Below are 144,179 nucleotides of genomic sequence, written 5' to 3'. Positions count from 1 at the left end.
AAAGGAAGCGTTCAAAAAACTATAACCACCTCAATTTAGTAAAGAACTCAACATGAAAGGGATAATTTACGATAACCAAAAAAATAGAAGAGGAAGAGGAAAAGGATGGAATCTGTACAGGCAAATCTGGATAGATATAAGATGCTATCAACAGAAAAAGGACTATTTTATCTATGAGACCTTTTATACAAACCTCACAGTAACCACAAAGCAAAAATTCAGAAAGAATTCTAAAACTTAAATGGAACAACAAAAGACCCTAAATAGCCAAAGCAATCTTGAGTAAAATAAGGCTGGGGGGTATCACACTCCCTAACATCAAAATTTACTACAAAGCTATAGTAATCAAAACAGCATGGTACTGGCACAAAAAGAGAGACACAGTTCAATGAAACAGAATTGAAAGCCCAGAAGTAAACCCACACGTACATGGACAGTCAGTCTTCAACAAAGGAGACAAGAACATACAATGGAGAAGGGAAAGTCTCTTCAATAAATAGTGTTGGGAAAACTGGACAGCCACATGCAAAAGAATGAAAGTAGACCATTATCTTACACCATACACAAAAATTAACTCAGAATGGATTAAAGACTTGAATGTAAGACCTGAAACCATAAAACTCTGAGAAGAAAACAAAGGCAGTTCACTCTTTGACACTGATCTTAGCAATATCTTTTTGAATATGTCTCCTTAGGCAAGGGAAACAAAAGCAAAAATACACAAATGGGACTACATGAAACTACAGAGCTTCTGCACAGTAAGGGAAACAATCAACAAAACGAAAAGACAATCGAATGACTGGGAGAATGTATTTGCAAATCATACATCTGATGAGGGGTTAATATCCAAAATATGTAGAGAACCCATATACCTCAACAACAAAAAACAAACAACCTGATTAAAAAATGGGCAGAAGATCTGAACAGATATTTGTACAAAGAAGATACACAGATGGCCAATAGGCACATGAAAAGATGTTCAACATCACTAATTATTAGGGAAATGCCAATCAAAACCACAATGAGATATATCACTTCACGTCCATCAGAATGGCTATTATTAAGAACACAAGAAACAATAAATGTTAGAGAAGATGTGGAGAAAAGGGAACCCTCACACACTGCTGGTGGGAATGTAAATTGGTGCAACCACTATGGAAAACAGTATGGAGATTTCTCAAAAAATTAAGAGTAGAACTACCATATGATCCAGCTATTCCACTTCTGTGTATTCATCCAAAAAATATGAAAACATTAATTCAAAAAGACATACGCACCCTTATTCACTGCAGCATTATTTACAATAGACAAGACATGGAAATATCTAAGTGCCCATCGATGGACCAATGGATAAAGAAGATGTGGCATATATATACACAATGGAATACTATTCAGCCATAAAAAAGACGAAATCTTGCCATTTGCAACAACAGGGATGGACCCTGAGGGTATTATGCTAAGTGATATAAGTCATATGGAAAAGACAAATATCGTACAATTTCATTCATATGTGGAAGATAAAAATAATAATAAACAACAAACAAGCATAGATACAGAGAATAGGCTGGTGTTTACTGGTTAGAGGGAAGGGGGTGGGTAGAAGGAGGGAGAAATGGGTAAAGGGAGTCATTTGCACGGTGAGGGATAAAAGCTAGAATTTTGGTGGTGAACATGAAGTAGTATATACAGAAGTCGAATTATAATGATGTACACTTGAAATCTATATAATGTTATAAATCAATGTTACCTCAATAAAAAAATAATAAAATTTGAAAATTAAAAATTTTTTAAAAACCTCTGCTGTCAGTAAAAATATAACAACAGTAATTCTTCATTGACCCACACCTCTCCACAACTACTGCTACACTTCTCTGCTCTCTCTTATAACCCAACTTCTTGAAAGGGCTCTTTACACATACTGTCTCCACTTCCTGAACTCTCATTCACTCTTATCCTACGGTAATCTAGCTTCTAACCTCACCACTCACTGAAACCATTCTTGCCAAAGCAACCACTGACCTCCGTTTATCCAAAGTTCAGTGGACACTTCTCAGTCCTCATCTTACTAAACTCAGCAACAGCACTCACTCTTCTTTGAAACTCTCCTCTTTTTTTCTTCCCCGAACCACCCTCTTACTGGCTGTTTCTCCTCATTTCTCTTCAGGGTTCCTCTTCATTTACCTAAATTCCAAACCTTAGAGATCCAAAGAGCTTGTCCTGAGCCCTCTTTGATCTTCCCTCTATATTTCTTCCTTAAATGGCATCATCAATTCTATGTGTAATCTTTATGTGGAGGCCTCTTAAATTTATATGTAAAGCCTCTGAGCTCCTCTGGGCTTAAAACACATATCCAACTTCCCACCTGGAACCTACTCTTGGAAAACTCTCACAAATGCCAAATGGAAACAAAGCTTTTAACTTTCTCTTGTGCCTGTTTCTTTCTCCTGCTTCCAAATCTCCCAAAGTCAGTCCATGGCAATCCATTACTCAAGTCAAAGACATTCTTGATTCCTTTCTCTTCTTCATTATCCACATCCAGTCATCAACAAACATAATCAGTTTCCATCTTTAAAACATAATCTCAACCTGCACTCTTCTGTCTTTACCGCCATTACATTATCCCTCTAAGACAATAATATCTCCTTCACTCATGATGTTACTGCAATTCCTCCTTACTGGTCTCCCCAGCCCTCTCTTGTGAACTCTAACTACGGGTAACATCTCTGTATAATCTCACCCCTGTGTCTCTCCAGGCTGCCCAGCTCATTCTATTCCACCCATATTTAACTCAGGGCCTCTATGCTGCCATTTCCTCTGCCTACAATATTCATCTCCCTAATTCTCTCCCACATCACCGAGAAAGACTTCTTATTCATCTTAACCAAAGTAGTTATGCTTATCAATCTCCATCTCAGTCTCTTATTTATTCCCTTCACAACAAACTAATTACAAATGGTAGCCACTTCATTTATTTTTTTCTGCTGCTTTCCTTTTTGTCAGTTTCTCCTACATGAATATATGCTTCTTGGGGGTCAGGACCTCATATGTCTTGTTTATCATTATTCTCCTAGTTACTAGCACAATGACTGGCATAAAATAGTTACTAGATATGGCAACAGAAGCAAGATAATGACAAATTCATTATAGACCACAGTAAAATGACTCCAGAGTAAATTAATTTATAGCCTCTTATGTGTCAGCCATTGTGTTGTGGAGACAGAAATAAAAGACAAGTAAATACAGCATGGTGAACTCAGGGACAGAGGTGTACACAGGATGTGACAGGTAGACAAAGTAGGGCACCTGATCTAGATGGGGTGGGGGGTGAGCCACAAAAGGCTACACAGGGAAATTTGATATTTCAGAGGATATTTTAAGTCATCAAGTGAAGATGGAGGAAGGGCATTCCAAGTGGAGCCAAGATAAGGGTACCAATCTGAGAAGAACTGAGTCTCCTGACTCTTCTCCATCTAACTCCTCCAGCCAGAAGGGTTTAAACCAAGGCCTCTACTTGCTGTTCTCGATACTCTCTCCTTTCCTTAACCCCAGACTAGGCACATGTGCCACACTTCAAAATGTCATCTCATCCCACTTCTCTGCCTCCAGGAAATACTTTTTATTTATCTCAGGCACATCTACTTAAAAAGACACATTCACCCACCTGTAAAACACACAGATTTCAAACAAAAGTGAAAACTTGGAATACATTCTGAGTGCAAGTTTGCTACATTAACCTGAATGGGAAGGTCACCTCAAAGATGATTGCTGCAGTGTCACAATATCATTTACTCCAGATTCAGCGAAGGCAGAGCTTCAACAATCCAGAACCAGGGCCTGTTGTCCAGGAACCTTTTGGAACAGAGAAGTTTCTGTGGCTGTGCTGTTAAAGCTGTTCTACCAAAACCTTTATGGTTAGGGGGGAAAAAGCAAGTTAAGTAGAGAGTAATAGCCAGAATCTGAGAATTAGCATCAGTTTCTAAGTGTTAGACCTGTGGATTCACAGGTATCATTTCTGAGTTATGCTTGGTTAAGAAGAACTTTAATATAATGTTTCTTTCCATCCTAAGGACTTAGAATTCTGCTTTAAAACACAAAAATTATACTTAGAACGACCTTAAGAAACAATCTTGTTCACCCTTCATTTTATAACAGAGGAGACTGAAGACCAATATATTAAGACCATAGATATAATCAAGGTGTCTGTGATGGTTAATTTTATGTGTCACCTTCACTGGGCCATGAGGAGTCCAGATATTTAGTGAACATTATTCTAGGTGTGTCCTTGAGGGTTTTTCTGGATGAGATTAACATTTGAATGGGTAGAATGAGTAAAGCAGATTGCCCCTCCCAATGCGAGCAGGCCTCATTCAATCCATTGAAGGCCTGAGTAGAACAAAATGCTGTGTAAGAAAGATTCTTTCTCTCTGCCTGACTGTTTTTGAGCTGGGACATGGTCTTCTCCTGCCTTTCAAATCTGGACTTGGACTGGAACTTCTGCTATTGACTCTCCTGATTCTCAGACCTTCAGACTCAAACTGGAACGATACCATCAGCTCTCCTGGGTCTGACCCTCTCAGTCTGCATAAGTGAGTGAGCTAACTCCCTATAATAAATATTTATCCTTCTCTCTTTCTCTTTCTCTTTACACACATACAGACACGCGCGCACACACACACACACACATTCTATTGGTCTGTTTCTCTGAAGAATCTTAACTAATACATGTTGAATGTCATTCCAAGAGAGCCACCATGCCTTGCCTCCACAGCCTCCTCCAACCACTCATGGTCCTAGTGGTCCAAGTCAAACAGCACAGCATTAGCAGCATTCTCCACCCCGGTTCCGCCGTTTTCCTGCGTGACTCTGTCTCCATGCAGATGGCCTGTCCAGAATCCTGTCTTCTCTTTTCTTTGACTTCTCCATCTCCATTAATCTTCCCTTTGCCTCTACTGCAACAAGATTCTTTTCTTTATGTGAAATAATATAATCCAATATTCCATACTCTGAGAAGAACCTTGTATCATTGCAGCTAGTTCACTAAATTACTCCCAGTGTTTTCCCTGCTTTTTGACCCATCTGTTAGTTCCCCTTCTGACTTCACTTCCATGCATATCTAGCATCACTTCTATGGCCTTCTATAGAAAATCACCACTGGCCAGTATCCTAAACCTCCTGTCTCTGTGCTTCCTTTACATCCATGACCCCTCCCCCTCGCCGACTGCAACACAAGTTACTTCAACTGTCAGCTTTCTCCATGTTTGTACCCAGTCTGCTAATTGCTTCCAGAGGAAAGTCACACAACTATAAATTCATAACAGGCTTTCTCTGCGTTCTCCACACTGCTCCACAAACATACAACGCTTCCTACTCAGCTGACTCCAAATTCCAATAGTAATTACTTCAAGATTTCTTCACTCCCCTCAGATATTTGATCCCTCTACCTGAGTTCACTATCAGATAATTATTCATATTTCTCCTTCATGGAAGTTAGGGAATACATTGGACAGGAACTCCTTCAACTTTCCAACTGTAGTGGGTTAAATAGTGGCCCCCAAAGATATGTCCAGATCTTAAAACCTGCCAAGGTGATCCTATTTGGAAAAAGGATCTTTGCAGATATAATTAAATTAAGAATCTCAAGATGAGATCAACCTGGATTTAGGGTGAGCCCTAAATCTAACTGCAGGTGTCTGTAGAAGAGAAAGGCAGAGAGAGCTCTGAGACACAGAGAAGCCAGCCATGGGAAGACAGGCAGAGATTGGCAGTATGCATCCCCAAGCCACAGAACCCCTTCAAAGGGAGTGAGACCTTGATGACACCTTAATTTTAAACTTCTGGTTTCCAAAACTACAAAAGAATAAGTTTCTGTTGTTTTTAAGCCACCTGGTCTAGAGTAATTTGTTAGGGCATTCCTAGGAAACTAACAATGCTAACAGAGCTGACACTTACCTGCATCCATACCTGCCTCCTCCTCCTCTTCAGTTATAGTAGCAAGGGCGGATACCACCTATCTGAGCCTCCTCCAGCTAGGCTGTGGATCTCCCAATAAGGCCTTGTGATTGATGGTGCAAGTCTCAAATCAGATGCCTGGGTACGAATCCCAGCTCCTCCATTTACCGTGTGGCCTCAGTTACTCATAGTACCTATCTGTGCCTCAGTTTCTTCATTTCCAAAAATGGGATGATAATAATAGTACCTCTCTCAGAGAGGTTGTGCAAGAGTTAAATGAGATAATGCTCTTAGAACAGTTTCTGCACAAAGAAGGCACAATAAAGTATTATTTTTTATCTCCGCTGCCTTCTTAGGGACTAAACTATCTACTGACTACTCCCTCTCTTGATTCTTCAGCCTTCCTTTCTTTGTGGGATAATTTCCACGAGCATTTAATCATTCTCAACCATTCACTTTCCAAAAACCAAAACAACAACATCTCTCCCTTAATCATACCTCTCCTTCTAGCTCCCACTCCATTCCTAAACTCTATTTCATGTCAAATATTTTAATTTTACGCACTGACTGCCTCCACTTCCTCACCCCTACTCACCTGTGAACTCACTGAAATCAACTCTGTCACACCACTGGAGCTGTACTTGACAAGGTCACATTTTTCTCTTCTTCTCATTTCTTTGACTTCTCCATCTCCATTAATCTTCCCTTTAGAATTTAATATTCTAAAGAAAACATCACTCCTTATCAGCAACATTTGACACTACTGCACGTGAGCCCTTTTTGAAAAGCTTCTTTTCATTGGCTCTGGCATCAGCCCTCCTGGTTTTCTTCCTGCCTCTCTGACTGGTCTCATTTGCTGGCTTCTACCTCTTCTAACGATTCCTTAAATGATGGGTTCCTCAGGCTGCCTTCTTAGCCATTCTTCTTTCCTCACTCTACATTCTATGAGATAACGACCACTCTCCAAAACATCAATTTACTCTCAACAGACTCATCATTCCTGACTTGTATCTCTGGCCCAGATTTCTCTTCAGAGTTCCAGCCTCATATATCTAACTGCTCACTAGTCATATCTACCTATACATCTTAGACATCTCAAATTCAACATGTCTACAGGGGAAACACTTATCTTCCCTGCCCATTTTGAGAATCTACTTCTTGTCCAGTATTCCCTGTCTCACTAAATAGTACCTCCATTCATCGCTGTGCTCAAGACAGAAAGCTGGGACTTATCCTGGACTCATCTCTCTCCTTTACCTCTTCCAATCAATTTCCAACAAGTCTCATCCATTTAACGTCTTAAATATCTCTCAGATTCATTCACTTCTCTCCTTCTCCACTGCCGTAATATAAGCCAAGGCCACATTGTACATACCTTTAAACTTATGTCTAATCTGGCTTCTCTCCAGCCCTTCTCCAAATTTCAGCTGGAATAATCTTTCCAAAATATAAATCTGAGTGTAGTCACCCCCTACACACACACACACACACACACACTCTTAAATTCTTTCATTGGCTGGTATTTGATCCTAGAATAAAATCCACAGGCGGGAGGTGGAAGGTAGGTGAAATGGGGAAAGATGGTCCAAAGGTACCAACTTGCAGTTATAAATAAATAAGTCCTGGGGATGTACTGTACAGCATGGTGACAGTAGTTAATAATACTGTATTGTATATTTGAAAGTTGCTAAAAGAGTAGATCATCAAAGTTCTCATCACAAGAAAATAAAAATTGCTGCTATGTGTGGTGACGGATATTAACTAGGTTTATCGTAAAGAAAAAATAATAACCCAAATGCCTTAAAAAGGTTTATCAGCCTCTCCACAATCTGGTTCTCAGTGCTAGGCTTCTGTTCCATAGGCTGCTTGGCATCTTTTTGTTCTCCTTTTCCTTTATGGCATAATACCACTTCTTCTGGGAGGACCTCTATGACACTCTAGCTTCCAGATATTCCCTGACATTCCCTGTAATTCCCCTAGCAGAGAACTTACCAGAACTTGTTGAGATGACCTAATCAATGTCTGTTTTCCACACTACATAGCAAGCAATGTAAGGACCAGAGTCACGCCTGTCTTGCTGTCCATATATGCCCAGTGCTTCTCAAAGCTCCTGACACACAGTAGGCACTTAATGAAGACTGGTTGAGTAAAGGAACAAAGGTTGCTTTTCTTGGGAATGACTCAGCACTTTAAACTGGCATTTCTCTAAATTCCTATAAACCATGACTGAATTTGTATATATACAATGACCATAATTAGGAGCTATTAACTGAATTGAAGGAGAGGAAACAGAGTGATTTATCCTTGAACTCTCCCATAGAGTAAGTTAATGTGAAGGAAATGAATTATTATTTAATTATTAAATTTCATGATTTAATGAACACCTAGAAACTGGGAACAGTTTACTGATGTCACTACAGACCTTGGAGAAAAAGTTTTAATGGACATTGTACTCAGGTTAAGATAGACTATGTTTAAAAAATCATTTACAGTAGACTAGTTTCCTGAAGGGTCAGCTTGGAAACTATGAAGAAACAGATGTTTTAGTTAAAGAACCTCGAGGAGAAGAATTTGGGGTAGGAAGCAGATGGACAACAAAATCAAAATTTGAGGGATTGCTAAATAACACATCTTTTAATGTAAACAAAATTGGTCTCTGCATCATCTATACTTTCTACACTTTTAACCAACAAACCATGTATTATTCATGCCATTCAGATAAGTTTGAAATTTTATTTATCTTCTTTTCTATACGGATCATGGATGAGGTTTATAGACAACAAATGCATTAAAACAAGATAGATGTGGTCTTTGACCAAAATCAAGTTAAAGAACACATTCTAATGTTCCCGATTTGATACACAAATAAAGAAAGTAAAAGAGAATCTAAAAAATGAAACTCACGTATCATGGGGAAATGTTGTATGCAAGAACACTGACATTTCAGAGAATAAAGGTTTTTGATTTTGCATTGGAAAAACCTGGTTGGAGATGTTGAGCAAGCATTCCAGCAGGTGGCGCCCTGAACCAACTAATGAGAAACAGAAGCACCAGTGTACCGTTAGAATAGGTATATCTACATTTTACGAATTAAAATCACTTCCCTTTTGAGATATATGTATTCTAATCACACACTCAGGAGACTGTAAATCCACGCCTCTGTAAAATATACATATACATGCACTAAGACACATTCCTCCACTAGGGAATAGAGAGAAAACAACACCATATTATGAAGGCGCACATTAACAAGCTGATGTACAAATATACATCCATATGTATGTGAATTGAATCCGTTTCTCAGAGCCAATCCGTCTCCTCCAAATGGGTCTTTAACACCATCTAGCAAATATTCCACATTTCTCTGCTGTAGTATCATTCTTTCTTTCACTACAATAACGAACCCAACTTTCTATGCTCTTTTCAAACATCCAACATGCTCTTTTTCCCAGTTACTCTCTGAAGATAACACAACTACTTAATTGAAAATAAGGAGGAGGAAGAGGTGCTACCCCCATCAGATGAAATTTTCTTTTCTTCCAGATGTCAAACATGCAAATCTCCATCTGTGTACATCCTACTTGTCTCATCCTTTTTTCCTCCTATATCAATAGAAGAATGGCCCTCCAGCTTCTCAAAGTTAATCCCTTCACCAGTACTCTATATGGCATTTCTTCCCCACCTTCTCAGAAACCTTGGCTATCATTTACGGGTTTTTTTCTCTCTCCCTTGAATATGCAAACTCTTCTCAATGATTTCCTTCCCAATGGGTTTCAAATAGCTCAAGTCTCTCCCACTAAAAACCAAATAAAATGGTGGAGGTATACATACAAGTTGGTCACGAGCTGATCATTGTTGAAACTGAGTGATGAATACATGAAGGTTCATAATACTATTCTAATTTATTTATGTTTGAAATTTTCCATCATTACAAGTTTTAAAATAAGAAAATCAACAAAGATTTTCTTGTTTGGCTCCCTCCTGCCTTTCAGCTTACCACCCTCTCCTCATCCCTTCTCAGTCAAACTTGTAAGAATTACCTATAGGTATTCCCCCAATGTCCTCGCCTCCCATTCCCTCTGCAGGCCCCTCTAATCTGGTTTCTTGCCCTGATATGCCATAGAAACCAAAACAACTCCCAACACTGACTTCCATGTCACTTAATCTAATGGATAGTTTTCCTTATAATCATTCTTGATGTCTCAGTAGCATGTGGTGCTCCTTCAAGTCCCTTCTTGAACACTCCTTTCTCTCGGCTTCAGAAGTGATAACATTCTGATTTCCCTACTTCTTCTCTTGCTACTTCTCTCTCTATATATTTTGCGCTATTAAATGTCAGAGTTCCTTTTAGCTCATTCTTAGCCCCTTCTCACTCTACACTTTCTCCTGGGTGATCTCATTCATAATTTTGGCTTCAAATTCCACCAACGTGCAAATGACTCCCAAAATCAAACCATCAGTTCGGACCCTAAGCCAGCTCTCAACTTCACACATACTTGACGTCTCCTCTTAGATATCCCAAAAGCACCCCAAAATTAAAAACTCAAAGCTGAACTCCCCATTTTTTCCCTCTTCTTCCAGTGTTTCCTATCTTGGTCAATGGCATGAAAGCCAGAAATCCTGGAGCCATTCTTGACAACTCCTTCCTCTTCGTACCATTTCCAATATATCACCAAATCCTGCACATTTTAGCCATAAATATCTCTGAAACCCATCTTCTTCTATATCTAGCATTACCATCACCACCCCCCCACCCCCCGCCACTTTATCATCATCCTAATCCAAGCGAACATCACTTCCAACAACAGCTACTGTTGGTAACTGCTAATTCAGCTCCAGCCCCTATCCTGGCACCCTTCCACTCTGTCCTCTGAGCAGCAGCTGGAGTAATCGTTCTAAAATGCAAATCTAATCATGTTATTCTCTGCCTTAAAACCCTTCAGTGGTTTCCCCTTGTTTTTCACATAAGGACAAAGCCCCCTACAGTTATTACAAGGCCCTATGGGGTCAGCCTCCTGGTTTCTCTCCAATTTCCTTCCATGCCACCTTTTTGCCTTGTTCTCTGGGGTCAAACCACAGTCGCTTTTCAGCCCTTTGTTCTCTCTCCCACAGACCTTTGTGCCCCCTATTTCTCTTTCTGAAAAGCTCTTTCCTTCATTCTCTGCCTCATTATTTCCTACTGATCTTTCAGAATCAAGTCAAGAGACTCTTCCTGGAAGCAGCTTTCCTTGGCCTCTGTGAAGAGGTCAGCTCCCCCTGCTACAAACTGTCTTTCCTCCATCGATCTCTCTTCCATTCGCAGTTGCAATTTCACATGTGTTTGGTGATAATCTCTGTCTATTTTTGCTCATCACTGTATCCCAGCACCTAGTTCAATGCTTAGCACACAATAGGTACTAAATAAATATTTGTTGAATGAGTAAATGAATTAATGCTTATTCCCTGTTAGGTTTATATCTACTTTGCCTCCCTCTAGACTCTCTCTCCCTTCATCTCTGAATGGATACTCAGCAGTCACAAACTCATTTTTAATACATTTCTGTGCTTTTACAACCAGGGTATGCCCAGAACCCATAAGTGGGGCATGCCAGGCACCATTTTTACTGTAAGATTTGGAGCCTGATAATTATGTTTCTACTTAAAAAATGCAGATATAATGAAGTAGAACCCCAAATTTCTACTAGAATGTAGCATAAAGTATAAGACTTCAAAGAAATGCTGTACTTGCAGAGGCCACTTTAGCTCTGCCTTCTGACACCCAGGGGTAAGCAGTCACTCTCCTCTGCTGTTAGGAGCACACTTAAGTACAATAATTAAAAAGTACTACCAGAAGTTTGTGCATAATTAGAAAATAATGAAAGTTTCATATTCCTTCAAAATAAATATAATTGATTCTAAATGGTCTGCTATTTTGGATGGTACCATTTCCCTCTTCAACATGGCCTATAGATGTAGCAAAAGGAAGAAAAGATTACTGGAGGTTATTGGTGATTCCCAGACGATGCTCCTCTGAGACTCAGGACTGAGCTGGGTCCATGGCAGGGAATATTCCCAGAAAGAGCCCAGGCCAGGAACACAGAAGCCAAGCTCTGGTCTATTCTCTCCTCCCAGCTCCCCAGGAACTTGTCTTCAGTCTCATTCCACCTTCTCTAGATAGACACTTGCCCTCATCCTGGCTTTAAAGGCCTGCATCGCTCCTAGAAGAAAAGGCTTCACATGACCCTCTCCACAGGGCCTGTGAAACCTTGTTCCCAGCACTGGACTAAGGATTGCTGCAAGACTTCTGTGCTCATAGCCCCAGGGAAATTCAGGGCTCCCACAGTGACCACAGGGGAGAGAAATACCCTTGGAGATTAAGTACTATCGAAGATACATTACACATTTCTTACTTCCCCGAGCACTCCACTAGGCCGAAGCATTTTCAAGAGACAGAATGAGGTGATCCACGGCTAAGTCTCCCAATCCCAACACGATCTCCAAGAAACTAGCTTGATGCATGCAATCTGAAGAAGACCAGTTGGAAAAACTGTCCACAAACAAAGGAAGTTAGCATTCGTTGTTGCACCTACTATGTACGTAACTATCCAGACACTTTTACATTTTACCTTACTTAACTCTGGATATTATTTGGCTCATTTTCTAGAGGAGGAAATCAAGGTTTGAGAGACCTGGTGCATGCACAACACCATACAACAAGTCAACAGTGGTCCTCCAATTCTGACACAGGATGACCTCCATGTCATGGGAAGGACCTCCGTGTCATTCTCATGCAGTTGCTTCCTCCACTATGCTCATATTTCCAACGTCTCTCCTCATAACACTCCATGTCTCACCATCCATTCTCTCAATGGAACCATCACAAAACAACATTACCATTACAGAAGCAAAAAGATGCAACTTCCAAGGAGGACCCAGACAATTTTAAATATATTCTATCTCATTATAATTTATAGAAACTACTGAGGACATAAACACTGACATGATGTTTGGGGGAGTAAGTTCCATTTGCTATGGTTTTCAAATACAAACAAAATGAACATTTTCACTAGTAGGCAACAACTGCTGTAATGGAGGTTATTAATGTCCACTTGTAGGTGGACATTATTATAAAACCCACCACTCTGGTGGTACTAGCACTATCACTTGGGAACCACAGTGCCAAACTCTATTGCTTCTAAATGGCTTTGGGTCCAGCAGACATGCAAATGTGTCCCCCATCCCAACTCAGTATATTCTCTACAATAGCCAAAATTAGCCTTTTAACATATAAATCAGATTCCTTCACTCCTCTGCTCAAACCCACCAATGGTTTTCATTAACACGAAGGAAAGAAAGCCTGACCTACAAGCCTTATGCCAGTGCTTACCAGTGGGTCTAGAATTGCTGCTAGGAAGTGGTTTGAAAATTTGATGGAGCAGTTTTTGTTTCTATGATGATTGGGGACGACTACTAGCTGCAGAGAGGAAGGGTATCTGGGATTTGAGTGTCCTGCAGTGTACACGTATGCATCTCAAAGATGACTTGCCCCCTTTTGAATGACCTCCTGAAAACCTAGCTGTTGGTATCTGAGCCTAGAGTCTAACTTGTTTTTATATATAAATACAGAGAATTTTCTACATGGTTTACAACTTCCTAAAATTTTCATGAATGCAAAACACTGCATACTTCACAAGAAGATTTAATGTATTTTGACCATAAATTATCAAGAAGTAGTTGCCAGTTTGGGAGATCGCAACACTGCTGGTGAATGACATCCCTCATGATATTTAAGTCAGCCATGCAGCACACTTGCATTGGTCCACATATACACTTGTTGCATTGAAGGTAGTTCTTCATATAATACTGCTAGTGTGGCATTTATATATTAAAATACATATTATTTGTTATAAATGTATTTCCCTTTTTTTAGTGAGGAAGATTGGCCTTGAGCTAGCATCTGTACCAATCCTCCTCTATTTTTTGTATGTGGGATGCTGCCACAGCATGGCTTAATGAGTGATGTGTAGGTCTGCACCCAGGATCTGAACCCACAAACCTCGGGCCACCAAAGTGGAGCATGCGAACTTAACCATGACGCCACCGGACCAGCCCCACAAATGTATTTCCTTTTATTTCTCTCTTATATTACAACTAGGATATTATATTGATTTTTTTAAATTATGTGTGTAGGAAGCTTATATTACCTATGAATTTCATTGCAGGATAGTAAAGAAGTGAGAAAATACTAGACTTATTATACCAGGCAGAGTTGAATGACAGCACTGAGAACACTGTCCTTTATGACATGCCCATATTAATCTCTGAACCCAATCGCCCCTCACTCCTTCCACTCCAGCCACTCTGAACTTTGTACTTTCCCTCAAAGCCATGAAACTCATGGCCACCCAAAGTCTCTGCTCTTGCTATTTCTCTGTTTAGAATGCCCATCTTCTAGATCTCACTGATCTCTCTTACTTCATTCACTCTTCTCACAAATGTCACCTCCTACAAAAGTCTTCCATGACCAGCATGCTTCATATCACTCTGCCTCTTATCATCACTTAAGTTTCTCCAGCACATATCTTTACCGACAATTCTGTGATAATATTATTTCCCTAACTATGCTTTATTTCTGCCATGGAAATATGCACTCCATGACAGAGGTGAGCCATGCTATTTTGGATCCCAGTGCCTGGAACATGGAAAATGGCACAAACTGGGCGCTTGATGAATATTTGTAAAGGGAATGTATTCATGCATGGAGATATCGCCTGTGTTCCTGATCCCCAGGAGCTACGTTTCTCTTTCGTATCTACATTATTTACAGCCAATCTAAGTCAGCATCAATTCTTTCAGATCTATCCATCAAATGCCTATCATATTTCAGGCACTGAGAATACAATAATAAATAAGACATATCCTGTCCCCATACTGTGTAATTAATGATCAGCTCTAGGAACTCTGAAGCATTTGAGTCCCACAGAGAAGTGACTTTATAAAAAACCACCCACTTCTATGTTATATTCTGAGTATCTTTAAAATACAGTAATTATGATATTCATAAATTAGGAGTTATCTCTCATGTATTAAGAAGAAAGCTATTAACAAATATAGAGGAATTTTTACTAATGTGGAAAATTTTGCCCCCAGTCCTGGTAATGTAACTTCTTCAAGTCCCCAAAACACTACCCCTCAGAGACCGAGGGAGCTGAAGGATGGGTGATGTTTGCATAAGTGGAAGCTTCTGGTTCCCTTAAGTGTCACAGCCAGCAGGGACCTCTAGCTACCTGGCCAAGATGAAGCCCCCAGCTAAGACCCAGAGGGACCGTCTGCTCTCTGAAGGACTCCACCAGCTAGAAAAGTCCTATCCACCCTCTTTCTTAGGGTAGCACAAGTCAGCACCAGCCCCAGCTAAGCCCCAGCATACGGCCACCCTGGCTATTTCAGGCAGAGGCTGGTTATTCAAACCTTTCATTTTCCCACTTTGTAACTAGACACCTTTCCCGCATGCTGAGGAAAGAGACAAAAGCAACTTGAATACTCACATACCTATATATTTGTACAGAGTTGTACAACAGACTTCCTCATTCATTTTCACACGTGGACGCTAGATAATATAACTTGGTTTTTATAAAAAAGCAAAATAAAATTCAGCAAAGCTGCAACTTACACCAAGGTCTTCTGATTCCAAGTTATAAAATGGAAATGACTGGCTAAAATCAGGGCTAGGGGATTATCTGTGGGTTTTAGTTCTCGCTGGTATAGAACTTCACTTAAAGAAGCTGGCTACAGTGCACTCTGACCAAACATTTGAATCAATCTCTGTTCAATGCCTCTGGGCACACATTGCCCTCCCAGCTTCCACCTCTAACTCCCGGCCCCTACAATTCATGAAGGCTTTATTCCTAGAAAGCTTCCAGAATTGAACAAACCTTAGCATGGGCTGTAATGAACTTAAACCCTTGTCCCGACTTTTAAGTGACAGAGGGACAACCTCCTTACTTCTCAGAACTGTTACTATTGAGTGGCCCCATTGCAATAGAATGATGCAGGGGGAACTTGAAAGACGTAGTATTCTGGATCTGGTTGGAAAATGTGACATGCCCCTTCTCTAAACTCACACTCCCCCCAACTCCATACCCCAACACACACTAATTTTTCCTTTCAGGCCAGAGCTTAAAGCAGAAATATCAATGATAAGCTGAGCTAACAATAAAAGAAAGACTCCAAGAGGGTCTGCACGGGAATTTCGGGTCCACACCAGTATTCTCCAAAGGGCATATCCATGGGGCTGCCAGGGAATAATTAATATCTAAACTGACATTCCACCAAGGTAATTCAGAAATTGAAGGCTATGTTGGCTCTTACTGCAAGAATATTAAGTCCCTTTAAAGTACTGTACTACTTCAAAGAATTTCAGGAGTTTAAGTTTGCTACAAATGTGCACATGTCCTAAAGTTAAAAAACATCAGTCTCCCCCCAGAGTCCTCCTGTCTGCCCTATCAATTCCCACCTCTTGGCACGGTTTGGTTAAATCCTGTGTGAATGCTCCCCTCTCACCCCACCCCAGCTTCCTGAGAACACAAGTGCATGGCTGCCTGTTCCTCTGGTCGTCCCTCCAGAGCCCCACGTGGGAGAGACGCTGACTCCCCAGCTGTCAGAGGAGAGGTGTGTCTTCTTAGGTTTCCTGGGTTCACCTGAGGTGGAGGTCAGTTCCTGGCATGGACAGCTCCCTCGAGCTAACAGGCTAGAGGCTGCAATAGGCAAGGAAGAGAAAGAGCCAGACCAGCCCAAAATAGAAACCCAAGCTACCTCCCAATCTCACCAAGCTCCCAATCTTGCTGAACGTGGTCCATTAGATGAGACAGGGAAAGAGAACAGAAGTGAATGTTGGATGAGAGAGGTGGTGAGAAGAGAGCTTGTTGGAAACTGGGAATTATGAAAATAGCATTCAGATACAACCCTGAAAGCTTGTCTTGCAAGCAGGAAAGGCTACGAACTTTTCACAAGACAGAGCATTTAAGTATAAGACCTTTGAGTTTCTGGGGACAAGTTTGTCTGCCACTGGTAATTAGTGTGCTGCTGTGTGGTTTATTCCACTGAGACAAAGAGCAACCATTACATCTCTCCTTGTAGATAAGGAAGTGAGTGATGAGCTTTAGCACAAAAAATCCAGGCTTGGAAATGCAAAAGTATAGCTGACAAAGATAATGCAAGAAATTATCTTCTGTGTGACCCGTTCCATCTCTTGACGGGCCTCAGTCAAGGTGGGTGTTACCGTAGAGGACAACTGGACATTTCCTCATTGGTATACGGGACAATCTGCCTTTTTATGTCCTCAGAGGTAAAAGGAGGGAACCATAGAGGTCCCAGAACCTGTGGCTTGGCATCTCAATCACGGTGTGCCAATGATTTCCCTGTGAAGCGAAGAATTCAAAGGCTGTGTCAGTCCAGCTGAGCAGAGAGATGCAGCAGACATCTGAGCCTTTGCTAGACAATGAAAATCAGTCAGGGAGGAACAGAGAAAGAATGAAGAGGGAGGGAAGGGAAAAGGAGAGGAGGGGTAGGATTCCCAAGGAAAGGGGTTTCCTTTCTCTTCCCCAGAGTCCCCAGGGAGGGATAAATATAATTACCAACCTAGCATGACAGCATACAAAATAAAAGAGGCACCTGCCAGGTGACCATCTCTGCCGGGACTCGAACCCGGAACCTCTGGATTAGAAGTCCAGCGCGCTCGTCCATTGCGCCACAGAGACCTCACCACACACACAGCATCAGCACCAGAACTGAAAAAGCACATACCTTCTGCATCACCGAGCCATCTCAGCATCCTGCTCTCTGAGCGGTGGGGGGACAGGGACAGCTGGAAAATCTGGAGTGGAGATCCACCAGCCGGCTCCATCAAAGCTTTTCTCAATACCGTGGGTCCTGGGGGTCTTCAGAGGATTGGAGGAATGTGACAGTAGTCATTTTCCCAGTCCCAGAATCTCTGATGGAGTAGGACAGAGGTAGAGCTTTTGCTCTTCTTTCCTCTCCATCCCTAAGGGAGGATACGGAGAAAGTCTCTCTATTCTCATGCTAATTAAGCAGAGTGCACCCAGCCCAGGAGAGAAAACAGAAGCCATCTCTACCTCCACCCCCTCTCCCTCACTGTGGTTTCATCCCAGTCCAGCTATTCTCAGACAGGGGCTTGGCAAAGCTGGAGGATTCAGGAAAACCCTCAATCCCTGATCCCCGAGACAAAGGAGCTGCTTCCGTAAAAAAACAGTGTGATCCGCGGCAGAGACGGCAGGGAAGCTGGGCTCCGGGAGACTGGCCCACCTCTCAGCTTTGAGGGCTGTATCTGTCAAGCCTAGGGAGGAGATACCGGGATTCTGATGTGATGTTCCCTCAGCATCTTCACTAGAATTAAGGATGGGGGAGGAGATGGAACAGTGGTGAGTGTGCGTGAGTGAGTGCGTGTGTATGCATGTGTGTGTGAGGGATAGAAAGAGAGAGAGAGAGAGTGTGTGCACATATAGGGAGGAGGGTAAGAGCGCCAGCTCCCTAATGAATTACAGATGGTCCTCACACAGCCCTTGTGAATACCTGCTTCCCTTCCCCCCACCTTCCCTAGCTCTAAATCTCTGACATTCTTTGCTCCCAGGGCTGCCTAATTTAAAGAATGAGGATTTCTCAGCTGTGTGGGCTTGCTAGCGGCATCCTAGGATAATCAAACTGGCCATCCCTCCATACCTATATGTAAAGGCTTCCATACCCGCCCAGATCGAAGTTAACAGCACCTATTTTCAAAATTCTCCTGGAGAAGACGATTCCATAATCACTTTTGGTTGTAGTTTACACTATGCCACTTCTTCTGAATGTCTAACCTAATTCTCTCCTACCTCACCTTCAGCTCATTTTCTCCCATTTAATTCCTAGATACATCAAAGGACAATTGGCCTCTATGCTCTCAATGACAATGCATTGATTTAAAGACTTTGACTTAGTGTTCACCACTCCACTCCCTCTCAAAAGGTTACAATAAAAGCAGAGAGCTGGCTCAGACTCCCTCCTTTTCCCTCAGTGTGTGCTTCTATGGCCCATAGCTCTGGACACCACCAATGGACTCCGATCATAACCCAAGATAGTTCTTTGTAATCTGTGAGACCATATCATGGCCAAGTGAAGAGCAATATGACAATATGCAGCACTTAGATTGGAAGATCTTTAAGGGCCTTTCTAACTCTAAGACTATAGTAGCAAGATCTCACATTTCCCTAACCTTCAAATAGCCCCTAGAAAGAGATGTGGGAGAGAACAGGACCAAGATGATTCAGTCAGGTTGAGATGCAAGGAGAAGACTCTAACGCCTGGTGGAAAGTAGTCACTCCAACCAAGTTTGCCTTCCCTCCAGGATCTAGATATTGGAGCTCAAAAGAGTGAAACTGATGGTGTATGTAAGAAATTTAAAGCAAAGAGGCACAGAATAGGCCTTTCTTAACACATTTACCCTAGACTATTGCAAGAATCTGACAAACAGAGCTCAATGCTGGCTGGAGATCACATGACTTTGAGTTGCTGGCAACAAGGAACTAGTCAGGAGGTCCATGTGTCTGTAAAGGGAAGCTCAACCCCTCAGGCCAGCCATGAAACACTCAGGTACAATGTAAAGAAGAGCCTAGGTTCTCAGGACACTTCCCACCAGGTTCAGTCAATGTTCTCTTAGACACAGACACAAACCCTCTGCTCTTCATAAGGATATTGTCCTAATCCCAAAAAATCTGTCAGTCTCAAGTTTTGCCCAAAGTTTCGCTGCCTCTTAAGAGGTCATGGTTCTCCACAACCTGAATGCAGGGTCTCTGCTCTCCAACTCCCTCCAGGAGCTTCATCCACTGTTTGCAGTGTTCTCACTTGGTGCTGGGGATACGATGATGAGAGATAAAATAGGACGTGGTCCCACCCTCAAGATCTTGTAGGCAAATTCCTAAATTTCAGTGTAGGAACTACTCTGAAAGACATATTAGAGAAAAGAAGGAATCAATTTTATTGCCCACCAAATAATGTGTCAATTTTCCAAGCTTACAGAAAGGCCATAACTCTGGAAGCAGAAAAATCCAAAGTCAATAGCAAGCTGTGCAGTTTACTTTCTTCAAAATCCTGAGAAAATTGCTTAACTTCTCAATCCTCCATTTCCTCATTATAAACTGGAGGCAACAATCAATGCTCTTTATTAAAGATTACCCGAGACTTCATGATGTAAGGTGTTGTCCCTTCCTTCCTCTGGTCCATGAGCTATAATTTTCGACTCTGTTGCCTGAGTGTTCACCTTCCTCTTGAATACCCATCCCTTATTTTCCCTTCACCCCCCCACAGCAATCTCGCCATTCTAGCAAAAAACACCTCCCACCCAACAAGAGTCTTTGCAGGACCCCTTATACTTATAATCTACATTAACAAAAATACTCTGGAGTTTGTCTAAGGGCTTTTTTCAAATCAGAGATGTCTCTCTGACATCTCTCATTTCACTTTATTATCTGAAAATCAGGTAAAGCTTCTTGATAAGTTCGAATGATACCTCTAAACTACATTTTTAATTTATAAGTAATGAGGGAAACAATCAAAGAAAGCAACAGTTTTAAAGGATTGGAAAGATGAAGTTAAGCCATTCAAAACGATTGAAGACAGTACATCTTTTTCGTCTTTTAAACTAGGTATATGTCATCTGTGTTTATGTCAACCCTTAAGAAGATTCCCAAAAAAATTTTGTACTGATTTAATTCTCTAAAGATTTGTGACTCAAACATTACTCATGCTTTTAATTGAATACCACTCTTTGACCCCACAGACAAACTAGTGATGCTCATACTTTACTTCATCCATAAAGCGTTGCTGGGATACCTATGATAAATGCCAAAAAAAACTCTCCCATTGGCCTAGAAACAAATACAATTAAATCCCACGTCCTGCTATGGTCCTACTCAAGCTTTCCTATAGGTACCTGTACCAACTAGTCCATGTTTTAAATGCTAAGGGATATTAGATGGAGTAAGACAGTAAAATAGTCATTTGGATAACACAGACTTTATACACTATACTTTCATGTCTCAGTACCTACAATGTCAAAACTTATTAATTCACATCTATTGTGGACACATCCTCTAGAAATGGTTTCCATGTACCATCTTCCAGTGCCCCTAACTACTATCTGCTCCTTCTTACTATTTCACCCCCTAGGAGTCAGCCCACCTCATTCCTTCTATCAGCACCTCCCAGGGAGGTTGAAAAAGGTGTTTTGCAAAGTTAGGCCCATGGTGCTAGACCCACTTTGCAGAAGTAATAGATGTTCAGCTCACAATTCCCTACCTCTTGAAGAAGGGCAACATGGACACACCCATAAGGCAATGGCCCTTCAGCTCTTTTCCAGACATTTCATCCTCATGGGGCCTTACCCTATGCTCATTTGTCTATTCCTCTCATGCATTTTTCTAACCCATCATAATAACGCATTTGTGCTCCTAAAGGCTTCTATTTCCTTCCATCTTCAGCCAACGAGCCTAACTGAAGATTGCTTATTTGCTCCCTATCTTCTTTACTATCCTTCAAGCAGGAAGAAGTGAGATAACCTGGGTAATAATTGAGCCTGAGAATTAAGTGAAAGGAGGACAAATGCAGAGAAATTTTGCTTTAATCATCACATCCAACTTTCAGAAACCATTCCAGGTCTAGCCCAGTCCAATTGGGTTCCCCAGGCCTCTCAAGCCTCCCCAAAAGTAGACCTAGAACCAATCTATCTTGACAATTGGCTAGTCAAGTTCACAATGGAGTCCATGCAAAGGCCAATCCCCTAAAGGAGTCTCAGGAACAGTGAAGAATCTGGAGATAGAATCTCCCTTTCCTGGCTGCCTCTATCTCCCACTTCTCTCAACTTTCTCTAAGCAACTATAAAGAGAATTTTAGAGAGTGTGTCTCCAAGGATAGGAATTCTCTGTTTGGTAAAGAAGGACGAGGAAGCCGGCAGTGTTTAACAAAAGGAGAGGAAGTGGACCGTCATGTCCTACCAGATCTTTCCGGGAGTTTGCAGGGAAACATTCTCTCTGCTTCACTTAGGTTCCCCCCAAAATGAATTAATTTCTCATGTTACCTCTCTAGTTCAACCCCCTTTCTTCTCTTTAGAATCTAGGCTCTCTATGCCTCAGTTCCTAACCCCAAGCCATCGCCTTCTTGTCTGTTCAGTACTAACTCCCCAGTCCTGTCTTCTTACTGTTTGTTCTTGCCATCTCCATCATTTCTCCTTCTTCCTCTGGGTACACCACCCTTAGTTATTTCCCAATTTAAAATGCCCCTCTCTCTGTGCATACCTCTCCTCATTCATGTTCATTTCACCTCTCTCCACTGCAGTTGGCATTCCCTAATCTTTTCCTATCCAGTCCCTATCCTCTGCAATGCTTAATTTCTTGGACACATCCCCTTCTGTTCTCACCTAAGATCTATCTATTCTAAACATTATTGCCCAAACTCACTGCTTCTGGTCTCCCCCTCATCCCACTGCTCCTCTCTGTCTCTGTCCCCCTTGGCCATCACCTTTAAGGCTCTCTGAGTTTCCCAGGACTCCAAGCTCCTCTACCATCACCCTTGATCATTATACTCTGTCACTTGGCTCCAGAGTCTTGGTATTCTCATTCCTTCATCCTCAGGCCCTCTTTTTCCTTTCTTCAGATTTCATTCTCTACATCTCTTCACTTTCCCCTCATCCTTTTAGTCCAAATCTCTCCTCCTTCTTAAATCTTCAATACAGAGTACCAGTTCTGCTGAATCTCTTTTTACCCAGTCCGTACAGTACCAGATTCCTGAGGGTTGTCCAGAACAACTTGCTCCTTCCCTTCTTTCCCATGTTCACCTCCAGACATCCTGGGATCTTCCAGGATCTACAACACATTTCTGTCTGTTTTACTTCTTTGCCTGGGACACTATGCACCACTAGCTTTACAACTCGGAGGCCCTGAAAAGGGTCCTGCTAATCCCCACGGCATTGAGTTACCATGGGGATGGGCTAGAAACCAGGTTCCTTAACGTTCACAGTGATCATGAGGCTTCTGGTCCTTAAAGGGCCAGATACTCTAGGCAAAAGGCCAAAAAATGAGAAGATGGATCCTTAAAGGGTCAATGATTCTGTAGTCATTGGCCAAGGGATTCAAGAACATCGGTTTTGCTTAATATTAGGAGTAAACTGGGCTTTCTTCATCTTTCTCCTACCTCAGCTCCACTTCCCATTCAGCCTGGAAGGAATCTTAAGATGAACATGGCAAAGCAGACTCCACAATGGCAAAAGGAAAACTATGTTCATCTTTTACAATGCATCAGTTTAATTAAACAGAAAACTACGACCATGAAAGTTTCAATCCCAGGAACTAAACTTGTCCTTACATAGGGACCTCCTGTCTGACATATCACAGCAAGGTCTATACACAGATTATCCTTACACAACAGTCAGTCATTGCCTAAACAGGACTGGCCCTTCTAAAGTCTGTCCCAAAGAACACTCAGTCTCCACAGTGAAGATAAGGGGAAGCACTTTACCTTGAGTAAGTCAGTTAATCTCCTGCAGTCTCAGATTCTCCTCCTTTAAAGGTGGTAGCTGAATTTCCAAGGTCCTTCCTCACACTAACTGTCTATGATTCTAAGAAACAGTATGAACAGTAGTCATAATGATGATAAAAGTATTTTGAATTCTTTATCTTATTTTATCATCAGAACTGTGATAGATTGCAGAAAGAGTGATTATCATTATCCTCCTCTTACAAAGAAAAACCTTGATCAAAGACATTAAGTGGCTTGCCCAAAGTCACTCAAGTTGGAAGCAGTGGGCCGCAGGCCCAGAGGAGACCCACTGGTACAGTGTACTGACCTCTGTCACGACTCCAGGCAGGCCTCCACAGAAAGTACCTGCTGAGAGGCACAGGATGCCCATTAAGATTTGTCCCAGGGGCCGGCCCGGTGGCACAGCGGTTAAGTTCACACGTTCCACTTCTCGGTGGCCCAGGGTTCACCTGTTTGGCTCCCAGGTGCAGACATGGCATCGCTTGGCAAAAGCCATGCTGTGGTAGGCATCCCATGTATAAAGTAGAGGAAGATGGGCATGGATGTTAGGTCAGGGCCAGTCTTCCTCAGCAAAAAGAGGAGGACTGGCAGTAGTTAGCTCAGGACTAATCTTTCTCAAAAAAAAAAAAAAAGATTTGTCCCAGGAAAAGAGGTCCTGAGAGTTTTCCCTGCAAGTCTTTTCCCTGCCTTTGCAATTGTAGGGTGGTGCCCTAGGGATAGGAGAGGAGGACCAGGCAGGTCTCAGAAGGGCCAAAGGGCAGAGTAAAAAACTGTGGTGCTTGGCAGACAGAAACAGCAGCATTTGGTAAGGGAGCTCTCTATGGTCTCCACTTCAGTGGCTCATTCTCCATTCAGTTACCTTAAGATAAAGCACAGGAAACTGAGGTCCAGATAAATAAAATGACAGCTAGTCGTTCACAAAGCTGGTCCTCAGTTCCAGGTTTTGTGACTCCTACTTCAGTGTTCTTTTTACTCCACTGTAGTGTCACCAAATCACTCTTGAATCCCCAATATAGTCTTTCTGCAGAGTGTGGGGAAGGGGAGGAAGGGAGAAAGCAAAATGCTTAGTATTCAGTCTTAACTGACAAATTAGAAAAGCAAAAGGATCGAATAACTTCTTCCTTTCCTGGAATCAGTGAATGCTCAAAATGGAAAATGATTTTAAGATAATTAAGTCTCATTTTTAACTTTACGCATCAGTTGAATTTTTACCATATGATTTTATTATTTTTATAAATTAAAAAAACTAATTTGAAGATTAAATTGATAATGCTAAGTGGGTGAATGTTTGCTCTTTATTTTCTATATTTCTGTAGTCTATAATTTTTGTCAACCCTCTCCATCTGTGATTGCATAAATTAGTAAACTCATGCCCATAGAAATTAAATTACTTATCCAATATTACAAAAATAGACTAACCATTATGGTCCAACTGGAAAACTACAGACTTTAAAGTCAGGATCGACCAAGGTTTGACTCCCAGCTCCACAATGTACTGTGTGATGATGGGCACCTAAGGACACCTAAAGGAACCTCTGAGACTCAGGTTACTCGTCTGATTTTAAAAACTCACACAAGGAATAATGCCTACCTTGTAAGGTCATTATAAGGGATAAATGAGATAAAGGATGAGAAAATCCTTAGTAGACTCCCGCCCAGCAGTCTCTCTTTTCAGAGACAATAGGTTAAGCTCAGGCTCTCTTCCTTTACTCTCCACCCATTCTTCAACTGACTGAGAGCCTAGCTAATGCTAAAATGTTCTCGTTAAAGTCACTTGTGGTCTCTTAATCATCAAATCCAATATCTCACTTCCGTTTTCGCAGCATTTCACTAGTGACCACACCTTCGTTCTTGAAACTTTCACTCCTCTGGCTTCTGTGAAACAGCACTCTCTCCTAACTTGCCTCCTATTTCTCGGCCCCTCCTTTCAGTCTCCTTTGCCAGCCCCTCCTCTTTCTTCTTAAACATCGCTGTTCTAAAGAGCAGCGTTTATCAGACCACCAGTCAGAATGTTAGCAGTATTTTTATATAATAAAATGAAAGAGAAAAGAAATGACAGGATAGGATAGGGCAAGACAGAATGAAAAAGAAAATATCCAAAGGCATCACCCTCTAATTAGACCACGTGTTGTTTCATAAATTTTTTTTCAGGTACACATACATGTATTTGAGTGGGCATGTGTGTTCTAGGTCATAATAAAAAAAATTAATTAATTTCTTCTGTGGGTTGTGGTCAAAAACACTGCCCTAAAGTGTGCCTTGGCTCTCTTCTCTTATATTTTCTCCCTGAATGATCTTAAATAGCACCGTAGCACATACTACCAACTATGAGCAAAAACTCCCATATCCCTATCTTAAAACCAGACATCTCACCTGAAAGCCAGATTACTGTTTCAGCTGCCTTTAGATAACCATCCCTGTATGACTCAGGCATCTCAATTGTAAAATGTACAGATCTGAATTTATATTCCGCCATAAATCTCTGCTCTTCACAATCCACTAGTTTAGTTAATAGTAGCACCATCCACCTACTCATTCATTAATTTATTTATTCCACAAACCCATAAACATGCACTATACATGAAGAAATGTGCTAGGCATTGGAGACACAAAGATAATGCAGACGTCATATCCGCCCTCGATAAAGTCACAGGCAGAAGCAGAAAATAAACAGAATCATAAAACAAAGTTACCCAACTGTAGAGATACATCCAGCATGCTACAGAATCAAAGAATATGGGCAAACTAATCCAGTCTGGAGAGTCTAAGAACATTTTCTGGAACTACAGATCTAAGCTGAGGTTTAAAGGAAGAACACTTGTTAATCTGAGCAAAAAAGCGGTTGGGGTGTGAAGAGTGTGCATGTGTCTGTGTGTGTGTGTGCTCACATGCACATGTGCGTGTTGAGGAAACTGAAGAAGAAAGGCACTCTAAAAAGCAGGGAGCGCAACGGTAAAGATATAGCCAAAAGCCACCATGTCTATGCAAGAAATTATGAGAAATGAGGGGATGTTGAAGTCCAAAGTCCCAGGTAGGGGGTGACAAAGAATGTGGCTGGAAAGACCAGATCATGGAAACCTTCGTATGTTGTGTTAAAGACCTTCGATTTTAATCCTGCAGGAGACACAGAGGCAGTGAAGGGGTTTAAGTAAAGGAGAATTATGATTTGATTTGCATTTTAGGTAGATCGCTCTGGCTGCTGTGTGGTGGGTAATTTTAAGAGGACACAGTGAGGAGTCTTTTGCAGTCATCAAGATAAGTTATAATGGAGATCTGAACCCCAGGAATAGAACTGGCTACAGAAATAGTAAGTTGAAAGAAGACTGATTTGATAAAAACAGTATTGAGGAGACAGAACTGGTCATCCAGTCGCTTATGCTAGAAACCTGGAGTCTGTCAAGACTCCTTCCTTCACCTTTATCCTCCAAATTTAATCATCTACTGAGTTCTATCAGCGCTCCCTCTTTACTAGCTCTCAAATCTATCCCTCCCTGTCCATTCCTATTGCTTTTAGCTTAGTTCAGATAGTGCATCCATTGTAACCAGGGCTACTTGAATATTTTTAAAAATTATTTTTCTTATTGCAGTAACACTGGTTTATAACATTATATAAATTTCAGCTGTCGTCATTATATTTCAAATTTAACATACAGTGGAGAGAGGAAAGACTCTTCAATAAACGGTATTGGGAAAACTGGACAGCCACGTGCAAAAAAAATGAAAGTAGATCATTATATTACACCATACACAAAAATTAACTCAAAATGGATTAAAGAGTTGAAACTATTTGAATATTTCAATAACCCCTCACTTGTCTGTCTGCAGCCATTCCTCCTCCCCTTGCATCCATTTGCCACACCACCAACAGAGCAATTGTGATTTTTCTGGAAGGCAAAACCCATGAATGTTTCTCTATTGACTAGAGAAGAGCCTAAAGACCATCTATGATCTGATAAATGTTCCTCTTCTCAACTTCACTTACTATTACCTCCCATCACCACCCCTGGCCTTATGTTCTGAAATGCCAAAGTACTTATAGTTCCCTAAAATAAAAAAAATGCAAGAAGTTATGGTTCCATACTAACTAACATGCCTCGGTATGCAATGTTTCCTCTTTCTGAAATGCCCTTCTCTTCTCCCCACCCTCACATCTGCCTGGAAGACTGCTCCTCCTCCTTGAAGTTTCAGCTCAGTTACCTCATTTTCTATAATATCTTCCCTGACATTCACCACAACCCTAAGCAGATTGGGTCACACCCATCTTCACACCATGACTGCACCCTGTGCATATTGTTGCTGGAGCACTGAGCACACTGTACTGCAATCAGTTTTGTCCATGTCTGTCTCCCACCAGATGGTGAGAAACTTGAGTCTTTCTACCCTTTTCAGTCTGAACAGTGCCTGGCACACTACAATGTGTTCAATACATGTTTGCTGAAAAAAAAAAAAAACACGAATGAAGAAACAAATTGACTAGAACAATTCTCTGTCCCCATAACCCAGAGATTGTTCTAGAAAACCAAAATTATTTATTTTTATAATGAAAATATTAGATGGGAACTCTTAAAATGGGACCTGAGGACTTGAGACGTTTTTGGCTGCTCTATCTCAAAATGGAAGTTGAAACATTAAACTTTCTCCAGAGCTCCAGTTGCTATAGCTAGTCTACTGAATATTTCCTATTAAATGGGTTCCCATAAGCTTAAACTCAATACAGTTTAAACGAAATCAATCTTCCTCCACCCCAAAATATTACACCCCACAAAAAGATTCTCCTGACTCCACTGTTTCTCTCTTTGGTTCAGTGTTTTCCAAGTCAGTCACAAACTCCCAAACTGAGAGCCACCTCTGCCTTCTATCTCTCTCCTGCTTCCCATAAACAACATCGAATGTGGCACCTCCTTTCTATTCCCAATGCTGCTGCCCTAGCTCAGGACCGTTTCACTTTGCTCCTAGATTTCTACAATCATCTTTTAACAGACCTCCTTAGAACAAGCTTTCAAAGTTAATTCTTTAGTCACTCAACACATAAGCACATGATCACTGTAAAATAATTAAGTATATAATATAAACAGCTATAGTCCCCCCTTTATGCCATAAATCTCATTTCCACACCAGAAATAATAATTTTTCAGGTTTAACATGTACCTAAATAATAGGAGCACTCAAGCACCTGCAATGTGCCAGGCACTATTCAAAGCATTTTAAATAGATTAACTTATTTAAGCCTCATAACATACAACCCTAGAAGTTATATACTATTATTTTCTCTATTTTCCATACAAGGAAAATACTGAGAGGTTAAGCATCTTGCCTGAGGTCATAGAGCCAGTAAGTAGCTATTCATTTACTTAGACACACATTTATAGACATATAAAATGTAACATATGCACATATATTGTTTTAAGCTTTTTTCCTATTTTACACAAAGGAGATAATAGTATGTGCATTTTTTCGTATTTTCACTTAACAATACATCTTGGTTACTTTCCATGTTGGTATATATAAATTTACCTCATTCTTTTTTAACTGTTATGTGTTATTATGAAGTATGGATATAGTATAATTTATTTAACCAATTCACTACTGATGGATATTTAGGTTGTTCTCCATTTTTCACTACTGGAACCAACGACGTGATTCACATCTAGGTACATAAATCAAGGCACTCATGTGTGAACAGATCTATAGCACAGATTTGTGGAAATAGCACTGCTCATATTTTCATTTTTAATTTTGATAGATTCTGCCAAAATATCTCTAAAATGGCTGCAGAGATTTTCATTCTCACTAACAATAAATGAAGGTGCCTGTTTCCCCAGCGCTTGCCAACACTGGATATCCATCATTTTAATTCTTAACGATCTGATGGTCTCTGATGCTTTTTAACAATCTAGGGTATCTTTGTTCCTTTAACTTATATTTCTCAAAATTCACAGGCAGTAGACCATCTTTCAGAAGTTCATTCGACAGCTATACTCTTTCTGAGAATTCCTACTCATATCTTTTGTCCAGTTTTCTATTGGATTGTCTTTTTATGTGCATTTATTGAATATTTTGCATATTATCGATTTAATATTTTGTTCTATATGTCGTAAATAAAATTTTACCAGTCTGTAACTTAACTTTTAAACTTTGACTATGGTGTCTACAATTATGTCAATTTTAAAGATTCACGCAGTAAACCTTGTGAGTCTCTTCCCTTATGGATTCTGAGTTTTGTGTTTTGCTTAGGAAGGCCTCTCCCACTCCAAGATTAAATATATTTTTCTACAGTGTTTAACAATTTGTTAGTTTTGTTTGTTTATGAAATTTAGCACTTCAATCCATCTGAAATTTATTTTTGTATATGGCATACAGGAGGGCTCGACCTACCCCATCCCAGTAGGCAGACAGGTAATCAATTATTTTAATACCAATTCATCAAACAGTCCAACCCTTAGTTGCTGATTAGAAATAAAGTATACAATGCAGGATTATTTATACACTAAATTTCCACATTGGCTTGTGACTATTCTCTCTCTCCTGTTCCATGGAAATACTTGTGTACGCCTTTGCAATACTTCAATGTTCTCAGTGCCATAATTTAAAATAACCTAGGATAACTGGAAAACCCTCTCCCCACATCCCCAACCCCATGTGTTTAAAAAAAATCATTGCTATTCTTGACTTTATTTTCCTAGAGAATGTTAGTCAAGTTTTGTAAAATAAAATATTGGGATGTAGCATGGGATTGCACTGAATTTACAGATTAAAAGGAAGAAAGAACTAACATCTTTACCATACTGAATCTGAGGATCAATCTTTAAATATCAATTCAATCACATAACATCCTGCCACAAAATTTTTCCCACTGACATTGGGGTAAAGATAAAACTCTTCGGTGTCAGATTTTCAAGCCTTACCCACTCAAATTTGGTTTAAAACCACCTCAGCAAATTGATTTCCCTTTATTCTCATCCAGAAAGTTTTTTGAACAAACTAGTATACTTAGTGTATCCTAAATAATCCCTCGTTCCCCTTGCTACAAATGCTGTGAATTAGAGGGAGAAAGCAGATACAGCATTTACCCACACACCTGCACTCTATCCAAGGCACACCATTATTCTTTGGCAAGGCAAGAATGGGTGTATTTCCCCTTACTGACTTAAATCTGAATTTGAGAGCAAAAAGAGGGGATTTCTATGATTAAATAATATATGGCAACATACTGTTCTTTCAGCATTCATGGGACAGAGAACTTAGTGTTGAATGGGATTTGAAACTTGAAAAAACCTTACTGGCCCCCAACTGTCAACATGGAGGATACATTCCCTACAGAATCTCTGACAGATGAGACAAATATTCAAAACGATTAGAACTTAGATAATACTACCTGAGAAGAGAAGACTGAAATTAAACAGAAAAATGTTTTATGTACACATTTAAACTCACAGGAGTTGGGAGCTAGTTCGGCCAAGAAGCTGGGATGAAGCTGCATTACAGCAAAGCAACCACACCGAGGGAGCAGAGGATCAGGAATGGCGAGGGGTCAGGGCGGCCACACGAGGGTAGCAGAGAGTAAGCCAAGCAGAAGAGACCTGGGTAAGATGATCAGGGAACTGGAACTGAAAATCTAGATCCAAGTAGTACTTTACATTCAGACAACGGGCACAGAGCACAATTCTACCGGTACACCCAGGAAGAACAGAGAAACAGCCTCACACATCTACTCCACAGTGAAGGGGGCACAGAGAAAGGTTACTAACATGTATTGAGTTCTTAGCTGGGAGTTTTGCATAACTGTCCTCATTTAATCTTCATAACAAGCCTACAAGATAGATAATAAGAATGTCTAGTGTTTAGCAAATGAAAAGACTGATCTTAAACAAAGGAAGCGGCACAGTTGGTACTTAAGCCCGGGTGAGTCCAACTTCAAAATCCCTGCTTTCTCACTGTCTTGTGCTATCTCTTCAATGAATCAGAAGTGACTTCTCACAGCTGGACTTAGAACCGGTTTAACTTTCTTAGAGCACAACACACCGTCATTCCTGGACCTTCACAGTGCACATCAACATTAGCCATAGCTTCACATGAATGTAGCAAGAATACCCTAAATATCTCTGTCCCCATGTCTGGCTTAGCCACAGGAAAAGCAGCAGCAATGGTCAACCTGACAGGTATTGCACACGGGGATACTAGCCCACAAAGTAGGAGCCCTGAGATTGGAAGCTCTGTGGCAAATCTCATCAGGTGCCACTTGGCAAGGGAATACTACCCCAGCAATAGCAAGCTCTAGAATTTTAGGGCTTAAAAAGATCTGAGGACCAAAATGGACCACAAGTGGCCATGAGTGAGCCAAAGAAGACAGTTTAAAAAATCAAGAATAACAGAAAAACATAGAAGAGAGCCTGGAATAACATCTCATATTCAACTCATAAAAATCGGCCATGTCCTTACTCACCTACCAGGACCTGCTCTGAACCCAACTATATAAGAGAAAAGGATCAGAGAAGAGGTTCTGAAATGATAAAAGAAGTGGCAGAAGGTTAAGAATTAGGACACTTCACCTGATATACAGGAGGTTGAGGGGCAATTTAATAACAGTCTTAAAGCCTCTAGAGGGACATTATACAGAGGCTGGTAAAGAGAAAGAAGCATCTTCTTTCATGAATCAGAGAGAAAAGCCTTAAATGGCAGTGGGAGGCTTTACTTTGGGCTTAAGAAAAAAAGTTCTTAATTGTAAAATCTAAGTGTAAAGTTAAAGAATGTGGACACTCTTCTCCAAACATGATGGGTGAGCGTGTTCTTTTTCATACGTTCATTCAAACAATATTTCATATTATGTGCCAGGCATCGCTATGTGCAAAATCCTTTCAGTTTCTGGCAGCACAACTTTGCTCAAAATTGACAAGCTTTCTTTTCTCAGGAAGTTTGCGCCTACTGGGAGAAGGGGTACAAACAACAAATAAAAAAAATACAAAAGATAGATTATTAAGAAAATAGCAGCAAATGATAAGTGATTGCAGGAGAATGGGAAGGCCTCTCTGAAGGGGTTACCTTTAAGCTGAGATGTGCAAGCAAGAGCAATTTGCATACAGCAGAGAGGGAAGGTTCCAGTTCAGAAGGACCAGCCAGTGGAGAAGTTCAGGGTGGGCATGAGCTTGGTGAGTTAGAGATACAAAAGGAAAAATAGTGTGGGGCAGATAGTGTGGCCACGAGGTTACAAGAAGTCAGAGAGAGGCCAGATTGCATAGGGTTTTATAAACAAGGGTAGCAATCTCTGGAGAGGAAGAGTCAAGAACACTATTTGTTGGAAGACTCTGATATTTTTGGTTTTAAAACAACACAACTGTGTTCTAACGAACTATGTACACGCATGGGTCTCTCAGGAGTCAGTGAGCTCTTCAGGAGGAAACACAGGCCATGGTGTGTTGTTTCTCAGGATGGTCAGGGCCTAGATATCGTGTGGCAGCGCCTGTCAACAACAAGGTCATGAATCATTATTAACCTATGGGACCAGAATCTCCTGGCTCCCTGTATTAGTTTTAACAGATGTCCCCCATGTAACTCTTAAGATCAAGCACAGATGGATACACTAGTTTGCTGGAATGACCAGGACTGCAGAGACACACCTAAATTAGGATCTCAACTCCACCAGTTAATGTGTGACTTGTGGGAAGTTACCACATTTCCAGAGCCTCATTTTCCTCATCTGTGAAATGGGACTAATACTACCTACAAGTCATAGGTCCATGCATGAAGACTAAACAATACAGCATATGCAAAGTGCCAGGCACGGAGCAGGCACTCTGTGAATGTTGCATGAATAAATATACACAGGAATATACGAAACCTATGAAGGAAGGACAAGCTAAATATATGCACTCACTCTTTGCAACGCTCGCTGTTTTGAGCCTGCCAAATTCCTTACCACCAGCAGAGAGCCCAGGATCTTAGAGAGTGGGGTGGGATCCTGGACCAGAAACCAACCTCCATCTTCTGTCTCCTACTTAGCCTTTCTTATTCTCTCGCCTCCCATTCAAGAGGCCTAGCTATTCTGACTCGCCACGACCCCTTCCCACCTCTAGCCTCCCCTAAAACACAAAACTAGTCCCTCAGCTTTCTTCCCCCTCCCTCTGCCCTGGAGATGCCCCCCAGCTGGTTGCCAAGGAGATGGTCTGGGGAACAGGTGCCATTGAGTGCAGGCTGTTTATGTCAGGAACTGTCTACGGTGACCAACCATCCCAGTCTGTCCAGGACTTTCCCAATTTTAGCACTGAAAGTCCTGGAAAGTATCTCAGTCCCTGGCAAGTCGGGACAGTTGGTCATTGTACCGAAGCCCTTACTCTACACAGTTCTATGTTGCTGTGCACCGTTGTCTGCACCTGTGTGCTCCACAGCTCTGTCCACACTATGTATTGATGTCTGGGTCCTACAACAGTGCTCTGGGTGTTATCTCCACCTTACCCATAGGATCAGACAAGACAACACTCAGTGGGTCCTATTCAGTGTCACGGCACTAAATTTGTGATCCCTAGAAGGGTCAGGCTTCTGAATTAAAGATGTGTCTCTTCTAGTCCATCCATCCACAACTGCCAGAGTTATCGCTCTAAAATGCAAATCTGGCACACTCATGTCCCTGCTTAAAACCCTTCAATGACTCCTTGTCTGCATCATAAAATGCAATCTTCAGCATAACCTCCCTCCACAATCTCACGACAATTGACTATACTGTTTCCTGCTTTCTACTTTTGCATACGCTGTTCCCTCTTTTGTAATGTCTTTCATCCTTTTTACTGCTGGCCAACTCATAGTCCTTCCTTAAGGTTTTCCACAAATTTAATCTCTGTCTCTTCTCTGATTCTACAGTGCTTTATATATAATTGTGCTGTAGCACTTATCACATGGTGTAGTAATTGTGTTTGCCCGCCTTCCCTACTGGACTATGAGTTCCTTGAAGTTTTGTGACTTACTTATCTTTGTATTCTCAAGACCCCAGTACCAGACACTGACATTTTGTTGTAGCATTTTTTAACATTCACTTCCATTTTATAATTCTAAAAAGTGAATCATTACTATCGGATTGGTCTTAATTTTCAAGTATTTCACACCTCTGAATATTACTTATCCCTGACCCTTGCATTATTCCCCACAGATAAAATGAGGCTTAAAAATAGGAATTGAGGATGGAGTAAGAGCATCCACCTATCACTTTATTTTGTAATTAAAAAAAATAAAACCTGGGGGTTTATAGGTTCTTTTTATAGACTTCAATAAAACAGCCGGGTCAAAATGCCCAATTTCGACTAGCATTGTGCATTGCACATAAAAGCTCCATAAATGATAAATGAATGAATGAATGATCAGGGAGTTCTAGTCTGGACATATGATTTTTTTGTGTTCTTTTACTCAAGCATGTACGTTCACCAGGTGTGACTATAAAATGGCAAACTCTTGTTTGCTTTGTTTGTATTAACAAATAAACCAGAATGCCACTGCTCAGGAATTTTCTAGAACTCCTCTTTGGGAGCTGCCTTAAGAACCAATGTATTAGTCAACTGATAGGCCATTTACTATTACTTTACAGCTAAATCTTGTTTTTGTATCACCCATCATGAACTGCCACTTATTCATAAGGCTTGGATCCCAAAGACATTTGGCTATTTTCAAAATTAAAAGCCAACTTCAGAGGATGAAAATTTTCCACATTTGAAGATATGCAAAAGGATGTGGCAGGCTCTAAAGTCAATTCCAAGAATTACAAAAGGTATCTTGAATAAATGGATAAAAATATGTGTACATGTATATTAGACTCATTCAACTTATTTTGGACACATTGTATTTATATGAATATGTACATACCTGCAGGGAGTATGCTAATGAAATGAGCTTATATACATGGATGTGCTTCTGGAAATAAATGGTTTATCAAGACTGTGAGTATATACACATACCATTTCAGTTTAATTCAGTAGAATTAACTGAGACTCTACTATTTTTCTGTTTCTACGCTAAGCAGTGAGAATAATGAGATTCACAAAATATCATTCCTGCCCTCAAAGAGCTCACAGTTAGAGGAGAAAAACATATAGACAAACCATCACAATACAGTGAAAGCTCTGTCACAGTGGAAGTATCTATTCAATATCATGGTAGCACCTAGCAAGGAGTGATTATCTCTGGGTAGAAGGCTTCACAGAGGTGGTGACACCTAATCAAAGTTTGGATGGATAAACACAAGCACAAGTTTCATCAAGCTTAATGAGATGGGCAATCTAGGTATAGCCAATAGTATGTGCAAAGACACTGAGGCATGAAACAACATAGCGTGTTTGGGAAATTACAAGCCATTTGATATTGCTGGAGCACGGAATGCAAGGGGAGGAATGTGGAGATATTTTGTTGGAGAGGTTACAGATACCCATGTAACTGAGTAAGTGTATTTCTGTTTGCAGATGATTATGTGTGCCTACTGTCTTTCCAAAATACATCAATCAGCTTGTTTGCAAAAGTGGCACATATATTTACTACATGATTTTATTTTTGCCTGAATTTATCACAAAAAATTTCTCAAGTCTCTGCTCATATTTGTTCTATTCCCCTAATACTCTCCTACCTTTTTCTCATCTCCCTCTGTACTCTAGTTATCTTGCTCCTTTTCCCTTTGTATGGTCTCCTCCCATATCGATCTGAGTCCATCTACAGTGTCATAGGTCATCCTCCTTTCTAATAACAAGCAACTCCCCTTCTCTCCTTCAGAATCAAACTCAAATGACCTCTTCTCTAAGAAGCTTTTCTGGCTAAGTCTAATGGTTAAAAATTTAGACTTTGGAGTAAGACAAATCTGTCTTTGGAACCTGGGTCTCTCCTTCGCCATCTTTATGCCCTTGAGCCAGTCATTTGACTGCTCCAGGCCTTGCCATCTTCTGTAAAATAGGGATAACCAACACTGCACAGAGAGCTTGTGAATATGAAAAGACATAAGAAATGTAAAGAACTTAGTCTTGACTCTAGCACATCATTAGCCTTTAATAGTTATTGTTAATCATAAATTCAAATTGTCTAACAATTCTCATGCCTGGACCACACACATACACAGGGTGATTTCATTGGCAGATATTTACCTTGACTTTATCTGCCTTTCTGATGTGCTGTGGGAGGCAAGGCAGCTGTGCTGCAGAACTTCAGCGCAAATGAGGCCCCCAGGGGAGGCACAATATGGTGAGTCTGGGAAGGAGAAAGAGGCTTTTCCTTTCAGTTTGTTTATTTCTATAGTTTGATTATTTTAACTTTATAAATATATTACTTTAATGTTTTAAAGTGTCAATGGGGTTTCTGGGCAGGGAGATTTGAACTTTGTTGTTGGTTTGTTTGTTTAGTTTCTATTTTGCCCTACTATTTATTTTTTAAAAATGCCTAATAACATACTTTCAAGAAACTCAGTATGTTAGAAGTCATTCCGATAAGAATTAGTTAGGATTTAGGAAAAGGCTAATCAAAAGTATTTGTTGGCAGAAAGAGCAATCATCACAAGCTTCAAGGTCAAGCAGACCTTAAGTAGTGGATTTAGATCCACTGTTTACAAATTACATAATCTCATTAAGCCTTTGCTTCCTCATATTTGTAGGACAACTAATAATTCCAACCACATTAGGGTACTTTTAGGTACTTAAATGAGATATATATGTGAAGTACCCAGCGCAAAGTCTGGCATACAATGGGTTCTCAATAAATTGTACCTGTGATCATTTTTATTCATGCAGGTTGCTGTCCTAGTTGCTGGTTTATAACAGGTTAGAATTAAGATTGACAATTAAATTGTGGTTGGTATTAGGATTAGTAGTTAGAGTCTGTAATAGATTAGGGTTAGGATTAAAATTAGAATTCAATTAAGGTTGGAATTAAAATGCATGCAGAGGTTACTATTAACGATAGGGTTAATTAAAACTGGTTAATAGAAGTAGAAAGAAGTATGAGGAGTACTGGTTTAGCAAGGTGGAAAATTAAAGAGGAAAACAACGTGGAAACCTGTGTAGAATTTACTGATAAAGAAAAAGCCATACAGAGAAGAAGGGTTAGATGGGCAAAGTAGAACTGAGCCAAGTCTCCTGAGTTTTTTCCCACAGGTGTTGTCATGTCCCTTCCAGATGAATATGTAGGATTCATCCCACCCAGGCTGAGTTCGCTCCCTCTCCTCTCCCTCCCAAGAGGAATAGCGTGGGGCAAGGAATGCCCCAGGCCCACACAGCTGCGTCTAGCCCAGCACGAGTGCCAGCACCACATTCCACACCCCCAGCTACCCAGGCTGTTGCTGAGTGGACAGGGGCATCTAGGAGCCAAGACCCGCCTTCTTTCCCCTCCCCTTCTCTGCTCCCTGCAATTTTCACTGTAGCTACCAGTTCTTTAATCCCACAGACAACCTACTCCAGACTTTGTGCAAGTCTCTGGGAAACGCATATTGTATGTCAGAGCATTTCAGAGTGGAAAGTAACCATAGAGATCACAATCCAACATGGATACTTTTTTATTTTACCTATTTTCATGATGGGGATAATCCTTGTAGGTCAGTTTTTCTTTGCAAAATTCTATTTCTAGTGAATAGGGTGCCTGTAAGATGTTGGGTGCACGGGTACGAAGGGCATTAGAATGATTATAGGCAAGGAGTTATTTGAGATGGAGACATCTGCATCTGTAGGAAGAACTACCCTTTCACTCTGAGTTACGCAGGAGTGAGGAATTCCTCAAAATGGACACTGCTCAAGAGACCTGGGAATGATTCTCCTTATTCCTCTGGCCCCAAGCGTGCTATCTGCCTCCCCTATCCAACAGCTCGTCCTTTTACTGTAAAGCTGTGTGAACACAGAAAGCCACTTAACTTCTCTGAGTTTCATTTTCCTCATTTGTTCAACAAGGGGTATTAATTAGGTCATCTTGAAGGTCCCTTATAACTCTAATACGCTTTTATTCTATAATTTTAAAAGCCAATGACTGCTTCCTATTCCCACGGCCTAAAGTGCTGCCAAACTGATGCTGATGATGCAGAAAAGAGAAAAGGAGCCAGTAGGAAAAGAGCATTCCAGAGTCTCATTTGCTAGCTCTTAATACTCTCTCCAAAACAGCTCTCCTCCTCTCCTGCCACCCTTGGTTCTTGTCCCACGCAGCTACAGTAGATGGTGGGGCCAGACCAGCAGAGTCACCAGGGAATTCAGAGAGGATAGGCAGAAGGGGATCACTGCAGAGCAGCAGATGGAAAAGAGGATTCTTTAGAGGAGCTCGGGACCTAATCCCACATCCTGCCGTCCCCGTCTCACCCATGCCCACTCCCACACCCCCCATCAGTCACTAACTGCTCCTCTCTTAAGCCCACTTAGATGATCTCCAAGGCTTCTTCTAGTTCCTAAGATAATACCCCTTATCCGTTAAGACTCTTAACTAGGATAGCCTGATCCTTCCCCTCTGATGCTCCATTCTTTGAAAACACACCCACTCCTTTTTCTCTGCATGACTAAACTCATGCCAGCCTGGTATCAACTCCATCAGAAACCCCAATCTTACCCTTATCTCCACTCCTCTCCCACTCCATGGTCCAGACTCTCGCCTCTCTCACATCCAGGTCTTCATATCCCTCAACCACACTACTCCCTCCATCTTTGCCTCTCCGAGATTTCAAGATGTCAGAGAATGCCAAGGAGGCAGAATGGTTTGGAGTCGCTGAGATATGTCAAGCAGGCAAGTCAGGCAACCCAAAGTGGTCAAAAACTGTCCTGCAAATAATTCTTAATAACTACCCAGACACTCACAAAATCTTCAAGAGGCAGGCAGAGCTCTTCTTCCAGAAACCATAGATAAATTCTAGAAACAGTGAGAGAAAAACAATGGGGCAGCCTTCTGACCATCCTGAAGGATCTTCCCAAAGAATATTCTCTCTTGGCTTCTCCATCAGTGACTAACGTTTATATAGAGCTCTACTGATTACCAAGTACATTCCACATCCTCATCCTTGAGTTACTAGGTGACAGAGACATTGAGTCCATCACAGAAAGCTGAAAAAGCCTGTCTAAAAGGGGAAAAAACTACTCAAACATTAAAGATTAGCATAGTGAGGCACAGTCATGAGAGCAGAAAGGGGACTGGTCCCGGAGTTAGAAGACATGCACCCAAATCCCTCATCTAGGGACAAAATATGGTCTCACAGAATTGGAAGGCACTTTAAAAATCATATTGTTCCATGTGCTAGTCAACACTTATGCCTTCTACTACTAACTGTCAGTGTAACCTTGGGTAGACCTGGTGGTCTAGTGGTTAAGCTTCAATGATCTCTCCACCATGGCCTAGGTCCTTTTTCTGGTCATAGAACCCCACCACTTGTCTGTTGGTTGTCATCATACTGCGGTGGCTGCATGTTGCTATGATGCTAAAAGATATGCCACTGGTATTTCAAATATCAGCAGGGTCAGCCATGGTGGACAGGTTTCAGCAGAACTTCCAGATTAAGACAGACTGGGAAGAAGGACCTGGCCACCGACTTCTGAAAAAAATTGGCCATGAAAACCCTATGAATAGCAGTGAAGCATTGTTGGATAGAGCACCACACGGTGAGAGGACGGTGCAAAAAGACCAGGCGGGGTTCCGCTCTGCTGTACACAGGTCTGGTCGGTCGTTAGGAGTCAGAATAGACTCGAGGGCACTAACAACAAACAAAAATAACTTTGGACAGGTCAGTTAACACCCTTTGGACCTCAACTGCACCTATATAACAAGTAGTTGGACTACCACATCTTTTCTAAGAATCCTTATACATGTAAAATTCTTTGATTCAAAGATTCTAAAATTTAGAAATTTATTCCCAAAAGCTAAGTTTGAGCAAATTGGCTCAGAAGGATCCCTTTAAGAGATGTACCAAGACTCTTCCAGAGATACTCCATCACAAAGAACAGCAAACCCCAGGGACTTGGGACTCTTGAGCCAAGAGCAAGTACAGACACCCTGCCTCTCTCATCCATCTTCTATCTGGCCTCAGGAACAAGAACTGTATTAGTCACAGATTCACTGGTCCTTAAGATGACAGCTTCCTGAGGGTCTGGAGATCAGACCCTTCACCCAGGAATCCTACTCCCTAAAACTTGAGAAAGGACAAGATCTTCTGAAAGATTAAGAAAGAAGAAAAATATTGGGGGGAAGGACTGAGAGTAAAGGTGGGGAATAGGAAGGATTAAGTGTTGCTCTGTAGGCTGCTTGGTTGGGCAAAAGTCTGAAGTGAAATCACTGATTCAGAGGGGGAAGAATTTCCTGGACAAGGGATTAAGGGAAATGTTGATCCCCCTGGCCTCGGGGTTTGCTAGGAGACGCTTTTCAAGGGAAATTGCCTGGGGTCACAAATTGTTGCTGGACAGATAACTAGGGGCTCTTGGGTCAGAGGAACATGTTAGCGTTTAGGAAAATGGTCAGGGTTACTGGTTATCCCCGGGGAGACGGCCCTGGGCACACTGTTGATAGAAGGACTCCAGGGCTCACGGGGATCCCCAGTTGCCAAAGGAGGGAGGGCGGGGCTGGAGGATCTCGGGCTAGTGGGCACGCCCTTGCCCAGGCCTGCAGTGGCCGCTCTCGCCAGCTGGCCCAAGGCCCTGTCCGACTCCCCTCTCGCCACCCCAAGCCTAAAAGGGGTGCTTGCCGGGTCCCACTGCTGAGCCAGCTCCCTCCCTCTGCTCCACACCCGCGCCCGGCTGGCGGAGCTCCCGGGGGAGAAGGTGGAAGGCACCACGACGGCGCGGAGGGGGTGTGGGAGGCGGGGGGAGTGGGGAATGCGGCAGCCTGGCCCCCCCGCGCCCAGCCCAGCCCCCCGTCACCCCCCCTCCACCTCCAACCGAATGGTTTGCTCCGAGCGCCCTATTTAATCCCGGCGACTGCAGCAGCGCCAGCTCCCTCCCGGTCCCCGCCTCGGCCCCGGGCTCCGAAGCGGCTCCGGGGCGCCTTTTCGGTCAGGGTCGTAGTCTACCCCCTCCCCAGCCCCAGCCTCTGGGGACCCAGGCTCGCCAGCGCCCAGCAAGGGAGCCGGCCGAGAAGCGCGATGGGGGCCCCTTCCGCCCTGCCCCTGCTCCTGCTTTTCGCCTGCTGCTGGGCGCCCGGCGGAGCCAACCTCTCCCAGGACGGTGAGTGAGGGAGGGGGCGGCGCCAGGGGAGGTGGGGAGTGACCGGGGCGGGGGTTCCGATGGGCAGTGCGGGCGGAGGGAGCCTGTTGGCTTTGTTTGGAACCGGGGTTAAAGTCGTCAGCCGCTGCTAATAACCCGGTGTCTGTCTCTGAGCATCCATGTCTCTGTGGATCGTGGGCATCCGTGTCTATGTGGATCGTGGGCTGTGCCGGGTGTGCACCCTCCTTGTACACTGTCGAGTGTGTCTGCGTGTGCACCCGGGGTTTGGGTCTATTATAAGCAGCCCGGGGTCTGGATGTGTTGATGTCCGTGTGTGTGTCTGGGTGTGCGCGTCTGTGTTGGTGTCTGGTTCTGCGTTTCTGTGTCAGTATCTGTGTGTATGTCTGTGTCAGTGTGTGTTGGGGGCGGAGTGAGATTTGTCGCTGTTTCAGTCAGGGCGTGTGTTGGGTGTTTGTGTATGTATGTCTGGAGGGGTTGGGTAGCCAGTGCAATCCCCCAAACTGCTGTATGCAAACATTTCTGCTCCCCCGCCTGTCCCCACACCCGCGGCGGGGCTCGGAGTGGGCAGGGAAGGGGGCCTGGGTGAGGCTGTGGAGGGGGGCGTGGGCAAAGAAGGGGGGCTTCTCCTTGGAGCAAAACAACAACACAGGGCGGAGGGGGCCCCAGGGCACTAGGGCAATAACCCTAGTGGAGGCAGAAGCTGGGAAAAGAAACCCAGACAGGAGTGAGGAGGTCGGGGGAGGCTGGGCAAAAGGAAGGATCAAGGTATTTGGGGAGGAGGATGCATAGAAAACCCAAAGCTTTCCTGGGCTAAATATTGTTTTTCCCAAATTTGGGGTAGGGTAGCTTGCCTGGCCCTCTTTGCCCCTGTCTGGAACTCAAATATTCTTTGGTTTGTAATGGTAGAGAGATGAAGGGAGAGTGGGGGGAGAAAGGAGGCGGGGCCAGGAATGAGGGGACTTGGGGTAGAGCCCCTCCCGCCCTGGACCCGGCTATGTAGGTCAGCGCTGTAGGGGCACCTCAGCTTTCTTAAAGGCTGCTGACGGTTAATGGGGTGGTGGGGGGCAGTCTGTAGGGAGACCAGGAAGGGAGCCACAGCTCAGAGCCTCAGGTCCCCGGAGGAGGGAGGGCAGGCTATGAAGGGACTAAAGGAATGCATCCTCCCTCCGGTCTCCTCCGCCTGTCAGAGGAGGGCTGGGCTGGGGGAGGGGGGTGAGGAAACGGGACCTCTGCGGAGCAGAGGGATGTGGGGAGAGTGAGAGGGAGGGTGGTGGCTATGCCCGGCCAGATGCCAAGGAAAAACAGAAAGAACCGCAGGGGAGGAGAAAGGGGAGGCGGCTCCTGGGCGATGGACCCAGTGGCCAGCAGGGATGGGCACAGGGCGGGGCGGGGGTGGAGAGGGGAGGGGTTGAAACTGGGAAGATGATGTAGAGAATTTCATCTGAAGAAAATAGGCAAAGAGCAGGGTGCTGGAGGAATAATCACTCCATCTCACCTGACCTCCTCCCCCAGCCCTGTCTCCATCATGATAAAAGAGCCTCATCTGTATGGGGACACTGGGGATTCCCCTCCTCACAGCTGGCTGGCTGGCTCCTTCCACCCCTGTACCTATCAACACTCCCCAAAGGGAGGTCCTGCTGGAGTCAGCACAGAGACAGCAGTTCCTCCTTTACCCTATGTGGAATCCCCCTTCCCCAGAGGACTGTACTCATGACCCTACTCACTGAGGAGGTGAGGAGAGTCCTGAGGGAGGGCAGGCTAAGTGCAAGGCAAGGAGAGTGCTGGATGTTCATGCCTCAGTGACAACTCTCTACTAGGCTTTGACTTTCAACTGCAGCCCCTGGCCTTCCCATCCTGCTAGCTGTGTTAAACAGAGACAAGTGTGACCCAAACTGTACCTGTTCAGCAATGGGAACTGATGGCACCAGGCTTGGACCTAAACAGAAAGAAGTCGTCCCAGAAAGCTGTGAGCTCTTCAAGTCTAGCATGTAAACACTGAAGAACAGAGTCAATCTATAAATTAGCCAAGTCTTTCTTCACCAACTATACTATTCTTTCTTCATCCTCAACTTGGGGGCCCAGCCCCTACTCAGGCTTAAGGTTGAGAGGAAGAGAAATGCTCTATCCTTATTTATAAATATGTCTCAGAATAGTGGCTTGAGGAAAGGAGTGGAAGCCACTAACTTCTAAATGGAGAATTTCTAGAGGAGAGTTTGGGAAGTCGGCTATGAGGTGTGTTCCCTAGGAAGAGTCAAATCAAGCATCTTTTTCCTTGTAGAGCATCATCTGTCCAGACAGTGAACACATGCCTGGGGTGCAACGTCTCAAGATGCACTGATGTAGTAGAAACACAAGCACATACGATCTTCTATTTAAATTAATTTTACCTCTTAGTTTCTGGATTAGAGCTGAAAGCAAGCTCTGATAGTGGGAGGTGGGTGCGTAGATTTAATGCTCATGGATGGTGATCCTGAAGGCCATTCTGACCAGGATCATGCAGAAGGTGTGTCTAGGGCCCCTGAGTTGGCCTGCGGCCCCTGAGCAGGGAACTAGGCAGTACATAGCTTACCTGGTAATGTTTGACCAAAACAAGGAGAGATGTGTGTGAAAGTTTAAGGACAAGATACCCTAAAAGACTGATGCTTGAGTGATCGAGGGTATGTGGTAGAGCAGCTATTTTCACTTAGAATAAGGAAAACAAATTTCATGTGCTGCTGAGGTACGTAGCTCCCTGGAATACAGCATACATTTTTTAGGCTTCATAAAGCTGAACAGGGACTAAGAGGCTGGAAAAGGGCAAGCAACGGATACCTGAACCTGGCTATTAGTGCTGTAAGCTAGCAGCTCAGGAATGGTTTAGACATTCAGAGTTTGCCATTTGCACCTTCCTTTTCACATTTCCCCAATAGTACTGGCAGAAGTTGGAAATTCCAGGTTTGGGGGATAAAAGCTCTGTGAACTTAATGTGTCCTGTGGTTATCTCTGTGATGAGCAGCTCGACATTCAACGCTGTGACCAGCCTTCCTTGGATTCTTCCTTTTCAAGTTATTTCCAGCACTCTGTGAGTTGATCTAGCATAGAAACTATAGATACTTTGCTTAAGATCAGGTTATAGCAATTTAACCTTGTACTGCACTGCCCCACACACAAATGTCTTTCCTTTTCCAGTGACCTTCTGCCCACTGCCGTCCATTCTGCAGCCCCCTGGCCAGGTGCCCAGTGTAGAGATCATGCCCAATGTGCCGGAGAAGTCCAGCAGGCATTCACTCTAGAGCTGCCCACAGATCCGCTTGGCAGACCTACTCCATCCAGTTTCTGTTCCTAGTTGCAGCTGTAACTGTTCTGTTCTGTTTCTGTTCCTGTTCTCTTCCTAGTTGCAGCTGTAACCTTTGGGAAGGATATACTTTCCTTTCAGAGATGTGCATTTTCTTGCACAGAAAAGTTGAGACCATCAGAAGACACTGGTATAGTAGAGTTTAGTTAATTCCATGCAGACCCAATCTGTAGGGCTCAAGCTGTGGCATATTAACTGCCTATTCAGGAGTTACAGCAAAGATTTTATCCTAAGCTCTCTCTAGGGCTGGGGAAAACTGTTGGTTTTAGTGGTTTCCTCTAGGGCAGTGGTTTTCACACTTTCTTTTAAAAATGTGAAACTTCTTTATCAAATAAATAAAACAGATCAAAGGAGAAGTACTCTTGTTGAAACAGAGAAGACCTGTAGCCCTTTCACACTTCTTCTTGGCTTCCCCACACACCCCATAATCCTTAAGGCACAATCTAGCATTCTGCTACATGCAGTTTGACATCCTCTGCCCTAGACTGACAGTAAATGAGCCAGCTCACTACCCTTGGGCTCTGTCTCTCTCTCCTTCCTCTTCCGACTGAGGAAGAAAGGAGGTCCAAATCTCATTTCAAGAGTGCCTTGTTGGAGACATTCACTATTCACTTGGAGAGTGACTCATAATTCTGCAGCCATAAAATTCCACAGATGGCATCTTTTTGGTGTTCTGGTCACTTTGAAACAGCAGACTGGGTAGTTGTGCCATTGCTCTGTAAATCCTTAGATTTGATTTTGATATTCCTTGCTGTTACTACTTTCTTGCAGTCAAAATAATAATGCAGAATGGGATCAAAAGCTGCCTGTCCTTAAGTCACATGCTAGGAAAAAAATCTTCACAGTCATCACCAGAGAACTAAAGCCCCTGGGGCTATGACTATTCACAGTTCTTGTTGTTTCCTATTCCAGTAGAACTGTATACAGACTCAACAACCCCTTTGTTGTCATCTACTTCTTGGTAATGGAATTTCACCTAAGGCTGGTTCCAGATTCTCCATGAAAGCAAGCTGTGTACTGGACTAGCTCCTTACTGACTACTAAATGAAAATTCCAAGGTATTAGGAAATTTTGGTAATTATATCTTCTCCCTTCATTTTCCATGTTAAAATTTACTATTTCCTGTTTAACCATTGACTATAGGTCCATATACTGGAACATTTTGCTTCCTAGATGAGGTCATGTCCTAGAGGTTCATCCATAAACTCTAAGAGCAATCCCCATGGGAATTCTTATAAGAGATACAGAGAAACAAACCATCAGAAAAAGAGCCTGGTGAAGCAAGCCATCACAAAAAGATTCAGGTCTCTAAGATCTCAGTCACATTAAGAATAAACACTCCATGTAATTGGAAAATGGGGAAGAATAAGTCCCTGGGGCCAAAGACCTGCCTCTTCTTCTAGGATCAGCAGCAATGATAATTCTTTATGAGGTCAAAACTAGCTGATGCTCAGGGTTCCTATAACCTGAGTAAAACTCAATCCAACACTGTTATAGTAGGGAGATCCATCCCTTCTAGCACAGGAAAGTCATGCTCTCAAGAGTCTTGAATACATGGAGCTTTGAGATTTTTGCAAAATAGAGGTTCAGTAAAGCTACATATCCTTCACTGAAGCAATAAGTATTGAAAACAGAACTATTTGTCCCTTTACCAAAATTTCCCTAAGACTAAAGACAGTGACCAAATGTTCCAACTAACACAGAGACCTTTGAGTCCTGAGCACAATACCCTTTTTAAGAGGCATGATCCATTCCTCTTTTCCATGTATGATCAAGACCGAACTATTCACAGCAATTTGGGGTGCCTTAAAACACTCTGACTTTGTTGCATCTCACACCCTATCCGATAGTAATACATATTTTGGCTTCCTCATGCCCTAGTGTCTCTGTGGCACTGTTTCTCTCGTTAGAAGATAATCATAATTTTATTCATAATTGGTTACAGCAAATTAACCCCACCATCACCATCACCACCACTAATAACTTAAGTAATTGACATAATTACTGAGGCTCATGTTGACAAACTCACTTCGGTGGTGGTCCTCACTTTTTATAAACTCTTGAGTGTGTGTGTGACTGGTTCTAACAAAGTATTTCAGAAGGCCTTTTAGAGAACTAGTGATGGATGTAGCATGATCCTAACAGAAACCCTGATGTCTGTTCTTTCAGTTTGATTGCTTGAGAGCTGGCTGCCTTAACCCATGATCCTGGTTGCCCTATTCTTTGTAGAACAAACTACCTGTGCTTTGAGCTCTCCATGGTGCTAGCCTCTGATGGCGACACTCCAGGCTCTTCTTGCTGCTCTCCATGGTCCTGCTCTCCCTCCAAGCTTCATAATCGCTTTACTCTCCACAGCAGAGACCTCAGAACACGGTTGGAATCTCCCTCCTCTCACCACAAACACACACATGATCTTGGTTATGATCCCTGACCTGCCTCACTAGGAAGAGAGGAATAAAACCTTGAGATATAGATCTGGTGAGTCCTCACAACCATCTAATCAACTGTAGGAAGAGGACAGAAAAAGCAAGTAATTCTGAAGTTGAAAAGAAGTGTTGTTTGAAATGCTTAGGAGACTAAGGCCTAGAGTGACCTCAAATTGCCTCAAAATAACTTTATGTTTTGCCATATGTGGATTTATAGATTTAAAACAGAGCTACAAATAATTATGTCCTAGATTGAGAAAGTATTGCTCATATACCATGACCTCATATACACATAAATGTGGAATGCAAAATGAGTCCTACTCAGTTTATAAGCATGCACCTCTTAACACCACCCTGAGCCTGATGCTTATCTTCCCTCTTCCCTCAACCTTAGCAGTAACTGCAAGGACAATACATAGTGATGGGTTATAAGAACAGATAAGGGAGGAACTCAATATATGAGAGGCATAGAAAACAAATATCAAAACCCTGACTCATGTGCCCCATCTTTAAAACCATCTTGTACAGAACTAAATGACCTTACATACAACCATCCTATCCCAGAGTCCAAGTCATTAGCCAGATCTCAGGAGATGCATCTTTAAACTGGACTCTGCTACTCTTTTGGCGTATCTGCCAATAAAACGATGATGTCAAGTGCGGCAAGGAGCCGAGAATGCTCAGCCCCTGCCAGTCTGAGACTAGACAGCCTGTTCGTCTCATCATATCAAAACTACGCAAGCTTCTCTTCCCCTAAATGGTGATTTCCCCATGTCAATTTCTGCACACTAGTTCATATAATAGTTAACGCTTATGAATGACCTATAGCAGAGTCTAGTTAAGGAGGCGGACTTCCAGAATGAATTTCCAAGACCCCTCTTCCATTTCCTCATTTGAAACAAGGAGAAACTTCATTCCTCAAGGACAGGTAATGAAAGTGATTTATTTCCATGAGCGAGCCTTCAGGAAGACAGAATTAGGGTTACAGTAACAGCTGGAGTATCTCCCATCTATCTATCTCCCTGAACCTCCTGTTCTCATGAAGAGCAGACATGTTTCAGAAAAGATTCTAATGCAGAGATTTCAACATTTTTTTCAATATGTGTATCATTCTTCCATGTGAGCTCCTACCTCTGGGATTCTTTAACCATGTCATCTCTCTCCATCATTCTCCTAGAGGTCTCCAGGAGAATGATAAGAAAGCTAAATAATATAAAGAATTAAAGTGTTGTCTTCTCTACGGATTTATTTTTCCTTGCCCCAGCTAGACCTACACTAATTGTGTATTGATTGCTAATTATAAGTACCTTTGGCTCATTTACTTCCAGTTCAGGGTCAGGAAGGTCAGATACATCACCGTTCCCTAGGGAACAAAAGAAAAAGAAATGAAGGCTGATATCTCAGCCACTGATGTTTAAACTAACTATGACTTAGCTTTCCCTGTCCTTCATATAGTCCCAGATAGTGGCAAGGTAGAATGGAGAACTGGGACTTTCAATACCAGACTCCATTGAGAATATGCAGATCCTGGCTTCATTTGTTTAGTTTCCTTCTTCTATGCCCTGGCTCTTTGCTTGCAATTCTGATTCTAGAATTTCAGCCAAAGCCTCAAAGTAAAAAGCTCCAGAAGGTGAGCTGGTTTACTGAGTCTCTGACTTAAATATCTGACACTTCTTAGAAATCCAGCAAGACTCTAATAAGTACATCGAAGACAAGTAACTTGAGACTTAGCATAGCCTAGGTCAGCCTTTGAAGAGCCCGGGGCCAAGTTCTTTCATTATTATAAAATAAGGGGCCAATTTTACCATCTGCTCCTAATCATTTGTCCCCTAGCAAATGCAAAAATGACAGTGGGACAATTGTACTCACTTATTCTTCCTAGTTCTTACTCTAGTTCTTAAGGATGAAATCTTTCCAAACACATATTATATGTTTCCTCCCTTAATCTCTATCCTATAATCTCAAACAAATATAAAAACCACCACCACTAAGCCTCTGGGCCTCACATATTCTCATTTATCCTCAACTGCTGCTTTATGCCAACTCTTTTCTGGTTTCCAAGCCCTGGAGTCCAGTGTCAGTGACAGATGGACTGAGCCTCAGCCCTGGGGAGGAGAGGATTCTGGTCCTCTCCTGGGGAGTATGAGCAGAAGAGAGAGCCTGAATTCTGCTTTGGGGAGAATCTCTGAGTTTAAGCCATATGGTTTTCTGGAAGTAAGGGGTTCTGATTAATAATGGCATTGTGAAAAGGGCTCTGTATCTGGGTCACAAGAAAAACGGAGTATTTATGTCAGAAAAAAAAAACAGCCATATGAATAGTGAAAATTGTAGTATGTTGGGTGTGTGTGCGTGTGCGTGTTGAGGGATACATGCTGAAGCAGAGAAAGAGGGTAACCAGGTCGGAATATATATGCATCTTGGAAAACAAAAACAAGTGTACACCTGTACACCTGCATCAAAGGAGAGACACTTGATGGTTTAAGAGGGGAAGAAGACATCTTTGGGTCAGGACAGTATTATTTGCTGTTTTGGGAACTGTGAGGTCTGTAGACTTGGAAGAATGTGTGTGTTTCATAGAAGAGTTAAATTCCCAGAAAGGCACAAAGTAAGGCTAATTGAACAATGTGCCACTCTGAAAAATACATTTTTTTTTAAAGGTTGGCCCCTGAGCTAACATCTGTTGCCAATCTTTTCCTTCCCCTTCCCCTTCTCCTTCTTCTCCCCAAAACCCCCTAGTACATAGTTGTATATTCTAGCTGTGAGTGCCTCTGGTTGTGCTATATGGGATGCCGCCTCAGCATGGCTTGATGAGCGATGCCATGTCCGCGCCCAGGATCTGAACCAGGGAAACCCTGGGCTGCCGAAGCGGAGCAAGCAAACTTAACCACTCAGCCACGGGGCCAGCCCCTGAAAAATACATTTTTTAAGCAAGAAAAGTGAAGGGAAGAGACTAGATCTCAGTTAGGATTGGGGAGAGGGGAACCTGGAGCGTTGCAGGTGTGTGGAGCTGAACACATTTCTCTTCATGTAGCGTTCCTAACCACTGCCCTGAGCCTGTCATCCACCCCCTGACTCGTGGCCACCTAGTGAAGGGAAGCAGTCAAACAAGTCAGTAAAATCAGAATCAGCCAAGACGAATGCTTTCTTGCCTGACATCCAACAAATTAAACTTTTTCACAGCATTGTTATACCACCACACCAAGCCATCAGCCTGAAATATCTAAAGTGCGGCATACAGAGCAAAGGAGAATAAGATAGAGCCTGTTGAGGAAGGGAATTCATCCCTGCACTCAAACAGGTATTGAGGCTCTGGAGGGTGGGAGCAAGGCTCTGGAACCTGGGCTCACACTTCTCATCCTTAGGGAATCTATACTCTCCTTCTCCCCAATGTCCCTGGGCTTTCTTGCCCATTCCTAGTCCCTAGTTTGCCATGTTAAACGTATTTTCCAATGAGCTAAACTGAATTCTGCTTTCATTTACTCCACACTGACTCTGTTATGTTTCCTTTCCCAAGTACTTTCCTAAGATGGGGGATTTTTTCCCAGTTCTACTGCATACGTGCAAAAGCAGCAAGATAAATGTAAGGAAAGAGTATAAGATTCCTACACTTGGTTCAAGGGACATCTAAGAGTTCAGACAAAGTCTGGCCTCCTGACTCTCTACTGCATTAGAATGCAGATCCCAGGCAGGTTGTACTTGTCTTGATTTCTGAGTACGTGAGCCTGGTGGGAAGGGAATGAGGAGATGGGGATAAATGGACACTCCTAAAATGTCTCAGGGCTGTCATCAACTGGAGTGATTTTGTGCCCGGCCTTAGGGGCTTACCTGAGAAACAACTGATAAGAGTCAGATCCCTGCGCAGAACCAGTTATCCCAGAAGCTCTTACTTAGCCATCCCCTTTGCTCTGTTTCATGTCCCCTCCCAGCCTCTTAGTACAGAAGCTTAGATGCTTGTCTAGAGCGCACAGCCCAGTCCTATAAGGAAGGAACTAATGCTAGGAAGGGGCTCTTTGGGAATCAGATCCCCTTCCTTTGTGTCTCCCAAATGCAGTTCTTGGTACAAGGCAGTATTGGCTACAGAGGGGCTTGTTTTTGTTGGGGGCCAGCCCAGGGCTCCCTCCCAGTGCTAATGCACAGAGAACACTGACTCAATAGCAAATCAAAGCAACAGCTGTCCCCACCTCTTTCTCTGCCACCCACTTCCCAGTCTCTGCTCTTCGGAATCTTAACTAAGTCTCTGAGGGCTCCCCTCCTCCGTCAGCCTACCGCAAGCCCACTTCTGCCTCCAGATTTTTTCTCTCTCTAGCTCCAGAATAGGACATGCTCCTCTGCTTTTTTGTCTCTTCTAGTCTGTCTCCCACTTCACAAGCAGGTTAGCATTCTTCCAGCTCTCCACCATGCAGATGCTACCACGCACACACACACAGGGCCTCTCTTCATAACCATCCTTTTTAACTCCTAAGGGCATGGAAATGGCTTCTGCTCCCTGGCCTCCTCTTTTGTTAGAACTGGAATCTGCCTGTAAGGCCCTGAAGTTTGTGAAGATGCCGTTCTTCGCATTGTCAGGGACCACCTCCTCATCTCACCGGAAGTCTTTAATGTGCCCAGCATGCAGTAGAGTTAATTCCCTTGAGGTGGAGGGTCCTGGGGTTCCTCACTATGATACCTAGGGAGATGGGGAGCAGGAAGGATCACACTAAATGGCAACTTAATCTCTGAATTAGGTAGTCCACAGGGCTGCTATCAAAAGACAATGAGTACAGGAGGCAGGCTTATAACTACAGCTCCCACTAGCTGCCTGTGTGACTATGTTCAAGTCCCCAAACCTCTCTGAGCCTTGGTTTTTATTCTTTAAACTGAGAGGTTTGCACTAGATGCTACTTAGGATTCTTGTCAACTCTAAAAGTGTGTGCTTCTAAGAATCATAGAAGGGAAAATGTTTTTGGAAGAATGAGGTGTAACAGAAAGAGGAGGAGAATTACTGAACTTTGGTAACAGGAGTCAGAAAGGACATCAGTTCCATCATCTGTCTGGTAGAATCAAAAAGATCTGAGAAATAAACACTTCTGGCCATTAGAGGTCAGTAGAAAGTGACTAGACATGCAAATTGATTGCAGGGTTTTGGGAAATATACAAAATATATTTATTCATGACATTAAAGTTTGATACATATTCTTTTTAGTATTTGGATATGGGAAAACATTTGGAATAACTGGTTTTGTTTTTTTCAGTGAAAAGAGAGTTAACACCAAGATAAGCTTTTTGTTTTAACCCCACCTTCACGCCCACCACAGGCAAAGTAGCCAACCACCTCCAAGATTCCCTCCTCCTCATTCAGCCTGGAAAAGCTTAGCCACACACCATTCCAAGCCCAGGAAACAAAAGGCTTTCAGTTTCAACAACCTGCTTCGGATGGAATCAAAAGGTGTGCGCAACACGCAATAATAAACCTGAGTGAGCCCAGATCAGTCCCTTCCAAACCTAAATCCTAATAGTGTAGGATCCATGGTTCTATAAATCTGGACTTCTTTGCCACACTTTACCAAGCTACAAGGCAAATCAGCATATGAGGCACGTCTTAAAGTGAAGGTTCTGTTCCCCACCCCTATTTACCATCTATTTTCATTTGTATCCTGATGCCTCCTGGGAAAGTAAAGCAAAGCTGGGAGAGTAGTGACATGGGGCCCAAGAGGCTGCTGGGAGCCAGAAGGAAGGTAGATAAACAAGACTCCAGGAGGAAAAACCAGACAGCAACAGAAATAACAGAGGGAGCAAACAAGGAGGAACAAGGTCTCAGTAGCCCAGCCAGAAAGAGGGTGGAGGGGGCAGCGAGATGGAGAGATGGCCTAGGTCGAGGGGATAGGCAGCTGAAGCATGACTGAGCTCTGAAGGTCCACAGTGAATGTGAGCTGGAGCATATCTGAGCTAAGCAAGGAGATCCTGCTGCCTGTAAGGGGACAGAGACCTATCCCCAAGGAGCAGCAGAAAGAGACGAAGTACACCTGAAAAGACAGACAGTCCCAGAGAACAGAATGACTCCCACCTCTTAAGGCTTCAGCTTTTGTGTGGTTGCACTGCACTATCAGGATTATTAGGGAATTGGAAGCTTAGGGGAGGTCAAAGTTAGAGAGGGCTGGAGGGCAGGAAGTAAGAGAACATTTTGACACTCAGGCCCGAACGTCTTAGACTAGGAAATGATACAGTGACCTCAGTAGAAGTAGCATAATTCCTGGCAGCCAAAGAGCAACTGTAAGGAGTTTAGTATAAAGAGAGTCCTTTTTGATCAGGGTGTTGTGCTCTTAAGTCTCTCAGGTCAAAGTGACTCCCCAAAATCTTGGAGTTATCGCCTAAATCAGGACTCAGATGGGATTGGTCCACTTTCCTCCAAATGCAGAATCAGACATTCACTGTTAAAGAAAAATGGGGCTCTGTGCATAGAAAAGCTCCAGGGGCTAAGTTCTGGTTCTGGTTTTGTCATGGCCGTTCTCTTCTGTGTGTGATCCCAATATACACAGAATTCACTGCATAGCCAGGGTCAGGGAAGAATTAGAGGGAGATCACTTGGCCAGGAGGCCTAGCAATGGGTGTGAGTAAACCATCCTAGAAGTGGGCCCTTCAGTATTCTAGGCCACAGCCCCCAGTGTTTTTCCCTTGGAGATAACGCTCCTCCACCCACCTGTTGTGGTAGTCGTGAGGAATAACAAGTAGGCTGGGATGAAGAGTATTTTTAACTCTGGCGTTAGAGAAATGCTGAATCATCACCATCATCACCATCACCATCATCATCAACTCCTACTCAGGGAGCTGGTTTTCTCTATAGTCTGGAAGTGGGGCTCTGGACCCAAGCACTGGCAAAGCCAGCAGCGGTCATGTGGGAGAGCTCTGTCCCTTTGTGCCACCATCTCAGATATGCACCGGTGACCCTGTTCACAGCCCTAAGGCCAATGCGTTGTAGATTCCCAAAACAGACAAGGCAGGGAAGATACATAAACCGAGCCATCAGGGCTTACAGACTTCCCTACTAGCGTCACTTAAATTGGACACAATACATTTTTATTCATTTGAGTCACTCATTTATTTATTCAATAAATATTTATTGAGCTCTTACTATGTGTGAGGTCCCGTGCTATGAGTGAAAAACTGAATCACAGGTGCCAGCATATGCTTTAAAGAGGACATTAGGAAGTCTCCAATTCCCACCTCTGCTGCTCTTAATATGAACAGTCAATCACAAGGAAATCAGGGGTGAAAGGGCCATTTTGTCCTTTAAAATGCTAGGAATCCTAAGGATACCGGAACCTGTGGGTAAATAAACCAAGAGTTAAGAAACCCCCAAGGCAATTGAGGGTAAACAAGAGGATAATCCTTTAGTTTTTAGCCTAGGTGCTAGAGTGCTACGGACACAAGAGGGGATTCCATTAGTTTTAACTGGACACCCCTGTTGCTTGGTTAACTGAAAAGTATCACACTGTAAGGCTCTTAGTGGTGCATGAAATAGCCCCCAAAGGTACAGATGAAGACATATTAAGAAATCCAATTAAAAACGTAATTCAGTGGGTACAAATCCCACCACCGCCACACCAGCACCACCACAAGCACCCATTTCCAACTTGCTACACTGTTATTTTTTTTAATCATATTGCAGATGAGTGTTGTGAATCACATTTAGGTGAGCCACCTCTGGCCAACAATGCAGCAAGAAACCTTTCCCCCGGTAACTCCTGCCCCACTGCCACACACACAAAAGACACACTTCTGCAGAAGGAGGCAGTGTAGTGAAGACATGCAGCAAGTCTGCGCTTTGTGGTCAGGGAGACCTAAATTTAAAGGCTGTCTCATCCCAACACCTATTGGATCATCATATGGGTGAGTTACTTAACTTCTCTGAGTCGTAGTTAACTCACCCTTAACATGTGCATAATAATACCTATTAAAAGGGTTGTTCTGGAATAATGAGTATAGAGCACCTAACTTCTTGACACACAAACAGTGATTGATAAATATCGATTCCCACCATCTTGTAGACTTCTACAGCTTCAGCCTCTGGTTGGTCTACTCTCTTCCTTGGGCTATTTCTTCTTATCCTGTTTGGTTTGCTATTTCCTCTTCACTGGCAAATGCTAAGCCTAGTTCTCACAATAGAAGATGCTCAGCATCTTTGATTCATTTATTTAATAAATATTTATTAAGCACCTTCTATGTATAATATGTTGTATTAGGGCCAGTATTGGATACAAAGATGAATCAGATCTCAGCCCTACCTGCAGAATCTTTATCATTTAGAAGGCAAGCCAAATTTGCAGTACAAAGTAGAGAGTGATGCATAATGTAAGAACAGCAGATAAAGTCTTGTAACTCAAAGAAATGAGAAATTCTTTCCATCTGAGGCAATCAGGGAAGACTTCTTGAAGAAGGTGCCACAAAAAGTAGCCTTTACAGATGGATAGGGCTTATATGTGTGAAGATGGGTGAAGGCATATCGACAGAGTCATTGCAGGAAAAGGAATGTACGCAGGAAAGCAAAGGGTTTATACAAAGAATTCCGAATAGCGTCATGCATCTGGGCTGTGGGGTGAGTGAAGTAAAGAAAAGACAAAGCTTAAAGGCTTATTAGCATCAGACTGTACAGGATGCTGAAGGCCAGGCTAACAAATCCAGATATTATCTGCAGACAATAGGAAGTCAGTGAAGGTTTCTAACAGAGAAAACAATATGACCCATATGGCTAGAGCTCTCTTCATGTGTTTTTCTATGTGAGCAGCCTGGGCTTCCCTTCACTAACGGTCCTGTGGTCCAAATGTCTGCATTTCCCTCCAAACCTGAGCAGAGTTTTCAAGATTTCCATCCACTTTAAAGTCCATGCTGCCCTTTCTGGGAACTTCTAAGTTTTATTTTCCAGTCTGAATCCACTGAGGGAATTTATGCTGATGTCATAAATGACTGGCACAATCTAAATCCAAAGAAGGCACAAGCCTTTCACAACCCAGGTTATAATTTCTGCTACTTATCCATGTTTCTGTGGATAGCATTATAATCACTCATCCACTCCCAGGGGAATAGTCATTCAGAACTTATCATTACAGGTGTACAATTTTATAAAAGCAGCAAGAAAACTTTCAGGCATATTAACAGACAGTTCTCAAGAGGGCACATGAGATCGTAAGTACTTTTCAGAATTAAAGGGAGAAATGTCACCCCCAGTGGAAAAACCCCAGCTACCTCTTCATCAGTTTCTTAAAACGCTACAAAGCAGAGTGTGTTCCCTGTAAACCGAGAGAGACAATATATCAGGTATATCCCAAATATGCCATTTATTGGAGATTATTTGTTTACTTATCAGCCCTGTGTCTGAACAATTCAGTTTGGTTTGAATGACTTACATCATCCTTTCACTTATTCATTCCATGCAGGAAAAAAAAATGCCAGCAAAAGGCAGGAGGAAAGGAGGGATGAAAGGAATATAAGCCAAGAGAAAAGCAACTGAGGAGAATGCAGCAAAAAGCACAGATAAAAGAGGGAGCAGGAGAGTGAACACTGAATCCATGCTGTTGGACAGGATACATTCTCTGCCTGATCAAGAATAGACATAGCACAGTGCCAGTTGTGACTGAATGAATTGCCAGAGACAATTAAATGTACTGAGAGCCCACCATGGGCTAAGTGCTAAAGATACAAAGATGAATACGATAAAGCCCCTGTTCTTAACCAACTCAAAGTTTAGATGAGGAGACTGATAACTAAACAAAAAAAATTGCAACACAATGGGGTGAAATGCCATAAGAAAAAGGAGCTGTTGAAAAAACTTTGAGAGCGCCACCAGAGAGAGAAAGAGGATTCTGGAGAGGTGTGCTATTTGTGTGCCTTTACGTAAGACACTGAACCTCTAAACCTTGTCTCTAAGAAGCGATTCTATCTGGCTGCCTACCTCTCAAGCTTGTTTTGACTTTAATTAATTCATGGTTGAAAATCCATTCTGCAAACTGAAAGTTCTATGCCAAGGTATGACACGGCTATTTTCTCCATTCATTTGAGCAAAGGCCTCTATAGAGCTTACTTTGTGCACTGGGTACCAATACTGTGGGGCTGAGCACTGATCCCTGTTCTGGCTCCTCCCTGTCCCTCCACCCTCCCAAACTTTAGCACAACCAGTTTGGCTTGCTATTGTGTGTTGAGGCACCCACAAACACACAACCTGGGAAATAATGTGAAACACTTACCAACTTCAAGTTGCCTCCATCCGTGATGTCCACAGAAGGCAGCAGGGTGAAGTCCTGGCACCCAGGGAGAGTCTCTGCTGGATTTGAGAGTCCTTGTCCTCTCCCTGGCCCCCTTTCCTTCTCCCATCTTCATCTTTCTTGCCTCTCTTCATCAACGCTTTCCTTGTCCCCTTTCCTGCACACTTCTCTCTACCTGTTACAGATTTTCTGTTTTCTCTGCTTTACTCCCTCTCCCATTTGGGCATTAGCGATCCTCCTGTTTGAGAACAGATTAATTTCTCAAATGTCCTGGAAGATGTCTATGAGGAAGAGGGGAGAGGAGGCGTCTCCATGGAGGCCAGTGCACCTCTGAAGCTTTCTCTTAGAGCCCTATCCCAGCGTCGCTGGGACTCTCTCCAACTCCCCCTTCTTTCCTCCCTTCTCCTCTTTCCTTCTGATTTGGCAATTCTCTCTCTCTCTTTCTCTGCCCCCTGCCCCCTCGTCGCGTTCTCCAGGAACCCTAACCCCATGTCCCACTTCTCTTTTTAGTCTCGCACCCCGGCCACACCGTACCCTCCCAACCTCCCCTACCCCGACTCTCGGTCCCAGCGCCCCCTTTTCATCCTTTCCTCTCCTGCCCGCGCACCCGCGCTGGCTCTTTGGCTAGCGCGCTGGGACGACTAACCAAGTTTGGCCGGGACTCCAGGGCCGGGAAGTGTAGGGGCTCCGAATTCTGCTCAGCAGCCGATGACCTCACTGAGTTTTGCGCGCTTGATTCGCTACTTCTGGGCTTACGGCGGGAGACCCTGAAAAGATTCGCGGGCCGGTTTCTTTGTCCCTCCGCCTCTGCAGGTTGAGTTGGCAAAATAGGCCTTTGACACTGTCCAGTACTTCACAAAAGGGTTTCTAGGCTACCTGCTCCGAAGAGTGGCGGTGACTCAAGTCTTGCGGGTTTGTTGTGCCAGAGGAGGGACAAGTGGGCAGCGGGACTGAGGGTGGAGAGGAAAACTTCAGAATTTAAGCCCCCAATAGAAGGCAACAATCTGGGAAGGCACGGGGCAACTTGCAACTCTAATGCGTCTGTATCTTCAACGCTAGGGGTCTTACCTTGAAACAAATAAAGCTTTGGATTTGGAATCGAGCATTTAGTTTCCAGTCCGTGTTCTTCTTTTTGTATGACTTTGGGCAAGTCACTTCATTCTGTTTCCACTCTGCAAAGTAGGAGTGATAATACCAGCATGCTTACCGGGTTTGTTAAAAGGATTGTGTGTGAACAACCTGTCATTATTTTAGCAGATAATACGGTGTAGCAGAAAGAATCCTGGATAAGGAGTGAAAAGTCTGGTTATCTTTCATTTTTCTGTGGTGAGTTTCACCAAGTCACTTTAACCTTTGTGGGCTTCACTGCCCCCATCTGTGAAGTGGGAGAATTGGGCCAGATGATCTCTGAGATCTCTTTTGACTCTAACATGTGATTGACTGATAAAACTTAGCATCCTCCTTTAATTCACCCTTGCGGAGGAGGAGCTCGCTTCCTTTTTCAGGACTCTAGTTAGTCTCTCCCCTTTGTGAGAAACCCACCTTCTCTTAAGTATCCTGGTGAACTCACTTTCCATAGGAGCCTAACCTCTCCCCTGTCCCCAACAATGAAAGTATAGATCCCAGACTGAAGCACCATATATGCAGGGCTCATCCTTGATGGAGATTCTCTCCCCAGGCTACTGGCAGGAGCAGGATTTGGAGCTGGGAACTCTGGCTCCACTCGACGAGGCCATCAGCTCCACAGTCTGGAGCAGCCCTGACATGCTGGCCAGTCAAGGTGAGAATCCAGGCCTCTCATCTCAACGTCCTTCAGTTCCCTCAACCATCCTCACATCATCTCCCACTCATGTTGCCTCCACCCCATCTTCTCACTCCCCTCATTACCACGCACTCTTTCTCCTTTCCATCTGACATTGTAGTTCTTAGTTCCACACCACCAACTTCTCCGGCACCTACTTCTTCTTCCCTTGCTCCAATACAGAGACCTCTGTATCCCCTACACCTTTTTCCAAAAATAAAATGATTCCAGGAGGAGCGTATTCCTCAGAATAAAGAGGTTCTGGAAAGATACAACTGAGGTAGAATTCTTCAAAAGGAACCAGGGACAACGGAATTACCAGTCAAAAATTGGTATGTGGCTAGCGGTAAATGAAAGGTTTCCCAAATCTTTTGTTGAGATATATAAGGAATATATCGCTTCCAAATTTACTCAGCTAGCTCAGACTCTGGCTCACTAATCTCAAAATCATAGTTTCAATTCTCAAGTTAGATGATTGCTTGAGGAGCATTCCAGTGAAAAGGACACTTCATTGAGAGTCAGAAGAATGGAGTTCTAGTCTAAACTAGAATCATTGGTTAGTAGAATGATCTTAAGCAATCACTTCACCTCCATTGCCTCATTGTCTACATCTGTAAAATGAGGGAATTGGATTCTATGATCCCTAAGATCCCCCTCGTTCTAAGTTTTATGATTCTAAACATTAAAACTAGCAGCCAGGCTTTGTGCTCCAATTCAGAGACAGCCATCCTGAAGCATTGGTGCTTGGTAGCAACTCCAACGCATGCCACCTTCACTCCTCAGGGACTCTTCTCTGCTAGGATTGGTCATTGTGTGTTTCTTGGAAATGGAGCTCTGATGACCAAGAAATAAAGGAATAAGCAGACAGGGCAGGGGTAAGTTCAGTACCGCAGAGAGCATGGGGATTGTTTTAAATTCCTCAATTAGGGAATGTATGAAATAAGTTTCTTGGTGTCCTATTCAGAGATGAAAAATGCTGGTTAAGTAATTTAGCACCATACAAGGAATTTTATGGAAGTTTCAGACTCAGAGCTGATAGGTGTTGTTTATTTTAGTTCTGTGGAAGTGAGTGCTATTGGGTCGTAGAAAGTCAGTCTTGAAGATGAGGAAATCAATATTGGGAATCAGAATCCATGCTGTGGGGAACATGGAACAATGCTGGGTAGAGGAAGTAGGCATGACACAGGCTGAGGGGTTCATAGCTAGGCCTAACTAGAAACTCTATTTAGTATTCCAATGGCTCATCCATATGATACCTTATTCGTCCTTTTTGTTTGTTTGTTTAGCTTGACTAAGGAGAGAGAGATTAGAAAACATATTTCCATCACATCGAAGGGAAAACTTTAATCTTTTACTCTTTACGATAACATCAGGATGGTGATTTGGGTTTGGGTGTTGGGAGGTGATGGGTGGTGCTGATCCCAAAAGGAATATGTTAAGGGAGTTGATGACTGAAGGGAAGTTATTGTTGGAGGAATTGAAAAGTCTGTGTCAAAATGCTTCAGTTTTTATTTTTTATCTTTTTTATTTGTTTTGTTTTTTTTTTTGCAGTTTTAACAGCTACCTCTTGTGTAAATGAATGTGCAACCCAAGGGCTGGCTTCACCTTTCCCTCACTTTTAGTTTCAGGATTATTAGTCACAATGGCTTCTCCTGTTCTTGCTCTTCTGTGCAGGTGGTGGCAGGAAGGCAAAACACAGAACGACAGATGCATATGTGTGTTTTCAAAGATGACTGGTAGAATGCATCAGAAAAGATACATGTGGAGTGATCTGTGTAGATTTGGGGTGCCTTTATTCCTCTAAATGTTTGTGGCCCTGTCAGTTCATTCAGCAGAGATTCAGCAAGTGACTGTTTTTCTGTGTATTCAAAGCGAGAGGAAATAAGGTCTGTCTGCCTCCCCCGCCCCACCTCTACTCCTTCTCCCACGAGGCCTTAAGAGAACACAGAGACCTGGGCCTTGGATGGTCTGAATTAGATGAGGTGGACTTTGGCCCAGAAGTGGGTGGAGGACCAGGAGCTTCCTCAGGAAATTAACCCTATTCTACTCCTGCAGACAGTCAGCCCTGGACATCGGATGAGACAGTGGTGGCTGGTGGCACCGTGGTGCTCAAGTGCCAAGTGAAAGATCACGAGGACTCATCCCTGCAGTGGTCTAACCCTGCCCAGCAGACTCTCTACTTTGGGGAGAAGAGAGGTAGTGTCCCATGAGTTATCTCTGTCCTTGGGAACCATGGGCTCAGGAAGGGAACTGCAGAGTCCGAGGGGAAACGTCTCTGTAGTCCAGAGGCTGAGAAATGTGAAGGTATGCTATTTGAGGAAGCAACAAGCCATGGGCTCCTCAACTGGTTCAAGAGAAACTTCAGTATTATATGGCTTCAGGAAGACCTGGGCCATGCATGGTCTTTTAGGGTCCTGGATTGATTCACCCCAAAGGAGCCCTAAGAGATAGCTGATGTCAGCATGTCAGCATTGCCCCATATATCTCACAAGGAAGCCCACAAGATCCAACCTACTTTTCTGAGTTTCTCCAAGGCTACTGTGCCCAATGGCTCAGGAAAGTGACTGAATAACCTAAAGACCACTCAAACCCAGGAGCAGTTTTCCCCCCACCCCAAACCACACTAGACCCCCTTCTCCCAAAGAAGCTGGCCTGGGATTGGAAGATAAACATTAAAGGTGCCAGTAAAAGCCTTGCTTCCAAATCTCCCGATTTCCCCAGCCCTTCGAGATAATCGGATTCAGCTGGTTAGATCTACTCCCCATGAGCTCAGCATCAGCATCAGCAATGTGGCCCTGGCGGACGAGGGCGAGTACACCTGCTCCATCTTCACTATGCCCGTGAGAACTGCCAAGTCCCTCGTCACTGTGCTCGGTGAGGCTCCCAAACCCCAGTGTCTCTGCAGCATGCTTCCTCACAAACAAATCTCCCTAGGTGGGCCCCTGAAGCACCCTAGAGCCAGGCAAGTCTCCAATCATTTTGGAAAAGTTCAGCCTATGTTTCCTTTGTAATGGAATACAATGCAAAGACAACTGGGTTCTAATCCTTTCTCCTCTGCTTACTGTTTGCTCTGGGACAAATCTCTTACTCTCTTTGGCTTGAATTTCCTAAGCTGCAACAGAAGGATGATAATGTCTATTCCACCTACCTCCCAAGATAGTGAGATGGAAACATGAGAAGTGCATGCAATGTATGATTATCATTTCCAAGACGAGTACCCCAGTTGCTTACATGCTCTTATCTTGATCCTGTATTTCAACTTCCCTCTTTGCTTCCCTGAGCCTCACACTATTTCTGTGGCCACCCAGCTGCACTGTGGGGTATCATATCTCAGGTATGGTATATCTCCCACAACCATACGTCCTCCCCCCAGGTCTTCCCTCTGGTCTTCAGGGAGGAGACGAATGAGAAAGATGATTTCTTTAGTCTTCTACCCATCATAAACCCAGGTATCCTGACCCCAGAGAGGCCGTCTCAGCAGGGAGAGCTGAGATGTGACCTCATGGTGCCTCTCCTTCCTATCCTGGCCATCCCCTTTCCACGGCAGGAGTCCCACAGAAGCCCACAATCAGTGGCTACAAGTCATCATTACGGGAAAAGGAGACAACCACCCTAAAATGTCAGTCTTCTGGTAGCAAGCCTGCAGCCCAGCTCACCTGGAGGAAAGGTGACCAAGAGCTCCATGGTAAGTTCCTCCTACCTTGGGGTTAAGGGAGGAGGTGGTACTGGGTCAGGAGGAGAGAGGCTGAGAGAGGGGTACATGTCTATACATCTTTGTTTGTGCACATAAGGTGTGGTGTAGAAGGAGAAAGGGGGAATGACAGATATTCTGTGTACACTTATGTGTATGTGTGTGTGTGTGTGTGTATCTGTGTTAGGGCCTACATTCTCCCTATTTGTACATATCCATTTCACAACTTTCTAAGTTTGTCTAAGTTGAGACTCACCATCTGTATGTCTACGTGGGGCCCACACAGTATCTGTATGTTAGGGCTCACTCTGTGTCTGTGTGTCTGTGCATGTGTGTGTCTGCTTCTGCACTCTAGGAGAACTAACCCAAGTACAGGAAGATCCCAATGGTAAAACCTTCACTGTGAGCAGCTCAGTGACGTTCCAAGTTACCCGGGAGGATGATGGGGCGGACATCATATGCTCTGTGAACCATGAATCTCTTAAGGGAGCTGACAGATCCACCGCTCAACGCATCGAAGTATTATGTATGTCCTGGGCTTGTGGGTGAAGAAGGATCAGGTATGAGATGGGGAATGGGAAAAGAAAGTGCCACTGACATTTAATGAAACAACAGGCACAGATAAGTGAATAGGTAAAAAAAACAAAAAAACAAAAAAAAACAATGAGGCAAGAGGTGACAGGACTAGGCCAAGGGTCAGCAAACTTTTTATGTAAAGGGTCCAAGAACAAGCATTTGAGGCTTTGATGGCCATAGGGTCTCTTTCTCAACTACTTAAGTCTGCTGTTGCTGCAAGAAAGTAGCCATAGACAATATGTAAACAAATGAACATGGACGTGTTCCAATAAAACTTTATTTACGTAAACATGTAGCTGGCAGGATTCAGCCCAACAAGTAAGTTTACCAACTCCTAGACTAAGCCAGTGTTATGCAGCTAGATTGTAAATTGTAGTGGTAACCATCGCAAATCAGAAGTCAGAAGACACAGGCTCTAGTCTGCCCTCCATTACCTTCTAGCTGTATGTTGTTAAGAAAATTACTTAACCCCACTGAGATGGATACTTTATTTGCTAAACGAGAAGATGAACACGGAGGTCACAAAGGCTCTTCTGGGTCTAAGATACCCTGATTTCAAGAAAAAAACAGGTGGTAGGAAAACACAATCTCTCTGGCATCATTATTCTCAGATCCTTCGCCACGGTAGTCCCCGATCGGCCCCAGCTGTGTGATTTTTCTTGGGATTCCACCCTGAAATGGCCATTGTCATGATCACTACTCCTAACCTTTCCAAGGATCCTCATCCTTCTATGGAATCTGCCTTGAGTACAGACAGGAAACTTCCCCTCTCACCTAAGGAAATTTGGAAATATTCAAAAAGAACTTTTCTGAGTGGAGAAATCAAAAGGAAAAGAAAACAAAGTACAAAGATAGAAGATAACGAGTGATCAAATAATGCATTTTTTGTCCTAACTTATCTACAGGCTGGATGTTCTTCTAAAATAACTAATACCCTTAATCTCTTTCTTATGGAAGATCCAGGCCTGACCTCAGTGCTATTTAAATCAATTGCTAGACGCATTGCTGAAACTTGACCATGAGGTAGGTTTGGGGTGGCGTCACCTTCCGTTTAGCAGACTCTCCATCTGGAATCAGACAACCTGGATTCTAGCTACACTGCCGCTACTTCATAGCCATGTTACTTTCACCAAAGCATTTCATCTCTTAGTGGCTCCTGCTTACTTCACTGAATTTTCGTGAGGATAAATGAAATAATATATGTCAAAGAACCGTGTAAACTTCAAAGTTCTATATTGCTATAAGGTGTTTCTCTGATTATTAGTTCTTAGTGAGGCCCTGGCCTGGGTTCCTTCCCATGAGCCTGGTCTCTGGCCAGAGCTAAAGGTGGCCCTTCCGTCTGATCCCCAAAGATTTCTCTGTTAGATACCAGACCGTCTGGCAATTACTCTCCAGGGCCTTTGAGGCCCAACTGTGATCAGCAGTCAGTCCACAAATGCTATCCTCCAGGCGCTGTGCTAGAGGTTTCTATGGCTGTGGGGCCCCAGAACACCCATTCTCTCACCTGGCCTGATTCTCTTTGTCCTGTTTGGTTTGACTGAAACACGTTCATTAACTGGTTGTTAAGGTTGGCCCTATCCTTAGGGGAAGCTCGGCCTCTTTATCTGTCGTTCTAAACCAGCATCTGGTTGTATTGTTCTATGCAGCCATCTGGACCCAGCCTCCTAAGCAGCCCTTTGGCGTCGGTCGCAGATGCCATTCTTCCTTCACAGAGCCCATCTATATTGTGTCAGTGCCTTTTTGCAGCCAAAATATGACCCCAATCTCTTGCTCTTTCAAAGCTCTCACTTCACTTTTGGCCTGACCGCTAAAAATGATATTTTGTCTTCAAGCGTTGCTTCCAGTTTATGCTCCCTTGCAGAGCAGAGAGGATGGAGAGGTTGTGAGCTCAGTAAATGGTCAAGTTCAAGTTTATCTGCTCTGCCAAAAATATGTATTAAGTCCCCTTTATGTGCTAGGCAGTGTGCTAGGCACAAATGAACCAGTGACCCCCCTCTTCTCAGCTCTCTAAGACATCCTGAGGGTCTCCACCAAGGACAGACCTGCTGGAATCCTCCCTCCACCAGGGTGCAGTACAAGTCCCTCACACATTCAATAGCAATAGCAGTCTTTGCTCACAAGAGGTGGCGGGGGAAGGTCTTTGTTCACAGCCTCTCGGGCTCCTGAGGCTTTTAGGGGTAGAAGCTGTAATGCATACTGGGTGATTCTGAGATTGGGACAATCTCCTAAAAGGTGTGGGAGTTTGGCATTGACACCATTTCCTTCTCCACAGACACACCGACTGCAGAGATTAGGCCAGACCCTCCAAAACCCCGCGAGGGCCAGAAGCTGTTGCTACACTGTGAGGGTCGTGGCAATCCCGTGTAAGAAGATCCATTTCCTGGTTTCTCATGCCCCTTCATACTCTCAGATTGTGACCCTCACTTAAAATCTTCCCGTTTCCTTCTCAACTGTCTGAGCCTCTCATTTTCCCCGACACTGTCTATCACTGTCCATCCTTTATGGTTTCTCCCCAAGCGGCAGAAGTAGGGAGAGGCTGCTCTCTGGCTGAGTCCCTGAGGTTCCCATAAGGAACCAAGTTACAGTAACAGACAAGTTAGGAAATCTCCCTTATCCCCAAATTGAACCTCTAGAGGTCACCCTCCCCCTATCTCTGAGCAGCTCAGTGTTTCTGGCCCCTATAACTTCTTGAGCCTTCATCAAATAGTCCTTGACTTCCCTGCTCCCAGTTATTTTTGTCTCCCTTTAGCTCCCTGACCTACTCTCTCCTGAACACTTTGGATTTCTCTGCCTCCACAGGCCGCAGCAGTACCTGTGGGAGAAGGAAGGCAGTGAGCCACCGCTAAAGATGACCCAGGAGAGTGCTCTGATCTTCCCCTTCCTCAATAAGAGTGACAGTGGCACCTACGGCTGCACAGCTACCAGCAACATGGGCAGCTACAAGGCCTACTACATTCTCAATGTGCATGGTGAGCCCTCCTTGGCCCTCCTCCAGCATCCCCCTGCTCCCTTTCTCTGTTCATCTTATACTCTCATTTCTGTCTCCTAGTAGCATCCCAGACCATGCTTGGGAGTGGACTAAAGGGACAGCAGCCCACCACTGGAGAGCCTGAGGACTTAGGCTCTAGGTGCACTCTGGAATGTGTAATAAGGAAAAATCAATAGAATGGTAGACTCTCATCTGCCTCTGTTTAGCATTGGTGACCCAAGTGACACCATCCTCCCATCCCTGCACTTACCTGGCAACAAGAATAATAATTCTGTGTGTAGCGGCCCCACAGCCTCTCAAGTGTGAGTGTAGATACGACAGGCTCTCCTCAAGGTTGCTTCTCCTGTGACTACTGTGGGATGCATGTTGCTGCTGTCATCTCCTTTTCTGCAGACTTTGGACACACTATACTGGGTCCAGGCAGAAAATAGAGATACATTTGTACTATGCTAAGAGGTAGTCAGACTCATTTCTCAGATGCCATATATTCTAGAGGGTGATGATCCTTCTCTGAAGTTCTTACCAAATATGTGACCACAAAACCCAGCTTTAGGAGAAGTGACATGTGAGCGCAGAGGCTCCTTTGCGGGGAGTTGGCAGGAGATATTTTGAAGACCACGACAGCAGTGGGGTCCTGCCAGAAAGTCTTAGAAGCCTTTCCTTAGAAAAAGGGAAATGCATTGTCAGGGGAATATCAGCGGCTCCCTTACTTGAAATGCCCATTAAAGCAGTGAGGGGATAGCAGCCAAGCTGCCCAGAGATAAAAAACCTGATCTTGGAACCAGAGTGTCTGGATGGGATGATTCTGATTCCAGGGGCAGACCTCAGCATGTGCAAGCTGCCTCAGCACAACAAACAAAGCTATTGTAGGATGCCAGGAGCCAGGACGATGCACTGAAATACGGTTCCTGCCCCCAGATCTCTCCAGACCAACTCTGATGATGATTGGCAGTCAGAGAAAGTTCTTGTGCCCTTGTGGGTGGTCTCTTACTGATCCTCCTGTCCTGTGCTAGAAAGTCAAGTCCTGTTTGACTGCATTGGCTTCCAGTGCTGACACCCGGTGGTAGAATAAGTTACTGCATCTTCTTCCGGAATACCCTAAGCAGATTTGACACCCACCAGCCTGGAATGAAATTAAATGGAGTTCCACCTAGAGACAGGAACCTGTAACTGATGACCCCAGAGGTCATTTTGGCCATGGGAACCTCTGCTTTTCTAGGGAATTTCAATTTCCATAGTCTCTGCAATAATTATCCAGGATTGGTTTTTAATGTGGACTGTGTCTCCCATACTCCCTGGAAGAAAGATAGTAGGTAAACTCACTCTGCTTCCTCCAACTTACACCATCGCACCCACCCCATCATATCACAGAGCCTCCAGGCCCATCCTCTAACTCCCTCCCAAGCAGAGCATAAAAAATCAGAGTATAAATGTTTTCTTTTCAAATAAGGCGTAGACAGGCAAGGGACTAAAAAGCTGGCCCAGTCAAGCCTGAGGAGACATAAGGTAGGAAAGACAAAATGTATAAGGAGTCAATAAGGCATCAAGACTCAAGCTGAGTCTATGGAAAAACAGTAGCTCTCCCATGGGTGGGAGAGTTGTACTTACAGCTAGTGTAATTTTGGACACATCAGGACTGTGTCCTGGGCCTGTGCACTATCTCCTCAGATATTTGGGACTCTGGCTGTGGCTGGTGCCATCCTTGGCATGACTGGCCCAGTCTGCTGTGGAAATCTACCCTCTATGGATGCTACTGTGGAGGACAGATTCTCTGTATCTGATGGCCAAGACATCGGCCATCATGGGAGAGAGCAGTTCAGTCTTTGTCCTTACCACAAACCCTTGGATGGTGGGGAAGTGGAGACGGAGTCCCGGACCTCCGTGATAAGACACGCTAGAGGACTTGGGTTTTGCTGGGACTCTAAACTCCCTGCCAAGATGGAGCGCTGTTCTTTATACAGGGGTTACAGCCTATCATCTTTCAGAAGATGTTATCAGAGGGCCTAATTCTTGGCTCCACCCAGTTTTTCGATGCTCCTTCTCTCTCTGATCGCAGGTAGACAGATAGATGTTTAATGCTTAGACATTAATGCAGTGATCTTTGACCAAGGTCAAGCTTCAATGCCATGAACTCACCTTAAAGGGTTGAGGGTGAGCAGACTTATCTATTTATTCATGAATACATCAATTTTTTAAACAATTAGTATGTTCCAGACACTGTTCAAGAACTAGTGTACAAAATAAGGCATATCCCCTTTGCTGGATGACGCCACTCCATTCTCCTGATGTTAGTCCATATTCTCTGCTATGTACAATTACCCATGGCCAGATCAGAAATGCTGTAAGATCAGGGCTCTTCCCAGATCTGACTGTGCATCCCCCATTCCCTCCAGATCCCAGTCCAGTGCCCTCATCCTCCAGCACCTACCACGCCATCATTGGCGGGATTGTGGCTTTCATCGTCTTCCTGCTACTCATCCTGCTCATCTTCCTCGGCCACTACTTGATCCGGCACAAAGGTCAGAGACGTGAGGGAAGTGTCAGGAGAACTTGGGAGCCCGTAGGGAGATCAGTCAGGGCTGGCAGGAAAAAGTCAGCTGCAGGAAGGGCCTTCGGAGACTTGATTGGCCCCTTGGTGTGTTTGAGAAAGAAAAAATGCAGCCAACCCTGCGATAACTGAGCACCCCGAGGCCAGCAGTGGAGCCTGGCTGCTGATCATCCAAGTAAAAGCAAACCTTCCCATTCAGTCAGCTGCAGCTCCCATGTGGCTCTGCCTCCAGGGTCTAACTGCCCAACTCCACTTCTCCTCCCCATTTCTTCCTTTCTGTTTAGCCTCATTTTCCTTGTCCTTTGATCTCCTCTCCCACCCCTTGTCCCCACACCATCTCTTTTCTTTTATCTCCTCTCCTATATCCATGCTATCTCTCTACCCTCTCCTCACAGTGCTTCCTTTCAGACTGTCCCCTCTGTTATTACTTCTAGCCAGCAGCCAGACCACATGTACTGATCAAATGCTAGCCAGATCTGCATTCACCCATGCATCGCTCATGAAGCCGACATAGTGGTTTCCCTATCACCACTTTACACACACGTGTGCACATAGACACGCACACATACATATACACACATACATACATAAATACATACATATAGACATGTACACAATACATATACACACATACATACACACACATACATATGCATACATGCACACCATGTTTTTGGCCTGTATTGTGGATGAGATTCTAATTAAAGGCAAGATTCATTAATTCATAGGGGTGCGGTCAGGTGAGGAATGTTGGCAGCAAGATGCAAACTAGGTCAGGAGGGGAGGAAGAGAGCTAAAGGCAGGAGAAAAGTTACAGGAACAAGATGTGGGTGGGTGGGTAGGTGAGTGGGAAATTGGGTTGAGTGGCTTCAGAGGTTTGGAAACTGCTCCTGAAAGAAGCAGCCTCTATCTCTCCCCAGGAACCTACCTGACCCACGAGGCGAAAGGCTCTGATGACGCCCCAGATGCAGACACGGCCATCATCAACGCAGAAGGCGGGCAGTCGGGCGGGGACGACAAGAAAGAATATTTCATCTAGGGGTGCCCACCCACCTTCTGCGCCCCCCAGGGGCCCTGTGGGGACTGCTGGGGCCATCACCAACCCGGACTTGTACAGAGCGACCCCAGGGCCACCCCTCCCGCTTGCTCCCCAGCCCCCCCACCCCCTGTACAGAATGTCTGCTTTGGGTGCGGTTTTGTACTCGGTTTGGAATGGGGAGGGAGGAGGGCGGGGGGGAGGGAGGGTTGCCCTCAGCCCTTTCCGTGGCTTCTCTGCGTTTGGGTTACTATTATTTTTGTAACAACCCCAAATCAAATCCGTCTCCAGGCTGGAGGGGCAGGGGCACTGGGGTGAGAAAAGTGAAAACCCTGGAGTGTTAGGAGGAGAATGAAGGTGGAGGGGTGAGGACAGGAAAGGAACAGGGCCGGTTTAGTGGGGGGCTCTCACCAGCCCTCCATTCTCTACAACAGAGGGCTCCCCGACTTCCCTGGAAATGGGGAGGTTGTGAGCAGGAGCTGGAGGTGGCTTTTCATCTGCTAGTCACACACCTCGAGCTATGGACAGAGAAACAAGTGCCACCCTGACACCTCTCTTCCACTACAATGGGAAAGGGGTGAATGGAGGTCCCCGAAGAGATGTGACCTGCGGATGACATGCAGCCATACAGGGACCCTGGGCTGCAACATGGGAAGGACGTGGGTCCCTATAAAGAAGGGTAGATTTAGAGAGGAAGGATGGCAGAGTTGGACCCGTCTACCCTTGCCCCCTACAATGAGTGAAGCCAGGCCCCTTTCGCAGGAACTGCCCTTGGGGGTTGGCAGAGCAAGGCTGCCCTTCCTTGCTCCAGCAGCTGTGGGAGAGGCGCTGCTCAGGGGCCTGAACTGCATCTGCTTCCCCCTCGCCGAGGGGCCCCTCAGTCTCACCCAAGCCCTGGACTGTTGCACGGCAACCACTCCTCTTATGGCATTGCTCGGCAACTGCCCCTCCCATCTTGTGCCCTCCTGTGCCCCTTCCTATTCCCTGAGCCGTCCCTTAGTCTTTCCTCCCTCCTTCAGCAGCCAGGCAGACATAACAACAAAAATACTAAAAGGAGATTCACTGCACTGAGCTGTTTCCTGCCCAAACGAAGGGATAATGTGAACTCTGTGAGTGTGTGAATGTGTGCATCTGTGTGTCTCTGTGCCTGTGCATGTATGTGTGTGTGAGTGAGAGACAGAGAGGGGGTCCTGGGTGGGTGGGCGGGCTGTGGGACATGTGAAGAAGGGCTTTGGGAGTGGAGGATTCCTGGTCAGGCTTTGTACCTCACCTGGGATGTTGCTCCATCCTCGTATTTTCCGTGCCACCCCCAGTGCCCATCTCTCGTGGAGAAAACAGTTCCAGGATGCGTTTTTGTTCAGTTGTCCATCTCGTCTCTCCCTTAAAACACAGAACATTCAACCCCTGCCTCGATTTCCCTTCTCGGAGCCATGGAGTCAGTGCCACAGCCTTTGCTATGCACCCCTCAGGCCTCTCCCTGGCACTGACCCTGGAATGACCGCGGTCACTTCTTTTTCCCATAGTCCGTACCCAGTGCTTTGAGAGCTGGGAGTGAAACCTCCAGTCTCCTTCCCATCTCCACCCCCACTTTTGATTTTCTGTCTTCCTTCATGGCCAAGCTGGTTTCCGTGGCGATGAGGTTGCTCACCCTCCCTGTCCCTGCCAGCCGCCTCGCCTCAGACCCAGATACCCCTTGGCGCCACTCTCCCTCTCCTCCAGCATGTCCTCCCTGCTCTGACAACCCAGGGCTCTGCAAAATTGGGGCAGCTGCATCCAGCAGGTCTGCCCGCCCCTTCAGTTCAGGTAATACCCTTGTGAATCTTCCAGCCTCTGGTTAGGGCCCTGGGCACCACAGGTAGTCCCCCACCTAAGCCAGGGCCTCCTCCTCTTATAGCAGCAAGGCAGCCTAGGGCCCCAGGCCTGTCGGCTTCCTGTCTCCCAGCACCCGCTTTTGGGAAAATGACTTTTCCTCTTTGAGCTGAACCACTCTGTCCATATTACACAGAAGCCATATTTGTACGGGGGGCGGGGGGAGAGGGGCTGTTGTGCTGTGTGTGTCCGTCTGTTAGGGGGGAAGGGAGCAGGGAGGGGATCGTGTATCTTTATAATCTTTCTAACTCTCCTGTGCTAATCTCAGAGGGGCCACCCTCAATATATCTGGATTATCCACGTCGCTCAGCTGCCTCCTTCTTGTTGCTCTTGCTCCTCTTGGGACGCGTGTGTTTAAGGGCTGTTCTGCTGGTCTCTCCTGTGCCTGGTCCCTCAGGGGTGGTGTGTGGCTTGCCATGCCTCTCTCCCACGGGTGTCTCTGTATAGAAACAATACAGCTCTCCAAAGGAGAGAAGTGTGTTCACCCCCTTTGGCTGGGTCCTTGCTTTCCAGAGAGTGATTGGGGTGAGGCATCTGACTGCGCCCCACTGCCCTCTGCCAGACAGTGCTGGAGAAGGTGGAGATGAAGGTGGAGACAAGGCCAACACCACTCCAGGACAGCTTCAACATACCTTTCCCAAAGTAACTCTCTAACCCCCTTCATGCTGAACTTGACACTAGAGCTAGTGTCCTGGAAAAAAGGGGACAATCTCTGTAGGGTACCCATCCTTTTGCATCTTTGCTTCCTACTCCACCTTCAGGAACCCCTATGTGATGGGAAAGAGCTACTTGGTTGAACTGGAGTTAAAACATCTCATGCTTCCTTAGACAAGTGAAACTGTGTCACCTAAGCAGCCCTCTCTGTCTCATCATTCTGACTCGGACTCCGTGACTCACTCCTCCCAGTGTCCAGGCTGTCTCTCCAACAGAGGAAATAAGATGCAGGGGTGGGGATGAAACAGCAGAGCTCATGTGAAAGCAGTGGGGGTGGGGTGGGGCGGGGTGGAGAAGGGGCTACCAAAGAGCAGAGATGTTGGCTTAGGGGGATCTGCCTGCAGGGTGGAAGCCCTTTCTCTCTGTGGTGTGGAGAGAGATAGAAGCTCTCCCCCTCATAAGAAACTTTACATATTGCTGAGATGCCAGGCCAAAGTAGCAGTTCCAGAGCCTTTATGTCCCCCAACAGAAATATGAATAGGGATTACTCCATAGGCAACAGCCCCACTTTAAAATATGCTGTCCCATTGTCCCCCAGAGCCTGCTTTAACTTGTCAGACCATGTGTTCTGCTTGGTATGGAAGCTGCATTCACTGTGCCCATAGGTGGCTAGACAAATGCCCAACTGCTCCCTGAAGCAGCTTCATTACGCAGCCTTGACAGTCACCCCCAGCCCTCCCTCCTCTCACACTGAAACACCCAGACCCGGAGACAGCATGACACACCTAGACACCTGCGTAATGCCTAGCGCTCAGATGTGTGCACACAATACACAACACACAGCCACACACACACGGATAGATAAGTACGTTTATATACCCCCTTCTGTTACACAAAGAGCCCCGCCCACACACATACCATTCAGGTTGACAGCATCACATGGATCCAACCACAAGCACCACTGACACCCCTTCCCACAAACACATCGCTTTTTGAACCATCTTTCCTTGGATGAAGTTGAAGGGAATGGTGGAGCAGCGAAAGTCATCAGCTGCCCTTTCCCTCCTATTTCCCAGCAGGTCTCTCATCTCTGTTTCACACTTCACCTCTGGCCCCCTCTTCCTTCCTTGTGCTTGAAGAATCCCTTCTTGCTGGGAAATCCTCTGGTTTCTCAGCCTCCCTTTCCATCTTTGGGAAAATACCCACTTTCTGGTCCCCACCTTCTTCCTTTCTCAAATGCAGGTCCCCACCAGAGGAATACAAACATAACAGGAAACCGGCCAGTGCCCCGTGTGGGCCTGAGTCTTGGGCAGGCAGTGGGCGTGGGATAGCAGCTTCCTGAATGCCCCCACCTCCCACCCCATGGCCCTGCCCAGAACTGATGGCCTTCATTAGTCCATGGCACTTATCTTGGAACCACAGCCACTGACAGAACAGTCCCTGCCCTTCTCTGCCTGCCCGGCTCCCAGCAGTGCCATGGGGAACTGCATGCACGGGGTGAGTCTGAGACTGAGCCCACCGCCCCCACCTTTTTGTGCCTCTGTCTGACTCTTGGGTCTTTATACTTCTTTCCTTCTCTCCTCCTCTCTCATCCCGTCCCTCTTTTTTTCCTGTCTCTCCTTACCCCATTCTCCGAGGTCCCCCATTATTTTCCTCCTTATTTGCTTTTCAGTCAGTTCGACCCACATCTTGTCACCTCCTCCTTCCCTGCTCTCCCAGTCCTGTCCACTACCCCACTACCCTTGCACTTGCTTTTCCATGGCTCTTTCTTCCTCCACAGGCCCCTGAGTCTCCCTGCATTGTCCTTTCCACCATCCCCACTGCATCCAACTCCTCCAGCCCCCACTTTCCTTCTGTCCTTCCCCCACTCTCTCCCTCAGTTCGAGGAGACTCTTCAGTGGGGTAACTAGATGTTCTGGTTGCCCCCTCTCAGGGTGTCCACCTGGTGCCTGAGGAGAACCCTACTACGTTCGTGTTTGAAGGGGATATGTTGGATGAGTTTAATGATTCCTATGAACTGGAATATAACAACACCGACCTGGAAGCAGCTGCCCCCTGCCACTCCTGTATCCTGCTTGATGACTCCTCACTGCCCTTCTTCATCCTCGCCAGCATCCTGGGCATCCTAGCTAGTGGAGCTTTCCTCTTCACACTTCTCAGACCTCTCTTCCACTGGCAGCTCTGCCCTGACCGGCCCATCCTGGTACAGCTGGCTGTGGGCAGTGCCCTCTTCAGCATTGTGGTGCCCATTGTGGCACCAGGGCTATCAGGAGTCTACAGCACCCACTTGTGCCACCTGGCCCACTTGGTCTGGTATAGCTCAGCCTTTGCCCTGGCTCTGCTGATAGGGTGCCGTGCCTGTCTGGGCCCCAAACTGAGTGCAAGCCAAGTCCCATGCCTTACCTTGGGGCTCACTGTGGGTCTCTGGGGAGTAGCTACTCTACTGGGGCTGCCTGTCCTGGCCAATGATGTGCCCCATGGACTCTGCGCCCTGACATTCAGCCGGGGCCGAGGGGTTTTGCCAGCCATACATGCTGCAGCCTGTTTTTCCATCTTTTTCTTGTTGCCACTGGGTTTGTTGGGAGCTAAGGGGCTAAAGAAGGCATTGGGCAGGGGACCATGTCCCTGGGTTGATATCCTGTGGGTCTGGTTCATTTTCTGGTGGCCTCATGGGCTGTTTCTGGGATTAGACTTCCTGGTGAGGTCCAAGTCCTTGAAATTGTCAACATGTCTGGCCCAGCAGGCCCTGGACCTGCTGCTGGAACTGACAGATGCCCTGGCAATATTGCACTGTGTGGCTACACCCCTCCTCCTAGCCCTGTTCTGCTACCAGGCCACTCGCACTGCCGCACCCTCCCTGCCTCTCTCAGCAAGAGAGTCTTCTCATCTGGACACCATTGGAGGCAAATCCTTCCCACCTGTCAAGCTGAATTAAACTCTATGCTGCTTTTATGAAGCTGGTGGTTTCTTATTTTGTCTGTGGATGTAGAGGAGAGGAAGGAGAATAGAGAGAGAGATTTCACACCAAAATTTCCTACCAGCGTCTGCTCCTCTAGCTAGCCTGGGGAGAATGCGAATGATGTACAAACATCCCCAGGGCACACAGATGTTCTCTTGAGGTGTGAGGTTACTGCCATCTCAAGTGAGAAGAGAAGGAAGACCAGAGTAAGAGGGGAGCAGCTAAGCCTAAAACACTAGAAGCGATGACTTAGCAGGTAAGGAAGACAAGAAGCTGCTGCAGAAGGCAAATGAAATAGGAATAGAAACCAGAGAAAGAAAAACGGAGAAGAGTGAAGATAAGCCCAGAGCCTGACACCCCCTTCCTGTCTGGCCTGGCCAGCCTTCCTCTCTACCTTCTATCCCACTGACACCGGTTGGCTTTGTTTAGAGATCAGGAGGGTGGTGGAGAAGGTGGAGAGAAGGATCCTGGGAGATCTTACTTAGTCCAGGGAACATATCAAGATAATTCTAAAAGCCACTTCCTTGGAGTCATCTCTCCAAGGTTTATTCCTCAGCATGACCCTAATCCCTGTGTGTGTGTGTGTGTGCACGCGCGCACGGGCATATGTATATTTGTCTGTCTCCATCTGTTAGAACTCATATCCACATTAGATTCACGCATATAGTAACATATGCCTACGTACGTGCTGTCGGTGTCTGAACTGCACACCCCTATGCGTGTGCTCTGACCTCTCTCAGGCCCCTCCCTCCACTTCATTCTGCTATCCATCCTTGTTCTTGGGATATGGAATCAGGATCTACGACTCACTTCTTACCTGAATGAGTTTTCTTTACCCTGGTTCTGTGCCTATTCTTTTCTGTGTAGGATGTGTAGAGGGAACTGAAAATCAAAAGTTGTGAAGCACGAGAAACTTAAAGGGGAGGAGCCTGATCTGATTCATCTTCTGCTTAGAATCTCCTAAATTTCCTTTTCAAAGCCCTTTTAGCTCTTGAAATAAACCATTCTTTCAGACACAAGTCTTTCCTTCCACCTTCCTCACTGTACCCGTATGTCCTGGGCACCTCTTCTCCCAAAACCCCCTGACTCTCTGGCTGCTTAATCTTGGAGCCTTTTTCTCAAGCCCACACATCCAAGTTTAAGTGATGATTGGAAGCATAATGAAGAAGCCGCTCTTGATTAGGGAAACAACTTCTATGCCACCGATGATTTCACCCTCTGCCCAAGATGTCACACACAGAAAAAATGAGCTTCTCCCTCCAACCCAATTAAAAGCTGGGGAAACTTGAGAGGGTACATTACATCCGTCTGAATCCAGATATGGTCTTTCCATTTTTCAAAGATGTGCTCTACCTGGTTTCTCCCCTAAACTGTTTCTGCTTGACTCTCTGGGCTTGGAGATAAATAGGAGAGTGCAGGAAACGAGGAGAGATGAGTTAGAGCATCCTAGGCAGGTGGTGCGAAAGGCTGTGGGAATTTTCCTGGGTGGGCACGGTGACAAAGCCTCTAAATCCCCCACCTCCTGTCTCTTAGCAACCACCAGGCTTGCTGCTGATTGGTGCATCCTAAATTGAAAGGCAAGATTTAGGGACTGATTGAGACGGGGAGACATTCTGAAACAGAAAGGAAGGGAGAGAAAATGAAGAAAAAAGGGATGATTTACAAACCTAAATTATGCTAAGGTCTCCAAACACAGTTCATGAATGTGTCCCAGTGTTTTCTTTTTCTCTTATTCTCCTTCCAGCCTCCTCTCATAGTTCCCCCTCCAGCTTCTGACCACTCTCAATCCTACCAGCCTCACCCGACTCCCTTACGAGGGACTGGATTGGAAGGCTGACCTCGCTGTGGGGGATGAGAGGGTGTTTTCCACTTCATGAATCTTCCAGTGTCTACCTGATGCAAGGGAGGCTTAATTTAAGACCACTGGGGTTGTCTTATCTACCCTCCAGCCCGTGCCTCCAGATAGAAATCCCTCCTTGCTCAGTCCAGTTAGAGAGAGTCCCAGAAAGCTCCACAGCTATCACCTCTCTCACAAAGTAAAGGCAGAGGCAGCAGATGGTAAGAGATCAGAGTGGGTTGGAGACGCCTCCCCACAGTTATCTCCTCCCATTCCATCCCTGCTGCTTTGCCCCAGTCCCTTCAGGGGCCCGCCTTTCCCGTGTTATCTGTAAGCTCTTCTGTAAGTCTAACCCTGACCTCAGCCATTTCTTTAAGGGTTTCCTCGGAGTCCTGTTACCCTAGTCCATTTAACTCACCACATGGCAACAACCACTCCAAAATTGGTCTGAATCTGGCGTCTTTTCTGCAACCCTTCAGGAATACAAATCCTGTTTCCTTAGAACCCTTGAGAATTTAATCTTAGGGTTGGCAGGGACTTTAGCTGTGTGTGAGTTATTGGGTCTCCTGGCTAAAGAAAAAATCCTCTCGGAAAGATGAGAGCCAGGGAGGCAAGCTCTGGGGAACACACGACACCCTGGGGAAGGTCAGTCTGCATTGCTTCTTTAAGGAGAGAGACTTGGGTCTTAAGGGAGGATTGAAGATCACGTTGATACCCATAGTTCATTCATTTCAGGCTGGGGTGCCTCCCAGAGGATTTAGGAAACAAATACCTGGTCCTCACACCCCTTTATCCACCCTATTTCCCCACCCCCCGACCCCCACCCTCTCATCACCTTCCTCCAGAAGCCGCCCTCAGAGGAATTCCGATGGAGAACTTCACTGGGATTTCAAACTGAATTCATCGCCAACTCTAATTGCCAGGGATTTGCATGAAAACCATCGTATGCTATCTAATTATTCTGACAACAGCAGCCCGCCGTCTGGGCACAAGGAGAATAGCAATTTTAATTAACAATAATGCACCTTGCAGACGAATGTGACTGTTTAGGTTAATTAACAAGTCCAAGTCCTTCCAAATCATCTCTACACATCTTCTAGGTGAATTGGGCAGAAGAGATGTGGGGTAGGCAGGAGGTGGGGGGAATTTAGAAATCAGTTCAGCAAAGATGCATGTTAGCTTTCGTCTTTCCTATAACTACTGGGTAAAGGGAAGGAGGAATCTTCAGGGGAGAGGGTCCCTTGAAAAATTGGTTTAGGGGAATTTGGGGTCATAACTTTAGGGGGATTTCAGACATCTGTATTTCACACTTAGATTTAGGAAACTGTTTAGACCCCTTTGTATAACTGAGAGGAAGAAGTCCTTGTAATTCCCAGATCTCTCTAATTCACTGTCTGGCTGTTTGCCGACATGGTTTCTAGCGTGAGAAGTCCAACTTGCCCATCGTGACATTCTGCCACCTTTCTTCGTATATTCTACCACGTTTGAGGGAGCACTTAAAGTTGCCTCCTTCCTAAGATTTCACAGATAATGTCCCGTTCCCTTCTCCAAGATTATTGTTTATACCTTTTTCCTGAGTGGTTCTCTGTGTGCTAAAAGAATACACTGTATGTGGCTCCTGGACCTGGGCCTTGTCTTTTCCCTCCAAATCAGGTATTATTAATCTTTCAGAGAAAGGGGGTCATAAGTCTCCTGGGAAATCTGGTGAAAGCGATGAAGCCTCTCTTTAGGAAAATATAATATTACACCCCAAATTTGGCATTTAGTTCTTCCTGACTACACTAGGAGTTAAACTCAAATGTTTTCCCTCTGCCTAACAAGACTTCCATAATCAGACCGTGGCTTTGTCTGCCTCTCACTCTCTAAGCTTGAGGCCCTGTGGCCTAAAGAACTTTCTGTTCTTCGAACAAGCAAATCCCACTTCCACTCTGAGTCTTTGCCTTTGACATCTCTTCTGACTGGAATGCTCTCTCCTGTGCTCCTTACCTGACTGGCACCTTCTCATCCCTGGGATCGCAATGCAAATATCTCCTCCTCCAAGGCTGACCTTCGCCCTCAGGCACCCCAAACACCCAATTATTCTCCATCAATTCACCTGGGGTGTCCCCAGTGCAGGATTGATCACATGATGACATTGTCTTGTTTCTTCAACAGTTTGCTTACCAGTTCATTGCTCATCTACCCCTCCTCCCACCACTAGAAAACAAGTACCAAGAGGACAACACCTTTTTCTTTTTTGTAACTGGAACATAGTCATAACCCAGTAATTGTGTGCTAAATGTATGAAATAATTAATTTTGTATGAATAAAACGGGTGCCCTATCTGGGAGGGTTTATAGTCCCATGGCGAAGAGGAACAGGTTAGCAAAGAATTGGTGCCAAATAACTTCCAGAAAATGGACCTTCTCTCCCTGAGTTCTCTGGGTTGTCTCTCCAGTCAATCGTCTGGGGGCTGAAGAGACTGGAGGACTGTCAACACATGATTTTTGGCCTGTAAACTTGTTTTCTGGGTCAACTTTCGGCCAGCTAGAGCTGGGGGACGTCTCCACAGTTCCTGAGCTGCACGTCAGAGGAGCAATGCTTTCTTTCCTGTGGGACACTGTGGGCTTTGGACAGGAGAGGAGAGCTGGGAAGGGCTGTCATTTTTCATCTTTACTTGAGGAAAAGTGAGTCCCAGGAGACTCTCCCAGAATTCCAGGAGACAGTCTTCCATCGGCTCAGAATCAAATTTGGAGTCCAGCTACCTCCTCAGATTTCATCACACTCAGGGAGACAACCCACTCCCTTCCTGGACCTAAAAGTCATTTCGGTTTCCCTGTTGACTTTTTTTCTTATCAGTTCCCCATCCTCTTCTTTAGTTCCAGTTTAGTGCCCCTGCTCCTTTCCCCTTCCCAGCCTCTCAACTCTGCTTCCTTCCCTCACCTTCTGGCCTCTGTTGCCCCCCTGTGACATTTATTTCCCTGGAGTTCTAGGCGCTTGGTCAGGTTAACCCTATAAGGGACATAGGGATATACAACTCATTTCATTTCAAGAATGTATTGAGTGCCTACCAAGTTCAAGACACTGTGAGAAGTACCAGAAGGTGCATAAATGAATCACACACAATTCTAAACATCAGCATCTCCCTGGACCCATCTGGTTCCCTCCTGTTCCCTTCCTTCCTTGGTTCTCAGGATTTCCTTAATAACCCTGAACATATTTGGATCCCAGGACACACAGAAAATCCACAAGGCCATCAGTCACCTAGACTTCTTAGTCCAGGCCTCTATTTCACAGCTAAAGACCCTTAGCGAATCACAAAGCCACTAGTCAGTGGCTAGCCCTGCCTCCTTGTCACGTCCAGGAATGTTCTTTATGTACAGATGCAGAGAAGATACAAGAATGAAGGACATTTTTCGTTGTACGCTCTTACAAGGTTAGTGTGTTGGATTCTGGAAGCAAGTACAATGAAGGTCAATTACCCAGAGGAAAGGGAATGGGTGTGGAACATTGGAGAAGAAAGCTCTTTATAAATTAGTTGGTCCTGTTCTGTCCATGACCTGAGAAAGAGGTGAGGAAGAAGTGGACTGTCTCTGCCATTGGCCTGGAAGCTTCCAAAAACATGACCATGTTTTTCCTCCTCCACATCCACTGCTTCAAGCCCCAAAACAGGGCTGTTCACTTCACATTCTTGATTGATTGACAGAAGGAGATCCATGGAATGCTCTGGGAGTGTGAAAGGAGCAAATTGGAGGGAAGGTCACTGGGATAGCAGAAATGCAGAAATTAAATAAAATTTAATAGAGGTTAAAGCAAAACCTGTGTTTTAAAAAATCAATTGTACAAAAACAGGATGCAAGAGATCTGGCTCAACAGAAGTTCTTACAGAAAAAAAGACAGAGGTTTCACTTGGCCACAGGCTAAAGATGATTCAATAGTGTGTGCCGAGGCCAAAAAGCTAATGCGGACTCAAGCTGCATTCGGAGACGCAGTGTACAGGTCGAGGGAGGGCACTACACCACTCTCTCCTGCCCTAGACAGGCCGTTTTTGGAATAAAGGGCTCAGCTCTGGGTACCACATGTTGAAAGGGCCACTGACAAATCAGAGCTCTTAGAAGGGGGTGGCCAAAATGACAAAAATCTAGAGACCATGTTACTTCTATAAGGAGGGGCTCCAGGAGTGGGACTGAGACACTGACACTAGAACAATGTAGAAAATATACACTCTCTATATAACTCAATAGTTGTCCTGTAAAGGAGCATTAGACATGTATGTAACTGTAGCTTTAGAACTAGAAACAGTGTACGGAGAGACATCACAGATTGATTTTGACTGAATGTTAGGAAAGGCTTTCCACAATTGGATTACAGATGACAGGGATGGGCTGTAGCATTGCTGTCAATGTAAACACACACACACACACACACACACACACACACACACACACATTATGGGCTCTACGCTGCTCTGTGTTCTTGTTTTACAGTGGTGAACATATCAGATGAGGGTGTTGCCCTTGTTTAGATACAAATATGAGAGGCAGAGATTAGACGTTAAACACACAGACAAATTACAAATGCTGTTATAAGAGAAAAGAACTGGTGCCATGGAAGAGAATGAGAGGATAAAACTAATTTGAGTTATGAGTTCACAGTTACAGAAGGGACTCAAGCTGAGGCTTGACTGTAATAAATCATCAAAATATAGTAGAAGGACGTCCCATGCACTGGGGCAGAGCCAGGACAAGTCCAGCAACTTTTTCCCAAATTGGCAGTGCGTCAGAATCGCCTGGGGAGAGATATCCAATAGTCCTTGACTCAATTCAGGATATTCTGAATCTGAATATTTGGGACTAGAAGACTCTGAAAACCTTATGATAATACGTTAAATGAAAGAGCTAGACTAAAATGTATATTCTTTGATTCTGGTGTCCGGATCCCACTTGTGATGATTTTAATCTCTTTGCTTGGATCCTCGAATTAAAGTCCTCTGGTTCAGAGCTGGGATAGTTTGGTCTCTTCCCGACCTATTTTGTAGAAAAATGAAGGGATTCTTAGCCAGATATGCACCTGACCTGAATTTTTCCAGGAGCTGGGTACCATTCCAGACACCAACGCCTGCCAAAAAATTTTGTAGCTGGTGCCTGGGTTCCCTCTAGTGGTGAGAAGTTGTCACTTCGGCTCCACCACTCTCCAGACCCAGGTTTGGCCAGAGAATTATTTGCTGATACTGGCTCTAAGAGGATGAAGGAGCGCTGTGAAAACAAAGCAGAGAAGCCTAACGACATAGTCTAGGAAGTTTTTTACCAGAATTAATGTTAATAGATTAATGTTAATAGATAGAACTAAGGAATTGTTACCAAATTCCCCGTGCCCTTTGTTGCCATGACTTGGATGATGTCAATTTAGACAACTTTTACAAACCAGAGTAGACAACTTCCCAGGAGACTCCATCATCAGTCAGGGATTCCAAGGGACATTTCCAATCCCTGGGAAAATACAAAATGTGTGAGAACTGATGTTTGGCTAGAGCATTGGGATGAGTTTGGAGACATGGCCATGGCATTCTGAGCTACACCATTTGCCAGCTTTCTGAGCTTTAGTTTTCTCATTTTCTCACTTGAGAAAAAGCAAGTAATGCCTTCTGCCCTGCCCAGATCACAGATACAATATAAAGATTAAGTGAACTGACAATGCGGAAGCTGTACAATGAGTTAGAGCTGGAAGGAAATACACTGCAATGAGTATTAAAAAAGGGTTTGCCCTGCAGGCAATTGGGAAAATGCCCATTGCCTTCTGGACCAGTCCACCCAAATGCAAGTTCTTATGAAGGCAGTAGTACACAGGAAGGAGCTGGACTGCTAGGAGTTACCCCTCTACCTCTGTCCTTGTGTCCCTGTGACCAAAGGGCTAACAGAATCTGCCGAAGACAGTTCAGTAAGAGGCTCCCAGGAAGCATTCCTTTAAAGGAGAGGCCGACCCAGTGAGGGTGATGGTAGTGGTGGTAATGGGAGCTGTTGGCAGGCATTTTGCTGGCATTTGGGCTGGCTTTTGCTGCATTCCAGTATTATTTAGAGCATAGCATAAAATGTTCTTAGACTGCCAAAAGCAGTGGTACTTCCACAACGCCATTGATTATACCTAACCTTACTCCAGGGACCCTAAAATGACCACATTTCCAGCTCTTCTCACATGTTCTTTCCTGTGGCTTCCACCCCTTGGAATATGGCATCGTTTGGAGGTTCCTTGTTGTGGGAAGATGGAGTAGCGAGAAGAACTTGTCTGCTCAGCAGCCCATGAGCTTCCCCTAACTCTTTGAAAATAGGTTAATGCCACATATTCTACACCCTTGCCACTCAAAGTGTGGGCTATGGATCACAATATTGGCAAGACTTGGGAGCTTATAACAAATACTGAGTCTCAGGCCCCACTCCAAACCTTCTGCAGAATCAGAATCTGCACTTTCACCAAGATCCCAGGTGATTCGTTTACACACTGAAGTTTGAGAAGCACTGCTTACTTTGCTGAATATTCAACCTGGGCTCTGTCTTCATCCGGGGACCCCCATCCTGCACCCCACCCACAGCAGATGGAAGGCCCTGGCTCTCTGATCCTTTCCCTTCTCCAGTCTCTCTGCCTTCCAGACTCCCTTTCAAAATTCAGGAATTACCATGCATCGCAGGCAGGTCCTGCACACACTTAGTTCCCATACTTTAGACAAAGTGAGGAAAATCCACATCTCCGTTCCATCCCCAGGTTCCCTCTGCCCTGGAAGTGAAGACCTTCCTCAAATCTTCCCCCAATGGCACAGTCTGAGGGATGTGAGGCAAAGGGACACAACCTTTCTACCTTTCCTTCCTTCTCTTGCTCTGGGTGAGAGGGCTCTCCAGGACGGGTGACTGTGGGAAGCTGTCAGTAAATCAGGCGTGAGGTAAGACAGCATCAGAAGTGACTGAGTGTCGAGCGGTTACCAAGGAGCTGGTCACAAGGCACAGGATGAAAAAGTATCATGCTCTCTAGGTAGTGGAGAGATCACACAGGGTCACAGCATACACAGGGTCTCTCACTGACAGACACAGGGCAGGCAGACATGCTCACACGTGCATGTGTGCACAGCCACACACAGTCTCCTGCTTCTAGACATTGTGTTTGAGCACCATGTCCTTTAGGCAGAGGCCAGGCTACCCCATTCCCACTGGCCAGACCTTGTCTGCATTTGGTGGCACAGACCTAACCCCAGCAGGCCGTCTCAGGGCAGCAGGAGTTAACCTTCACTGTGTGATCTGTGTTGGGGGGTGGGAAGCCCTCATAGTCCAATCCCTGCTACCCTTCTACACTCTGCTGATTCGTGAAATGACTGTTGTTAGAGATCTCTCTCTCATTGGTAAACATTGCCCTCACCCTGTGTTTAACATAGAAATTCCTCTAAGAGGGGCAATGAATTAAATAGATTCTAAGTGCAAGTTAATTTATCAGAAATGTTGCTTCAAGGAGGGGCAAGGGCAACAGGAGAAAATCAGGCAGCTGAGGAGGAACAGGGAGAAAAACGGAAGGAGGAGTAGAGATGGGAGGAGCCCAAAGATAGACTTTCCCTGCCTCACAATTGTGCTGAGGAGCAGCTCTGGTCCACAGTGTGGGATGTTCGCTGTGACTGCACAGATCCAGCTTTCCTGGGGCAAGTCAAGAAACTAGCATTTTCCAGCCCCTGATGGGTCTCCCCGGTCCCAGCCTGGCCCACTCCAAAACGACTCCACCTGCAGCCGGAGAGATTCTGGAAACCTGCTGATCTGTCTACCTCTCTCCTCCCAGTGTCACTGGCTTCCCATCGCCCTAGAGGAAAGCCAAGCCTTAGCATGACACCTACAGTCCTCCCTAACCTCCCCCAATCCTGCCTCTCCAGCCTTGCCAGTCATGCTGAGTTCTGAACATCGTGCATGATAAGCTGCTCCCCAAAAACAAGCCACCTTCTCTCAGTGTCTTAGCATGGGGCTGCTCCACTGGACTGGAAAGCTCTCTACACCTCCCCCTTTGTCTGGCCAATGCCTGCTTGTCCTTCAAGACTCAGCTCGGATCTCCCCTTACCTGTAATCATTCTCTGTGCCCTTGCAGGCTGGGTTGGTGAGATAGGTGCACCTGCTCTGTGCTCCCAAAGCATCTTGGGCATAATTGTTATCACCCCGTGTTACTTGACCTCTGTCCTCATGTGTTGCTCTCACTAGGCTAGGTGTCTTCAGGACAGAATCGACGGCTTCCTTATTTTTTGATTTCTCAAAACTGGCCTAGTGCTGGACACAAAGTATGCATTTTAAATATCTGTTGTGTATACTGATGCATGTACGGAGGACAGAGGTTAAACACCAAAACCTTTGGGGGCTAATGTATTCTTTAAACAGAAGGGAAAATTAGGGCCCTCCAATCAAAAACTACCTGACTTGTCCAAGTATAAATTGTTAGGAAACAGAAAAATCTAAGATTTGAACCCAGGTCTGTATTCTAGAACAATTTAAAGCCATTGCTCCTTCCTCTCATACATCCAGCTGGTGGTGAGTCATAACAGCACAGCCCTGTTGCTATATTTTCCATCATACATTCCAGATATTCAGATCTGACCTTCTGGGAGGGACCTGAAAGTGAATCAGTTCAGCCTTCTTGTTTTCCAGCTGGTGGCTGAGGCTCAGGGGTGTGGAAGCTTCCCCATTTATTGTGATCCCCACAGCAACCAGATAATGTTGTCATGTTATCATATCACAGTCTGGGCCAAGGTGGGATGGGAGGGGCTGGGGATAAGGAAGGGGACAGAGAACAGAAAGTCCACCTTCCCTAGACCAGATCAAACTGAATCAAAGCAATATAAATTTATTGACCATAAGCCTACCCAGCTGCCATAGCCCCCTCCCAAAACCCCAGCTATGGGAGAAAGGTGGCCTGGAGAAGGAATAATATGTTTCTCCAGCCACCCCCTCAGCCCAAAGGGAGAACTGGACAGAATCCATCACTTAGAGCCCGCTTCCTTCTGGCCTTACCACAAGGGGCCACATCCAGATGGAGAAAATCGTTAAGAGGGTCGCACATTTACATACATTTGCATATGTTTGCATATCCACACAAGAACATGTAGTTCATTCTCAGGCAATTTTCAAGCAAATGTGATTATTGCCACCTTCAGGTTGTCACGGATAGATTTTGCTCTTCTCACTTTCCTTCTCACCCGCCCACAGCCCCTGAGCCCCGCACTGGATGAGTGTGTGCGAGTGTTGTGGGAAGGGCAGTGCTTACCCGGGGACGGGAGCATCAGTCCTGGCACAGTGGCAGAGAGAGGGGCAGCAAGGGCAGCTCCAGCGGCCTCACTGAGCCCCTCTCCTCAAAAACATGCCAATGGAGGCTGCTCAGACACATCTGCTGTGCTCATAGTAACATAACAACTACGCTGATTGGATGTTCTTGGCAAGTTACATGCTTTTTCGCTATTAAGGTGGCAGTGCAATACAATAAAATAGCTTCTGCACACAGGACAGTGGGCACAGGATGAGCTTTATATGAATAGAAACTGTGAAGTCAAACGCCAGGCTCTCAGTTCCTTTAGAATCTTTTCTTCTTGTCCATATTACTCCAAATCCTCTCACCTTTTCTCACAGAACCAGCTTTTCTTACTATTTGGCTCACAGCAAGTTCTTCCCAACAGCCTTTTAATAGTGCAGAGGTTCAAAAAGACCCAGAGGGGAGCCTATTTGGTCTTTCGGGCAGTAAGACGGTCACAAGTACGGCTAGGTGGTTGGAGAACACAGGAAATAAAGGACAGGGTCCTTGCCGTTCTCTCTGCACTGACGGGAAGAGTCTGAGAAGCTAAAGAACACTAGGACTTTTCTGCTTTGGGTTGTTAAATCAGAGAAAAGTCTCTCCTTGCTGATATTGACTACTCAGATGGCATATAAATTAAATGAGAATACTATTTTACTAATTTCATAGATTCAACATTCTCTTACATGAACTTGCTGATCAACTAATCAGCAAGTATCTTCTGTGTGCCTCAGTAAGCCCTGAGCTTACTAGCTGAACCATAGTAGGCATTCAATAAATGCTTGCTCATTTGAATGCACTAGAGGAACTGTACTAACTGCAATTGCAGAATTGAGAAACTAAAAATGTACAGACCCTGCTATCTAGGAGCTCAGAGTCTACAAAGATACTTGAAATGTTTTATTAATATTTAATCATAGAAGTCGTATAATACAGTCGCTGAGAGAAAACCCACTGAGGTCAGAGACCAAAGTTGAATTCCCAGCTGTGTGACCTGGGACAAGTCACAGAACCTCTCTGAGTCTCGGTTTCCATTGAAAGTGGACCAGCAAGTACTTATTACATAAAGTTATTTGGAGGATGAAACTGGTTGACAGGTAAGGAACTTAACACATTGCTTGGCACTGAGTAAGCTTCTAAGATGTTAGTGAAAACGCAAGAAGGACATAATTAGGTATCAAAATGATTTAGAGTTGTACAATTTTCAGAACTAGAGAGAACCTTAAAAATCCTCTAATCCAATGTTTCCCAAATAATAATCTGTGGATTATTGCCAGTTTGTGACAAATTTTTTACCGGTCTGCAGCAAAACGTAAAAACAAAAGAACAATTAGCAGTAGACTACTCTTTCTCTGGTGTTCAGCTTCCTTTTTTTAATGAGCTGGTAAAAGGCAGATGGTAAGATTGTTAATCCTATGTCATCCCTCCCTTTGTTATTATTGTTGTTTTGTTCATGAAATTTAAGCCTGAGGATCGCTGCTCTATCAGACCAACCTTCAACCAGTAGAGTAATCTTACATACCAATCTCTCGGCTCCACTTGAACGCTTCCAGGCGCAGGGTTCTGTCTCTAGTAGGAAATTCCTTCCCCATTAGAGCCCAGATAGAACCAACAGAACAAATCTAAGCCCCCTTCTACACGACTACCCTTCAGATCTTTGCAGACAGCAACCATGAGGGGGCCTGTACAGTGGGCAGAGCTTTTGGTTTAAACTCAGTTCCAGTCCTGTGAGGGTGTTGGTTTCTTCCTCTAAACTTCTGTTGAATCAGCTAGGAGCATCTACTACTAAAGAATATTGTGGGGATCAAGAAAGATAACACCTGTGAAAGCACTTTGTAAATGGTGAAGTGCCACACAAATGTTACTTCTTTAGCTACAGGAGAGGTCCCTTTCCATCAGGAGATCTCCATACGGCATAGCGTCCACTCATCACCATCAGCTTTTACTGCTCTAGATAGGGATGGAATGGAAGCATTGGTAAATGCTTCCCACGAAATGTTACGCCTGGATGTGAGCATAATCTAGTCAACTATATGGAGTAGAATGAGACAAAGAGCTGGACGGGGTGGTCTTTAGGGTCTTGGGTTCCATGACCATCACCCCTTTACCGCTCCTGACCTGGGCACTTATGCTGCAATCACAGCACACATGGGTGTCTTATTTCCTTTCTGGCCAGCTAAAATCCCCAGAATCATAGGACAGCTATTATTTTGGAACAACTGGAAGCTTTTCCTCTTGTTTTTGGCTTCAATATTGCAACAATGTTTAATCTACCTTTACAACTTAAAAATCTTGTCTTTGGAGAAGATGGCAACAAAATAAGCATTTAATAGGACCGCATTTCTTTTGACATCTGTTTCCATGAAGCCCGTTGTTTCCTTCTTCTTTCTATTACATGGAATACCCCCTTTAAAAGCCACATGAAATTATTATTTTGCTAAAAACCTATGCATTTTGATACTTAACCTGCCACACAATGTCTTGAGAAGTGGTGTAAAGCAGAGGGAAGTAGCACTTAGAGGTTAAAACTGCTCTGGAGCCAGCTTGCTTGGATTCAAATCCCAACTCTGCTACTTCTTGGTTTTTCGACCCTGGGTCAGTAACTTAACCACTGTGTTTCTTAGATTCTCCATTTGTAAAAGCAAAATAAATATTACATCTACATCATAACGTTCTTCTGAGGAATCAATGAGTTAATATATGTAAAGTACCAAGTACCGAAACTGGCACACAGTCAGTGCTCAGTAAATACTGGGCATTAGTACTATTACTGCCCTTATAAGATCATGTGAACTTTTGGGTTTGTTACAAATTATGCTTTCCTCCTGTATCTTTTGTGCAGGTCTTTATTCAATCTTAGCTCATCAGAGAGCTCTTTATGAAGCCCCATGGGTTTTGTTAGCTGCCTTCTTTTTTTATCAGTATGACTCATGATTATTTTATTTGAATTTCATTTCTTTTTTTTTTTTTTTTTTTTTTTTAGATTTTTAATTTTTTTCCTTTTTCTCCCCAAAGCCCCCCGGTACATAGTTGTATATTCTTCGTTATGTGTCCATCTAGTTGTGGCATGTGGGACGCCGCCTCAGCGTGGCTTGATGAGCAGTGTCATGTCCGCGCCCAGGATTCGAACCAACGAAACACTGGGCCACCTGCAGCGGAGCGCACGAACTTAACCGCTCGGCCACGGGGCCAGCCCCTTGAATTTCATTTCTTAGAAGTGCCCATCCCATTAAAGAGTGGAGCTCCATTACTATTTTGCCTCACGGATCACAAGATCATAATCCTCTGCTCCAAACTTTTAGAAATCTGCTCTCCTGGAGTCTGGGGTACACTGATCTGAATATTTTAATGAATTTATTTATACAATGTCTGTTTCCCAAAAGGAATTGAGATGGTTGTCATATTTTATTAAAATAAGAGGCCACTTTTTCATTTATTATTAGTTCTCAAAATGCCACAGCCACTTTCCTCCCGGTTTCTTATAACATACACGTCATTATCCAGGTCTTTCTTACTGGTCATGATTAAGTCCTTGGTAGCAGTTTCCCTTCACTGCTTTTTCTGCCTACTGAGAGATTAAGTTGTCAGCAAGGCAAGGCAAGAATTCATCAGCTGTTCTGCATGAGACTTCCAGCAGATGTCCTGCTAGCTGAAGTCCCTCATCACCACTAGATCGTGCCTCTCTGCCAATTTTTGCAATTCGGAGAAAAGAAGTTAGAGAGATATCTGTAGGCCTATTGTATTTATGCCTGCCTCATCTCCTCTGTAAGAATGGAAGTTCCCAGAAGACTCCCTATTCTAAACACATTTTGTGCATTCCTAAGACTCTGCTAGGTTGTTTTTTTTTTTTCTTAAATCAAGTCTTAGCTAGACTTTAGGATTTTTTCCTCAACGTGGAGCTGCTTTGAAAGAACTATCTGTTAAACACCCCTTTGGTAACTGACTCTGTGCTCTGTCTGTCATAGTACTTACCACCTCTTCGCAAAGTGTATACCGCATCCATAACCCTGGAGAGATGTAAAATACCTGGGCTCGTGGTAGACTTCTTATCATAGGCCTCTGATTGATGCTGAATCACCACAGCTGGCCATTCAGCTGATCTGAGCTATTGGTTGTTCGTTTGCTAAATATATTTCTCTGTGTCTTCCATCTGCATAGTAATTCTTGATGTCTCAGCTACCCCTCATATCAGGAAAAGATTGCTATTCATATTAGTAATAATCAAGGTTAAATTGGATGTAAGTTCCATGAGGGCAGGGATCCTCTCTCTGATTTACTCCAGATGTCAAAGGAGGTCAGTGAAATGCAGCAAGACAACAACTATCACGTATTGAGCACCTACTATGTGTTAGGCACTGTTGTTGGGCTAAAGAATGCAAAGACAAATAAGACACAGCCCCTGCTTTCAACTCATAGGCGTGGTGGAGCTAGGCACATAAACAGATTATTGCAACACAGTGTGTTGAGTGAAGTGAGAGAGATATTGCTCTGCCTATTACAGAGCACAGAGGAGAGGCACCCAGCCCAGCTGGAGAGGCGTGGGGGAAATACTGCTTGTCAGAGTGGCTTCTGGTCTGGTCCACAGTGATGCTGAACTAAGTCTTAGAGCTTAGCAAAATGTCCTGTTGTAAATAAAGGTGATTGATTTCTTTTTAATTAGAGAGATAACATTGTGGCACAAAATGAATCCCTTCTTCCCCTTACTGGGAAAATGATCTTTGGATTTAAAGGCTGGACAAGAGAAAGGCTGGTCAGGAAGCTGTGGATGGCCCAGATCATAACCTCCTAAATAGGCTTTCGGGAAATGGCTTGGCCCTGACAGGCCAACACCCCTATTATGTAAGGAGGGTGGAATCAGCCCTCGCTGGAGAAGATCTGAGAGAAGAGGTGAGAGAACCTGAGGGAGACACAGGAGGGAGAAGTGTCAGAGTCCTGAGTCCCTGAGAGAGCAGTTTATAGAGCCAGGATAATGGGCCAGGAAAGGACAGCATTGGTAGACTAGGGAGGAGGCTGCCTGGAAGTAGTGCCTACGTTAGAGGACAGGCAGTGTCTACTGGGGACCGACCTCCCAGAAGGGTACTTGGCTGGGCCATATCTGGAACCCTGTCTATTCTTGTTCTCTGGGAACTCAGAATCACTGCATACAATCTGGTCTCTACCTCAGAGATGTCATCCACAATTCTTCAGTCAATGCAGTGGATCCAGCAATATCATGGATTCCCTCATTTGGCTCATCTAAGCAATGCTCCTGGACACTTCCAATTTTTAGAAAATCTCTGGTCGCCCTAACAAAGTGATGGAAGGATTGTTTTGAATTTTCTTCTATCACCATCCACTGGGTAAAGAGCTCAAGAATCTGTACTCAGGAGGTAGACTGAAGCAACCTGGAGAAAAGGGAAAGGCAGGGAGTGACAGGAGAGGTAGAGAGGAGTTAGATCATGGAGAACTTTGTAGAACAAGTTAGGGAGCATGCCTTTTATTCAGTAGGCAATGTAGAGTTATAGAAAGATTTTAAACGGAGAAATGAGACGATCTAGTTTGTTTTTTAGATATTGTAAATAAATCACTTTGGAGGTTGTATAAGAAGCTGCTATAATCAGCAGATAAGAGATAAGATGGCCTGAACTAGGAAAGTGATAGCAGTGATGGGGAGAAGGGGATGGATTTGAGGAATATTTAGGTGGTAAAATAAGCAGGACACGATTGGGAGAGGGGCAGAAGAAGAAGATGGAACCGTCAAGGATGATGCCTGAGTCTACAGCCTGAGTGACAAGGCATTTGCACGGTGTCTGCCACATAATTGATGTTGATAAATATTTATATAAGTACAGTTCACTGCCATGATGATTGTTTTCTCTATCATTAGTACTGAGAGTTACTAAAATGCACACTTCATAGGAAGTCAAGAGACTCAGATTCCAGTCTCAGTTTGCTCACTGTGTGATCTTGAGAAAGTCACACTTATCTTCTGTAAAATGAGACGCTTTGACCAGAAAAATTCTGAAGTCTTTTCCATCTTTGACTTTTCTGGCAAAATATTGTGGACCAATATTGGAAACAAACTGTAATTTATGACAATGTTTCCATAGGTAAATGTATTCCAGATTTCAAACAACTTAAGATGAATTTTCGGAAAAACCTTTTAATTTAAGGACTGCCGGTACTCCCTTATATCATTTCCTTTTTCCCCCCTCAGGTATAATTTCTTCATGAATATAAGTCTTGCCTGTCCAAGAATTTTTAAGAGATTATGACATACATTTTGGATCTCGTGTAGCATCTGGTACAGCGCCAGGTACATTTTCACCACTCAGAATTTACTTGAGCTGAATTGTGTCTCTCTGTGAGGGCTTTATTCTGACCCCAAATACTTCAGTACTTCAAGTATACATTCATTCATTCATTCATCCATTTATCCATTTAATCAACAAATACTTGTAGAGTACCTAATCAGGTGCAAAAAAAAAAAAAAAAAAAGAGAGAGAGCAAAAGAAAAAAATAAGGAGTGAGCAGAGTAGCAGAGCAGATAAAATATGTGAACAGCACTCCATAACATGTGCTGGGAAGTGAATGATTCATGTGGAAGAGATGCAGATAAAGTGATGTAGCCATTAAAGTAAGAGAAAAATTACTTCCAGTAAAAAGAGAATAAAGGCAGCTATCTTTGGGAGCTGCCTTTTGGGAGCTTTTGGAAGTACTGTACTGGTTTGTGCCTCATACAGGAAATTGTATGACTATTAGCCCTGCTGGCAGGTTCTCAAGACAAGAACTTTGAGATGGCTAGTGGGGCACTTGGGTGTGCTGAACGACCAAGGGGGCAGATTCTGCTGGAGTGAAGCTCATCAGACAAGCCAATGGCCAAAATCCAGCCCTTGGGTTCACAGGGGAAGCACAGTGGGTAGAGAGACCACTAGACTGGACATAGAATACCTAGGGTCCAGTCTCATCTCTAGACACTTCTGAATTGGGTGACATTTGGCAACCAGTCCAACTTGTCTTATCCACTAGATGCTCCATCTGAAGGATCACTGGAAATGCCTGTTCCACCTTGTGAAGATCAATGGACATGGTGATAGTATCTAATGTTGTAACTAAGGGACACTGAGTGCTTGCTTTGGGCTTTGCAACTGTCCAAAGCACTTTAATGTATTAATTCATTTAATCCTCACAGTAACCCTACAAAGTAGGTATTCTTATATTCCCTTTTGCATAGTTGACACCACTGAGGCACCAGTAACTGTCCAAAGGTCATGCAACAAGGAAGTAGTGGAGAAGGTATCAAATCCAGGCAATGTGGCTCCTGAGCCACTCTTTGATCATTATGCCCTACTGCTTCTCTTCTAGCGTGACAGCACTTTGCACATTGCAATAGGATATTCAATGTGAATGATAATATTGTGTTAACGAAGTAGGCTAATCAGTATAGACTAAAAGTAAATAGAGGTAGCAACATAGTGAAATAAGAAAAGCTACACATTACATAAATCTTAAGAATTGGGGCTACCAGTTCTCTTATATCATCTTCTTTGTGAATTGTTCTGCTTAGGAGTTAAAATTACAAACGATATTAATTTACATAAACAGCACTGGAAAGTGATGTGATTATCTAGCCCAGCTTTTTTGTTAAACATTTAAAGATACACCCAGAAGTTTAAGTGACTTGACTAAAGTCACACAGGTTGGCAAAGTAGAGAACATAAAATTATTTGGTGATTGTTGAATTTAGAAATAAAAGAGTGGGATGTTCCTGAAAGCTAATGTTATAAATTTCCTGTTGATTAGTAAATTGACTTGTCAAGGTATGTTTCTCAATAATTGAAAAATTGAACTGCTTCTCAAAGTCAGTGCTAGAGACATACACTCTTCATTTGTAATGCGTCTTGTAGAAAATAACTTAAAGTAGAACATTATTGCTTTATTTACATTACGTCACTTGCCTAATGACATAGAAAGTCTACGAATTTCTCTTCTTTTACATTCACAGCATTTAAAGGTGGCTACTTCCTCTAAGTAATTAAGAAGAAACTTCTTATGAGTGGCTTGTTATTTCTGTAGTAGTCATTCAGGGGATTTATCTTTTTTTTGAAACTAGAGAATTTGAGCCTCTGACAAGCACCCCTTGAGTGCTCTTGACTTTGGGGGCCAGGAAACCTCTCTTTTACTGACTGGGTTCCAAGGTCCTGCTACTTTGGTGTCTGTTAGGTGACTGAAGCCAATCTGATAAATGAAGCTGTGTTCCTGGCTGATAATGGCTTTCTGTGTGATTCAGATAAGACATGAGCTTCAACAAGAGCTTTCACAAAAGGAAATTAGGGTTCCAGGATGGAACCCCAGCAGAGGTGGGGGAAGGGGTTGTAAAATAAAACAAAAATAAATGAAAATAATAATAAACACATAAACAAAACTGCTGTTTATGGAAAGTTTGATCTCTGCCAGAAATGTTGTGGATTCTGGATGGGAGTTCCTTAAATGTTCTTTAAGAGAGTCAAGTAAAGATCAGACTTACTTGAATTATTTTTTTCTGTTTTTAGAGTGTCTTTATATGCAACCTTGAAATAAGACTGTGTCACACAATGTTCCAGGAGTTGTACATCTTATACTCTATTTTCTCAAAGAGTTTTGAGTTTGGGAGAAAAGAGAACTTGATATTTGAATGGGCCAGAGTAAACATAGGTCTAAGTCTTTCTTACAGAAGCCAAAAATTAAGTTTAGAAGTAACCTTTTAATTAATTAATCAATAAATCAACTCTTTAAACAAATAATAATATGCATTTTCAAGATACCAGACTCTGGGGAGAATTTATTCAAAAGAAGACCAAACCCTTTTTCTGGACTAGAGATACCCTGGCTCAGTCGCACCTCAGAGCAGGGAGGTATTGGTTTTGGCCTATGAGTGCCTGGACGGTGGGCCCCTCTCCCACCAAGAATCAAGGGAATGAAGAAATGCTTTTAGTTCAACAGCAAGGCTCAGACCCACAGCTACGACTTAGTCAGGACATAACCCTTTGGCTACTGCTCAGTGCCCACAAGTTCAGGATGTTGGCACAGAAACAGGTGGCATCCATCTGGGCTGGTGAAAGCACATGACCTTCTGTGGACATGTGATAAAGCAGGCGCCCAGAGCAGCCCCAAAACAGCAGGGTCTGTGGCCACTTTTGCTGCTAAGTACATTTCCACTGCCACCATATAAGGCGAGAGGGAGTCATTCCTCCAAAGATCGTGCCCCAGAACCCACATCCTTTCCCCTTCACTTCTCCTCCTCTACCCCTCCTCCACAGCTGTTTCAGATTACAAAGACACTTTATTGCAATATGCAAAGCTCTCAGGATACAAACTATATCTGGGTGAATAATTATAAGCACAATTTTTATTACTTCAGCTTGGCATTTGCTGACACATAAAACAAGTCTTTATTGTCATCTCCATCCTGCTTCCTAGTTTTAACTTTTGTTCTCTCCCCCTACCCAACCCCAATTCCAGAGTTATTGTCTTTGCTTCCCTAGGTCACTGAGGAGACAACAATGTCCTTTCTATCTTGCCCTCAGGTCCACATCTCATTTTGAAGCCAAAGCCATCACCCTAACTGCTAGATTCCAACCTGGTGAGTCCATCATTTCTACCCCAAGATTAACCTGGAAAAGTTAATAAATGGCACATGTTTGAGAAAGCTTAAGAGGGCTGGCAAACATAATACAAGTTAACTCCTGATTAGATGAGAAAGATAATCATGCAAAAGGGAGACAGCCAGTTTTCATGACATTTCATTGGTCATATCTTGTCTGAAATATTGGCTAAATGTGGGGAATATTATGAAACTGATATGTATGGAGAGGTTAGGGACAAGAATAGTGAGGGTCTGGAACCATATAACTAATTTATTTTAAAATACTTGTTGAAGACCTCTATATTAATAACAACAACAACAGCAATAGACATTTTTGTGTTCTTAATGTATGCCAGTCATTATGCTAAACACTTCCTATGGAATATCTAACTTGATCTTCACAATGGCTATATGAGATAGGAATGACTATTATCCCCATTTCAAGATAAGGAAATCGGGGCCGGCCCTGTGGCCGAGTTCGCACGCTCTGCTTCAGCGGCCCAGGGCTTTGCCAGTTCGAATCCTGGGCGAGGACATGGCACCACTCATCAGGCCATGCTGAGGCAGCGTCCCACATGCTACAACTAGCAGGACTCACAACTAAAAATACACAACTATGTACCAGGGGACTTTGGGAGAAAAAGGAAAAATAAAATCTTAAAAAAAAAAAAGATAAGGAAATCAAGAGTCTTGGAAATTAGATGGCTTTCCAAGTTCATAGAACCTCTACATGGTTTACCCAGGATTTGAACTCCAGCAGTCTAACTTTAAAGCTTATGAATGTGCTTAATACCAGGTACAATGTCATATGCTTTGTGCTGAGTATTAAAAAAATTAATGAATTAGACAGATAATATTTCCACTTTCATGGAGTTTACAGTCTAATCATGCAGGTAAACAAATGAACAAATGCCATGCATTATGATAAGGATCATGATACACTCAAGACATATTCCTGTGGTAGAACTGGTCCTTTTGCTTCCTGCGTCTTTCTCCTCTTTGTTGTTGTTAGTGCCATTGAGTCAATTCTGATTCCCAGCAACCCTGTGTAAAGCAGACCAGAACCCTGGCTAGTCTTTTTGTGCTTTTCTCCTCTTAGCCATCCTACAAATGAATACAAAATTAATGTTTCTAAGGAACTGGATCTTCATACTCATAAATACTACATAAATACTACATAAACATTACAATAACCTAAGCCCTCCTCAACTGGAACATGTTTATCAGCGAAAACTGAAAAGACTAAGGAAGTTTACTCTAGAAAAGAGAAGACTCAAGGAGAACACAGTAGTTATTTATACTTCCTGAAGGAGCCATCTCATGGAGAAGCAAGTAGCAAGTAGCTCAAATAATTCCCCAACCTGTGACCACAGGCCTGCAGACCGGAGCACCTACCACATGCCAGGGCCCATGCCTGGTTCCAGGGATGCTAAAAAGACCCCAAAAATACTAAGAAGTATGAAAGGGAAACCTGATTACTTATTAAACGAATTGTTTTTCAGATACTAGGGAAAGATAAACGATCTCTTTGAAAGAAGTAAATGGGGAGGAATGGTGGGCAAAGAGAACCGTGGAACTATGAAGAAAAAGGCAATTGAGAAATAACTGGATCTGGGGCATCTAAAACAAACAAATGCTGTTTTTTGTTCTTTTGCTTATTTACTGGTGATTCAGTATGAGGGGGATGGAAAGTTTAGGTTTTGGAGTTGGTCCTTCCAGGCTCAGTCCGAATCCTGCTTCAGTTGCCCACTAGCTGTGTGATCTTGAGCAAGACGCTTAAACTTAGTGAGCAGATACTTCCTCACTTGTAATCATGAGGATAATAATACACATCTCAGAGGAATTAATTAAACAATGGAGGATGTGATAAATGCTTCCATATGTGGGAAAATAAAAACTGTAAGTCATTGTTAGCTTCATTCACTCTTTTATTCAATGTCACAGAGACTTGAATGTGGAAGTCATGTTGAAAATGCTAAAGTGAGGTACATAAAAGAACAAGACCAGAAGCCAAGTGGGAGGAAGGTTGTGTATTATTTGAAACATTTTGGTTATAAATGACAGAAATTCAACCTAACTTAGATAAGAAAAAAAGAACATGAATAAAAGAATGTAATTGTTCACATAACTAAAAAATCCACAGTGGGGGAGGCTGGATCCAGAGGCTCAAATAACATTGTCAAGTGTATTTCTCTTAATCTCTTGGCTCTTATTGTTCTGTGTTACAGCAAAAATAGCTGGTGGCATGTCTCGGCTTACATGGTCCTTTGTGCTTACAATTTTAAAGCACAGAAATCTCAGAGATCATATCAATCTCTGAAAAACCCTGTCCCTGCGGGGGCAGTGTGCCCGTCTCTGAACTAATCATCGTGTCTGCAGTGGGGTAGGCAACTCTGATGGATCAATGTGGATCATATGCCCAATATGGTTGTGGGATCCCATCTCTCCCAAGACTGCCTTGGGCAGATAAGTCAGGCTGGCGAATCAGAAAATTCCATCCCCCTGAACACAGCCAGGAATTGCAGAGGTGCAGTTCTTAGAAAAGCAGAGTTTTATTACCAAAGAAGGAGAAAGGGACTTAAAAAAAAAAAAGCAAAAAACAACAGGGAAGGAGATTGAAATTTAAAATATGCAATAAGGCTGTTGATGAGGTAAAGGCAAAAATGGCTTCTCATCACCTATACCCACACTAATGAGCTAAACTAAATATTTACAACAATTGCTAGTGTCAGTAACACTTTTTGATTCTGGCAAGGGGATCCTGCTGTAGGTCTCACATTTTGGAGGGACACATATCATAAACACAGCCAAAAATGAATTTATTAAACACAATGGTGATTCTGACCTGCAGATTCAGTGTCCAGGGATGGCCTAAGGATATATAACCATAACACCTTCTCTTATAACTAACACCTTTCTCTCCCCCAGAGAAATACTTCTCCACATCTCTTGTCCTTTGTCCTCAAAATAAAAAGCAATTGTGTCAAATACCATTAAGTTGGTGGGTCGTGGCACTGTAAGATGGGGACTGCTTAGCATAAGAAGAGGCTTGAATGGCAGAAGCTCTTAGGACAAAAAAAACCAAATTAATTAACTTGTCAAATTTGTCTTCTCTGATAACATGAATGCAGTAAATTCTTGTACAAAAGATTACCATTTCCCAGTAGTGCCAATTGTCCATTTTCTTGCTTCTCTTTGCATTCCAATTTGTAGTTCCACAGAGACTCACCAACTAGCACAGGTTGCACTTGACAGATAAGAAATACTTTGCAATGTTGAACAATTCACATTACTTTTAAGGTTAGATATTTATAGCCAATGTAATATGCATAATGTCAAAAAAGCATGGCACCAATTCTTTACATTGGCAAGTAAACATATAATAAACTCTAGAATTGTGAATATCTTTATCAATATTTTTATAAAGATATTCAATACAATTTAAATAAAGTTCCAAATATTAGTTAAAACTTTCAGCTAAAAGTCATTTTTCACTACATTTTTTATACTGATCAATTATAATTCATATTTTCATTTTAATTTTAACACCTTTAAATATTTTAGAAGAAAAATAACTTCCTTGAAAACAAAAGTTAAGAAATTTGAAAGTGTTCATCCATGGAAGAATGGATATATATCTCATCTTCTTTATCCATACTCACACACACTCTATCTCACACACACACAATGGAATATTATTCTGCCATGAGAAAGAAGGGAACCCTGCCATTTGCAACAACTTGAATGAAACTTGAGGGCATTATGCTAAGTGAAATGTCAGACAGAGGAAGACAAATACCGTGTGATATCACTTACACGTGGAATATAAAGAAAAATGAACTTATAGAAACAGAAAACTGATTGGTGATTACCAGGGGCTGGAGGTGGGGGAAATGGGGAGATATTGGTCAGAGGGTACAATTCCCAGTAATAAGATGAATAAGTTCTGGGGATCTAATTACAGCATAGTGATTAGAGCTAATAATACTGTATCATATATGTGAAAGTTGCTAAGAGAGTAGACCTTAAATGTTTTCACCACAACACACAAAAATGTGGTAATTATGTGGCAGGATGGAGGTGTTAGTTAATGCTATGGTGGTAATCATTTTGCAATATGTAAATGTATCAAATTAACATATCTAATGCCTTAAATTTACACAGTGTTACGTCCAATTATATCTCAATAAAGGTAGAGGAAAAAAAGAAATTGGAGCTCATAAAAGGAAAAAGAAAAAAGAGGATGAATTATTTAGAACTGTAAACGATGGAAGTGAATACATTTCTGACATGAATGACCAACATAAAACTTGTGATTATGATATTACAATTTTTAACGAGAGATTTAATTATTTATGAAAACAATGCACATAAGCAAGAAAACTATTCTCATCAAAACTGCAACTTGAACATGTGACATGAAATGCTTACACCTTCATATCCCTGACTAAATGGAAACCTAATTACTAATACAAACAATGAGAATGAAAAAGAGAATTATTCAAATCAAACTTACAATCTGAGAACATCAAATGTAATTTTGATCTGCTCATTGGAAGATAAAGAAAATTACATTCATGAAATCGGCAAATTTCACGGCTGAGGAAGACTAACCCTCTTATACTTTATTAGATGAAGATCTTAGAATATGGCCATCACAACCTCTTGACACTGTATGCATATTTTGAGCAAAACAAATTCAATTCAAATTAATGTGTCTATGACAGAATTTTAGCTAAAAATATAGAAGATTGTTTTGGTGTCATATACTTTGCACAGTTTAAATTTGTCACTAAGAGACGTTTCTCCAACTGTGCCAACAGAAATGACAATCTTGGGAACAAATCAAAGATTATATAGAACATTTTCTGGATCTTCCAAAGATGACATATCTTGATGAAATGCCTATCTAACCTTATAGCCACTGTTGAAGACATGATGGGAATGTTACTAATTGTAGTTAAAACAATTAAATTTAGGTTAAACAAGGTAAGATACTAGAAGCATTAAGTGAAACAAGAGAAGATCCTAAAATAGTGACTCATGATCTTAAGCAGAAAATAAAATAAAATTTGTGTTATACATAGTTATTTGTTAATAAATGTTGTTTGCTATTAATAATGTTAGCAGAAGCTTATAAACAATACCACCAACATCAAACAAATAATTTAAAGGGTAAAGAAATATTTCTCAAAATTTAAAAGAAAACATTTTTCCTAAGTCAAAAGAAACTGCATGTGAAATATGCAGCAAAAGTGATATTTCAACAATATAAAAGAAATTAGAAAAAAGAAATAAAAGCATTTATATAACTCATAAGGAACAACTACATATATTAAAAAATCCTGGTATTAGTTTTTATACAGACTACTTTAAGTCCATTAATGATAAGGTATAAGTTTAATTAAAGAGAGATAACTATATATTGCCTTTTTTGGTTTTCTTTATAATATTCCAGCATTGAAATTTTTGAAAGAAGAACTTAAGTAATACTGTACAGATCTAGATATTGCTGTAAAAGATAGTAGAAAATTGTGATATAAGTGATGGTAATTTATATGATGAAATCTAAATATTTTGTAACATACTCTGTCATAAAGATAATTTATTATATTTGACCCCATTACAATGTTTGAACACAATATGTAAAATTTATAGTTCATTTCCAGTTAAATATTGCTCTAAACATTTTCTTGTCAGCTCCAGTTGCTACTACTTCAGAAAAGCAAATTTTCTACAAATTGAAACTAATAACTATCTAAGAACCACAAGTCAAGTAAAACTATTGAATTTGGCATTGCTTTCAATAAGACAAATATATGACAATATCGGTAAAAGAGCATAATTAGTGATTTTTCTGAAATGAAGGCAAGAAAAATAAATTTCCTAAAATAAACATATATTTTATGAATTCTATGTCTACTTCATTTGTTACCCAAATGTAACTGGTCCATAAATTGAACACCCAGACATACGCAACAAGAGATAACTTCAGGCATCTTTGATGTCTTGCCAACTTCTAGTCACAAAAAAACCATAACTTTATATGTATCTTTTAGTTTTGATAGTATGAAGATATACTCATCTTGGTAAGATTTTAGAACATTTATTTACCAATTTTTTCACTTGATTTTTTATATATATTTGCATATATATGTATATATCTATTATATAGATATATACATATTTAGGTATATGTGGGCCTCCATTTGTACTTTTTCACAACTCACACATGTTAGGAGCAGTCGTGGCTACTGTAAGCAAGTTGTTAGCTGGAGTAACCCTTGCTTAAGAAAGTTTTCTCAACCCCCATTTCATAATTTAAGGAAAGTCCAATGCCTGCCTCATGATTTCTTTGAATTCTCAGAGGTTTACATTCTGCTTACCTATGGTTCCTGCTGCATTCGTTCAGTTTATAGATGGCTTCATGTCTAAAACATACTGCCCTATTCATGCATTCACCTTGTGTGGAATCCCCTTTTCTTCTGCTTAAAACTTCTCACGTATGGTGTGCATCAGACTTTACTGAAAGTTCATGATGATGGGGAGGGCTCTAGGGTACAGAAGTCATTGCAGAAATGCACAAATGAATGTTGGCTATCCCTGCCCTAAAAGTTATTTTACCATACTCCCATGAGAAGTATTCAAGTTCATGGCGCCTATATGGATTTACAAGCTTCTCACCATCTTATTGACTCCTTTTCTGTCCCATATTTTTTCCCATCTTTTCCTCACCCATTTCTCTCCCATATGAACCCTCCCTCTCCTATGACCTCTGACTTCTTTGTATACTATAATGCAGAACAAAGCTCTCTCTACTATTTACTCTAAAACTTAGTCCCAGATCCACACTGGCTATACCAAAACCTATTATGTGCTTGGCACATCTACTACATCAGCGGGACAAAAGGCCAGAAGAGTCCCTGAGATTACTTTTAACAAGATCCTTCCCCTTCCCCCTTAGAAGGCAACTGTTGTTTTAAATAGAAGTATTATTTTTTTTCTTTTCAGTTTAATCAGAAATAGTTTCATAATAGCACAAGAATATAGGCCTGTAACCCATCAGGACACAAGCATAACAGCTTGGTTGCTGCTGGCGGGTGTTGTATTCATTCAGAATCACACAATTATTACACTGATAGCATAGCTTTACTTTGAGTGAAACCACCTTGCACAGAAGAATGAACAAAGTTAAAATGGAGGTATTATTGCAGATCTGAAAAACAGCTCCCATGGGCCAATCCAAATGGGGAACAGCTGCTACCAGGAGGAGGCGTGCTTACTCAAGTGTTAGGATGCCCTGGTCTGGAGAGAGCAGTGTAACTCTCATTCCCTCCCAGGGAACTGCTAGAGATTAGTACTTGGGTGAGGGGAAAGCTAATTGCCTCAATTTACCAGGTGGCTCTCCAGGAAGGAATACTTGCCTACTGGTGGACAAGAGCATCTTGGAAAACAGAAGATCTTTCCCACCCATCCATACCATCTTTGGAACAGGCAAGAGCTAGCTACTTTGTCTTCCTGCTATCCCTTTCATCTTCAATAAGACTTTCATTTGCTCTAGTATTAAAATCCTCCCTTGTTCTTGGTGGAGAAGCTTCTGCAGGTGTTTTATCATCGGATCTCCTGATTCCTTCCCAGCCTCAGGAACCAGAAGTCTGGGACTATTAAGTAGTCCATGCAAGAGCTCAGAATGGCACTGTGTTTTGGGCTTCATGACTCTACTGCCCTGATCACAACTGATTGGACCAGGGGAGAGAGAGTGGTGCTGATGCAAACACAGCATCAAAAGGCTGGCCAGTCACCTGTCAAACTTTATACACAAGAAGTCCTGAGCCCAGCCATACTTTCTAAATATTTCTCCCTCCATCTGTTCACTTCTTTCTCATCATACCCATCATTTCTTATTTGGATTACTGGAAAAGCTCAATAACTAGTCTCTTTGTGTCAACTCTTGCTCTGCTTCCAACTGTCAGCAGAATGGTATTTCCAAAATGTCAATTGGATCATGTCATTTTCATGGCTGAAAGTCTCCAGTGTCTTCCCTCCCAAGACATTTAGGATAAAGTTAATACTTATTGACATGATTAAAATGTTTCAATAATTTGGACCTTGTTTATCTTTAAGGCATTTTCCATTTATATTTTCACCACACCCTCTCCCTGCTCACCATCCTATACTCTATGCTCCAGCCATGCTAAACTACTTCATGTTTCCCAAACAAAGACTCATCACAAATCACTCTGCTGATAAATTCCTCCTCTTCATTTACTTTTCATTTGGGGTGTTACTTCCTACAAGAAGATTTCCTTAAGCCCCTAGACGGGATTAAATACTTCTTCTATGTGTTCCCATTACACCCTTAGTTTTCCCCATCATAGCATTCATCACATGATGCTATAATTACCAATTTACTTGTTCTTCTTTCTGGGTTGTAAATTCTGTGCACAGGAACTGCATCTTTCTTCTCCTTTTTATCTCCAAAGTCTTGAAGAGTGCCTTGCATACAGAGAGTACTCAGAAAATCTTCATTAAATCAATCAATCAATGAAACATATGGAGAGAGTAAGATAAAGGGTAGTCAAGCAGAAAGTAGGTAGAGAGGGGAGAAGCAGAGATGCCGGAGTTGAGTCGTCCACATGGAAGATCATAGAACTGCTTTGGTTCATTGCACCTATTTGGAAATGAATGCACTTATTGTTTTATCTTGAACTAGTAATGAAGATGTGCCAGCCACTCATGGGGTCTGGCTGTTTGGCTTCTTTATCCTCTCCTCCTTATCTTTCCACCTATTCTTGCAACAAGCCTCTATCAACTGTGGTAAGCTGAGCATATCTCTGTTGTGAAAGTCTGACGGAGCCTCACTAACACCAAAATCAAAGAAAAGTAATGCAACCCTTGGACTAGCCTAAACATTTAATTTAATATTTCCTATATGCCTAATAACACTTATGACAGCATAACTGGGATATAATAGTTATATAAAAGATTGTCCCTCCCATAAAAGAGCTGATGGTTGAAGAGGCAGTTCACCCACCCAAAATCAAGTACCACTAAGTAGTAGTCAATTAAGTGCAAATAAAGAAAAAAAGACAAAAAAGTAGAGAAGAGATTTAGACTCAGATGAAGATGAGTTCGGTATAAGAGGAAGCCTTCAAAGAAAGCTTCAAGGAAGAAGTGATGTTAAGAGAAACTCTGAAATAATTGTCTTATTTGTATAGATATTTCTACTTGGAGTTCAGCCTGATAGTAATCCAGGCTGTACTGACCCACAAAGGGTTTTCCTTTTTTAAAATGGTAAAAAAAAAAAAAAAAAAATTTAAATCTGGTCTTTGAAATTAAATTAGATGCTTTTCAGTTCCAACATGTAAAAAACTTGGAAGTTGTCACTTCCTTTCTTACAACCCACGATTAAAAAAAGATAAACAAAGAAAATCAATAAATTTTCATGGATGAATCAGAAAACTGAAGTTGCAGGGCAAACTGCCATCGCCAAACTGGAAACATGCGTAAATCCAGAGAACCAGAGACAGATATGCTTACTGCTGGAGCCATAAACTGCAACACTTAAATAATTATTTTGATGGATTGCTATAGGTTGGGTGTGGACTACCCTGAGACTGAGAAACTACTGTGGGCTGTCGTCTAAGGGGGCCCTCACACCTCCAGACATTAAGAAGGCTTCTTATGGTGAAGAGCTGAGAAACAACTCCTCAAAGCTCTGGTAGAGGGAGGGGAACAGTAACTGTTATGAAGTACAACGTGAGTATTCTCCACAATAAGACCTACATTCAAGGGGTAAAGATTTACTAGAGCCTTATCCCACCTGGGAAAGAGCATTTCTTTTACTCCAGACCCCTCTAGCGTAGCTATCTTATCCAGGAGTGGGCAGGAAAGACAAGGTACACTCATGATGGTGACATCCCAGGGACTCAGGCCCATTAAAAAATTGAGATGTAATCATAATATTATAGAAAGCTCCCTCTGCCCCATGCCTTACCACCAGATTGATGGACCTGCAGTATAATACCAGTGAGTTACAGTTCAAAAGGTTGAAAGATTTAGAATCTCTCTGAGAAGAAGTACTCAGGGAATCCCAAAGTCAATAGAGGAGACAAAAATAAAAACCCTAGAGGAATTTGAAGACTCTGGTACCAACAGACACAGCAAACATTAAACATAGTCCAACTCCTTCTCGGATTAACATAAAATCTCATCTTAAATGCCTATTTACATCAGTTTCTATTCTAATATGTCATGTCCAGCTTTCAACAAAAAAATGCAAAGTATACTAAAAGGCAAGAAAAAAGTACAGTCTGAAAAGACAAAGCAAGAATCACAAGGAGATTCACATATGACACAGTCTCCAGAATTATCAGATAGAGGATTTAAAATAACTATGATTAATGTGTTAAGAGCTCTAATGGAAAAAGTAGACAACATGCAAGAAAGATGAATAATCTAAACAGAGATGGAAATTCTAAGAAACAATCAATGGGAAATCTCAGCAGTAGACTAGACATAACTAAGGAAAGGATAGGTCAGTAGTAACTTCCCAAAGTCAAGTGCAAAGAGAGAAAAGAATGAAAAAAAACAAAAACACACCAGAACAGAGCATCCAAGAAATATAGAACAATTCAAAAGTGTGATATATGTGTAATTGGAATACCAGAAGGAGAAGAAATAGACATAGCAGAAGAAATATTTGAAGTAAGAATGGAAAGAATTTTCCAACATTCAAGACTGACAATGAACCACAGATTCATTAAGCTCAGTGAACATCAAACATAATAAATACCAAAACATCTATAACCAGGCATATCATTCAAAATCAAGGAAACCAAAGACAAAATCTTGAACAAAGCCAGAGAGGAAAAAAAAAGACACCTTATCTACAGAGGAACACAGATAAAAATTAAAGTAGACTTCTCATAGAAATCACGCAAACAAAAAGAGTGAAGTGAAATACAGTCATGTGATGCCTAATGAGATTTTGGTCAATGATGGATTACATATAAATACTGGTCCCATAAGATTAGTAGCATATAGCCTAGGTGTGTAGTAGGCTATACTATTTAGATCTGTCTAAGTACTGTAGGGGAGGAAATTTTCCTCTACCCCTTCTAGGTTTTTCTGGCTGGTCTAAGACTTAAATTGATATGAGAAACAAACACAAGTTTAATAACATGTATACATGGGAGAAACCCAGGAAAACTGAGTAACTCACCAAAATAGCTGAAGCTCTCACCTTAAATACCATCCTTAGCTAAAGACAAAAGAAGACGTTCAGGGTGGAGAGAGTCAAGGACTTCAGATGGAAGAAAGGCAACTCACAGGTAGCGGAAAATGAGCAAATTTTGGAAAACGTGTATGTTTGGCCACACAGAAACAGAACACAGAGAGGAGCCCAACAAACAGGCTTTTCTAGGTTCCTCCCTGTTTACCACCTAGTTCATGTTATGCTAAGGTGATAGCTCACTTCCTGAAAAGGTTTTTTTATCTGAATTCTTTTAGGCAGTTAAAGAGGAGATAAGAAGAAAAACTTTCTGAGTCTTTTGTTTCTTAAACATAATCAGCCTGAATTAATCATCATGTTAAAGAGACACACTTTGGAGTGGCAAATTTTGTTCCTCTTCACTACACTCTATGATGTTCACATGACAAAATCACCTAATGATACATTTCTCAGAATATATCCCCATCATTAAACGACACATGACTGTATTTAAAGCTTTGAGAGAAAAAAGCCACCTACCTAGAAGTCTGCATCCAGCAAAAATATACTTCAAAAATGAAAGAGAAATAGAGACTTTTTCAAACAAATGAAATCTGAAGGAATTCATTGTTGAGAGATTGGCCTTGAAAGAATTTTAAAGGCAGTTTTTCAGGCATAAGGGAAATAGTATGGGTCAGCAATTAGAATCTACAAAAAGAAAGGAAGAGCACCAGAGAAGGAATAAATAAAGGTAAAATAAAATATTTTATTTTTGTAATTTTTAAATTACCTAAAAAATTATTTCTTTAAAGTATCAATAGTAACAATGTATTGAGTGGTTATAGCATATGGAGAACTGAAATAAATGACTCAAAATCATAAGAAATGGGAAAGAGAAGTTGAGAATACTCAATTATAAGGTACTGTACTACATAAGAAGCAGTACAGTGCTATTTCGTGGTGGACTTAGATTGGGTGAAAATGTATATTGCAAACTATTGGCAGCGACTAAAAGATTTTTTAAAAGAAACATAACTAATCTGTTAAAAGAAGAAATAAAATGAAATCATATAAAATGCTTAATTAAAACCAGAGAAGGTAGGAATATAGGGGAAAAATAGAAACAAAACAAAGGCAATGAGTTGAAAACAGATACAAACATAGTAGATATGGACCCAAATTTATCAACAATTTATTTAATTGTGAATGGTCTAAATAAATCAATGAAAAGACAGAGATTGCCGTTCAGTATTAGTAAGATATCAATTCTTCCCACCTTGCTCTAACAGATTCACCTCAACCCTGATCAAAATCCCAGCAAGCTATTTTGTAGCAAACTGATCTTTGACAAAGGAGCAAAGGCAATTCAAAAGAGAAAAGATAGTCTTTTCAACAATTGGTGCTGGAAATATTGGATGTTCATAGTGGAAAATATGAACCTAGACCAAGACTTTACAGCGTTCACAAAAATTAACTCAATGTGGGGGCTCGCCCCATGGCACAGTGGTTAGGTTCGCACCCTCCTCTTTGGCAGCCTGGGGTTCACAGGTTTGGATCCCAGAGACAGACCTAGCACCACTCATCAAGACACATTGTGGTGGCATCCCACATAAAATAGAGGAAGATTGGCACAGATGTTAGCTCAGTGACAATCCTCCTCAAGCAAAAAGAGTAAGATTGGCAACAGATGTTAGCTCAGTGACAGTCTTCCTCACACACACAAAAAAATTAACTTAAAGTGGATCATGACCTAAATGGAAAATGCAAAACTATAAAACTTTTAGAAGGAAAGAGGAGAAAATTGGCATGGCCTTGGGTTTGGTGATCAGTTTATAGAAACAACATCAGAGGCACAATTCTTGAAAGAAAATACTGATAAATTGGACTTTATTAAAACTGAAAACTGCTATTGGAAAGATACGGTTAAGAGAATGTGGGGGAAGTCACATATTGGGATAAAATATTTCAAAGCACATATCTAATAAAGAAATTGTATGCAAAATACACAAAGAATCCTTAAAACTCAACACTAAGAAAACAAACACCCCAATTACAAAATGGAAAAACATATCTGAACATATCCTTCACCAAAGGATGTGGAACATAACTCCCCCACTCCTTAAGGGTAGGTATGCAAGGGGACTTCCCTCCAAAGACTAGAGTATGTAAAGAGAGGAAAAAGGAGACCTTTACACTGAAGAAATCTGACAAACACTACCTCATTCAGGTGATCGGTCAACATCAACAGTAATAGTGTGTACCCTTGATGTAATGTGATGAGAACGGCACTTTTCCTCTGTGGTCTTCCTCTCCAAAAGTTGTAACCCCAGTCTAAACATGAGAAAAACATCAGACAAATCTAAATTGAGAGACAGTTTGCAAAACACCTGACCAACACTCCTCACAACTGTCAAGGTCATCAAAAACAATAAAGTCTGAGAAAATGTCATAGTCAAGAAGAGCCTAAGGAGACATGATGACTAAATATAATGAGGTGTCCTGTAAAGGATCCTGGAAAAGAAAAAGGACAATAGGTAAAAAGCAAAGAAATCTGAATGAAGCACAGCCTTTGGTAATAATAACGTGTCAATATTGCTTCATTAATTGTGATAAATGTACCATATTAGTGTAAGATACTACTAATAGAGGATATTGGATTGAGGGTATGTGGAAACTCTTTGTACTATCTTTCCAATTTTTATGTAAATGTATAACTGTTTTAAACATTTTTAATTACTGAAAGGAAAAGAAGACCCAGGGTGACCTTGAGGTTGGGACATTGGAACTCATTAGGGTAAAATTCACTGTGATTAATTCCACAGGATGAACTTTATGGTGTGCCTATCACTAGGAAAGTTTTGGTTATCTCCAGGGTTTAGGGCTTGGCATTCTTGTTGGGAGGTGGGAACATTGAGAGTCTAAGCAGTTGAATCTGGGGCTAACATCAAGCTGTTTGAGGGCCATCTTGGACAAGTTTCCTGGAAATACCTATCTCATAGAAAATCTCATAATTGTTGATATTGTGGCCCCGATTTTCTCAGAAATCTCTGCATGGAACCCTTTGAGTTTGGCTGGTGTCTCTCAGTTATTCTGTGAAAAGTATGGGAAGAGTCATGACTAGAGAATAGTTGTCTCAGCCCACCTTGCCAGCCCCATGTGCATCCCATAAACAAGAAGAAACTCTCACCTGACCCATTATGTTTGGATCACCCCCAGCCAATTGCAACTCATCAATGAAATTCAGTATCCTTTAGTCCTGTTTTTTCCCATTTCCTACCCTGTAAAGCTCTTGCTAGAATATTCCAGCATGGTACTTATGTTAGTTTTCTAAATCTATTGTAACAAATCATCACAATCCTGGAGCCTTAAACAGGAAAAATATATTCTCTCCCTGTCATGGGGTCTAGAAATCCTAAATCAAGGTGCTTTTAATGCCACACTCCCACAGAAGGCTCTGGAGAGACTCCTTCTTTACCTCTGCTTCTGGTGGCTCCTGGCACTCCTTGATTTGGGAAAGCACCACTCTAATCTCTATTTTGTCTTTACACAGCCTTCTTCTCCTGTGTATATCTATATCTTCTCCTTTTCTGTCTCTTGTAAGGACACTTGTCATTAGATTTAGAATCCACCTTAATGCAGGATAAATATCATTTCGAGATCCTCACCGTAATTATATCTGCAAAAACCCTTACTCCACATAAGGCAAATTCTGAGGTTCTAGGTGGACATATCTTTCGGATGAGCACCATTCAACACACTATATCAATCATTGTAAGTTCTGGCTCTAACCTAGTATCCAGAGGTTTTGCCTGGCGAAGACCAATACGTTATTTGCTATATCTCAAATGTCCTAAAAGAAATTGTGTTTTGACCTCCATAAGGTAGTAAAGGTTAACCACATGTCAACTTTGATTGCTTTTGCTTAGAATTACTTCAATTAAGTTTGGTAGTACTTGTTCAGAAGCCTTTCGTTTCTTTTTTGAAATGAGAATGTGAGGTATTTAAGAAACAATTCATTTGGCAAGAAACCAAAAGCTTTAAAAATATGCAATTCCAGGAGAAAATAATAAAAAGGGCTCTTTCTAAAGGAAATAAACTTAAGATCCTAATCTGAGAAGCTTGCTATCGATATACACTCTTCTGATCAGCACGCTGTATTTATTACACCACCAGCACTTAAAATCTAAGTCTTCTTATCAGTATAAACAAACACAAGGGAACTCCCACTAAAATAAAACCAGCCACTTCACACAATTGGAACCGTTTCATCTTAACTGCAAACCCAAATGGGAAATTGTTTGTTTAATCAGCAATGCCTATGAATTTTCTTCTAACAGATGGGAAGCCATCAGCAGCGTGTTTGCCAGCCTACAGCAACCTCATTTTGAATAGTTCCTGATCCTTACTCCCCTGCCCCCAAAGCCAATAAATTCATTTGAAACAAAAATTTGAGTTGGAGTTTCTGGATATTTGAGCTGTCTCTAAAGTTAGGTATGCCTCTCTGCCAATGGGAGTTGGTGGCAATAGGCATCATTGATTAGAACTTAATTAGGATGAAGAATCAGGAAGACCCTGAAGAATGACTATTCTGTCTGGGTAGAGGAGAAGGTCATATTGAAAGTAATCAAGGAGAACTCTTTAGGCGAAGAAAAAAAGGCAAAGCTTCATGAATGACAATGGAAACCTGCGTGTTATGTATAGTCAGTAAGCCATAGTTATGATCAAAAGCACTAGTTGATGACCGAGATAATAGACCATCTGCCCAAAGCAAAATGAAATAAAACAAAAACAGTTGTCCTATAAGAAAGAGAAGTGGAAGAGTTCAGTCCTAAGAAGCTGGCCAGCATTTGAGAGATGGTGGTTTGGATGGTTGGTGTGCAAAGAAATTAAACAGTGAACTGCTTGCCTAGAGTTACAGAGAATTCATTGAACCAAAGTTACTTGAGTCAAAGTGCCCCCAGCTCTAAATATGGCATTCCTTCCAATGACCATTCTGTTTCTTCATGCTGTAGGTCTATTTCTGTCTTTCCCAAAAGAAAAACCAATTGGAGGCACACATGGATTAAGGATTGCAAACTTTTCCTCCTTCAAATAGTCATTGGTTTTCCCCCTAGCACCCCAGGTAAAATAATCTCAATACTTACTAAGTATATGCCAGTTGTCAAATGTTTGCTGATATTTTCACATACATAGTTATCCCAGATGTCAGTTAGGGTCAATCCGTCCTTTGACAAACACATATAATTGCTTAAAATTGATTAAATCTACCATTCTATGTCTCATAGGAAGCCCAAAAACCTCTTGCAATTTCTGTAAATTCACTAGGATTTTTATTTTTATGCTTGCTCCTAATTCTGACTTCTTGATTCCATTTATCTCCTTGCTCTTACTTCCTACGGCTATTGTCTTTTCTTGATCCCACACTGACATAGAAGAGGAATCTAGCTCATTTCTCTTATTTACCACAAATTAGCAGTCAGCCAGATACTTGTTTTTGTAGCAGAACTAATAGCAGGAGGGGATGGAAAAAGGTTACATTATATCACCACTCTGTAAACTGTTTCAATGTTAATATCTGATGACTCTTCTCAAAATTCTTCAATAATCTCCACTCACTACAATCTCTCATTTTATCACATTTCATTATAGGTCATCATCTATGCCATATTGCTCCGCTTTTCTCTACATCTTCTCTTCTATGTTCTGTTTCCAGAGGGCCACCAAAATTCATGTCATTTGTTATGCACAGCAGTTTTAAATCTCTTTGCTTATTTTTCCCTCTCTAAACAATAGCCTGGGCTGTCCAGGAAGGAAGAGAAAGTGGGAGCTCAGCATTGTGACACAAGTGGCCTAAAAAGGCATTTTGTTATTTAAAAGACCCTCTCCTCAAGAGAGAAGGGACAAGTGGCTGAAGAAAGAAATTACTTTAAATGGTATTTTTTTATGCTATTATGTTTTATTTGCTATATGTCACATCATGAAATTCTGGGAAACGCGTCTGAGATGAGATCCTAAAACTAGGATTTTTCCCATCAAATAAAACAAATGGTCAGAACTTGACCTCAGTTCTCTATATAGACGTCTAACAAGGGGAAGATTCAGGCCCTGAATACAAGAAAATTAATGTTTATTTGAAGGAGAAAAGATGGTTTCTCATAAGAAGTCTGTGAAAATGAGGGAGAAACTCTAGTTTCATTAGCTTCTCAGTAAATACATGTCTGAGCCTAAACAGAACTGTAATGCTATAACCTCTTCCCAGTTCACCTAAAGCTCAGCCAGGTACACAAACTTAACTACAATAGAAATAAGACTTCCTCCAACCAGGCCTGACTCAGGGCACCTAGATGCTCTATTGTACATACAGAAACTACTGTGTATGCAACCTTGATGTCCAGTGATTAAAAATTAAAATTGAAAATTGATGTAGTTGAATACAACTTATTAATATTAGTGCAAGATTCCTCTCTATGCTGGCCTTGCTTTTAAAAGCCTTGTTTACTGAGCAACCTTGAAAAGTAATAACTTAAGTAAATAGTCTTTTTTTAAGTTATAATGATAGGCAATAATTATTAAGCTCTTAGTAAATGCTAGTCACTGAGCTAAAAGCTTTTCATACATCACCACATTTAATCTTTAAAATAACTCCTTGAAGTATGCCCTATTTTTATTCTCCACTTTACAGATAAGAATATTGAGGCTGATAGAGTTTTTATTTTTCCAAGGGCATAGAGACTAGGTCAATTCCCAAACAAAGGGGTCCATTATGGCGGAGATCAAATGTTGACCATTACACAATACCACCCTTTGAGTGACAGGAAATTCAGCATCTCCCTGAGAAGCCCACTTCTGTCTCTAGTACTCTATGTGTGAGAAACAGCTCTTTCCATTGGGATTAAATCTGTTTTCCAAACAAAAGGGGCTGTAAAGAATAAGGCTAGCCCTTTTCCAGTGTTACAGCTAAGTATTTTCTCCTGCAGGCAATCTTTTCTTAACGCTTTGTAAACTCCTCTCTAGAATGTCAGCGCCCTGAGGGCAGACACCTTATCTTGTTGTCTGCTGTGTTCTCGTGGCCTGGAATAGTGTTTCACTCTGAAAGAGGGAGGACTGAAAAGAACACGTTGTATGCAAAGAACACAACGTGACTTCTGTGCTGTTCCTGACAAAAGCACATGACCTGAATCTGATCATAAGGACACATCAGATAAACTTAAGCCCAGGGACATTCTACAAAATAATTGGCCTATCCTCTTCAAAATGTCAATGCCATGAAATATAAGGAAAGACTGAGAAACTGTTCTGAGTAAAAAAAAGACTAAAGAGACATGGCAATGACATGCAATGGATGATCTGGGATTTTCTTTTGCCTTAGATATTAAGAGAATAACTGGTGAAATGTAAAAACAAAACAAGATCTGTAGATTAGATTATTGTATCAATGTTAATTTCCTGATTTTGTTAATTGTGTGATTATGTAGGTTAATGTTTCTCAACCTTTTCTTTTTTCTTTAATGTACCCTTTCAGGGAGAAAAATTAATTAATTAGTTAAGTGATATTTAAATTTAACTTATTTCTCCCTAATCAGAAAGATTAAATACTAAGAAATAAGATTTTGCTGGGTAGGGTTGAGCTTTGGAGGGCCAGAGTTTATTTATAATATCTCAGATTTTTACACCCATAGGATCAATTTTTACCCCTTTGAAGGTAATATCACCCCTACTGAGAAGGCATTATATAAGAGAATATCCTTGTTAGTAAATGCACACTAAAGTATTTAGTGTTAAACAAGCACCATGTCTGCAACTGACTCTCAGCAGTTCAGAAAAAAGACGTAGGTAAAAAATATACATATATATATGCACATATGTGTGTGTGTGTGAATGGAGGGGGACTATTAAGCAAACATGGTAAAATGTTAACATTTGGGAAATCCAAGTGGAAAATATATGGGACATAAGGACAAACACATAGACCAGTGGAATAGATTAGCGATCCCAGAAATAAACCCTTGCACATATGGTTAATTGACTTTCAACAAGAGTACCAAGATCATTCCATGGGGAAAGGACAGTCTTGTCAACAAATTGTATTGGGAAAGCTGGATATCCACATACAAAAGAATGACGGTATTACTTTACACCATATGCAAAAGTTAACTTAAAATGAATCAAAGACCTAAGTGTAAGAGCTAAAACTATAAAACGCCTAAAAGACATAGGGAAAATCTTATGACACTGGATTTGCACCAGAAACACAGGCAACAAAAGAGAAAATAGATAAATTAGACTTCATCAACATTAAAAACTTTTGTGCATTAAAGGACAACATCAAGAGTGTGAAAAGACAACCCAGAAAATATTTGCAAGTGATATATCTGATAGGGTACTCATATCCAGAATACAAAAAGAACTCCTACAACTAAAAAAAAAAAAAATTCAAAAACGGGCAAAGGATTTGAATAGATATTTCTCCAAGGAAGATAAACAAATGGCCACTATAAGCACATGAAAGATGTTCAACATTACTAGCTAGCTGTCAGGGAAATGCTAATTAAAACCACAATGAGATACCAGTTCACGCTCATTAATAGGACTATTATATATTTTTAAAAAATGGAAAATAACAAGTATTGATGAGAAAGTAGAGAAATTGGAACCCTTATTTACTGCTGGTGGGAATGTAAAATGGTGCAGCAGCAGTGAAAAACAATTTGGTGGCTTCTCAAAAAGTTAAACACAGAACTATTGTATGATCCGACAATTCTACTTTTAGGTATATATAGTCAAAGGAATAGAAGTTAGGGACTCAAACACATCCTTGTACACCAGCATTCATAACATATTCACAATAGCCAAAAGGTGGAAACAATCCAAACGTCCATCAACAGACGAACGGATAAACAAAAAGTAGTATATACATACAGTGAAATATTGTTCATTCTTAAAAAAGAAATGAAATTCCAATTCATGCTACAACATGGATAAACCTTAAAAACATTGTGCTAAGTGAAGTAAGCCAGACACAAAAGGACAAATATTATGTGATTCCACTTTTACAAGGTAACTAGAATGGGCAAATTTATAGACAGAGAAAGTAAATAGAGGTTATCACAGACTTAGGTGAGGGGGAAATGAAGAGTTATTGTTTAATGGGTACCGAGTTTTTGTTTGGAATGATGAAAAAGTTCTGGAAACGCATAGTGGTGATGATTAGACAACATTGGAAATGTACTTAATACCACTAATGTACACTTAAAAATGGCTAATGCAAATTTTATATTATATATATTTCACCACAATGAAATTCCTTTTAAGTATATGGAAATCTTTTTGGACTATTCCTACAACTTTTCTAGAGGTCCAAAATTATGTCAAAATAAAAAGTTACAAGAATAAAAGGAAAACCTCAGGACCTCCCAGTTTTTGATGATGTCATCACAACAGATGGTACATAGCTCCTTTGAGAAGAGCAGATAATCCTATGGGATTAATTCCAAATCTCCCCATCAAAGGACCGGCTCTATCAAATTTGACCCCAAAGGAATCCTGCTTCCGCCCCAGGGTAATCATTCCTTCCTTCCAATTAAGTGTGTCTTTCTCCCTGGGGGTTTTTCTTCTACACAGGAGTTCTACCATGCCAGAAGTTGACTCCAGTTGGCACAAATGGATTGGGGCAAGATTGTCTTAGAGTGGCTTGACAATGCCCTCTCTATGCCTAATTGATAGCCTGTGCTCCTTGACTTTAGGCGGGTATAGATAAAGCTTTCTGCCTTGGTCTGGGTGCTGTAGAGCAAGAGGCTTTAGCCACAGGGGAGGTTGGCGTGTAGGATTTCTTTAGAATCAGTCAGCAATGTCTGCAAGAGATAAGATAAAAATTGTCCTATCCACTTCATGTTGACTTATGTTTATCATATGTTCTATCTCCACATACAGCTTATTGCATACTGGAGTTTACACAGGGCTTTCAAATATAAGTTGTACTATTTATACGTGATAGAGGAATTAAAGATCACATAAGGTATTGTTTTCCCTAACTTACTTATTTGGTTTCGTCAACTCAATTCCAGGAAAATAAAAAAAGTTTGATTTATTGAGTGCAATGAACAGAGGTTGTGGAACCCTACCTATCTCTTTTTTCTCTCATACTTGGTCTCTGGGTGGTTCAACATCCAAGTCAGAAAACTCTCCCTGTAGAACTGAATGTGCTGATGATAAATAAATGTGGTGTTAAGTATTCCTGTTGGACTATGACTTGGTTTTCCTGAGTCTCTATCATAATTCCTCCTTGGATAAGAAGTAGAAAATGAATTGATTGATGTAATTATCACTTTTTATGTCACATCCTTCCCAATCTCCAGTCACCTGTTCATAAGAAAAGGGCCAAATTTCCATCAGTTCAATGTCCCTAAATCTGTCGTCTCAGATGCTGACATTTGAGTCTTATGAACTTACCTCCTTTTAAGACAGAGATGGGAGTTTAATCATTGTATACTGTGGGGACCTGGAATTGGCCACCCCAAGATATGTCTCTTTGGCATCAGGATTATTTGAGGTTGATTGCTTTTGATAAACTGGGACAGGGAAGGAGGAATGGAACTTGCCCTTTGTTAGGACACGTTTACATTTGTAAGGTAAATCTCTATCTGTAAAAGGTGCCTCCCTCTCTGTACCAGGAAGAAGAAAGGCGATGACCTACTCTCCAAAAACTCTTAATCAATACCAAAGGCAAGGACTTAAAATCTGCATTTTATTGTGCTAGTCTGGTAACCTCCTGTAACTGATTTCCCTCCCCCTCCCAATGTTGGCATTCCTTAAGGATTAAGCATCTTTCCTTAGGCTAGGAACCGATTGCTGCTGAGCTCACCTGTGACGGCCCAGCTCCAGACAATCGACTTGCCTCCGGCTACGCCCTCCGAGACAGCAGACCACTACCTGCTGTGTCCATCAAGCGCTGTGCTGACGGGGCAATCTTGTGACTATTGTGGGAGGGACATTTCAATCACATGTGAAACACCCCGTTTGGGGGTATATAACCACTGTGTGCACCCCACTTCTTCGGTGCCCTTTCTTCCTTCGGGAAGAAAGGCCCCGGGCCATGGTTCCTCATAAAGCTTTGTTTAATTTTCTCTTGCTATTCTGTCTCATGTGAATTTGAATTCGTTCTCCGGCCAGACGAACCCCCATTTGGGGAGAGGAAACGTCCTCCTCCCCTACAATACTTATCTGCTTTACTTTTTTGTAGAGGAATATAAGGAATAAGCCTTCTGGCCAGGTATACATTTATCTATAATTTACTAAATCAAAATGTTACTTTTCAAACAAAGCATACCCAGTGAGATTTTTGTTTCTCTCTTCCCTAAGAGGAGATCATCATAACAAGATTTTTTTTTTTTTTTTTAAAGATTGGCACCTGGACTAACAACTGTTGCCAATCTTTTTTTTTTTTTTTTCCTGCTTTATCTCCCCCAACCCCCCCTGTACACAGTTGCATATCTTAGTCGCATATCCCCCCAGTTGTGGGATGTGGGACGCCGCCTCAATGTGGCCTGACGAGCGGTGCCATGTCCGCGCCCAGGATCCGAACCCTGGGCCACTGCAGAGGAGCGCGCGAACTTAACCACTCGGCCACGGAGCCGGCCCCCATAACAGGATTTTTAAGGATATTTCTCACATAAAGATGAAACCAGCTCTTCTTTTTCTTATCTCCCAAGACAAGATCATCGTGAAGGGAATTTTCAGAATATCCTAATTATTTTTCTATGTTGCCAATTGTTTCTCTATAGAGTTTGTGCTCTGGTCAGAACTCAAATTTGAAGGGAAACCAGAAAATGTGGTTGTTTGGGGAAACTTTCTATGAGACAGGAGAAAGCTTTTATTTTTTATTTTTTTAGCTACTAATACTTTTACAACACTTTAAATGTCTAACCACCTAACTAATCTCATTCAATCTTCCTAACAACTGTATGAGGGAGCTGTTTTTGTTTTTTAATTCCTATTTTATAAATGAGAAAACTGAGGCACAAGAAATGTACAACTGCCTGAAGGTCACATGAAGAAGGGAGAACTGGAACTCTGAACTAAAGCTGGTACTCTTTCCTTGATGTAGTGCTTTTCACCTGGAAATAACCTAAACCAGGGCCTTGAGGAGAGTCAAGCCTGATTCTCCTGCAGCCCCTTCTCTCCTTCTAGCAAATGGGCCCCAGACCATTTCTCATTCTCTTGAACTAAAGGTAAGTTCTCATCTAGTAGCCAAGCTGCCTCTCCTTTCTCCAGCCCTGGGGATCCCTGGTACTCAAAAAATCATTTCTCACATTTTTCTGCCACCCCTTCCTGTCTCCACTCCAACTCTCTCCCTGCATTAAGACCCTCTGGCCTCTCCTTGTTTTTCTAGGTTGAGAGCTTTCACCCAACTGGATTCAGTACCTACCTGGCCATGCCTCCCTCCTAAGAGAATACTGAGAGCTGAGAGGACACTCAGAGACTGCAGCAGTGCTAGCAATGGGGAGACACCTACCACGCGGCTTCATACACCCTTCTTTCAAGGACAAAGTCTTTTTTCCAGCTGACTGGGGTTAAGTTTATATGATAAATATATGGAGAAATGTGTGTTTTCTCCTTGATCGTTTCTTTCAGGTGTTGCCCCATCTCTGGTAACTTCCTGTTTCCTGTATCTCCTGAGGAAGCCTGAGCATGTCAGACAAGGAAACAGGCTCAATGTCTTCATGAGGCTACAGCCTCACTGACATTTACTGTCTGGGTTTCCAGGTCTTGGGACAACATGGAAATATGAAGAACTGGTATCTCATCAGAAAACTGACATCGTTCACTATACACATCAGCTGTGGGCTTTGAAATGGAAGCCAAGAGGAAATCTTTCCATTTCTTGATGTATGCCCTTTAAAATGGAACCTACTGAAGACCCCCCAGTGGAAATCCAACAGGGTAGGTCTGGCAGTTAATAGAGATTAGAAGTGCCTGCTCATGACTCAACCACTCTGAGAGTTTATCACTGCAAGACGGGTTGGTGGTTTTGACCATTATACCATTTTACATGGATTTTTTTTCTTACTCATACATTCATTTCACTTATATCCATAGGTCATCATTGGTTAAAGTTATGGATCATAAGGAATATTCAAGCTAAATATATTAATGAGAAGCATAAAAGTGATCACTCAGAAAATTCACCTGAGGATTATCTTTAAAAATAATAATTGTGAGGGGCTGGCCCCTTGGCCGAGTGGTTAAGTTTGCGCGCTCCGCTGCAGGCGGCCCAGTGTTTCGTTGGTTCGAATCCTGGGCGCGGACATGGCACTGCTCATCAAACCACGCTGAGGCAGCGTCCCACATGCCACAACTAGAAGAACCCACAACGAAGAATATACAACTATGTACTGGGGGGCTTTGGGAAGAAAAAGGAAAAAAATAATAATTGTGAAAATTTTAAATTTACAAAAAAGTAGAGAAAAGTTATAAAATTATGTATCAAATACCATGTATACTAAGTATTCACCATGCCATATTTGTCATAATTTTTTCTTATCTCTTTTTTTTAAGGTAATAACATTTGTGGATGCAATCAGAAACTCACTCCCATCCTTTCTTCTTCCTTACTTCCTCCTTCCTCAGAAGTAACCACTCTCTTGAGTGTGTGTGTATTATTCCTTTGTATGTTTATACATTAGTACGTGTTCATATTCATAAATATATAATTTTTAAAAATTTAAATATGCATCCTATTTTTGAAATTCATCCATTTTGATTGTCAAAAAGATCCCAATCTAATAAATACTCTGTAGCACATCAAGATGTCTTTAGCACTTAATTAAATCCTTGGAAGTAAGTACTTGGAAAGTAAGTACAAATATTATTATTTTTTAATTGTTTTCTTTTTAGGCTCTAAATGTCAGAAACACAAATCAAAATCATCAAAAACTTTGTATATTTCTAATGTAGCAAAAAGTCATTAAATTTCAATATTCATTTAAATGAATATATTTTTATCCCTGAATGAAATGTGGTATATAAAATGTCATTTTTAATCTCTCCATAAATTATGCTGTTTCATAATTAAAGTTAATTCAATAATGTGGAGCACTCATTAAATGTGGATAAGTCAAATTTGTCTTTTTAGATATATATTATGGATATTATTAAAGACAAAGTTAACTTATGATGTAACCTTTAATTGTAATACTATATTGATCTAAAGTAACATATTATATGGAAAAATAGCTTATTTATTTTGTATTGTGGAAAAACATACCGTGAAAAAAATGATTTTAAAATTTCCTCAGGGAAAACTTGACGTTATGTTACAATGAATGTAGTTTTAGAATTAATAGAGAGTTAGATTGATTTAAACCAATCTAAAATTATACAAACAGGACAAAAATCTTAAAGTGCTTACATTCTCACTACTGAATTTCCGACTCATATGATATTATTGTCGAACAACTAGCTAACTTACTGTTAATCATCCAGCTGCAAGCAGAATAATCACTGTGCCCAGATCACCAACCCACAGACTCATGAACTAAATAAACGTTTATTGTTTTAAAAACTGAGTTGTGAGATGTTTTGTTGCACAGAATAATTAAGTAGAAATAGACTGCCACGACTAACCACAGAGGCTTCTGTTGTTTACAAGAGAGAGCCTTAACTCAGACAACTTCCTTTAGTTCCTTTCATCAACTTGGAAATACCCAGATTAGTTCATTCGATAAGTAGTTTTAAGGCAAGTGCGATAAGTTAATCACAGTGATAGATGCTGAAGATTAAACTATGGGGGAAAACATGCATGACCTGTATGTTCTTGGACTTTAAAAGTCTTATAACGTGTGATGAATAAAAATGGAGGAACTGAGACAGCAACTTACAAAAAGTTTTATTGGAGTCAGAGAAACAAATGCTAGGATAAAATGCTTACAAATAGTCAGGTTTGTAAGTCATTGACTTAGGTCCTAACACAGCTAGCTTGTTGCCAGTATCCAAGCACTATTCCATGCCCACTTGAGATGAGCTCAGTCTACCCAACTTCACAGACACCTTCTTTGGGCTCCTAATTTCCTAGCAGATTCCTGACTCCAGGTGAAGAGCATCATCTTAACACTCGGCATCCAGGAGCTCCTTTATAGACTACCTGGCAACTTCATTGTCAAGACCACAAGAGCTAGATCTCCACTCCGCCATGAGCCATGGAGTTTCCATCTTGCACTGATTTGAAGTCCATAGCCACCTGAATCAGCAAATGTCCTTAGTCTACTGGTAATACCCCATCCCCTGAGCACAGAGGGGAAATGGTCCCTCCAGCAGCTCTGCAAGTATGCTCATCTAACAGAACTAACGATCAACTGCCACAATTTCCTTACACACATTAGGTAATAAAATGTTCCTTTAGAAGGAGAGAGACTCTTTCCTTGTGAGGACATGAACAGGACAGCTCAGCAGGAAATAGAACAGTTAAAAGAGAAGGGAAAGACCCTACAACTGAAACAATAGACCAAAAAGCAAACAAATTTGTTTCTAAATCATATCCTGGTTCAGTTAATGTTTACCATTTATAACTTTGCCTTCTGTTGCTGGAACAAAGGCTTTGCCCCTAAAAGCACAATATAAGAGCCAAACAGTGAGCATCTTGACATTGCTATGCCTGCTGCTATCCCTCCCACTACTCCTGAAGACGGAAGAAGAGAGCCATGGAGAAGCTCCTTCTGACTATCCTGCTCCTCACCATTCTCTCAGAGGGTGCAACACAATCAGGTAGTTACTGAGCCTTCTTGGGAAAAAGTTTTCTCCAAATCCCAGGGAAACTGGAGGACAGCACCTTTTGTTGTCATTCTTGCTGCTGTTGTTTTGGGGAAGATGTGAATGAAAGACGGTATGTAAGTTATCTATTGCTCTGTGAAACATAACCTCAAAACTTAGCCACTGAAAACAACAAACATTTGTTATCCCATTCTTTCTGTGAGTCAGGAATCAGGGAGGAGCTTAGCTAGATGATGCTGATTCAAGTTCTCTCACAAGGTTAAGTCAATCAACCAGGTCTGTTATCTCATCTGAAGGCTTGACAAGGGGAGGAACTGCTTCCAAGCTCCCACACATGACTACTGTCAGGATTCTTTACAGACTGTTGAATTGAGGGCCCAAGTTCCTCAATGACTATTGGCCAGAGGCTTCCCTTAGTTCCTTTCCACATGGGCCTTTCTATAGAGCAGCCCACAACATGGAAGCTAGCTTCTCCAATAGTGAGTGGTCCAAGGTAGAGACAGAAAGTGCCAGCACAAAAGTCATAGTCTTTTCATATCTAATCTTAGAAATCACATGCCTCAGTTCTGCTGTATTCTATTCATTAGCAATGAGTTAGCCTACAATCAAGGAGAAAAGAATTATTTTTGGACATATTTTTAAAACCACCACAGATGCTGATGAGTAAGGATATGCCCGGCCTAAAGAAGCTCCAGGGCTAGAGAAAGAAGAGCTGGCTTTGCTTACTACATGGGAACACCGTTATTTCCCACCTGAGAGAATAAGAAGGGATGTGCAGCTTTTATTAGAAGAAGAGGTCATTGCAAAGTTTGGGGTGTTCACTCTCTGATCTTTCTCAATCCTTTAGTCTGGGTCACATGAGAGGAAGTATGAAATCTTCAACGAATCTTGGACTTTAACTCAGAGAACCAGTTTCTCCCAAACTGATTGAATTACCTTTGTGAAGCTGCTGAACTCTGATCTTCAGTTTCTTCATCTATAAAATGGGGACAAAAGTGGCATCAATCTTGCAAACACTTGTGATGAAGATTGAGTGAGATCAATTAAAGGCAAAATGTAATTTGTGATGCATAAATGTTACAAAAAGTTAGTTTTTACTAGGAGTAAAAAAGCTTTCATGTTCTGCCACACTTTGTTTTTTTCCTTTCTACTACTTCCGCTAACCGCAACCTCATCTTCTCAAGTTTGAGACACACACTTCTCCATCATATCACTATCAGCAATAAGCTATTCAAAACACCACTCTCTGGCTAACCATGCTATTTTGCTCGAGGTTTGTATACCAACAAAGTCACAAATCACACACATGGAGATAATTTGATCACAAGGTATAAATTCTTGGTTTACTTTCCCATCCTCCTAATTCCTGTTGTACTGAATGAAGTTCTGTCGTTCTCTCTTTCTCTCTCTCTCTCTTTCTCTCTTTCAATATTTAAGTCTGTAATACCTTCCTAGCTCCTTCTCCCTATCTCTGTTCCTATTCTTTGTCCAGGATGATCATTTCCTAGAGAAACCTTGTATATAAGGAAGAAGGAACTCATGCTGTTTCTCCATTTCCTTCTATAAAGCAAAACTAACTCAATTCAGGACTTCATAGTGCTTCTAGGCTGTGTCTCCCTTGATTCAGTTAGTCATTATTCTCTAATTTATTTCCAGACCATACTATTTGTTAAATTTGCTTTCCTAAGCAAGAAAAAAAAAAAAGTTGATTTTATAACGATTAAGTCCTCCTCTCTCATGGGTCTTTAGAGGAAATAAGTCAATGATAAGTAATTCCATGATCCTGATGTTGCAGCCATGGGGAAACAAGCAGCGGGAAATGGATCCTAAGCAGGCACATAAAAGATGCAAAAAGGGAGTGGAGAGGAAGGTGAGGACATATAAAGTGCCATATGATTTGCATACTACTCTATCCCTTAGACTTGGCATTATGAGTGTTGGTCTAGCATAGCCAAACCATGGTTTAAGGAGAGCCATTATAATTATACCTAACCCCAGCCACAAGTGTCCCATGGGAGACATATCAGAATATGATCAGTGGTGGGAGAATATGAGGTGCTACATACTTTGTCCATTTCACTCAATGAGTCAGCTGTGTTTCATTTTCTATGACTGGTGTTTGCTGTTCTATATGGATGAAATCTGCAAAGAAGATGGGAGTGGGGGCTGATATAGAATATCTTTAATTTCTCTTTCTAACATGACAGCTGTACCAAAACCTGCTTTGAACACTAGCATTTTGTTTATACGGTCACTGAGATAACGCACTTACAGGCAGCTTGTAAACTCCAGAGTGCTATATACTTTATCAGGAGGCAGCCTATAGTCCATAGTGAGAGGGAATTAAACAAGAGAATCAACAGCATTTTTGTCACATTGTCTTTTCTCCACAGACTTGAGAGGGAAGGTGTTTATTTTTCCTGAAGAATCAGCCACAGCCTATGTATCCCTGATCCCCAGGGTGAAGAAGCCACTGAAGAGCTTCACACTGTGCCTGAAAGCCTTCACAGACCTCACCCGCCCCTACAGCCTCTTCTCCTACAGCACCAAGGTCAAGGACAATGAGCTGCTTCTCTTTGTCAACAAAATAGGACAGTACACACTGTACATTGGGAATACTGGGGTCACTTTCAAGGCCCCCCCATCTCCTTATGCCCCAATCCATGTCTGTGCCAGCTGGGAGTCTGCCTCTGGGATTGCTGAACTCTGGGTGGATGGGAAGCCCATGGGAAGGAAGGGTGTGAGAAAGGGGTACTCTGTGGGGGCAGAGGCAAAGATCATCCTAGGACAAGAGCAGGATTCCTTTGGGGGACGTTTTGATGCAAAACAATCCTTTGTTGGGGAGATATGGGATGTGTCCTTGTGGGATCATGTGCTTTCCCTGAAGGAGATGTGTGCCTCATGTTACAGCGGCAACCTCCTGAATTGGCAGTCCCTGATTTATGGAAGTAATGGCTATGTGGTGACAAAGCCCAAGATATGGCCTTAAGCCTAACTCTCTTCAGATACGATTTGTATTTAGTGATAAGCACTCACTCATTCTCTCTGAAATTAAATGCATTGATTCAAATTTTTCTTGCTCTGTTAAGATGGTATAAGCTACATTTTTAAAAAAGACAAAGGATAGGTAGGCCTTTAATATACATTCTTTATTGTTGCAAACATTACTTTGGGTGAATTGCACGGTAATTTTCTGCAGCATCAAACTATAGGAACTCAGGGGAACACTATGCTTTTAGTATGGGTGTCAATTTTATAGTCCCGTACAGCTGTGGGAGGTCCTATGGGGGTTCTGTGTGCAAAAATTAAGCAATTTATAAAAATGACATAACTGCTGGGAGAGGCTCTCAGCAAAGGGCTACTATAGTGAGCAGGACCCCCAAAGAGAGAATCTCAAATGGGGCTGTCTCAGAAGGAGGGTTGTGAGTGTTTCCCTTAAATGTAGCCCAGATGGATTCGGAGGTGTTCTCAGCGAACCCAAATAAAGGAAAAGATAAACTGCCCTCTTGACACTCACTCTTGGGTTGTCTCTTGGAAGTAGCTGCTCCCAGGAGGGAAGGCTTTAGTTCTTTCAGGTAATGCTCCATAAATACGAAGATTTATCGTCTTGGCCCTTCTACCCTTAGGGATCCCCAAATCCTTTGTTTGACATGCATTTTCAATGCATCTTCAGTGGGGACATTTGGACTGTCCTTAAGCATGAAAAGGATGGCGCATGTGAGATACAGATGATGATGACGATTATTCTTCTTATTAATATTATTATTATTTTTTAGCATCAGCCCTTTATGGACAGGAGGACATTTGGCAAATTTTGCCCCTTTTTAGTCCAGGCCAAATAATCCCAAAGTCTTAAACCTTTCTCACAAATCAATGCAATTTTCCCATTTAGAAGGCGGTGACAACGGGAATTGGAAGACTCCCAGAGTCTTGTTTAGACAAGTGTTTAAACTTAGAGTTTAAACTAGGCACCCAACTGTTCACAGAAAATGAGTTCATAATGTAGAAATGAAGAGGGTAAAGGAAAGACATGGATATCAGCTCAGGCTCCACAGAGAGAAGAATAAAAATTATGGGCTAATTTCCAGATCTGAGGCAGCTAGAGTTAGTTGTGAGATGAGATTAATAAATTTTAATTTCAAAAAAGATCTTCAGATGTCCCTACATATGTGAATACAAGCTAGTATATGCATTACCCCATAGACAGCACATATAACTGCAGTGAAACACAGTTGCTGGATGTGACAAGTTACTTACTAACATGTGAATATACGAGATTCACCAAGGAAACAGCTGTAATGTAAGCTTCAACAAAATTGAAAAAAAATTTCATGGGTCTCCAAGGCAAGTGAGGATGTTTAAAGCTGACAATACTTCTTCTGGAATGTCAGGATCTGTTACACCTGTCACTGCCCAAAGGAGAAAGTGATGATAAGTGGGAAAGGTGGTTTCGACTGTATTTCTGACACATCCTGTACACCAACCGTGCTCTCTTTGAAGTTTTAGAGCTCAATGTCTACCTGACATTTAGGTTGATCTTTCAACCCAACACTTCAAATAGGCATTTGCAGCCCACTTTTCTGCCATCAACACACTGATAACAATCAACTACCCTCTTGCTTACTATTTCCTACCAGTTTTTCACCTTGTGAGCAGCATCTAATCATTCCCCTAGTGGTAACCTACGAGATTAGTAGAAGGTATCGGAGAATGATGGTAAAAACAAAATTCAAGTCAGGGAAACTCTTGATTCATTAATGCAGGCTTACCACCAAATTCTGCAACTCTTTCTGGGTAGGGGATAAAGGATAAGATCAAATTTTTTTTAGATTACAAAAATATCCAGAGCATGATAGGGTATATGTCAAATTACCAAAGATTCTAGGCAAGAGGTTTTTTGCCAATAGCACGGTGAAGGGCATCCTTGACCTCCTTGTTCCTCAAAGTGTACACCACAGGATTAAGGAGAGGAGTGAAAACAGTGTAGGTCACCGAAATCAGCTGGTCCTGATCTCTCATGTTCTCTGACTTGGGCTTGAGGTAGGCAATGGAGGCACAGCCATAGTGGACAATGACTACAGTAAGGTGGGAGGCACAAGTTGCAAAAGCCTTCTTCCGGCCTTCAGCAGAAGCAATCTTGAGGATGGTGGAGATGATAAGGATGTAGGAGATGAAGACCAAACCCTTGGGCACCACAATAACAAGTGAGCTGATGATAAAATTCATTATGTCATGCAGAGTGGTGTCAGCACAGGACAGTTTCATAACTGGGCGGATGTCACAGAAATAATGGGCCACCTCTCTGTCACAAAAAGGCAGCCCGAACACAGAGGAAATCTGAATTATGGCCACAAGTAGCCCAATGCTGCAGGCTCCCCACACCAGCTGGGTACATACTCTTCTGTTCATGATGACCGTGTACCTCAAGGGATTGCAGATGGCTACATAGCGGTCATATCCCATTGCTGTGAGCAGAAAGCAATTGTTGATGGCCAAAGTGATAAAAAGGAACATCTGGGTGGCACAGCCAGCCAAAGAGATGGGTTGGCTCAGACCTATAAGGCTGGAGAGCATCCGTGGTACAATGACCAATGTGTACACGGTCTCTGAAGTGGAAAGCATACTAAGAAAGAAGTACATGGGTGTGTGAAGGTGACGATCAATGCCAATAATTGTCACAATGATGACATTGCTAGCCAGGGTTAAAAGGTAAAGGGTAAGAAATACCACAAAGAGTGTGAGCTTGTGTTCATGAAAGCTGAAGAAACCCTGGAAAATAAACTCAGTCACCACTGTGTGGTTCTCTCTCTTCATTGATAAATTCCAGGTCTAAAAGATGAAGACTTAGGCCAACCAGTCAGAATAACTCTGTCCAATGCTTTGAGCAGGAGAACTCAAGGAAAAGGAGATAATAAGGATCTGCTCCTGGATGGATGCCAGGTTGATGGGGACTACTGATCACCTATAGGTAAAAGATAGAAAAACACAATCAGGAAACAATTTCTTGTACGGAGAATTATGCATAAAGGTACAAAGGAACAAGCAGGTATGGGATAAGATAGAAGGAAAGACACTGGGGGCAAGTTTGGAAAAGATTTCCCAGGTGAGTTAGAACATAGGTGTTAGGCGGAAACTGAAGTTAAAGAAATAGAAAATGCATAGTTAAGTTTGAAAAGAATTTTCTCATAGATTACAGTTTCATAGTTTTCTTTACCTAAAATAAATTTGCCAACCTCTTCCACTTTGTTTAAGCCACAATTTTGATCATCTTCTTAAAAATCTTCCCTTCTAAATTGCCAGGCAAGTCAATGCTCTCTGCTCCAACAAGATGTCAGTGTTTGCTTTCTCCCTGTTCCATTTATCTGCATTGTTCATAAACCCTTTTCACAAATCATTCAATAGCTTCAAGCCTGACTGCTCCCCTCCATTGTTTTTTCAACAAGCCATATTCCTCTTTCTTCAATACTTAACTCCAGTCTCCTCTTGCTCGGAAAATCTTCTCCTCAGGACTAGATACAATCTAGCAATCCAAGCTCTCCATAGTGTACTTCAATTGCTAACTGTTTCTCTGTAACTAGTTCTCATGGACGTATGTATTTCTGTGTGTTTTCTAGCTTGTGTTTAGATGTGAATTTTTACAAGCAGTCTGACTCACTACCAGACTCTGAATTCTTTTTCAAATTTCTTCAGAATTATAAACCGGATATCTTCCACTTTCTGTGGAATCTGTGTCATTGAGAAAAGCAACACTGTACATCATTTTCTGTTTCCTTGGATTCTGGATCTTTAGCCAAAAATATCTTTTGTACCCTAAAAAAGTGAAAAAATGTTCTTCTACAGAAATCATTTTCTGCTTAGACCTGACAATCAATCCTGGGCAAGGGGTTAATCGTATACATTTCATTATTCAAGTCTTTCCAATTGGAAGCAAGCTGTAAAAACTCATGTGCTTGGTAGCCTTAAATCCTTTAAATATAACTGAATCACAGGACCTTAGAGTTAGGGGGTAACTTTAAAAGCACAACATTCCTCACAAATAGTCCCCCAAATTCTGCTTCAGTGCTTCCAATCATTGTGAATTCATTATCTTACAAGTTAGCATCCCCTCTTTTGTTTGAAGATACTAAGTTTACTTAAAAAAATAAAACTAATCTTTTTATATTATAAAAATGCTTAAGGGAAAAATAGCCATCCATCCAGAATAGTATAAATGGAAAAGTTAGTTTTCTCATTCTCTATTTTGCATTCTCTGGTCCAGAGGTAAACATGATTCATGGTTTTTTTTAAATTTGTTTATTTCTGTCTAGAAATTTTCTATGTACAATTATGCATACTTCCATATCACTTCAATTTTACACAAATAGAATTAGACTGCACATACCAGTTTACAGCTAGCTTGTTTCCTTTAGTGCCATATCTTGAATACTTTCCATAACAGCACTGTAGATCTAGCTCACTCTTTTCGTTTCCAGTGGTTCATTCTATACCATTATATATATCCACACAGATACACTATCATCAATTCTATTTTTGAATGGCTTTAATTCTTAGAAAAATTTACTTCTGTTGACTCAATATCTGTCTCCCTGTAACTTGCCATCTTCCATGTTATCCCATCTTCTATTTCCTTTTCAACCTGATAGTACTTAAAATAGTTGAAGATCGTTATCACATCTCTGCTAAATTTCATGTCCTTGAATCCATTACCACAGCAATATAAGCATAAAGAAATATAATATTAATGGACATGAGAATCAATACAAGCAAACAAATACTGAAGACCATAGAGGGAAAATAATAAGATTTTGGAAAATACACATGGCATTTCATTTTCATTTACTTCTGCCAACAGCCACTCACTGCTTCTGACCTTGATAATAGGAAGGAGAAGGAGTCACTTTCCAGATAGTGATCTTTAAAAGATTTCTTCGAAGGGGCTGAGTCTATTCAGAGGAAGCAGATGAAAACATCTTGCATTCAAGAGGTAATTACAAAGGAAGCTAAAACCCGCAAAGCAAGTAAAATTCAACTCTCTCTAGTATTAGAGAGAACCTCAAATTATTGCAATATTCCTTGAGGCTGGGGGCATTGGTTCCTTTGGCTTGGGAAGTGGCCCAGGAAAAAGTACAGTCTCTTAAATTCCAGATTTCAGGAGCTTTGGATACTTATTTTTCCCAAGAGGAGTAAATCTCTCTGTTCCAAGTCTCCTGGAAGCCTCCCTTTGAAAATCTCTCCAGGGTACTAAGAAGTAGTAAAGAGAAAACCTTAGATCTTGTCTCAAGGGCTCCATTAGGAATTTGGGTAGCAGATGAGGGAGATGCTTTCATTTGTTTACTTACTGTTGGGGATTGTTGGGTTTCAGTAACTAATACTGCATTGAGTTTTCAGCAAGTAAATCATGTGAATACTGAATACATTTACAAAGAGAAAACCCTAAATTTTAGTTTCTCAGGATTAGAGAGAAACCAGCTTCATGAAACTTGTTCAAATAAGATCAGGGCAAGCAGAAATTTATAGCAGCCAGGACTTCTCCTGTCCAGCTTCAGCCTATAGCCAACATCCTTAGGTCTCACTGGACGTACATCTCAGTCTAACTCTCTCATTTAGGGAGATCCATCTCCCATGCTTGAAAATGTCAGAAGATGCTGTCAGATCCATTCCTCGTGTTCCTTTTGGTTCATTCTCTGATCTTGCTGGAGAGAGAATGAAATAGCAAATCTCTACTCCAGTAAGTTTAGTTTCTCACTCAGCATAGTCTGCTCTATCAGGATGGTCTCTGTACCAATGGGAAATGTTTGAGGAGCCATTTCAGTTCTACCATACAAAAGGGGATTACCATAAAGATCTTCAACACAGAATAAGAATTTTCTTCCTAAAATAATCATATTGTCCCTCTGATTAAAAGAGTAATACATGTTCATTATAGATAGAAAGCACAGAAAAGGAAAAATAAAACATAAATTACTTATAATCTTCAACTTAGAAATATCAACACTATTAACATTTTGGTGACTTGTTTTCTATTTTCTTCCCATGCATTCATATGTGTATATCTGTTTACATACACGTACACTTATGTTTTTGGCAAAGATGGGATGGTGATGATTTTTGTAGTCTTTTCACCTCTTTAATAATATGAGATCATGCTATACAAACTTCTTTATACCAGTTTGTTTTTTCTCTTAGCAATGTATTGTGAACTTTTCTCATATCAATAAACATTCTTCTACTTGTCATTTTTAAATAGCTGCCTTGACTTCTCTCGTAGAAATGCTCTACCTTACAGTATGGTTTGTTTGAATTTTCATTTGGTTGCATCCGGTTGTTAAGTCTCTAAAGTGTCTTTTAGTCTAGACCAAAATTTCTCAACAGTGGCACTGTTAATGTTTTGGGGCTGATAATTCTTTGTTGTTTATATGGAGGTGGGGAAAGGGTTGAGAAGAAGAGATCGTCCACTGTGTTAGAAAAGGTTTAGCAGGATCCTCGCCTGTACACACTAGATGCCAGAAACATCCTCTCCCCCGACCCACTATACTGGAGAAAACCAAAAATGTCTCTAAATATTGCCAAATACCCCTTAGGGGGAAAATCACCCTCCTTTAAGCGTCACTGGTCTAGAGAATTTCACTATCCCCTCCCCCCCATTTTTTTCATTTTGTTGACATGTTTAAAAACCAGGCCAAATTCTCAAATTCTGGATAGCTGTTTATTCATTGTATCATTTAATTTATTCTTTTAGATCCTGTATTTCCTACGGATTGGAAGTTGGTTCTAAAAGCTTAATTAGATTCAAGTATTAAATTACATTAACTATATTAAGCTACACATACTATAAACTATATTAAACTATTAAAAATTTTGCATTACATCAAGTGGGGTTGTCAGATTTAACAAATAAAAATACAAGATACCCAATTAAATTTAAATTTTAAGTAAACAACAAACATTTTTTAGGATAAGTGTGTCCCAAATATTGCATGGGACACACTTAAACTGAACATTATTCATTGTTTATCTGAAATTCAAATGTCATTAAGCATCCTGTATTTTATTTGGCCACCCTAATCAGGAGGCACATATTGTTTAGCTATCCCACTCTAAGCAATGCTAAATTGATCAATATTTCAGGTAGCAATAGCCTGATGCTATATTCAAATTGGTCCCATCAATCTTTTATTATTTCCCCTTTGATGACTTTTGTCTAAATCAATTTTTTTGTTAAAGGCTGTAAACAGTGCTTTTCTAGTCATGTCATTTCTTCTACATTTATTCCAAGGAATTTTCCTTTGTATAGAAGAAGTTTCTTTCATCAAGTAGGAAAAGAGGGCAAGGCAGTACTGAGTAGAACTGGAATTCAAACCTAGGTTGTATAATTGTGAGTCTAGTGTGCATTCTATTACATCCAGCCAAAAAAACTATTCACTTTTGACTTGTTGATGATACATGACTATACATAGTCATAATCTAGTAAGCCTATGTCTTATAATTAACAAGGATGTAAGATGATAGGAATATAGATAGCATAGGGGTAGAAGTGGTGCCTGCAAATTGAAGCAAATTCATAAGTGATTCTCTAAGCAGGAAGAATAAAACTCTAGAAATAACGGGTAAATTATGGCATCCAGAAGAGAAAAGAGTGATGCACAATTAAAGGATCTGTAGCTTTTTTCCATTCTCCTTTTATTCTGGCCAGAAATTCTGAGTAGTGTATTTCAAAATAATCCATGCAGCCAAGTACACAGTCATGAATGTGTCATAGAGAATCAAATTGCTTGTGACTTCTGAAAAGATTAGACTTTTTGTCCCCAAAGAGACTGTCAAAGGTAGGTCAAAGGAGACTCCCTCATCTTTAGTCATGTGACCAGGGTGAAGGGTATCTACAGATCAGAATTAGGCAACACAAGGAATTTCATCTTCCTTTTCATTTATTGACTTGATTATACTGTATTTATAGTTAATTAAATGTATAGTTAAATATCCTTTGGTTAGAATACTAGAAAGAGGATTAGAAAGCCATATCTTTCTAACATTTTACATATCTCAATAGGCCTGTCAGGCATAAAGAAAGTATTCTATGACACTAAGTACCATAAGATTTAATTGAAAAGTGTGTTTTTTAGTGCCAGTTTTCTTAGTACAGATGCAAAGAAAAGATTTGTGATTTCCAAAAAAGATGAACAATTGGAGATAAAGAGTCATCTAGCATGTCTCTAGTGCTCTTCAAGAGAAAATTTATTATTTTTTTTTTTAGAAAATTGTCTCTAAGGAAGAGAAGGATGCTTTTCTAAGGAAGCATCATGATAGAAATAATCAATGAGTTAACTGCTCATTTATATCTGTAAAAACAAATTATTGAAGATCTATACATGCCCTGCACTGTGCTAAGTACCAGGTACAGAGCAATGGATCAAACACATACCATATGTGATGAGGAGCCAGACAAGAAAAAATGCAATTTTCTTACCCTTTGACAGGGTAAGAATGGAAAAATATGAGAACAACATATAACCTTCTGTCATTCATTTTTAATATACTAAATTACTTATATCCACTGGGAAGCAAAAATCACATAGAGATGACCTGTGTGGTATATTTACCATTAAAAATGAATGAATTAGCATTTCGAGTTATCTTGTGAGTTTGAATAATGTCTCAGAGACTGGTGAGTCTAGCAAGTTTACCATTTAGATTTGGGGCTCACATGGCTGAGACACAGACCCTGGGTGATTAGCACTACACCAAGATTCTGCTAATTATCAAATTCATTGGGTTGTTCTTGGTTCTTCACCTACTTGATAACTCTGATACATTCAACAGTGTTAATCACTCTCTGTCTTGAACCTCTCCTCAGTCTTGATTTTGTGATACCACTATGTGGTGTTTCTATTAGAGAGAAGCTTACCAGTCACGGTTATTTAACATACAGTATGAATCTGTCAGTCTATCCTGCACAGGGGATGGTGACTGTCATTTAATCTGGCGATTCAGTGAACTTGAGGTTCTTAAAGGAGCTCGTACTGCACCGTTATCATTTCAGTATGTGATTAACCTAAACATCTAAGTTAACCATCCACTCACTCTTTATCACATCAATCTGATTTAATTATCTCCTTTGTTAGTACAAAAACTACTTGTATGTTTTTGTGCATTTATTTGTCCATTTCTTTATTGTCTTTCTCCCCATATTGGATTATATAGTCCTTAAGAGCACTTGGTCTCATCCTTTCCTCAGTCCTAAATCTTCGACCAAAACAAACAAAAGGAATCTCATAATTTCGTTCTTTATTTGCCACTGATGAATTGCTTAGATATAAAACTCACAAACCAAGCTCTGGGGCTCAGGCTTCTCAGTCCTTAAAATGAAGGAATTTAAATTGAGTATCTCTAAGGTCCTTTCTTATTTTAAGATTTTACGATATTTTTCTCTACTTCAGGACTTAAGACAAAAACTGATTAGGAAACAAAATACCGTTTCTCTCCAAGTCACTTCTAACAAATGTCCCATGGTTATCATCAATCCTACCATCCTTCTAATATTCTGCTTTCAACTTCTTTCTTTCTTCCACTTCCACTTTCAAATCTGTCACCACCTCCTGTTGCTTCTCCTTTTCACCTCTTCCAGCTTTGAGACAGAATCATAGAAGGGAAGGTTACTATATATCCTGCACTTTCAACATGGCAGACCAGATAGGAGAATAAAGGACTCATCAACCAGGCAGCAGGAGTCACTGCCCTTTGGGAACTACCACAGGGCCACATTGTCCAACTAACCTACTCCTTGAACTCCTATAATCCTCGTTGTGTGAAAATGCTTGGATGTTAGATCTGCAAAGGACCTTGGAGCTCATATAGTCCAACCCTTCCATTTCAAAGACACAACTATTTTGAAAGGAGTCTCAACTTGTGAGGTATAAACATAAAATAGTTAATTTTTTTTAGTAACTCCTGTAACTCCACTCTTGTTGGGCAGCATGCTCCCTTAATGAAATCTTAGACCAATTTCATAAACTTTTAATTACTTTGTGTTACTAAAACAGTGTCATTAGAGTTATTGAACACAATCCCATAATTTAAAATTTTAATTTTATGTTCTATTTGAAATTCCACTTTCCATTATCCACTACCCCTTCACCTGCCTCTGAGCATACAAGTTTATGGCTTCAGTGGTTTGATACATGTTGGGAGGTGAAGGGTAGTGATCATATCACCCATACCCCTTTCTCTTTCCAACATCAGCCCCTTCCTTTTTGGGAGGAGAGAAGAGAGAATGGAGAATGAAAAGCAATTATCCACAGTGTATTAGCTGTCAGCTCTTTGTTTAGTTGTAATTGCTATTCCAGTATAGGAACACCACCTCATAAGTGGGGGTATAGTTGTGGTGATGCCCCCTTCTTGTTATTTGTCACCATTTCTTTAGAATTATTGACCATTCTTTCTCATTTGTCAGTTATCTAAATACAGACACTGTCATAGGAGTACATTTATAGATTCTTCAGAGGAACCTATGTCTCATCTGTCTGTACAGCTCTAGCCTATCCATCTAAAGCTCACTCTATTTCTGCTTTCCTCAGCTTTCACTGCAGGCAACCCACTCCACAAGCTCTTGTTATTAGAGTACCCATCACCCAAAGAATGACCCTTTTGAAGGGATAGTAAAGATGGCTTAAGACCCTATTTTCTCCCTGTTTTGCTCACTTAACCCATGGGATACTTGCTTAGCTTTGCCATACAAAATGGTGGCAATATAGACTAACTCCTAGCACTGACTCTCTCAGATCCATCACTTCTTTCCTGACTCTTCCTGCAAGCTCTGACAGCATTAGATGCTTTTCCAGAATAATGTTTCATAAACCTTAAGGCAAAAGATTGCTATGAGTTCTCAACTTATTGAAGGTCGAGAGACTGGTTCAATAATCCCAAATGTTGTGGGAAAAGTGTTGGGGTACCATGTTGCATACCTTACTTCCACATATTTAAGAGCCTGTATATTTAGACCACTAAACTTCAAATCTTACCTCGGCCTTTCACTACTTGTATGATCTTAATCTCTTTGTTTCATGAAAAACAAGGATGCTAACAGTACCTACTTCACAGAATTCTTCCGAGTATTAAATGGGATAAAGCACTTTGATAAAGAGTAAGTGCTCAATTGTTATTGTTACTGTTATGTGTTTATTTTTATTGGAACACATAACAGTTTCTCCCTTATTATTTCTGCCTGTAGGAATCAAGTTTTTGGCAAGGTCGGATGTGGTTAGGAGGAACTTCCTTTTTTCCATCCTTGAATCCTACACAGTACTCAGTACATTGCTATGCACATAGCAGCTGCTTAACAAGTTGAGAAATATGCTGCAGTTTCTCTGATAAAATGTGTGTTTCTGAAATGCAAATATTCCATATACAATTGGTAAACCAAGAAATAATGGCAATATAATGTGGAAGTTAGTTCATACAAGATTTTTCCTAGCATGATAATGTTTTTTACTACCGAGTAATAGCAGCTGAACACAAATCTCACCAGCACAGTGGAACACAGCAAGGAAGAGCATACCTTACACAATAACATTCACTTCAAGATTTTCTTCATGGCTTAGTTTTACTACACCTGCCTTGAGAGTGTTTATTGCACAGTTTTCTCTAGCTTTTGTGCATTTTGTCTTCGTCACCTCCTTCCATCAACATACCTTTACCTTTGAAGAATATCAAGACCTACATCTAGCATTGATTTTATTCGTTTATTAGAAATTTAACATATCTTTTTAATTGTTTAATTTATTAAGTAGAAATGCTAATGTTTATGTTAGTACCCTGGTTATAGGTTTTGCATGATTTGCTACAATATTTTTTCCCCAGAAGACTTATTTTTAGCGTGTGTTTTTGCAGAATGCAAGGACTTTTTAAAATAAATGCAAATGACATTATAGCAGAAGCACCTGTGCTATGTTCAGGAACTATTAATTGAATTGTCTGAGTGAAAACCATTTCTCCCTTTTTGCTTATTCAAGGACTTAACTCCTTAACTAACTTTGTCTTCCCTCATTCTCTGTCTCTGATTACTGGATTATTCCTATCAGCTAACAAATATGATGTAGCATCTCCTATAAGATACAAACCCTTTCTTGACCCTGCATCTTCCTACACCACCGTCCCATAACAAAACTCAAAAAATGGTCTACACATGCTGTCTCTACTTTCTCACTTCCTATTCACTCTTCAGCCCACTTCAACCTGGCTTCGACATGTACCAATCCACTGAAATTGCCATTGTCCCCAAATTTTCATATTACTAAATCCAAAGAACAATTTTATTCCCTTATCTTACTTCACCTCGTAACAAGATTCAATATAATCAATCATTTTCTCTAGATTTGTACTCTCTTCGCAGCTTTAACAACATAATTTCCTGGGATTCTTCCTACCTTCTGGCTGTTTCCTTTAGTATCTTCTCTATCTGCCCTTTCTACTCATTCTCTAACTACTGGAATTCCTTACGGCTCTGTCCTGGGACCTTCTCTGTTCTCTTGCTACTCTTTCTCTCTCTTTAGCTGATCTCATCTTACTCCAGTGGCTTTAAACATATACCAACGATTCCCAAATCTATGTCTCCAGTTTAGACTTTTCTTCTGGTGTCCTAATTCTTGTAATTGCCTATTTAACATAAATACTTAGATATCACAAAGACATTTCAAACCAAAACATCTCCAAACTGGAACACTTGAATTTCCTCCCTAAATCTGGTATTTCCCCTAAATCTAGGACTTCCTCAGTCTTCACCACATAATAAATAGTATCACTGTCTACACAGTCATAAAAGCCAGAAACTTAGAAACCATATTTTATGCTTTCCTCATGCTCCAATCTATCAGCAATTCTGTTAATACCATCTCCAATACATACCTCAAACTCATCGACTTCTCTATATCTCCACTGCTACTGCTCTAGGCCAATCTATCAATGTGTTTTATTGTCCCCTAACTATCTCCAAGTGGCCACTCAAAAACTCTGTATCCCACATAGTTGCAGTTTTTGCATACATGTACGTATGTATGTATGCGTATACACATATAATGTACAGATACATGAAAAGCCATCAAACCATTTAAAGCAAGGGAATATATATTTTTGTGAATACACATACACAGACACACACATATATACATGTCTATATACTTAAAACAGTTTGATGGCTTTTCATTACCCTTCAAGTAAAACCCTAACACTTTATTATATTTTACTGGACCCTCACCATTTGGCTCCTAGATACACCTCTAACTTCATTTTATGCCATTGTCCTCTTTGCTCACTATGCTTCAGTCTTATTTCTTTTCTCTTAATTCCTAGAATTCTCCAAAGTCTTTCTTGTTATGGGGACTTTAAACTTCCCACTGTTTGAAATAGTCTCCCCGTAGCTTTTTACTTGGTCCATTCTAGCCCATGCTTGAAGTCATTTTTGTTGAAAGGCCTTCATCAACCACCCTATCTAAACTAAGTTACCCTCTGATACTGTCTACAACATTATTTACTTTTTACAAACTTTACTTACAAGTTGTTACTATTTTATTTGTTTACTTGTTTACTGTCTATCTTGTCCATTATGAGTTTTACTCCCTGAGGGAAAAGATCTTTCCATCAGTATCTCTTTTGTATTACCAGCAAATAACAGAATGCTTAACACATAAATCCTTGTTGAAAACAAATAAATAAATATGATAAATAATGTTCTTGTGCTGAAATAAAATTTTTTGTGTGTGTTGAGTTTAATGGTAGAACGATCAAGTACCAGGCCTGCGTCTATATTTAAGGCATTCCTACATTTGGCCATATAATTCGAGTTCAGAGATTGACTGTTTGGAGTAGTATGTTGTACCAGATGATATTAATGGAATTCAAGACTTAGTTTGCTCCCTCTGGGAAAACAGGGCATATAATTAACCAAAACTCTACCAGTAATCTATGTTCAAATTCTAACTTTAATGATGCAGCCCTTAATAATTCTATATAGTTCTCTTTTTGTCTTAAAGATTAGCATTTTGATGTTATTGAAATATATGGTAAACTGGTATAAATCCAATTTCGGAATTGAGAATATCAAAAATTATTTATTTCATATTTACCATTATACTTTCCTTCTAATTAACTGTTGCCACCTAAAGAGAAGATTTTCTTCGTAGATCTTTCTGTAATAAGACTGTGACATTAGCTGTGATAAAGAGGGTTGTTTTGTGCCTAGGGGTCTATTTTGTGGTGCCTTGCGTTGGTTGAGTCCTCACTCTGCTTTTCTTTATTTTAACTCATATTCGTAGGTGGAACAAGACTTAACAGTCACTGGCGGTAGTTGTAAATTGTAAACAAAAAATGCAAATGTTGGCACTGAAATTTTTGGTTATGAAATGGTCATCTGAATGATTCATAAGATATTTATGTTAATTTTTTAAAATTATCACCAATGAAAAATGTACATATTTTCACATTAAAAAATTTGCAAATTTCTGATTATGAGAAACACTGACCTGTAGGAATGGCCACCAAAATGTCCTGAGTTTTCTTTTTTTTTGAGGAAGATTAGACCCTAGCTAACATCTGCCGCCAATCCTCTTTTTGCTGAGGAAGGCCCGCCCTGAGCTCACATCTGTGCCTGTCTTCCTCTACTTTATATGTGGGACACCTACCACAACACAGCTTGCCAAGTGGTGCCATGTCCATACCCGGCATCCGAACTGGCAAACCCTGGGCCGCCGGAGTGGAACTTGTGAACTTAACTGCTGTGCCACCGGGCCAGCCCTTGTCCTGAATTTTCTAACATCTATTTCCAATGTTCAGTCCAATGTTCAAATCATGTTAGACCACACATTTTAATTTTGGGCAGACGCTCAATATTCATGTTTTCCTGAACCTCTATGGTAGTCTTGCCTGTTTTGAAGGAAAGGAAAAGTTCATTGGGAAGCCTACGTTGAAGGCCCCCATTTCACCTCCCTCTGGCCCTTTTCTCTTCTTCAAAATCTAGACCAGTAGTTTTCAGTCTTATCAGTTTCCATTTTATGACATACGTTTTTGTTTTTTAATTGCAGTAACATTGGATTATAACAATATATAGCTTTCAGATGTACGTCGTAATATCTTTCGAATTCTGTGTGGATTACATCATGTTCACCCCCCAAAAACTAATTATAGTCCATCCCCTCACATGTGAGCCTAATCACCCCATTTGCCCTCCCCCCTTCCCCTATGGTAACCACCAATCCAATCTCCATTGCTATGTGTTTATTTGCTGTTGTTTTTATCTTCTACTTATGAGTGAGATCATATAGTATTTGACTTTCTCCCTCTGACTAATTTCACTCAGCATAATACCCTCAAGTTCCGTCTATGTTGTCACAAATGGTCGGATTTCATCATTTCTTATGGCTGAGTAGTATTCCAAATGACATACATTTTGTAACATTTTCTTTGCTATCCTGATGAGAAATCCATAGATTATGAACTCACCTAGCAGAGAAGCAGTTAGGTTGAAGCTAATGAAAGTTAAGTTTTATGACCGCTCACTTGAATAGGCCCCTCCAAGGTCCTGGAAGAGGTCATATGTTTTTGTAAAATTTACAAAAGTAAGATATTTTAACCACATTTGGATAAAACCACTGTCTTTTCCCCCTGAGACTTCCCTCTGTCACACTTCCTTTCCTATTAGCAGAATGAGAGTAGCTGCAGGAAGCTTTTGGGATCCAGCCAAGGAGAACTTGAGTTGAGGACATACTTAGTTGTGGTTTAGTGTAATAGTTGTGTATGGTTCGAGGTCCCTTCAGTATGGTAAGGTTCTGCAAGCCATCTTGGTGCAGGAATGGCTTCCAGGAAAACTTCACCAAAGAGCCAGCTCTCCTGGTTTCAAGACACAAAGGTGCAGGGCCAAGGTAGCAGGGACACATCCTCCGGCACTCGGCACTGGAAATCTGTGGACAGTGAAGGAAATCCAAGGTGGAAATGTCTAGAGTCAGAAGCTAATCTTGTCAAGAAGATTTTCCAGGTATCAAGTGTGCGTAAAACTGTAAGCAGAGGATTTGGTTTATTTTTATGTCTAGTGAAAGTGGAAGTTCTCTCCTATCAAGAATATATACTCAATAATGCAAAATACAAAATTATAAACACACCAAGATGTTTTTGTCTTTGACCAGGAATGTTAGAGGAAAGAATGAACTATACTTCTAGTTTCTCTATAAAAAATGATATTATAATGTCACTGATGAAGAGGAGATCAAAGAGTATGTAGCAAACATATGTAGGAAAAGAAAAGTACTACTTTTCTTTTTTTGGAGTATCTAGCAGCAAATTAATTGTTATTTTTTCTGAATTCTATAATGTTCATGTCATTTTTTAGCTTTTATATTTTGTAAATTTTTTGAGATTTTTTCTTCTAAATAAATATAATTCTAATACCTAATATTGTATTCATAATTTTCTACTCAACTTTTTAAGGAAATCCCCCAAATTGTGGAAATTTCAGGCACCTGAAACTGGATCCACCTCTCCTTCCTACATACATATATATTTTAAAAATCAATATAATTTCCAGTTTTAATATCAAGAAATAAAATTAAATAACTTTATAATAAGAAAATATACCCATGATGAATGTGATTGCTACAAATGTAGCCTGATATGAGGGGGAGGAATTGGGGATGTAAATATCACAAAGAGTGTAGCTGTTGATGATCTGATTTTCTGAAACAGTAAGCAATTCAAAGATGCTGTTCCAGGAAAAGCAAAGAATAATCCTCCCTCAGTATACACAGTAGTTTCTTTCCTGTAAAATCCAGTAAATATGAAAAAGTGCAAAAAAATACTTTGCATTTATTTGTCAAATAGTCAGGTTCAAGGCTCAAATAATTATAAAATATCTGGCTGGACATCCAAAAGTTGTGCGTAGCATGACAGTTCTTTATTATGCAAGGCTGTTCTGTGTATTGTAGGATGTTTGGCTGCCTATTAAATGTTAAAAATGTATTCTGCACACCCATCAGTGAGACAAGCTACAAGCAATGCCCACCGCACCCCACCCCCAGAACAAAACACATAGACACACACACTCACATTTCCTAATGGCCTATTGAAGGTGATAACACACTCAAGAAGTATGATCCGAGAGGCTCAGAGGAGTCCCTGCCCATCCTCATTTCCCAGTCCCTACTCATACCCGCCCTCATCCCCAGAAATACATTGGTCACAGTACTGTTTAGTCAAGTCCTGAAGGCTTAGGGCTTCAAAAGTTGCCTGTTAAAATGCAAATGCCCTTGGCGGGGCTAAGATCTCTCTCTTTTTTTAAATTTCTATATACTTATTTTTTTCTAGTTTTATTGAGATATAATTGACGCACAGCTCTGTATGAGTGTAAGGTATACCACGTAATGATGATATACATATATTGTGAAATGATTTATTACTTATTTTTTGTATTTAATTTCTTTTTTTAATTTTTATTTCTTTTTAATTTTTTTAATTGCAGTAACATTGGATTATAACAATATATAGCTTTCAGATGTACATCGTAATATATTTCGAATTCTGTGTAGACCACATCACGTTTACCACCCAAAAACTAAGTATGGTCCATTCCCTCACTCGTTTTGCCCCCCTCCTTCCCCTGTGATAACCACCAATCCAATCTCCATTGCTATGTGTTTGTTCTCTGTTGTTTTTATCTTCTACTTATGAGTGAGCTCACACGGTATTTGACTTT

At 41.9% G+C, this 144,179-nt stretch overlaps 4 protein-coding genes and 1 non-coding gene across 7 annotated transcripts; 3 read left to right on the top strand and 2 right to left on the bottom strand.

The window, feature by feature from the left end:
- Positions 1 to 17,610: 17,610 nt before the first annotated feature.
- TRNAR-UCU (transfer RNA arginine (anticodon UCU)) lies at positions 17,611 to 17,684 on the bottom strand. The gene has a single exon. It is a non-coding gene; the product is annotated as a tRNA-Arg (tRNA).
- Positions 17,685 to 41,057: 23,373 nt separating this feature from the next.
- CADM3 (cell adhesion molecule 3) lies at positions 41,058 to 72,628 on the top strand. 3 transcript variants are annotated; one of them, XM_001914905.5, is made up of 10 exons: positions 41,370 to 41,639; positions 59,313 to 59,414; positions 61,491 to 61,631; positions 62,157 to 62,309; positions 62,983 to 63,120; positions 63,482 to 63,652; positions 65,975 to 66,065; positions 66,502 to 66,671; positions 69,085 to 69,210; positions 70,160 to 72,628. In XM_001914905.5, the coding sequence occupies exons 1-10, from the start codon at positions 41,558 to 41,560 to the stop codon at positions 70,276 to 70,278; spliced, it is 1,293 nt and encodes a 430-aa protein (XP_001914940.1). In that variant the 5' UTR covers positions 41,370 to 41,557; the 3' UTR covers positions 70,279 to 72,628. The 3 variants fall into 3 exon arrangements, with proteins under 3 accessions (XP_023496687.1, XP_001914940.1, XP_070123054.1); XM_070266953.1 differs by lacking the exon at positions 41,370 to 41,639 and adding an exon at positions 57,341 to 57,398; XM_023640919.2 differs by lacking the exon at positions 59,313 to 59,414 and having other exon boundaries at positions 41,058 to 41,639.
- A 1,192-nt stretch (positions 72,629 to 73,820) lies between these two features.
- Positions 73,821 to 75,754, top strand: ACKR1 (atypical chemokine receptor 1). Its single transcript, XM_001490641.6, has 2 exons — positions 73,821 to 74,295; positions 74,732 to 75,754. The coding sequence occupies exons 1-2, from the start codon at positions 74,197 to 74,199 to the stop codon at positions 75,731 to 75,733; spliced, it is 1,101 nt and encodes a 366-aa protein (XP_001490691.2). The 5' UTR covers positions 73,821 to 74,196; the 3' UTR covers positions 75,734 to 75,754.
- Positions 75,755 to 123,338: 47,584 nt separating this feature from the next.
- Positions 123,339 to 126,497, top strand: MPTX1 (mucosal pentraxin 1). Its single transcript, XM_001503906.3, has 2 exons — positions 123,339 to 123,445; positions 125,845 to 126,497. Exons 1-2 carry the CDS (start codon positions 123,382 to 123,384, stop codon positions 126,438 to 126,440), a joined length of 660 nt encoding a protein of 219 aa, XP_001503956.1. The 5' UTR covers positions 123,339 to 123,381; the 3' UTR covers positions 126,441 to 126,497.
- Positions 126,498 to 128,332: 1,835 nt separating this feature from the next.
- On the bottom strand, positions 128,333 to 129,265 carry OR10J2 (olfactory receptor family 10 subfamily J member 2). The gene has a single exon (NM_001391000.1). The coding sequence runs from the start codon at positions 129,263 to 129,265 to the stop codon at positions 128,333 to 128,335; it is 933 nt and encodes a 310-aa protein (NP_001377929.1).
- Between the last annotated feature and the right edge of the window lie 14,914 nt (positions 129,266 to 144,179).

This window comes from Equus caballus, chromosome 5, assembly GCF_041296265.1.
Source record: "Equus caballus isolate H_3958 breed thoroughbred chromosome 5, TB-T2T, whole genome shotgun sequence".
Classification (NCBI taxonomy): Eukaryota; Metazoa; Chordata; class Mammalia; order Perissodactyla; family Equidae; genus Equus; species Equus caballus.
This window is presented reverse-complemented; position numbering and strand designations above follow the sequence as displayed.

Coding starts and splice junctions, on each gene's coding strand:
- MPTX1 (XM_001503906.3), top strand. CDS start 123,382: ATGGAGAAGCTCCTTCTGACTATCCTGCTCCTCACCATTCTCTCAGAG. Junction 123,446..125,844: donor AGAGGGTGCAACACAATCAG/GTAGTTACTGAG, acceptor TTTTCTCCACAG/ACTTGAGAGGGAAGGTGTTT.
- OR10J2 (NM_001391000.1), bottom strand. CDS start 129,265: ATGAAGAGAGAGAACCACACAGTGGTGACTGAGTTTATTTTCCAGGGT.
- CADM3 (XM_001914905.5), top strand. CDS start 41,558: ATGGGGGCCCCTTCCGCCCTGCCCCTGCTCCTGCTTTTCGCCTGCTGC. Junction 63,653..65,974: donor TCAACGCATCGAAGTATTAT/GTATGTCCTGGG, acceptor CCTTCTCCACAG/ACACACCGACTGCAGAGATT. Junction 66,066..66,501: donor GAGGGTCGTGGCAATCCCGT/GTAAGAAGATCC, acceptor CTGCCTCCACAG/GCCGCAGCAGTACCTGTGGG.
- ACKR1 (XM_001490641.6), top strand. CDS start 74,197: ATGGCACTTATCTTGGAACCACAGCCACTGACAGAACAGTCCCTGCCC. Junction 74,296..74,731: donor TGGGGAACTGCATGCACGGG/GTGAGTCTGAGA, acceptor GCCCCCTCTCAG/GGTGTCCACCTGGTGCCTGA.